Here is a 144,179-nt window from a genome sequence, read left to right as displayed (position 1 = left end):
CAGCGAAGATGCTTTTAATTTTGGGATCACTGGTGTCTGAAATTCAAATTAAATAATTAAATATTTTCCATTTATCTTCCATTTTCCATCTTTGTTGGTAAAGCCATTGATACCAGAGATGTAGTTACCCTGAGGCAGCTCAACAGGCAGCGGCACTGACGGGTGATTCTCCTCCTTCCGACCCAGCTGCCCTTGCTCTTGACAACCGAAGGAGTAGATCTTGTTGAAGTCTGTCAACACTAATGTGTGATGTCTGAGTAGGAAATAAATAACAAACATTATTTAATCAAAGCTATAAAAAAACAATGAGAGACAACTTTGCATTTAATATTTTTCATAATGAAATGATGCAGGAAAAATCCTGGTTACTAGAATAGACATGAACTACTCCACTACTGTAGCTCCACCAGCTAACTGACCACTAAACCACAGAACGGACTAAAATGAACTGGATGTACAAAGGGTGGCCTTCTAAGAAGCTTTTTTTTTAGCTTTTGCCTACATATATATGTTTAAAAATCCTGTTGTGTAATTAATGTTCTATGTAAACAAAAGACCCAAATGCTAAAAAACTTCAGCGGATACACCTCAACTCATCTATGTGGACATGGCCTTGATTTAAATCACACTGGCTCAGGGACCTTCTGTGCTATTTAATCCCAGGTTGGGAACCACTGCAATAAGAATAGGAAAAGTTGGTCTGATGGATTTCCATTTAGAAATAAAAATAATAAAACATAATAAATTAATTTAAAAAAGGTACACTTTATTAATCCCAACTGGGAAATTTGCATTTAACCCATTTCTAGATGTACTAGAGAGCAGTGGGTTGCCATATTTTAGTGGATGGGGAGCAGTTGGGGGGGTTAAGGGCCTTGCTCAAGGGCTCACAGTGGTTCACCTGTTAGCACAGCAGGACTCAGTCCTAGGTTCTCCAAACCCAAGCCCACCTCTCTAACCACTGGGCCACCACTTCCCCTTAAGCTGCAACATTCGGATGTTAGGATCAAACGATAGAGTCAGGTGGTGTAACAGTGTGGGGGATATTTTCTTGACCCACTTTGGGCCCCCTAGCACCAACACGGCACGTTTAACCACCACAGCCTACCTGAGTATTGTTGCTGACCATGTCCATCCCTTTATGACCACAGTGTAGCATCTTCTGATGCTACTTCCAGCAGGATAATGCACCATGTCACAAAGCTCAGATCATCTCATCTATCAAATCATCTACGGCTGGTGAGTGTAAACTCTGATCTTTACAGTTCAAATTAATTATGTTTATATAGTTTTATTTTGGCATTTGACACCAAAAGTGAGTAATTCTAAAAGACTCAGCAAATTGGTAAACCACTGAACTGTTCATGTATAAACAAAAATATTAATAAATATAAAAGCCTGAATAATTAAAGATCTGAACATGCTCAGAATCACTACATCATAGATACTAATGTGATGTACCTTCCACATGCAATCTTGGTAACTTTTGCTCCAAGCTCGGCAACGAGCCGAGGACGGAGTTCATTTTGCAACGAGTTGTGTCCAAGCTGTCCATACTGACCAGAGCCAAAAGTAAACACGGCACCATGCTGAAAAAAACAACCAAAAAAACCAGTTAAAGGTCACACAGTACATCTTATCTGTTAAATGACATGAACAAATATCTCATTTTAATCAGACACCACTCGATTTTAATGTTCCCTCAGAGAACTAGAATGAACTTTGTTGTTTGCTTATAGTTTGGGACTGTTTGGTAAACACAGAGGGACATTAGGAATGAATAAAATTCACTACTGCTCCTACAATGATTAGATTCCTAAAAATATTTTTTGAACAGCATAATTTTCTTGTGTCAGATGTTGTCTTTGCTTTTATTCTCACTTTTTTAATTAACATCTAAATATACAAAATACTAAAAAAAAATTTAAGTCAGCATCTATTAGATCTCTCTGTCATCTACATCTACAGAAAAATAATCGCTAGACTAACAACAATATTAAATACTATACTGATACAGTAACAGAAGAAGCAATCTTTAGATTATAATTCTTCAGAAACGATAATTAAATGTGCAATGATGTGATTTGTGGAGGAAGTTCTTTTATTGCAATGCGAAGGTTATGGATAAATTTTTCATTGACTAACCTTTGTCAAAATGGCAGTGTGGTCTTTTCCACAGGAAATGTCACAAGTTTGCTTCAGGTTCAAGCTATGAACGGAAACCGGTGTATGTCTGTCTATAGAAAAACAATAAGACTATTTTAATAAAACCATATTAGTTAATTATCACATTCTGAAAATGCTTAAGATAGCATAACTCTGTACATACTGTACATATAAAACACAACACTTACATGAATGCTACAGTAAAACACTAAGAAATGAAAAACAGAGCATCATTACCTTCAGTGTCTCCCAGTCCGAGCTGTCCACAGTCATTTCTGCCCCATCCAAACACTCCTCCAGACACAGACAAGGCAAAGCTCTGCTCTCCTCCTGCAGCAATCCGAACCAGAGGGATGGCTGACAGGGACTGGATCGGCTGGGGTGAACTGGATCCAGAATTTGTCGTCCCCAGACCCAGCTGGCCTCTACAGTTCTGACCCCATGTGTAGACCTGACCATCTGCAAGGAAATCACAACTGAGTTTCACTGCAAGTCTCACTTGGAACTTGGTCTCACAGTACCACATAAAACAGGTAAAAAAAATAAAATAAAATAAAAAGAAGAGAAAAATGAATGTGTTTGACTGACACATTCAGTTCATGACAACCAGCATGGCTGGAAAAGTAATGCATTATAGGAGGTGATTTATTTCCTGGGTGCATGCATGCATTCTGCAGATGGGGACTGACTGACTGAAACCAAAAAAATGTCATTTGTAAAATGCTGTAGATGCACTGTGATGAATTAATTCAAGGCTACCAAAGGCCTAATTACACTCGGTCACACGGACAACAAAGTGCCTTTACTTGTTCTTGTTGAGTGTGTGTAAGGATCTCTGAGAAGACCACATTTAGTTGTAACTGTGCAGACTTGTTTGTTTCCTAACTATACCTCTTTCTTTACATGCTGACTAATTGGAATAGAACAATTCTTTCCACAGGAGGCCAGATCAAGTTAACAGACAAGGTTGTTTAGCCAGAGGAAAGCCCTGCATTTAATGTGTTTTGGAAATCAAAACTCCAAGCTGGGATTGATGTTGGCTGTGTTCCAGTTGAAAGTTGGAAAATGAGCATGATTTATTCATTGCTCACTTTATTATTAGTAATACAAGCAGATAACACATCATTACAGTGTATTTTGCACATAAAATTCCATAACAATGTGTTCTAGATAGATTTTGAACATTAGCATGGATGTGACTGATTTAACAACAAACACCCAGTTATCTTAAACTATTTATTACTGCAGCTATTTATCATTTATTTTTCCCACTGAAAAGACATAATTTTAACTTCTAAGTTCACAAGGAACACACACAACTGATAACTACTTAATGCACTTTTTTCCTGTGCAAAAAAGAGAGAAAAAAAATCATGTACCAAGATAAAAATCAATAGATTATGATTCTGGTTTATTTTTACAAACATCAGTGTAGGTCCTTCAGGTTTTAATTGCTAAAATATTAATCAAAGGTTCTATTCTCTACAGCGCTTCAATGCAGCACTACATAACTTTATGACCTTAAAAATAATTCATGCTGACTCATTTTGATGGCAAATTGACATTTACTATGTACATTCCTGGAGCTGTTGTTGCCCTGCAGCATCCTGAGACTGAGAAACCTGAACTTTTTTCCCTGTTCTGCCACATCATTTTACAACAACATTTCACTTTACATCGCACACTAGCAACTGGATGCAACACACTGGCCATTCTGAACGCAGACCATGGCTGATTCAGGGTAGGGCAATAAGAGGAAGCGCGGAAAAGAAAGAAAAAAACGTGACACATCAGACTGACTTTTACTCGCTCAAGAAACTCAGAGAAGAGACAGGATGCAAGACGGATGCTGAATTATCCATCGTTAGGGGTGCCTCAGTGATAAAATCTACCAAAGTTCAGTAGTAAAGCTTTACCATGCAAGTACTGCTGGAAAATTTCCATTTTTACAAACTCTTATAAAATTGAAGAAAATAAAATGTTCCTTGGTCGCTTGTGATCATAAATGGTTGCAAATTTCAGTTTCCTATAAGTTAAAATGATCAACATAATCAAAGCAATGTGTTGCATATTGAAGCTTGCATGTTTCAGATCCCATTAATCTGGGCTGAATATTCAAAGGATAAGACGGTGATGCTTCTTTAGTGGGACAGACTAAAATGCTTTCTACTATTGTAACATGATGCACTAACTAATTAACTGGTCTTTGTTACGGCCGTCAGATTCCCAGCCTGGGAAACTGATTGACTGATCTTCTACAGCTGGACCTGATGGTGATTGGCAGCAGTTCCAACGAGGATCCACCCTCCATGTGCCAGGATTGGTTTACTTGTGCTCCAGTTCTGGAATGGCTGACCAATCCCAGGGGAAGAGTCCCTACAAACCTGCACCTGCAACCACAATCATGGCGACTGTGGACAGAGGGACACAGTTTGCCAGCCTGGGGGTGATTTCAGTCTTGTATGGTGGTTTAAGGCTTTCCCTGTGTGGGCATTTCAGTAAATTCAGATTTAAGAGTGAGAGTTTTTGAGTTTTGAGTTTGAATTACTGTCCCTGTTTGAGTTGAGGTGACATTTTTAGTTAAGAGTAACAGTTCTGGTTTTGTTTTGTATGCTGCCTGTGAGCATGAAGCCCGTTTTTGGGACATTTTCAGTTTGTTTGTAATTGTTAACCCATTACGGGACACCTTTGTTTAGTTTATTTTGATTAATAGTCATTATTGTATTTGCTAAGCCCCTTGTGGGACATTTTCAGTTTGGTTTAATTTTATTGTTTTGCTCAATAGAACAGGTTATAGTATCAGATTAATTTATTTGTTTTGCAAGCCTTTGTGTTTTCTATAGAACAAATAAAGTGTATTATTTCCTTTAATCCTCTGTCTGACTCGCTCTGTGTTCCGTCCCGGTACCCCTAGACAAATGAGGACGTAACAGTCTTATACAGCTTGTTTGGGGTTTACAAATTATTTAACTGTACCTTTGGTGAGGGCAACTGAATGCTGGCTCCCGCATGCAACCTGAGAGACTGGTATGTTAGAAAGAGTCTCCACCAACCTGAGAGAACAGTGAAAAGGGAGAAAGACTAGATTATACTGACTGCAGGACAAATGAAATATAACCAGAGACTAAATAACATGTTGTAACATATAGTCTCTAATTAATTTAAACAGCTTACCTGGGTATGTAAGGACTGTGAGTTATGTCCACACAGAGGACAGAGCCTCTCTCTGACAGAAGTGTTACCACATCATCACCACAATTCACAGCTGCAATCTTCTCCTTATATTTCACAAACTCTGCAAAGACACAAATCATACACACACAGCCAGTTGCACAGGTAAGAAAATATAAGACAAGACATACTTTATTCATCCCCAACTGGGGAAATTCATGTGTCCAGCAGCATACAATGTTTGTTGTAATTAAGCACCCTCACTAGGATACAAAACCACATCATGACAACATGACAGCAGGTGTTAACACTGCAGGAACTGTGGGTTACGCTGAAAACAACTGATACTCACTTTGTTTTCCTCTCACTCTTACTCCATCCTTGCCCTCGTTTGTGGGAACGATGAAGGCATTTCCATTACTCTTGAGGAAAGCCAGCACATTGTGACTTGCTGACAGATCTATGATGCGGTAACTAATGTTTACATGATGAACTCCTGCATCCGACGAAGTGTTTTTGGTTGCTGAACGGTTACCGTCGCCTTTCAACCAAAACCCCCGCAAACAGTCCTCTCCCCACGAAAACATGCTGTCTCTGAGCCTCCTGAAGGCAAACAGCTGATCTTTGTTGTGCGGCTCTGCGGTAAGACAGAAACGAAACTTAGCCGAAAAACAAAACTTACTCCGGATTGGACAGACGCACACTGACACACAGGGAAAAGTGTGATACGGAAATAGGAAAGTGAAACTATGAAAAATATGTGGCTCAGACAAAAGGAAATATATATAGATAGGCCTATTTATATTTAAGTCATCTACACACGTTAACCTAAATCAGTGTGGACACGTGTGCTTTGGACAAAGTATCACAAAAAAAGGTATTTATGTTCATGAGCAGAGGAGATGCTGATCTTGCAAATATTGTTTTCCTATTTTTTTCTCTAATGATGAAACTGAAACCAATTCACTAAAGAAAATAAGCCTCTTGCAATACGAATATCGACGTCTCTCCATCTCAGGTATTCAGCAATTTTACAATTATAACACAGGTAAGTGGACAAATATTATTATATTATGTAACATTTATTTATTTATTTGCGTAAGACAGGTGAGACATACCTCACCTGCCTCCCATGAACGCACGCTGATATTTTTAGTATGAAATAGGAACGGATGCACCCATACCACATTTTCAAACTGAGTACAAACACAAGTACTCACATTTTTGTTCTGAGTACTGATCATAAAAATATCACAGTCTTAATAAATAAGGAAGATAAAGTTATTATTGGTGGATTCGGTTCGCCTATATGCCCCAAATCAGCTTATCTTAACGAAATAATTCCAAATGTGGACTTTTAAAATGAATAATATATCAGTATATAAATAACTTTGTTGTTTAGTAAATTTAACAAATAATCTCTTCTGCATTAAATTTGGCACCCATAGTTTTTTCACATTAGTATCACGTTCTGTAGTATTTCTGTAGTAACACTTTCATGAATAATGAGTTGAAGTACACACACATCCGATCGTATAGAAGTATTAACACAGGTTGGCCACTAGGTGGAGACAAAGTCCATGGAATGGTGACCAGGGAGCGTTAAGGCTTTCTAAAACACACACTGAAAATGATGGTTGGCCCTGAACTTTAAGAAACTTGTGGAGAACATTTTTTTTTAGAAGGTGACCGCTTCATCCAAGTAAAGACTAAAGAGGAAGCTATTGAATATAGTGTGAATTATTTACAGATAATAGTGAAATAAATACTGCCAGCCTGATAGGAGAGAAACCTTCAAAGCAAAACAAATCTTACTGGAACTGCAATCTTTGCCCACACATTAAAGCACAACATAGAATATAATAAAAGGGAAATATATATTTATTTATTTTTTTAACTAAGAACATCAGCGTCACAAGAAGGTTTATGCAAAATCTGTTAAAAAAAGCATCCAAATGATGATGATGGTACTGTCTGGACATTCTAAGAGGTTAGTATTTTTTATATTTACTGTCATTCTTGCTGCAAACAAATAAATCCACATGAGAGGAATTTTCAGGAGTCTCAGAAAGCAGCTGGTGTGTTGGTGTGTATTTAAAGTGTTTTAAGTGTCTAAATATGTCATGGCCTTTCAGACCTTTCCAGCACATAGACCTAGCCACATGAGTGACCCTCAAAGCTGCGGACTAAACTTCATATTGCGCTCAGGAGTCTGGAGGATAATTTAATATCTGGATTCTTTTACTACAGAGTCATGCAGTTTTTCTTGATGAATAGACCTTTCTGGAAACAAAACAAATCAAAAACAACCAAACAAAAACCCCACCACAGGTACATGTTTGCTCCAAAACATGTATTGACTATATCCTTCTAAACATCACAGCAAAATATCTAATAGACATAAAACTAGGTACTTTCACTTTTCTTACAGACACAATTTTTAGTAGTCTGAGACAACTGCTGCATCATCTTAAAGATATTTCAAAGTCCACATTTGGGGGTTAGAACAGCTCCTACTGGTTGGCTGTGGCTCAGGAGGAAGAGCAGTTGTCTGTCAACCGGAGAGCCGGTGACTTGATTCCATGCTTCTCTTGACTACATCTCGAAGTGTCCTTGGGTAAGACACTGAACCCCAAGGTGTATGTGTCTTATCGTGGTATGAATGTGCGTGACAGGAAAAAAATGCACCTAGTGTGTAACAATACAAGTGCTGTGAATGTGACATGTGGTGTAACAGTGCTTTTCATTTAAGATCTTTATTGTCATAATGCAAACACAACAGTCTTTTGGCTTAAGCACACATAAATAAGAAAATAGAAATATAACTGGCACATATAAATAAGTAAAAATAACAATAAAAAATATTTATATTTTATGTCTATTTAACAAACTTCTGAAGCCATTTTAAGTTTAGCTGTAGTTTATTTTTGTTTCATCACAGTTTATAAAAACAGACTACTTAGTTAAAGTTAATTCATTTTCTGTACTGCGTAGTCAAATTCAAGGGTATCGGGGAAAGCTGAAGCCTATCCCAGCAATTAGCAGGCGAGATAGGGCACACCCTGGACAAGTCTCCAGTCCATCGCAGCTTGTTAGGCATTAAAAACTACATGGGAAGGGTTAAGAAAACATCATGGCCTGTATTAAAGCAGATACTGATCATTTATTGCATCAAAATGTTAGTTTCCTGGATTACTGGATATTGAGAGAAAACCCTTTGACTTATCATCCTTTTAAAACACATGACTGTCAGAGGCTTGCTGGTTGGCATGTAAAAATACAGATTTTGTCTTAATTAGCACATCTATATTTACAGATTTGCAAGATACCTTTATAAAGTGCTTCAGTACTTCCTCTTCTCCCTAATAAATGCTGATTTTTGAGCTGTGTCCTGATAACAAGGTGGATGATCTCTGTTTTCCTCAGTCTGGAGAACGCTGTGTCGACAATTTTCCAACAAAATTTCAAAGATTAAAAGCTTCTTCAATAAAGAAGTTTTCCTTTTGTAAATCATTATTCAGTTTGAAACAGATGATGCAGCATTGAATGATTTAGAGTGGCCAAGGTAAGATTGACAAATTGGTGAAGCTCATAGTGACCGTAAATGTTTGGCGCCAGCTCTTCCCATCAACTGTAACATCTGGCTTTTAAAAAAAGGAGATGCCAAAGGTTAAAATGCTAAATTTGAAGCTTCAATTAAACAGGGGAGGACGCCAAAGCGGTTACATCCATCTTTATACCACATATAAGGGTTACTGAGAACTTTAAAAGACCAAATCATGAAATTGAAACAGGGTTGCAGACAAATTTATTTAAATAAAATGCAAATATAAAGCTGCTGTGAATCATTGCAGCAGAAAGGCAGTTTTGAATTTGTAAGGTAAGACAAGGCAGTTTATTTGTATAGCATATTTAATGTACAGGACAATTCTAAGGGCTTTATATAAAACATTAAAAGCCTTACAGATGGTGCAAAGAAAACATTCAGAAGCAGTAAAAGGCAGCAACAGATATAAAAACATCACAATAAAATCATACATTACATTAAAATGATTAAACGCAAGATAAGTTAAAAGGTTAGCGCACGGATCTCATGCAGAGGCACATGTGATTTAAAAGTGTCCACATTTGGTGAAAGTTTCGTCTCCACTGGCAGTTTGTTCCACTTGTTTGCAGGATAACAGCTAAATGCTGCTTCTCCATGTTTAGTCTGTCAAGGTGCCAAGGTTGTAGATGTCATGTGATTAATATATTACCATTAAAATGCATCAGTCCAGAATCTCAGAGGGGGTAGTGAAGAAATCTGGATGTGAAAAAGCCATCACAGTCAGGTAGCAGATTTTTAGATCTAAAACTGGACCATAGTAAAATTTTCATTTTCAGTCTAACAACATTGAGTGTGCATTGAAGAAGGTTCTCCGCTCAGCCTTTCCCTCCTTTAATCTACAGCTGCCAGAAACTGTCAAAGCTTTAGCTCAGTTTGAGCTGCAGGAACATTCTCCTTCCTGTTTTTGTGCCGTGAAGCAATAAAACAGATTTCTCTTCAATCCTACTCAGAGACACAAAATGGAAAAGTCGAGTAGATTTGCTGGTAGAGAGCGAGGATCATCTCTTAATGATCTGATAAGGGAGGTCAAAATGAGCTTATTAAAACCACTGTGAAGGATAAAATAAGCCCAAGAACCAAGAAGTTTTTTTATTTTTATTCTTTTGTAAAAAGATGTTTATTCAACACTCAGTCTTTTATTGGATCTGAATGTGGACGTTTGCTGTACTCAGGTCAGATTCTCTCAAAGCAACATGAATCCCTGACAGTTTGAAGGAGTGCAGTCTCTTGAGAAACAAACTGCACGGATCTCTTCCAGCACTAAGTGTGTGTGTGTGTGTGTGTCAGATTGAGGGGAATGAGCAGTGCTGAGCCGTACCAGGACCAAAAACATCCACATTATCATCTCCTCTCCTGTTTCCACAAATCACAGAACAACTTGACTGCGGAGAATGTTTCTTTTCCTCCACCTCTTTTTTTCTTTTTCTCCTCTGATGCTGGTTTTCTTCTTCTTTTTTTTTCTACTCTGGAAAACACCGTCCACTATTCTGCTGAATTCTGCTCTTATCTTGTGATTGGAAAATTATTTAGTTTCATGTGTGCGGACTAGAAAAGATGACATTGCAGTCAGTGCCAACACCATGACTGGATAAACTCACACAGAGGGCAAAAGTTTATGTTATCAGCTCTTTATTATCACCACAGTCCTGTTTTATAAAACCAAGTTATAAACAAGACAACCAGTATCTTTTTTCATTTTGGAGAGATGAAAAACAAAACCCTAAAACATTTTCATGTTTTAGGGTTTAAACTAAGTCATACTGAGCATAACTGAGTGCATGAAACAGTGAAAATGTTTTTTTTTTTAAATTTTATTTTATTATTCAGTAAAAACCATATCCATGAAAACAATGTTACATGTGATTTACTTGAATTTTGCACTTGAAAACACATTTCATTTTTAATATTTTGACACCAGTAATGGCTGCATTCCATTTAGTTGAGGCCCTGTTGTGCATGCAGGGTCTTTTAGAAGCTTACAGGAAAAGTTAATGGAACTGAACCCTTGTGGTTGTTTGTGTGTTATTTCCATCTGTGCTTTTCCTGTTTTGACAAGTCAAGAAGTCTGATAAGAAAAAAGCTTCTTGTCTCTTGATAACAACTTTGCTGTTGGTCAGGCTGACTGAATATGCCAGTTGAAACAATTTAGCCGTAAACTCTCTATATGTTGTAAAAAGTTGAGGGAAACTCCCACTGAGATACATTATGAAAAGACATTACTATTAATAGATGGCCAGAATCCACAGTCTTTGTCTTTGGCAAAGGGCTGAAAATCCCCTCACAATATTGAACATTTTCATCCATGTTTTCGGCGTTTGGTGCAGTTTGTGGCGCCACAGCTCTTCGTCGTCTCTGCTGGATCTTAGCTTTGCCAGACATGTCAAGAAACTGAGCTGCAGAGAGCAGCTTGTTCAGTATATACATACATTCTTTATTTCAGTTGTATTATTAATCTAGTTTCTTCTGCTTCTAGTCTTAACCCTTTCGATAGTCTATCATTTTGCTCTGAGGTTTCTAACCGGCTCCTTCAGGAAGCACCTTTGTAGGTTTGTAGGGAGTAAGAAGAGAACTTTATGGCATTTTATGGATAACAAAGCTTGTGCTGGTAAGCTGCTGGGTTATTGCTCATCTCTGCCTGACTATAAATCAGCTTCACATTTCATTGGTGCCAAGAGCTGCTGTGAGATGGAAAATCAGCTTTAAACTGTTGTTAGCTGAAAACTTGTTACATCTACATGTGATGCCCAGTGTGTTTAAAGTAACTGGATAAATGAAAGACAAAAAAATGTCAGATCTAAAAAGCTATATACAGCAGATCAGAATCTGAAAGTGATATCTGAAAGAGAACAAATCCAGCGAAAGAGCTGACACAGAACCTGAAAGATGCATCTGGACCTTTATTTAATCCAGCTACTGTAGGACAAAGCCCTATTAGGAATGGTTTCCATGGAAGGGTGGCTGCATGAATAAAGGTTGAATAAAGGTTATGAATGAATGAAAAAAACACAACACCTTGTAATGACATTGGACAGAAACCCAAATATTATTAGTAATGCTTGTACAGTAGCCAAAGGTTTACAGCAGTTTGTGCTTATATATCCATCAAACACCAGCTTTCTTTCACAGCATTCTAACTTTTAGTTTTATTTCTAAAACACTTTCTAAAACAACATAGCAGCTGACTAAAGTGTTGTACAATTAATGTAGAGAGTGTTCAGTGGTCCCTTTGAAACTCTTCACTGATGTTAGGTTTATTTTAGAGAGTTCATCTGGATTTCCCTGGTTTTATTTTAGGCCAATCAGCACATTTATTATGATGAATAAAATCTAAAGCTTAAATAGTTTTATGCCATGTTTCTAAGCGTCTTTTGATGCTAAGAAATAAAACTGTTCAGTCCAGAAAAGCCTCAGGTTTTAAAAAGTGTTTTCTTTTTAAACAAAGCTTTGGGTTATTAGGGGTTAAATCATATATTCTGAATGGCTATAGCACTCTTGAGCTTGACTTGTGAGCTTTTTTTTCCCTACTTTTAAAGGGGCCTAATCCTTGTTTTCTGTATCTGCTCTAAGTAGTAGATTTAGATCCAGTGTCTAATGTGACTACTGAAAGTGGACAAAACTGCAGTTACACTGACCAGATATCAGGCTTCAAAGAGCTTCACCGGCATGAGGATGGGGCAGAGATGAAACACTGAAACACACACAAACACACACCCACAGAGAAAGAGAGATGAGAGATGTAGGCCTTGTCCGACAGCTGAGATATAGCACAAGAGCCCTGGGGAGTTTCAGGGGATTTCCACGGAGGGAATCGGACACGTTGCCTGATTTACGTTAATACTTTGGCTAAACTTATGATAAAAGTTCACAAAAGAAACTTTGCCTTATCTGACTTTATGCATCTCTGCAGTCATCCATCTCAGTTTTTCTGCTCTGCTGCTTTCTCTCTACATGAAGAAAAGAATGTTGTAAATAAACTGAATGTGTCATGGTCAACTTCCATTAAAATGAGTGCAAAAATATCAGCAAAGCAGCAACTTTTTATCTTAAAAATATGCCACTCTTGGTATTCAAGAAAAGAAGAAATTAGTGGGAAAAAAAGAGCAGCTTGATGAAAAATAACATCTATTTTTTTTTATCTTTTTACACTGAGAGGAGAGCCAAGGAATGCAATAAGGAATTTTGTAGGAGATAAGGAGAGGAAAGTGGATGGTACTACACTGTAATGTGTGTGTTTGTGACTGTTAAGCTGAGATGGCTATGTCTAAAACGCTCAATCTTGGCCTGTGATTGACTTTGATTTATTTAAAAAAAAAAAAGATATTTCAGTCATAAAAGGACAAGATGCAGTGGAAAAGAGAGACTTCTTTTACATATTTTGGGATGAAATCTGAATTAAGTTAAGCTAATGTACAGATTATTTTGTTTTCTATGTGTTTTTGCAAGATTTTTATATTTCAGCACTGCTGAATATTTTTCAATAATGACTATTTGTGGACGTATGCAAAAAGAATAATGATCTCAGTATATGAGAGCTGTTTGTGATAGCTGATAAATGAAGACCACAGAGACAAACTTACTGTATCAAAACAGTCACAATACATTTAAACAGTGAGAAACCAGCATTTTCAATAATCACACACTTTTGAGTACAAAATGTTTCACTGAAGTTTGCTTTTTTGTGATTCAAATATTAATGCACATGAGAAAAAGAACAAAAAAAAGACATATAAACAGTTCCTGGAACCAACCTAAGAAAAGTCTAATATATATCAGTTAAGTTACATGTGTTTCCCCCATGGAAAGAGTTCCCATGGTGGAGAAGTAATATTCACATCTCAACCACAATGTCCCGGCCACAGAGCCAGTGTGGACCAGCAGACATATTTTAAAGCTTGAATATGCTGCAAAAGTCCTGTAATATTTACACACCACAGAAACAAGAGACAAGTTAGCTCCAATATTAAAAAAGGAAAAAAAAAAACCTCACATTACTCAATAAACTTCAGCTTTGTAAATACCTTAAAGGCATTTCTGTTTTATACTCACAAAACAAACTACTGACTTAATTTGAACTTTTCAAATGTTATTTTTTTATACTCTTAACTGTGAAAACTAAAAGAAAAGACAGAGAAGTTTGTCACATATAAGAGTACATGAAGAATGAATGACACCTCTCCTTAAAACAAGTGGTTCCCAACCTGTGGTCCTCACCCCACTACGGAAGCTACCGAGGTTTGCAGGGGGTGTGTACTGTTTTTAACTGCAGTTTGTAACATTACAGCATACCTACTGGATTATTAAAAGTCTGTTTAAGGAGGAAACATGTCAAAACTGCTGGTACAGAAAGGGCTTGTGTATTTTATGGAACTGCTGGAAATAAATAAAGTCTTCAAAGAGGCCTTTATTAACTCTGTACAAACAGCTGACTGATGTGTTTCTGAGTGAAACAGCACACCCCTCTGACACATCACTGTCTTAGAGATGAGAAAGAAGCTGCAGGGTCTTGAATCAAGCATTGTGCTTGCAAACTAGAGTAGAAAGTTGGATTACTGTCAAACAAGGAAGTACAACAATTCTCATCACAGGTGAATTGCATGGATCTTTATGCACACATTTACTTGGCATATTAACGTGCAGAGGTGGTGGTGGTGTGTAGTTATTATTCAGCCAGTCTAGCTCTAATAAACACAGCTGCTATACATTTCTAATTAGTTTTTCCTTCTTTTAACCAGTTGTGTGCTGGATGTGAACAGACCTCTGGGCTTGCTGAATTGTCTGTTGTGCTCAGGAACCTTCCTAACTGAGTTAGCTGAGAGTATCTGAGTAGCAGTCATGATAAGAGCTGTTCAAATTCTCTAAATACTAAGCAAGGTTGTCCAAAACTGATGAACGTTTCCTTTCTCTTACACACTTGATTCAATTTAAATTTATCTCCTTAAAAACTTGTCCTCAAGTTCTCCAGAAGCCTACTAACGAACCAAAATTTTGAGCTAGGTGAGTGTAAGCAGAGAAACATCTAAAATCTGCAGTTTTGTAGGACACTTATTGAACATGTTTAGTTACAGTGCAGACCTTCATCACAGTTGGGTGTTAATGTAGTCAGATTCTCACTGAAGTCCTTCCTTCAAAATATATCCTTACTTAACGCAATGACATTTTAAACAAGACAATAGGAGGTCAAGTTTAGGACAATATGACCATACTTCATGTCAGAACTACAATCAAAAATGCTATGAGCAGGGGTTTTCTCCAAGCTACTACTGAATATGGTGGAGGTTTGCTGTTTTACTTTAAAGTCTTGATTTACTGCTGATGAATCAACCTGTCAAAAAAATCATGAGTGTAAGACGTCTTCATTTTTAGCCTTGAAGATGAGCGATAACTCGGATGTGATGATGAGCTCATTTAACTCAGCTGACTTTGTGTTAAAGAAATATTTACTGCAAAACTCATTCATAGACTTTTTGGATTGTGAATGGATACATGGTTGCACACAGGGTTGCTGGTTCTTCTCCTGTTCAGCCAAAGTGGTGCAAACCCAAGGTGGCTTGTAGTTTATTATTAATGGAAACTGTATGTTTTTTTTTGCTTTTTTTTGTTTAGTGTTGTTAATGAAGATCTGTACATTTCTATTCCATTATGCACACATGCATGACTGTGTGGGTTTGGTGGTAGGTGGCACGGCGCAGCTTTTTGGCAGACACAAGTCGGGGGGGAACTTCCAGGAAAAGAGGTTGGGAACCACTGCTTTAAATCATTCCAGTGAAAGCAGGTTTTGTCCACAAAAAGAAAATAAATAAGCCATCCCAAAGTAGTTCCACATAAGAGATATTTGCAACAGCCGACAAGGTGCTGAGCTGCAGGAGCATGTGTGCAGCGGACGATGATCTTCGACCTCACTGCGCATCACGCTGGTAGAAAACAACAGTGGACAAATGAAACGTCACATTCAGTTAAGATGGATACAGCTTGATATTCTTCTGAGTAGATTGGAAGTGCAAAGATTTGCACTGATTAACAGTTCAGAAGTCTTGCCATGAAGACTTTATAAACAACAACATGATCATTGGATTTGCATACATATTTTATATTTACATTACCCTTAAACTGCATTGGATGCCTGTGGAAACATTTAATTTTCCAGTGATATTCGGGCACTTAATGTTATTTAATTATTTAATGTCAATAAAGGTCCATAAAAGTCCAAAAACAACAGTGGCTGCAACCTGCAGTTCATCAACTATATCTTTTTATATGAATGTGCTGCTTTGCTATTAAAAATCTGGTGGTTGAGTTTGGTCATTAGAAACTAATTGATTCAGCCTGGATAGTAAAATCGCTTAGTTAGGTTTGGGAAAAAAGACTCACTATATTATCTATGCCAAAAAACAATATTTTCTAGCTTACACCAAAAAAAAAAAAAAAAACTCCATGAAATCTGTTACGTTTGATGAGTGTCATAAAAGAATGAACAATTTATTTCCATTAATGTCCAATTATGAGGTAAACAGCAGAGTTTACCTGAACTGAACATCTCAGGATCCCTAACCAGTTAATAATTTCACTGCTCTAAATACATCCCAGGTTTTTCCTCAGTTCTGTTAAAGTAATAGCTCCACTTAGTTGAATCAGGTTTGTGTTTTTCTTAGTGTTGTTTTTGGTCTTTTCTTTGGATTTTATAGACAGTAACAGAAATGCAAAATACTTTCAGACTAACATAAACAGATTTTATGTTTAAGTTTTAGAAGTAATCATTTTCCGGGGGTATAGAATGACTTGCATTTCGCTTCAAAGTGCAGTTCATTCAGCTGCCAGAATAACATGCTAACATTGTACGTTTCTGCAAAGCACAGATGTGTAAAATGCCTCGGCCTCACACCGTAACAATTCTTTATACACACACACATATTCATATTTAATATATATTTAACATGGGTGGTTATGAATGGGGCAGCAATTGTTTCTTAAGCAAAATCTTGCTGTTTTGGTGCCTTAACTAAAATTCAGAGTGAAATGAAAAGTATAAGGATGTGTCAAGCTGAACATGATACTTTGAGCCCATAAATCCATTCAAAATGCCAAGTACAGCTAAATAAAAAGTTTAGTTTGGATTACAGTTTGCTTCTCTCCCAGATGGAGGTCCGGCAGCTTTTAAATATTCTCAAAATGTGCCAGCCAGCATGACAATCAAGGTCAAATGCTGAGATCGCTGTTTCTCATAACAACACAACACTGTTGGGAATTATGTAGCTAGCTGGTGCATCACAGGACTGATGCCAAATAACCTATTTTGCACATCAGAGAGGTTTAGAAACAACACAATTTATATCTATACAGTTTGCAGAAACATACAACCTTTGACTTTTTAGTCTGGCAACTGAGAGCTGGTAAAACCAAACTGATCATCAGGACTCCACTGAAGTCCAGAGAGGCTGTTTTTTTTTTGTTTGTTTTTTTTAAAGGGTGAATTAACTAGAAACATCACAAGTATACACAGATGAATGCAGGACCAAAAGAGACTCAGATGGAAAGCTGTAGCTTGGTGAGGTTCCTCTGGTGCATGTTGTGGTGTCGCACCAACTCATCACTCCGGGCAAACTTCTTCTGACAGTTCAGCCACCGACAGTTAAACGGCTTCTCACCTGAGAGGATAGGGTGGAGGAGGATGGTAGACGACAGGGGGGGGGGAGTTAGCACAGTAAGGGTTTGGAAATGAAAGTTTAAATAAATATTTAAACCTAATTATATTGAAAATCTATATATTATATTGCAACAAAACTTATATTTAGCAGCTAAAACATTAATAAACATCAAATGGATTAAGAAGAAATGGAAAAATAAAAGTTTACGCACTTGTTTTACCTGTATGAGTCCGTGTGTGTGTCTTAAGGTGGTCAGACCGAGAGAACTTTCTCTGACACGTCTCGCATTCGAACGGTTTAACTCCTAAACACATGTACAGTGAGCATGCGCACACATTCATCACACAAACAGGGTAAATTCACACAAACACGTACAGAAAACACACATTCAACATCACACACACAAACACACACAGAGGGAGATAGAAAAAAAAAAAACAGTAGAGCAGAGGCTTGCAGGGAAGCCATTCCAAAGTTTGGCCAGCATTTAGCAAATTTATCTGAGAAAGTTCAGTTCACAGCACCAATGTAGACAAAATGCAACCTGAGAACTTCACTTTGCAAAAGGTAGCAGTCATGCAATCAGCAGAGAAGCAGGAAAGAAAGAAAGGCTTATGAATAAAGTAAACCAAAACCTAAAGACAGAGATGCAGAATATGTAAAATCCATCAAACCTGTGTGCCTCCTCTGGTGTCTTTTTAGTTGGTCAGAACGGGAAAATCTGCGGCCACAGTCTGTGAACTCACACTGGTAGGGTTTCTCCCCTGAGCACAGAAAAGAGAAGTTTATTTAGTATTTTTTTAAAAAAAAATCCCTTCACTGTTATGCACTTGATCAGGAATGTGATAAAATAGCTGGTATTCACAGTTTTGCAATACATGTTGTGCTCGTCAGCCTAGCTCATTGTTAAGACTGTCAAGATTTTGGTTGTTATGCGAAAAGCCCTCAATAACATGTAAGTTGAGCTAATTTTAACTTAAGCTAATATTTTGGCTTTATTCACCAGGATGTCCAAGCAATCTTTGTGATGTAGACAACTTAGATTGGGCTCCTACAAAGAATCTAGGCCATGATAGAGAAATACAGCTGGTCTCAGTTTGTTTATACCAAATGCAAAAACATCTTCTATACATTCATCTGATTGGTCATGTAGAAGTCTGTCTGAGGCTGCATTTAGTTCAAGATATTGTGGAGCTGAACTGATGGTTATTTCTCTTTAAAGTTAAATTCCTTCTTGTATGACATAAGAATCCATGCCATCACATAAGTCATTGTGTTTTTTTAAGGTATTTTACATCTAAATTGTGTAAATACTCGGAAAATATCTTGCATCTTTCTTGCACAACATTACCATTTTGTTGTGTTTTTTTGATGACCACCTTATTCACCAGGGATATTTGAGTTTACAAAAGTCAATAACTGAATACAAGCAATACATTTATTAATTTATTGACTTATTTCCCAAAATGGGAAGAATTAAATGGTAAAATCTATAAAATTGGCTGAAAACATTGGAAAAGAGATGAAAGAACACATTGATATTAAAGGTACGGTGTGTAAGAATTACTGACATCTAGTTGGAAAGATGGGCATAGAAATTTCTCCAAATGTTAAGCACAGTTGTGAATAGACGGTGGCCGTCAGTTGCCTAAATTCTTACAGACATAAACAGGTTTTTATCTGTGAGTGGATCCAGTGTCCTCCGGTGCAGTGATGACTGCACAACAGGTAACTATTTCAACCTTGTGAAGACATGTACTGCCTTCTTCTATGTGCCTTATAAGGCATTACTTATCCCAAACAGTGCTCTAGCAGCTATCAAAATAAGCCGAGGCTGCAGTTCTAAAGCTCAGAAGGTTCTCACTTCCAACACAGAGTTGTTTGTCCATTCAGACTCCATAGTAGAATGGTGCCACAAATATGACAGTTGCCATGTATGTTGAGTCATGGCAAGTAGATATAAATGTCTCATTCTAAGAGAATAAAAACACAACAGTCATTTTTGTAATGTGATTAGATACCAAGAGAAAAAGTTTTTAATGATGTATTAAATTTTTCTGTCATTGACCTTGACAAGTTTTAGTTGTTTCCCTGCTACAACAATCCCAATTTCGATGAAGTAGATTACCTCAACATCTTGTTCTTAGGTTCTGCACAAGTCTGTTGATGTGTCATTAATTTGGCTCAAGTGAGTGCAAGCAGGCAAACAGTTGTCATAACAGGGATGTCCAGGTTCAATCCTCAAGGTCCACTGTCCTGCATGTTTTAGATGCTTTCAACATGCCTGACTCAGATGAAAGAGTCATTACCAGGCTTGGGCAGAGCATGAAAAAAAAGCTGTTGAGGAGATCCATTTAACTGAAATCAGTTGTGTCTAAAACCTGTAGGATGGCGGTCCTCAAGGACTGAACCTGGACATCTTCTTCCTCGACTGCTCTCACCTGTGTGTTTGCGGCTGTGCATCTGCAGATGAGACAGCTTGAAGTAGCGCTTGTTGCAGCCTGGATAGGCGCACATGAACGGACGCTTTTCACTGCTCTCTGAACGCACTATGGCTGGAGCGATGCTGGGCACCCGCCGTACATCCTGTACACACACACACAGCAAACAGTTTTACTTAAAGCTAAACCATTCGAGGTGAAATGAACAAGAAATCTCCATGGGCATCAATAACTGAAGCAGTAAAATGTAATTTAAACAACGGGCAATTAAATCTGTCCTGTGGGTAAATAAGTTCATGTGATCCATCTGACTTGTGGGGATCACTACAATAAAATAGTCATATATTCATGAGATGGGAATTAGCAGTAAAATGACCCCAGACTGACTGCAGCCCAAAGGGAGTTGTTAGTCACGCCTTTTAGGCAGACCCCCTTCCAGAGCGCCCCACTGCTTTGCTTACTGCAGGCGTCACTGGAGGAGAATAAGAGGAAACAAATTTATTTTTGTGTTTCATTTAATCTGCAAAACATATGTAAACATTACCTGCTGGTATATACATTCTCTAGCTTGATTTGTGTCCTTCATTTCTTCCTTCTTAAATGTTTCCACTTCACTCATCCCACATTTTCCTTTATCACTTTCTCTCCCTCCATCTCCTCCTGCTTACAGCCATCTGCTCTTAATTTCCTCAGCGTTTAGTATAATGACCAAAGAGAATTGGAGGTCAGACTTGCTTTACTTAGAAATGTTAACACGTAACATCTACGCTGATAAACACTGGTAGAAAAACCAGCAGCTGTGATCGTGTCAAATTCATCGAGACAGAATTGCAAAGTTTAAAGTCTGAATCCGTTTCATGTCACATGACACACAAAAGATATGATGAAATGGGCTAAAATGAGACATATTTTCATGAAAAATTTGAACTCATTACACAGCTAATCATCAGACAATAATTGCTGGAGCAACACTTGTTGCACCATTACCATTAATTAAATAAAAAAAAATATATATTTTTTTAAAGAATCATAGACTTATAAAATCATAAATTTATATTTTGTAAATCTAATTTGTTAAAATATGATAGGATAACAGAATTAATCATTTTATTAATCATTAAAATAATAAATAGTACTATCAATAGATCCTTAGGTCTTATAGTAGATAAATTATCCTCAATCTTGATGCTCTACATGTCTTTCCATTATGTACAGGTGTCTGTTAAAACAAAAACCACAGGCTTTTCCTAAACTTAACCAAGTAGCTTTGTGAAAGTACACTAAAATTATCCGAAGAGTTCCAGCTGCAAACCACCTGCCATGTTAATTTAACCACCACAGTGTGGTCACAATATGAACATTATAGCATTATACTGACTCCTCCCTGAGCAGCCACCTTATTGTGGTGGAGGAGTTTGTGCGTCCTGACGATTCTAGCGGCTATGTTGTCGGGGGCTTCATGCCCCTAGTAGGGTCACCCATGGCAAACAGGTGTCTAGGGGTGGGACCAGACGAAGTGCTGCTCAAATCAAATCACCCCTATGATGATGACAAAGCAAGGACTAGGGTTTCCCTTGCCTGGACGTGGGTCACCGGGGCCCCCCTCTGGAGCCAGGCCTGGAGGTGGGGCACGGAGGTGAGCACTTGGTGGCCGGGCCTTTGCCCATGGGGGCTGGTCGGGCTCAGCCTGAAAGGGTGACATGGACCTCCCCTCCTGTTGGCTCACCACCTGCAGGAGGGGCCATAGGGGTCGGGTGCAGTGTGAGCTGGGTGGTGGCCAGAGGCGGGGACCCAGGCGGTCTGATCCTCGGCTGCAAAAGCTAGCTCTAGGGATGTGGAATGTTACGTCTCTGGCGGGGAAGGAGCCTGAGCTGGTGGGCGAGGTTGAGTGGTTCCGGCTAGATATAGTTGGACTCACCTCGACGCACGGCCTGTCCTTGAGAGGGGCTGGATCCTCTTCCATTCTGGAGTTGCTCCCAGTCAGAGGCGCTGAGCAGGTGTGGGCATGCTCATTGCCCCCTGACTTGGTGCCTGTACGTTGGGGTTTAACCCAGTGGACGAAATGGTACCCTCCCTCCGCCTTCAGGTGGGGGGAGGGGTCCTGACTGTTGTTTATGCACCAAAAGGCAATTCAGAGTACCCACCCGTTTTGGAGTCCTTGGAGGGGGTGTTGGAAAGCACTCCTTCCGGGGAGTCCCTCGTTCTGCTGGGGTCTTCAATGCTCACGTGGGCAATGACAGCGAGACCTGGAGGGGCGTGACTGGAAGGAATGGTCCCCCTGATCTTAATCCGAGTGGTGTTTTGTTGCTGGACTACTGTGCTTGTCATGGACTGTCCATAATGAACACCTTGTTCAGGCATAAGAGTGCCCACATGTGTACTTGGCACCAGGGCACTCTAGGCCACAGTTCAATGATCGACTTTGTAGTCGTATCGTCTGACTTGCGGCCGCATGTTCTGGACAGTCGGGTGAAGGGAGGGGTGGAGCAGTCAACTGATCACCACCTGGTGGTGAGTTGGCTCAGGTGGTGGTGGAGGATGCCGGTCAGGCCTGGCAGACCCAAGCGTGTTGTAAGGGTCTGATGGGAATGTCTGGCAGAGTCCCCTATCAGAAAGAGTTTCAACTCCCATCTCCGGTAGAGCTTCAAATATGTCCAGGGTGAGGCGGGGGACGTTGAGTCCGAGTGGGCTGTGTTCCGTGTCTCTATTGTGAAGGCGGCCAGATGCAGCTGTGGCCGTAAGGTCGTCGGTGCCTGTCGTGGCAGTAACCCCCGAACTCGTCGGTGGACACCAGCAGTAAGGGATGCCGTCAAGCTGAAGGAGTCCTATCGGGCCTTTTTGGCCTGTGGGACTCCAGAGGCAGCTGATGGGTATCAGCGGGCTAAGTGGAGCACAGTTTCGGCGGTCGCTAAGGCAAAACTCAGGCATGGGAGGAAAAAGTATTAAAATGCCGCTTTTTATAAATACTATGTTTTTATCTTTGTGTTATGGTACTTGTTGAGCCAGGTCCTCAGGTATGACCTGCATCTCATCAAAGTCTTTCTTTTTATGTCATCCAAAGGATATCCTATTCGAAAAACAAGAATAAAATAAAACAAAAACAATCCAGAGATAACCAGCAAACTGCAACTCATAAACCTGATAATAATCTTTAAAAAAAGAAAAGAAAAAGGCAGGTCTGCTGCTGATAGAAAAAAATATGTACTGAACAGCAGAAACCCATAAAACATGTACTATCAGCTGCATGATTTCTTTAGAGGAAGTTGAAAGCTAGAAAAAATTACACAAACAAAGCCTGTGGCTTAGGCTTCATGTGAGGAGAGAGGTCTTTAAGAATTATTATCATTCTTTGATCGTCTTACAGAGGCAAAGACAATAGGTCATTTGACCAGTATGAGAGTATTTTGTGTATTTTAAAAGGTATTTCCATCTACAAGAAAATGAATAAATAAAAGAATAATAAATAAATAAATATCAAGTTATTGTAAAAACTTCCGAAAAGCTAATTACATTTTGCCATCTTCATTAACTTATCTTGATAAATTGCTACTGCAGCTAACTAGTGTTAAGAAGCTAGAAATGAAACCTTTTTAGTTAATTTGACCCTATAATCTTATTAAATGTATACAGTTTCTGAGACCTTTTGCATCATTCTGTGGTAATAACTTGGCTTAAACCCCAATTTTACACAATTTGATACATGTCTTCTGCCCCCTGGTGGAAACAATAATAATACAATAAGGCACTACAATTATTTTGACATATCACACGTAATAAATGATAAAAATACAAAAAATATTTATTTGTTTATTTATTTATTTACATTTTGTTAAAAGACTTTTCTCTCCATTTTTTTCTTGGGTCAGGCTTTAAAGAGTTAAAGTATTACTATGCAACTTTCTGACCCATAAAATATATGTTTCAGACTTGTTTTGCAGCGTGCTGAGGCTGAGAAAGTGCATTTTACACCCGTATTTGGCTCTACAGCACCACGTCACATACCAGCAACTGGCTGTTTTGAATGTGTATCATATGTGATTTAGCAAGGAAACACAAGAGGCCATTATCAGAGGAAGACAGGAAAGAAAAGAAAGAGAGAAGGAAAGAGATAAAGTAAGAGATTAGACAAGCATCAACATTGGGCTGACTTTTACTAGCTGGAGAGCTCAGAGAAGAGACAGGGTTCACAATGGATGCTGAATTAGTCATGGTTAGGGGTCACTGCAGTTTGAAAATCTACCAGAGTTCAGAAGTGGGGCATTAACGGGTCTTAAAACAAACACAGCATTCGAAACACAATGCAAAGATCACATCCACCTATTAGCTAGGACGTAGCATCCATTCTGTGGACAGAATTCCAGAGTGAGGCAGTATCTGTTTACGGTATTTAACAGTGGAAAGTGGAAGACGGTGTGAAGAATAAACAAGACAAACAAAGCAGTGTTTTTTTAAGACACCATTGTTGTCATCTTATCATTTGTGTACCGTTTGATGATGAGCATTTTGTTGCAGGAGTGGTGTTAACAGCATGTAGCAAGAGAAACTACACAAAGTGGGTAAAATCAGGGATTCTCCTGATTTGACCTTTCTTTCTGACAAAAAGACTAAACTTAAAAAATCTTCCATATGGATTTTTCCATAAACCATCTTGGTGTAAACTGGATTTAAAGAAAAGTTTAATTGGTGGTGAAGGCTGCACTGGCAGTAAAAAAAAAATCCTACGTTCATTGAGATTTTCCTAGTTAAGTTAATTTCCTGTCAATTAAACTGTGATTTCACATGGGGCAAAATGATAAACTTCAGTGCAACGCTTGATCACAGGATTCAGTTTTCAATAACTTTCCTGAGAAAGAAGTATTAATGAAGAATGAAATTCCATGGCTGCTATCTGAATTATCTTTGGCAGTGGCTGTAAATTAGTGTAATCTGTGTAATAAATATAAAGAAAAGTCTTACTCAATCTGTTACTTCACATTTTAGCAGCTCTTAAATTATGCTTTAAGAGGCATAAGAGTGAGGTATTGTTTATTCTTTTGTCCTGAGCCAGAGCTCAAAGAAAGAAAAAGAGCAGGGTGACTACTGAAACAGGCTCCAGAAAGAAGGATCTCCACTGTGGAGTAAGAGCAGGTCTGGAGAATCTCCTGTTCCATGTCCTTTAGAGCTGCTGACAGACAATAATTAAAATCTAATGATTTATTAACATGTGGATCCTCGTATGGAAAGTGTATCATTATGTAGTGTGTGTGTGTTTCTCCACTGCTAATGGATTTATGGAAAAAAAAGAAAAAAAAAGAATTCCCCTGACCTCAAAAGCCGTGTATGTGCACGTTTGTGTGTGTGTGCATGTGAAGGTACTCTTGTGTATGAGTTTGTAAATCTGTGCTCTGCTACATATCAGCATTTCCTCCTTACATTGCCTGTTCATTGCATTAGGCTCTCATCTCCTTGAGTCCACCCATTAAAAAACAATATTCCTTTCTGTCTCTGTCGTGTCCTTTCCCTCCTGTTTGTTGCAAAGTTTTCAGAACCGTCAGCGAAATGCGTGATACTAAACATGGACGGCAAAGAAGGTGCAGAATAAATGTGTGCAGACAGAAGATCTGCATGACCGGACGATGACCTGTGGGCGATATATAAAGTGTGCAGCAGAAGTGTGAGTCCCACCTGAATACCCCTGAAGACTCCATGTGTGTGAATGCGATACTGCGTGCTGCAGCTGTACACCATCGGGGTGTTGGGGTCACTGTCATAGCCTGCTGCATGGCTGCCAAGACAGAAAGAGAGAACAGAAATAATTTCAGCTAAATCAACAGACATCTCAAACTATATTAGCTGTAAGAGTAGAAAACTATCCAATTTATTAATTTCAGCTTGAAAAATGGCATAAATGGAGGATGTTCTCAGCTGTAAAAGTCATAAAAGCTTCCCAAAAAACATCTATGAAGACAACTGTAGGATAAAGCAAACATAAAGCAGACAAAACCAAGAGCATCTATCTAGTCAATAATTCCAAGCAGTCCAACACTTTTGCAGACATACAGTATAAAACATTAAAACACTGTTTTACTGAGCATAATGTGTGCTTTGATCATGTCAGGAAGGCAAAATTATTCAAACATGTTCACCTTCTCACATTGAGACTATAATGCAAATTACAGACTGTTGAGATGTAACTCAGTGATGTATGGTTTTTGTTTTTCCAGAGTACTGTAAATCTGTTTTTTTTTTCTGTGGTGCTACTGCTTACGTGAATGTTTTGAGTAAAATATTTATGTGTAGAAGCTGCACTTTAACCTTCTGCACCAATATACCTCACTACAAAATCAGCAGACTGATATACAGGGAGGATAAAGTCATCCTTTTCGAATGGATATCAGAGACCAGCGTCATGTGTTTTGGAGACTGTGTGTGTGTTTTTTCTGTCTTTTTCTCCATTCACCACACCCTCTTAAATTTCAAACTTTACTAAATTGATAACACCGTTTGGGATAGAAATATTGATTTTAACTCTGCAGTAGCTGACACAGATTCACATAAATGTGGTTTTAATCAAAATATCTAGGATTTAACCTTGAACAGTTATTGTAACTTCTCACTATATAACAGTCTGCATTGTGAACTTGCCATGTTACAGTGCTTTCCTAATGTATTATCAAACTTTATTTAAACTATATATTGTTCTGACAATATCCCAAAACAGCACCAAAACCTTCTATAACAATTTAAACAACCATTACACTTTTAAGATATTTCAGACGTTCCGTAATAAGATCAATTAAAAATAAGTATTGCTTGAATAATTAAGAGCCTGAAGTATTGTGTAAAATCATAGATTTATCAATTTGTATTTTAACAAGTGCTACTGTGCCACAAAAATAATGTGCATAATTTTAAAAGATGCAACACAAATGAATTGAGCAAGGAAGCACTTATTTATTTGTTGAAAAAAAAAGTAGAAATATACTTAGGATATCATAAAAGTGCTTTGAATTGTGGGGAAATTGTCAGTCACATTTTTTGTCTTCCAGATAAAATGACCAAAGTAGTGTTTTTAAATAATGATGATGATGAGTGCCGTGTCTTGGACATAATTAACCCTAAGTAGTACTGTAGGTATGGATTAAATAGTGAAGTGTAATTTTGACACCATTCTTAATAGCAAAATCCCAAATTTCCCTGAGGGTTCTCTGAAGGGATTAATAAAGTATTTCTATTCTATTCTATTCTAAATGTTGGCATGCTTGCACACTATCAACACGAACATTAAAAATTATAAACATATCTGCAAATATTGACATGGTCATTAAGACAAACGTGGTCTTAGTGACCAGCTTATCCTGTCAGCATTAGTATTTAGTGTCAAGTACCGTTTCACAGAGGCAGCAGTTGTTCTCCAGCCTTAACAGGACTGAGACTGTTGTCTGTAAGTCAGAGTAACATCAGAACTGAAGACCCTATGCTCAGTGCAAGGAATTGTGGGATGACTGAATGTGAAAGAGGCCAGATTGATCTCTTTTTGCCATATAGTTTTATGGAAAATGCACATTGCGCATAATTTTGATAGAAAAGCAGAAAAAGCAGAGTGATGCTGCAAATCTCCACCAATGATGAATTTAAAAAATTCTGGATTAGAGATGTCGATCGACCTTAAAAATGAATCATTTTTTGATTTAAGCAATCATAAATCCTTTCCTGAGAGAGACACAACAGCCTGCCAAGTACATAGTTTTGTGAAAGACTAAAAGTTACATGTACAATGAATGTACTCTATATTTTACAGCTCTATGTTCTAATGCATTTAAATCCAGTTTTGGCTAAAAACACTAAATGAAATTTGCATTTAAAAATAGTCAGAAGTATAAGCAATATTATAAATCATTTGTTATAATTTATTTTTTGCTAGTTCCTAATATCCAAAATTAAACACTAAAAAAAAAGTTCAACATAGCTAATAATACTTTTAAGAAACACTACCATATCCAGAGATAAACTATATCTATAACTACACCATAGATGCTATAACTATAAAGTATCATATTTTTTAAATAACACTTTCTTTTGATAACAAAATTAATCAAATAGTCTTTTTTATTACTTACAGCAACAGAAACATTTTAAATTATACATTTCATCCTGACCTGAAGAACAAAACCTGCTCTGTGTGAGGCAGCTGCTGCTGTTTCCTTTCATATCTTCTTATGATAACACCGAGAAACAGAAAGCTTTTGTCTATGAAATGTGTTATATTTCAGTCTGTCTAACACAAGTAGGAGGATGGGAGGAGGATTTTTGCATCCTGTGCTTCAGCAGTGGATATTAGCAGGATATAGCGAGCGTTCATAAGGTGCTCTTTGTCTGCACTGATTTTCCCACAGACAGTGCTTCTTTAGGTATGTACATCCATTCATTCGTCTTATTATTTCAAATAAGTCACATTGGTTAATATACATAATGGGAGAGTTTAGTCACTGACTCCTTCAACTGCTTTCATCAGACAACTTCTGGAGAGATGTGGTGACTGTGGCCATTTGTGGCAAAAATACAAAATCTTAATGTGTAGTATACAGTATACAGTCAAAAACACAGCTAATGCAATTAATTCAGCAGGAAACAACAGTGCATTTAAAGGAACAATAGTTTTACAACAACAAAAAAAAACATTATTATGGTTGTCTGTTTAAGCATTCAAAAGGCAAATTTTAACATGTATACATTTTTGTTTGCACATTAAGAAAGGTCCTTAAGGATTTGCCTGATAAAAATGTTGTCAACTAACATAAAATATACTAAGTTTCATTAGTCCTCATCAGAGCCACAGACATAACAGAGATGAAGTTCAACACTGTGATGCAAAGATCCTTTAAAGGCTCCTATAAACAAAAACAACATTCAAAAACTAGCAATAGTAGACTCCCCTGCTATGTCACCAGTGTATGGTCTAAAGGAAAAAAAGCACACAAACACACCACAAAAATTACCTTCAGCTGCTTAATAAGGCCTAAATCTGCATCTGCATGATGACATAAGTGTAGAAATCACATGAGGTTAAAATAAATAAATGAATAACTAAACAGCACAATGTTTGGTTTTGCTTGTCAGGTCATTTTTGTCTAACATTTGGCATCCAACATAATTTTGGCCATGCTTTCATGTGCTGACTGGTAAATAAGTCAGAATAGGCAGTCTTCTCCAAAACAAAACAATATTGTAGGGAGCATAATGTAAGCTGGACATCAGTCTTTCATGGAGAAATTTGAGCACAGCCACCTTTACTTTTTTCATTTGCTGTTTCTTTATTTGGGTTTTGACATCCAAATTATTTGGTTGGGTTTAGGAAGAAGATTGTGGTTTGGCCTCACAAAGACCACATCACAATATTCACAGGTTCAGGATATTACCTTCAGATGTGGGTCTCGTCTGCAGTTAGCTTTTCCTCCATTTTCATGGTTACCATGGTGACAAGTCTGCTGATGTTGTAGAGATTGTATAAGGAACTTGCTTAAAGTGATCAAACTGTATTGTTGAATAATTTTAAGTTCAGCTTCACATGCACATGCTTAATATGCCTCTAAACATGGCAGACACTCATGGGCTGATTCATGGCAAGAGAAGAACTGGTCCTTAATGAAATGGGATTGGTCCCTGAAGAGCCCCAGTATTATCAAAAGTTGTTTTACTCTTTTTAATGAGAAACAGTTATTAACTACTTTTTACAGTTACAATGATGCTGTGTTTGTATCTCGTAAGAAGTAAGACAGTAAAGGGAAAAATCCTGAAGGGTACATGTGTATTTCCAAGTGATAAACTGGTATTTGTGATGAAAGATTAATGCAGCTGTATGGACTACAAAGCAGGATGATAATATGATAATATAATTGGACTTGGAAGTCAGAATTTCCAGGTTCACAGGTTCTACATAAAATGCTGGAACAAAGAAAAAAATTGGAGATAATGTTAAAAAATAGATCTTGGTTCAAAGCTGCAGCCAGCAGTAAACAATGACTGGCATCAACCTGAGAAAAGAATTGTGCATGGACGATGGACATATTTGCCCCCTCTTTTTAAATATGGTCCTTATATGGCCCTGCACTTGGAAAATTCCAGATTTCTCACTGCAGATACTTTTTTGATGCATAAGTGAGAAGTTTTCATTGAAATAATTTATTAAATCACATTTAAAATGTTTATGTAGTTTTATGTTTTAGGGAACATGATCCCTCATGCATTACCACATGAGCAGAAGCGTGATGTGTGCTTCACCATTTAAGTTTTTATTTTAAACCCTGGGAATGGACCTGTACCCTCCTGTCGAAGCTCAACTCCCTTTCACTTCCTCTTCCTCATGTCCTTCTCCTTGGGCTGTCCCGCCTTATCTCTACTGACTGCCTCCTCTTGTTGCTCTCCGTTCTCTTCCTCCCCATCCTTAATACTCCCTTACACCTCCCTTCCCCTCCCCTCTCCTGCTGCCCATCACTGACAACAGTAAGTGCAGAGATAACTAAAACTACATCACAAACAGAGGTGAAACCATCACAAATCAGCCATCTCTGACAAATACTTTTGTGCAAGAAAATACAATTTTCACTGTTAAAACACATGAAAAACTAAGTTTTTGAATGCAACGGTTTAAAAAAGCAGGCATTTTTCTTTTCTGTGCCCTTCATGCGTACGCATCTCTTTCAGACACACACAAAACACACACCTCATTTGTTAACTATGATGAATGCCTGTTGGCTTGGAGAAGAAAGGTATTTGTGAGCCGACACAGACGCTGACCAGCATGCAGCTACGCAGGTCACAGTGACACACAGTTCAGTACATGCTGAATACTAAACAGTGGATGTTGATACTTCAGTCATTATGTAGGTATTTCCTAATGAGTTTCTGCAAGACATGAGAACTGAGGAGTCGTGAAAGAAATTAATAAAATTTAACACTACTAGAGCTAAACAACGGGCAGCTATGGGATCTGAGAAGTTAAGAACATTTTAAAGCGCTTTATAAACACTGTAACATAGCAATAAGAATGGGTATAAGCTCATTAAAGTGGTAGCATGGAATCTTTCAAATACATTTCTGTTTATATTTCTCATGGTTTAATTCAGACAAGCATGTAAAAAGGGCAATAAGTTGCTCTTGATGACTGGACAGTATATAAAGAGAGGTATAACAGTCTGTAGTCACAGTTTTCTCGAAACATCATCAAGTTCCATCACCACAACAATTTATATAAGAGTGTAAGGTGAACAGTGGCTGTGTAAAACATGATGACAGCAGATGGAAAAAAAAAAAAATCACTTGTGTTTTTCTTGTCAGGGTTCAATTGTCCAATATGGCTGTTAACAACAGTGAAGATACTGTTGCTGCACAGTAAAAGAAGTGTGAGAAATAAAAAATATCTACAGCAAATGAATAAGATCTGAAAGTGGTGTCCTGAAGAAACAGGAACAAATCCAGCAAAGACCTGACACAGAACCTGAGAGATTATCTGGACCTTCAACTGATCCATCTACTGTTGGCTGAAACCTCATTAGAAATTGGCTCAAAGGAACGGGGAAACAGAGAGAAAAGGCTGAGGTATGCCAAATGACACAAAAACTGCACTAAAAAAATCACTCACAACAGGTCTGATGAAGGAATAAATCCTCCCCAGAGCCTGGACCTCAACATTAGCAAAGCCATGTGGGATCTTCTGGACAGAGAATGGATCAAAGAAGAGCTTTGGAAAGTCATTGAAGAACTCCGGAGAACTATTCCTGAAGACTATTTAACAAACTGACAAGAAAGCTTATCTCAGAGCGAGTTCAGACTGTGGTGAAGAACAAAGATATTCATATCAAATAACTATTTAGAATTGGACCAATATAATGTTCTTATTTACTGTATTTGAATTTATAATTGTACTTTTAAAAAAAAATGTTGCACATATGTTTTGTCTTCTTGACCATAAATGGCCCAAGACATTTGCACAGTAGTATAATCACAATGACCACTCTTCTACATCACAGCAGAGATGCAGCTTGCTGTTTTCTTTCAAAATGTTCACTCTCTTCTATCTAATCCACTCACCATTTTGCCTACTTTTGCATTAGGCACTAACTTGACTGCCTTCTGCTATAAAGAGAGCGATGGATGAATTCCTACCTCTTTATGGTGGATGCCAGTGTATTGACAGGGTTCCATGCCACACACTCCAACTGAGAGGTCATTTGATATAAATTTTCACCACTGTGGAGGAAAGACAAAATATAGAAGAAAAGCTCATGAGCTGTGCACTGGACTGGCATTTAGCAGGACAGGGATGAGTGTGTGTTTGTGTGAATCCATTTGTGTAGGTGCATTGGTTTTTGTTGTCTGTGGAAGGCACGGATAAAAACTCATTCACCTGAACCGTTGGTTGGGCTGAGATTGAACAATTTTCCACACACACCAAGAACATTAACATCTCATAAAACTCTTTCTTTAAACACAACATACTCCACAATTATCACACACTCACTCACTGGATTTATAGCCTTTGCCCTCCTTATATATCAGTTCCACTAACACATTATTTGCAGGCTCACAGCAGTGTGGACGGGGTAGATGTGGTGCCTGGTACCCTGCTCATTACACAGCCATTATTTTACAGTGCAGCAAAGGCATGCAGCCAGCACAGCCAAAAGGCACTTCTGTTGAAATACTGCTGGAATGGAGGCACAAGATTTACTGATTCATGGCATTTTTCAAACAACTGTCTACTTTTCTTCTCTGTTGTTGACTGATGGAGCCCATCTCTGATTCAACCAACATCTATTTTATGGAAGTGCTCTGTCTAAATTTTCTGTCCTGAAAACAGATTTTTTATGACATAGTTTCTTTCCAGAAGAACCTTTTTATTCACACGTGAGAAAAAAAAGTTTATTTTCTTTACATTAAACACTGTTGAATCATTGTTGTCCCAGTTAAAGAAAAAGAAGAAAATTCCTGTCCAAGAAAATCCATGAAAAGATCCATTTTTCAAACTACAGAAACAGTTTCTCTGAATATGTAGAGCTTCTAATCAACACAGATATGACATTCTCACTCCGATGGTGCCATGTTCTGCTGTTTTGTGCCACAAACCAGTCCTAAGCTCATTGCCCAGTTCAACAAGTTTTCTTTTGTGGTAAGATTGATAAAAACACAGAACTGTTACAGCTTGCTCAAAGTCACCAGATTTCAGGAGCACAGTGCCACTTGCACTTTTTGACAGCTTAATTAACCCTTTAAACACACACACACACACACACAAAAAAAAATGTTTTGGGTTTTTGAGTACTATGTCCACTCAAGGCTACCATACTGTAGGCAGGCTTTATGTGGGACTTGAAGTGTTTGAGAAACAACAGAACTGTGGAGCTACTATTGAATGGTGAACCTGGTGTTCTTCTAAGGACGGGGCACCTCATTAAGTTTGTTGTTTTGTAGTTAAACTATTCATACTAGGTAAACCCAGTTATCTCAGTTACAATTCTATAATTCATCTCAAAATTAAAATAGGATCAAATTAAATAATAATTGTTCATAAAAATGTTCTTAATAGACAACTGGCCACTGGTTTATTATCTTGTTCCCTTGTGTTAGTAATACTGTACGTCACAAGAGGATATTATATTGTGGCTACGAGTAAAAAAAAATTTTCTGCAAATATCACCAGACAGGCTCAAAAGATTTTTAAATAAACTATGGAAAAATCAGATAGAAAGAAACAAAGTCCAGCATGAAGTGAGGAGAATGATGCCTCTGAGCTTTAGCAACTGAAGCTAAATGTGAAGACAACAGAGAGGGAGCTGGCAGGCAGTCAGTGAGTGTTATGAGAGAGAAAAAAAGAAGGGGTTAAGCCAGGGCTACCCAATTCGGTCCTACAAGGGCCGCAATCCAGCAGGTTTTCCATGTATCCCTGCACCAACACACCCGAGTCAAATTAGGTGGCTCTAACAGCCAATCAGGTTCTACACAATGACTCATTAATTTGGGTTAAGCTATATAACATAAATGCAGGAAATTAAGGGAAATAAAAAAAAATGCTTAATGTTTTGGTTGGCTTTTTGTGTATTTTGTAAAAGTGGTCCTATACGTTGCTCATATAAAAAAAGAACAATGATGGCTGCTTTACTGAATGTTTTCTGCACACCAGATAAAGAAAGCAAAACTGTGTATTTCTGCATCTTTAACGGCTAGGTTAAGATGAGTATAATGTTTTCCTAAACCTAAACAAGTAGTTTTTATACCCAAATGTAACCAAAAAGTAAGGAAATTAAGAAAATAAAGCAAGTGGAAAAATATATATGCAGGATTTGGGGCCCAGGTTCACCAGAAATTATATCATATGCACATTTGTTTACTTATTCAAAATTTTGTAGTTTCACAATCCATGGTTATAAATTGTGAGATGGTAATGTCTCCCTAGACTGCTGTTTTCTGTAGGTCAGCTTTTCACCTGACATGAATCACAACTTCACATATGTAAATATTTGTAAATCGTAACTATGTAGATTTTTGTAAAAAGGGTGAAGTGCAGCAGAAAAGTGAGGTGTAACTTTTCTCTTTTAGTATCATAACTAGAATGAAAGAAGAACAACAGAAAAAAGTACAGTGATGAAAACATTGTGCAGAACAAGTTTAAACCAGTGAGCACTTGAACAAAAAGTTCTGAGTGCAACAAAGATTAATGTCTTCCTGCACCCACTTCTCATTACCTTAATAAGAACAACCACACAAGGTCTTCTCTCCAAAAGAAAGTTTTTATGAACATTAGTGCTTCAAACACTATTGTGAGCTAGTGAACAAGTCCTGTGAGTTTTATGGAATTTCTGGAAATGAAATATTTTTTGTAAGAGTTCGTCTACAAACAGGTGGCTCATCCACACCTTCATGCTACCATAAGACCAGCAAGCAGATGCATTATGTCCTGGATCAAACATAACATAGCACAAAGAAGCTATTTGTGGGCAAATGGGAGCACAGATATGGAAAAATGTCAAAAGAGGAAACACAAAATTCAGCACCAATTTACTTGGTATATAAACATGCTTTGAGAGGACATTAAGGACTAATCCCATTTCTCTTTTTCACCCTTTCACCCTACCCCTTGCCCCTTTAAATGAAATGGTAAGGGGGAAGGAGTGAAAACATTTCCCTAGGAAATGAGATACCCCTACTTTACTGTCATATGTCATCATAAGTCGTCGCAAGTTGGTATCCTTGACATCAGAATGGCAAACAAAGATGCTATGTTATGTTATGTTATATTGTTTAGATACACACTTGCAGGGCTATTCTGACGACCATTAGGGACGTCAGCTAATGTTAACGCTAATGAATGTTATTGATTAGTGGTTAGCACTAGCGATTTAGACAACAGCCCTATAATGAATGAGATCATAAATAAATGGCCACAAGATGGAACACAGTTTTAAAATAATTTTACATCCTTACTGAGGCTTAATATACATTTTGCCTTCTTTCTGTCGCTATGTTTGTAGATGTAGCTGTAGGGAAATTTTTTTATTCCCCTTCATTTGAAATGTGGTCCTGGGATGTTTTCATTTGGAGGGTTGAGTGGCCCTCACCCTTACCCCTTCCCCTTCATCCAAAAGAGTATAGAGACAGCCCATTCCCTAACGATAAGGTGCAAAATTAAGGGGAAGGGCCAAAGGGTAGAAAGGGGATTCAGTCTTGTTTTACCACTATGCAAGTGGTTATTGAAAGAATCAGGAGAGTTGGAACTCACATTAAAAAAGATCCAGGGGGAAAAAAGCATGACAGTTTCTGTTCAAACATGGCATTTTCTGTTGTTCTATCAGATCTATGTAGCTTTTCTGAGCAGATTTCAGCACCTTTTACTAAGAAGAAACTTAAAGTATTTGTGGGTCGACTGAAAAAAATTCTAATCTGTGATTGATTATTAAGTTATCAGGACTCGCTCATAGGACCTAGAGGCCCTTTTACAAATTCAGGTTTTGTTTTTTTTTCAGTGTAAAAGCCAGCAATATCGGAATTCATGACAATACCTGCTTGGATTAGTGGACCACATTTCATGGCAGTCCATCCAAACTGCTGTGGAGACATTTAACTCAAAACCACAGCTGGAAACTTTTTGATGGCTCAAGTGGAGCATGATTGATTGTCCGGGGAACCATGAATTTATGTCGGAGGTCTGTATTTCAGTGTGAACCAAGCTAAGTCAACTTTACAGTATCTTAAAAAACAAGGCGAGCAAAGCTGAAAAAAAAGAACAAGATGAAGGAAATGCTCCAGTGTTGTGAAGGAGTTTACATAAAACATGCAGACCAGCAACGCCCCCCAAACAAAGCCACCTAGGAAACGCTAATCTCTACAGTTTCTCAAATTTCCACTTGGGGTCTCTAAAGTCAACTAGCCCCTTCATGACAAATGGACAATGGGTGATATTTTTCTTTGTTGTTTGCAATTCTTTTCTGTAAATTTTGCTATGACTTAACTAGCTGGCATTAAACAAATTAACCTATGATCCTCTTCAGGTTAACTGGATGGTAATGCAGCAGCGGAACATACCCTAAAAGCTGCACTTTTTACACGCTGAGAGGTTTAAGAGACCAGCATTGTTACATTTCAAACATTTTCATTATTTAGGATTGTAGATTTAAATCATCATACCTGGGCCCCCCCACCACCACTACACACACACACACACACACACACCCCACCCCTTATAAGGCTTAGTCACAAGTTAGAGCAACTCTTAAATAAAAAATAAATAAATAAATAAATCTACTGAAAATAACAGTTCCCCTTCCATGTAAACACACAAATAATTGGACGTGTGTACTGGGATTATAATGGCTGTTGCTAAAGCACTAGAGTCATATGATGATTTTATTCAGTTTTATTCAGTTAATTTAGTCATAAAGCTTTGTCATAATGTTTTCTAGAGGTTAGATGCATTGTAGAGGTCAGCAGAATGTCTATACAATCAATAAAGAATCTAATCTCTCCAAGAACGTTTTGTTAGTCTAAACATGTCAGAAAACTTTTATACTTTGGTAAACCTAAGAACAAACAAAAGAAATGAGTTCCCACAATAAATAAAAATAAAATAAAATAAAATAAAATAAAATAAAATTAAATAAAATTAAATTAAATTACTCTAGTAAACAAATGTTAGCTAAAGTTTTGGGTTAAAATTCTGCATTATTATTATTAATATTATTTCTATGTTATCATCATGTTATTTTCTACTATTGAAATGCCAATTATTAGTGAATTAAGTACAATTTACTAACAAATAAAAGATGTTCAGAGCCAAAAAACAACCAGGATGTTTCTAAATGGTGCCTTGGTGCTGGCATCATCATGGTGGCTTCATTCATCTTTGATACTCAGTCCATCTCCTTTTTTTTATATCTAAGCTTGGATGGTTCATGTATTCAGTTTTTGTGTTATGAATTTGCACACAATAGGTCTAAACTACCAGAGCTTCCAGAGTATTTATTAAGTATTACTAAGTACTCCTACAAAAATGCCTAATACTTTTTCTTTTAAATTTCTGGTTATTTGTAACTAGAACTTAAGCAACATTTAGCTTTTTTTTTTAAATCAGTACATAGAGCTTGGAGCAGATTTTTAAGCATATTCGTTTTTTTCTTGTTTTGATAAAAACCAGAGTGCCTCTCTTTTTCTCTCTCGGTGCCGATTTATAAGACTTCTGCATGTTTTCATTTCACGTTGTTCCAGTTGGCCAAGCTAACGGTCTGAAGAGTAAATACAGGCCTGATGGTACCAGGCTGCAAGATTAGATGACTGACTCAACTCGTCCCAGCAGAGTGTGTGTGGAGATATCAGTTATGTTTATGGCAAAGACGACCCTCAGGCTGACAGTCAGCACAGTCCACACACACACACACACACACATGCACACACACACACACACACACAGACATGCACACAGACTAAGTATCCATCCCTGCTGTGGTATTTAAAGAGAATTCTTTCTGTTGTTACACAGATGGAAAACACTAGATCAGCGGCATCTGAGGAATGTTTCATCTAAAAAAGGAACAGCAAGCAAACAGTTGGGAGAGTATGTGTTGAGAAAGTCACCTCTTTAAAATATCACTCATTAACATATGAGGAACTTGTATTTAAGACATCTTTTTAGGAGCATCGACAAGAGGTTTATTGTCATGGCAGATAACAGGATTCTGTTGCAACTCTACATCTGGGTGTGGCTGTTTGAACTGTGGACACTGTTTGTACAGTTAAAATGATCACAGAGGAATATTTACCCAAAGATTATCTGTCGTCTTTGTTTCTATAGCAAAGTGGTAGCCGCGTTAAAGGAATGCAAAATGCAAATATTGCTGACACTTTTTAAAAACTGAGCAGCATTTTTTGCAAACATTTGGCTGCGGTCTGGGAAACTTTGGTAGGATATGAAAGGATTAAAGGTGAGGGTGGGGTGTGGCTAATCCTAACAATCACACAATGTGTGCGTAAATGTAAATGTGCAATAAAGGAATAGAAATCAACACTGTATCATTAGACTGTTCCTTTAGAAAAAGTTCAGGATTAAAGTTCAGAAGATCAGTATTAGTGAATCTATTACAATTTAAACTATTAATCATTATATATATATGTATATATATATATATATATATAATTTGGTCAGAATAGGAGAAGCGCATATAATCATGAAAGATCTACTAGCTGAACTCCATCTAGCTGCATTAGCTCTAGTATTGTGTTTACTTTCAAGTTTTCACACAGAAAATTAACAAAAAAAGCATGTCTGTTTTCATTTTTTTCCCTTTAGCAAGAAAGTAAAAAACAGGAACTAAAACAGTTTGAACGACTAGATTTGAAATCTGCATTCAGTGAATGGCAGATCTCCGAGTGTGTTAACGTCCTTCTGTGAAGCCAGCTTGACCCAACTGAGTCATTGTCATGAAAGTAATTTCCATTTTATTCTTCTGAAAACCAGAAATCTGACATCTTTGAAAATCTGAAATGTGACAAATACCTATAAAGGGATTTAATACCCTTTTAAATGTGTTTGCAAAACAATTAAAATATAAGAACAGACTGAAAAAAAACCCCACAAAAGCAGGAACATGACTTACTTATGGCTGAATAGTAAAACGAGAAGAGAACAGCCTCCAGCTGAAGTTGGATATGAATCTTGGACCCAGCCTACCTACTAATAAACCACGATAAGCCCAATAAGACATCACACATATCTGTGGTTTCCAGAAATGTAAAATACCATATTTTTCTGTTAATTAGATAACGTTATGAAAAAAAGTGCACCCAGAGAAAAGAAGTAAATGATATCAAACAGTTTTTGGAAATATCTTCCTAAATCCTCTAAAATATTAAAGTCCAACCTTTAAGCTGACATTAAATGGATCACTATGGATTCACTTTTTTCAGGTCTCAGTAGCTGTTTAGGAACAGAAGAACTTTACAGTTTTACATTTATTAAATTCTTTGACTGTTTTTTAATGAAGTGTTGGAAAATGACTTGAAAATCAGAGTTTATTTTTGTTTTGTTCACTCTTCGTCACTCACTCAGCAGTGGCTGATCTTTGCAATTAAATACAGAGGTGATTCATATTTTTTGCAGAATATTCACTGCTGCATGAACAGACGCCTGCAGGATGAATTCATGTCAAGTCTGTAGTAATGGACAGCAGAAGTTTGCTGTTTCAACTAACATGTGTAATTAACATTTCTCCCCACTTTCTGAAACAAATCTGCATGAACCTGTAATACTTCCCATCTTGTGTCCACAGGCACTACAACAGGCACTATTATCAATAAAATAAAAAATATAAATGCTATTAAAAATAGTCTTTAGAGCCATAATGTCATTGCTGTTGTATCTAATGCACAAATATTTAAACTATTTACACTTAAAACCTCAGTTTGGAATGTGCTTCAGGTGCACATTTTACTAATATCAGTAAAATCTGATCAAATCTTGCATATCAGGCAGAAAAAGAGTCAAGTAACTTAAAGGTTGGGATGTCTGAGGAGTAATTTTTGCTCACCAAGCATTCTCGGCAGGTTAAAAAATCGCAACAGCAGGTTGCAAATGTTGGCATTAGTTACCGGTAGCTAGCTGCAGGCCATAACGCGTGTTGGTCCACGTCAGCCGATGAAGCGTACAGCTTCTGTACATGACTTTTGACATATCACATAATGAGTTTACAAGTGAAAAGTTTCAGCTGAGATTTAAAAAAAAACCTAGAAAATGACTGCCACACTATATTGTACATGAGCAGACGGCCCAAACACAGCCAACGAGTCAGCCGTCAACCATCAGCGGTTAGTTTGACAAGAGTAAAGCTGCGGTTTCTCTCAGCAAAGTGCAGCATGGTGGGTGGAAAAATCCCTGAAATGTGGTGTTCCAGTCATTTATCTAATGCAGCAAATCACAGGCTGCTTTGGAAAACGTCAGCTTGAAGAGACGTCTGGCGCAGGGCAGGCTTTTTTGCTTTATTTCAGTTATCATGTTTTTTTTTGGTTTTTTTTACTATAGAACACATATTCAATTCATAGCTGAATAAACTAAAATTGTTTCACATCATAAATAATACTGAAGGTCATCTTGCAAGTAATCAAAACACATAATGAAAAACTGCTCCATTGTGTTTTAATTCTAAAAGTCTGAGATGAAGAAAATGTTGCCGACACAGCCAGAACATCTTGTACCAGACAAAAGCCTTAAATGAAAATAATTACTAGGCACAAAGCCGTCCTTTGACCTTGAAGAAAATACTATGTTTAGCAGTAAGGAAAACACCAGTGGTGAGACAGTATAGTGAAAAATTACAATAATCCTCTGAAGCTCTATCAGTGTCAGACTAACATTTTTAATATCTTTCAGCCCACCCTCCATCAGAACTTCCTGCCTCTGTTTCTTGACTTCCTTCAGTGGCATCATGACTTAGGTGTCTTTGCATTAAAAAAAAGTCAGAACAGATTTTCAAACAACCACAAGACTGGAAACAAGCATGTACACTTTGACTGGGAGATTGAGCAGAAAGCTATCAAAGGAAGTAGCATAAAAACAAAAAAGGAAGCCACAACGTCAGTCGGACCTGTCCTGAAGGTGAACATCCTGTTCAAAACTGCATCCTGCAACCTTTCGTTGAATAACTGCTGTTTGACCCGAAACAATCGACAGTGCTTTCTGAAACACTTCCAGCTTCGATTGTTTCTGTTTTTGATTGTTGGAAATAAAAATAGGTTTTAGAGGGAATCTGTTACAACATGATTGTGCAAGGATTGTAAAATGTTTGTGTGTTACCTGTTGTAGGGGTTCCTCAGCAGCAGGGCCTGGCTGCTTGTGCAGCTGTCTGAAGGTGTGTGACATCCATAAACAGGAGGAGGAACTGGATACTGCTGCTCACCTGTGATACATGCACACAGATTTGGTAAATAACGGAATACCTCTGCTTGCAACAAAAAGACTAAAGACAAATGTGATTTTTGCCAACTTATTCTTGTTTTATTTTTTTTTACAAGCAAACAAAAAGCATTCATGTTGGCCTTTCTTCTCTGATTCTCTTGAATCCTATTATTAAAAAAAGAAAAGAAAGAAAGGGAAAATTTGCTGAAATTTACAGCTTCAGCTCCACCAAACACCCACAGTTAAATATTTACTAACAACATGAGCGGACGAGGGATAAAAGAGAACAGTGGGTGGATGAAAAGAGGGACGAGAGGAGGAGACGAGGGAGTCTGAGAGTCAGGATGTGGCTTATTTATACCTCTGACAGGCAAGGTCACTGCAGAGATGTCAGAATAAGGGACAAGATACCCCCTGGACGAGAGCCATACACACAGCTGTGCACTGCGGCGGCTCTGAGTGCACTTAAATACCTACATTTGTTCTGATTGGGAGAAACTCTGGTGGTTACGACCTGAATCGACTTCTGTGTATTTTTCTGCAGAACTACAAGCAAAAGCTAAATACAACCACTAAAAAGTTTAATCTTATATAGTGATATGTTTTTTTTTTCTATTCTTTTTTTTCAATCAGCAGTAATCATGGGTGGATGTGTTAAAGTCTTTCAGTCCTGCATGTAATCCATTGTTCTACATGTAATCCGTTACTTTTTTATCTTAGGTTTAGCACTATTAGAGCAACGGTTTTTAATGTATTGCTAGGACTTGTTTTTTTTTATTTATTTGTTTTTATTTCTGTGGCTTTTTTTTAAAATAAAATCTGTGTAATGGAAGTAATGGATGCTTTTTATCATTTTATGATCAGCCAACAAACCTTAAATTTTAAGAACACATTATTTTATTTTGTTCTATTTAGTTTTTAGTTTTTGTTTTTTAAAAAGAACAAATGCAGTAAATTTACAAATAAATAAATAAATAAAAATCCCTCCGTGACTCATTTGGGCAATAATAGTCGAAATTCTACGTCCACTGCTGAAGACAATGATTGATGATCATATTTGTATGGGCACTGGAAGAGACCTTATTAACCATTGTACATAAATGGAAACATATTAATAGACATAGTTAACTTAAATTAAACCTAGTTATAAATGTTATTTGTTAAAAAATAGCACTGCTCTTAAAATATACTGCAGTGCAGATGTATTACTTAAAAGCTTAAAACTCTGTTGAGTCTGAAGCTAAAACATTAAATATAGAAGCAATAAAAAATAAAGGAATTAAAAAATAAATTAATTTACAACAATTATTTCAGTTTATAGCCTAAAACAGACAACTAACAAAGCAAAGTACGTCCAGGTCCAAGCAATAAATAATGGTCATTTTTCAGCACAAACTTATTTAAACGGAAAAAAAAGCTGAAAAAATGTCCACCAACGCTCCGTCATGTGCTGCATATTTTTTTGAAAAAATAATTGGAATTGCTAAAAGTTGCAAAATAAAGCTGTTTTAATAGATGTTAGAAAATGGTCTTTCTGGCCACTTTTGTAGCTTCATTTCTACAGAACCTACAGAGATTTTGGTTGTTGCTTTTTTTGTTATTGAATTTGGACTTTCAATTTCCACAACCCACACGCCCACCCCACCCCACCAGCCTTATTTAACTTTGCTTTTTTTTAATTATTATTTTTTAACATAAACTTAATAAACTTAAACAGACTTGGTGTTAAACAACAAAATCATGTTAGATTAGTCTGGATAGACAAAAGTCAGCAGAATTGTGAGAAAGTGACTGTACATGAGACTGAAACAATGCAAAGCTGCTACGCTCACGTACCCATTGTGTTCTGCTGGGTTAAAGCGTCTTCATGTTTGAAGGAGTGGTTGGAGAACTGCGAGCTGTGGTGTGTAGGAGTGTGACCGTAATTACCGGCTCCATCGAATGCAACCGTACTGTAACCTGCAACACAGAAACAAGATACAGTGAATACACTCCAGTCTGTGGGAAGATTACTTTCAAATGAACTCTGCACATTATTCCCATAACACTGTATTCAGTTAAATATGTTTGCAAGAAACTGGTGCAGAAGTTTTTGGTTTAGTTTCTTACATGAAATAATTTAAGTAAAAGCAACAAAAGTTTGGTGATTTTGCGAAGAGATTAATGGGAAATTGATTTCTAGTTTAAAATAAAGTTCATGCAACTTACCAAAAATTAAATATTAAATCTATACTTTCTAATCCAAGACGGCATTATGTAACTTATGTCTAACATTATACATTTATAAAGAATTCAGATTTAAGGTGCAGCTAGGGAATATGCACACACATACACACTTTGTGGCATAAAGGAGATATGTGCCTGACACCAAGACCAGCTCTGACTCATGACTTCAGCTGACCTAAAGGGCACAACAAGCTTTCATAAATCACTCACATGCACTGACAAACACACACACACACACACACCATCACATGCATGCTTCATTAATTAAAACACAGCACTTTCACTGACTTTACTCTCAAAGTCAGTGGGTGAGCGGAGAGGGTTGGGAGAGGAGAAAAAACTCATTAAACATCTCCATCTATCTTCCACTCACCCCTGACTTTTCTCTGTGTGTGTATTCTGTGTGTATTCTGATACTTTTGTTGCCTCCTTGAAGTTCAGCACTGAGGTGACGGGCAATGAGGTCAATTTGTATTCAACTGGAAAACCTAAAGTCTGGAAATACCCTGTGGAATACCCCTTTATATTTGTGGTACAATACATTTTTAAACCTCAAATTCAAAGTAAAACTATAATTTCACCTACAAAAACTTGAGCCAGGTGACATAAATGCTCCAGTTGAGACTAAATGTGGATGCGATGGTCCCAGCGCGACCCTGCCGAGCTATCAGCTCTACTGTGCGACCCAAGTCCTGCTATTGGTTTGTTTTCCTGTGCTCGTCCAGTCACAGCAGGGAGCAGATAAAACAGGTTAGAGGTCGACTTAGCTCTTTGATAATAATGTTATTCCTAAATTATCTGCTTGATAAGCATGTTATTACTAATTAATCTGCTGGGTAATCACTAACAGATTAATTACACTGAAAAGAGCGGGGATGGAGTGACAACAGCTGAAGAAATATGCGGGAGGTTTGGGATGTTTGATACTTCAGCACAAAAAACACATCAATCCAATTTGTTTAATGATTTTAATCTTTTCTTAGTAGGTACTTCTTATCTGAATCAAACAAGTTTGTCCTTTTTCAAGCTAAACCCATAGCTATTGTAAACACATGTGGAGCCATTGTGAAATGTGATTAATTAGAAATAACTGAAAAGTTTCTTTTATTAGGACATTATAACCTGGAACAGCACATGCATCAGATTTACCTTGAGTAGTGAGCAACGCTCACATCGTATTAAGAGTTTTAAGACACACAAACTATAGTAATTTAAGAAAATTATAACAATAAGCATGAAGGCAAAGTCAGTGATTTACAACTCAATACCCTAAATGTATTTTATTTAATATTTATAGTTTATTCAGAGGCTGAGAAAAAAAAACTTTTCCAGAAAACCATCAACGCCTGAAATATAATATATAGCCTAATCTTAATAGACAAAAACATTTTTTTGAAATTGTATATTTCTATAAGTATTGAAATATTGTTGACATTGTTGATTTATTGCAGCTACCAAAAATACTGCTGTTCAAACAGAAGCAAGTTTTCCAAAAACATCTCATACAAAGTTTTAAAGGTGTAATTTTAAGGATTTTTATCTAGCAGCTCACATACATTTACTATGCAAATTTATCCTTGTAGATTAGTTTGGAGATTGACAAGTTAAATGGCCACAAAAAAGAATAATTCTGTTTACACTATAAAATGCAAAAAGAGTTTGAGACACCAAAACAGCTGCAACTCTTTTATTCAGGGTTGAAACAAGCCTTTAACGCACCATTTGCACCAACATTGTTTCACTATAAACACACGTTCATTAGGATTAAACATTAGGCTCAGCGGTGCTTTGATCAACACCGCCGTCTCTAAAAGAGAAAAAAGACATTTTTTTAGTCTTTCTGCTCTGCAAACATTTAATAGGGTGAATAAAGACACTGAGGCAGCATGCAACACATTATCCAATTTAAATTAAGTTGAATCATTTCTAATGGTGAGAATTTGTTGGGATAAAATTAACTAGATGAAGGAAAAATGTGTCTGGGAACAGCAGTGAACACTGGACACACACTCTCACACACACACCTGTCATCCTCCACCATACCTGTCTGGTTGCGAACAGCCGGCTGTGTGTCCATGCAGTTGGGCAGGTATGATGGGTTGCTGAACATCCTGCTGGGGGGCTGGTGGTGGTGTGGGGCGGCCACGGCTGGCGGCTGGCTGGGGGCCGCTGTCGGAGGAGGGGGTGCCCCGAATGCCCCATACCTACAGGCCCCGGTCCCTGTGAACTGCCCTGAGAAGTGCACTGTAAAGGCACTGAGGCCGCAGTGGGGGTCTGTTTCATGGTGGTGGGGGTCACCAGTGGCCCCCCAGCTGGGTTCTTGTTTGATGAAGGAGTGAGCCCCCAGGGAGGTGTGGGGGGCAGCCAGGGAGGAGTAAGGGGAGGCAGCAGTGTGGAAGTCCAGGACAGGAGCCCACTGAGGGGCCGTGCTGACGGGCAGGGCTGGGCAGCCGGGGCTGGGGCCCGCTGGGACCGGGGGCAGCAGGGAGTTCAGGTCACGCACATCTGAACCCATTGTGGTCCAGGGGAGATAACTAGAATAAATGGAGGCAATTTTTAAATTTGATCTGTGTCCTTGTTCCTGCCTGAAGACCCAAAAACACCTCCACCTTCTAAATCCCTGAGAACAGTCTTTCTCTCAGTGCCAGGGGTGCTTCTCCTCCTTCAGAAGTCTTTAAATCAGCCACACTGGACGTTCCTCAAGTCCGGCAAAAGTTCATGGCAAAGCATTAAAGTCTGCAGTTTTTATCAGCAGCAGGCACAAGATGAGATCAGTGGCGGTCATCAGTTTCCATCTGCAGCAATAAAGCTGTGTTCTGGCTCAGATGGAGTCCATTCAAAAGAGGAGACGGGTCTCTGCTCAGAGGGCTGTCTGTGAATGGAGAAATAGAAGTGGAGGAGTGAGAAGGAGTAGCCCTCTTTTCCCTCTCAGCCTGTGCATGCCTGTGTGAGGAGGGTGGAGGAGGTGGAGTCAGGAGGTGATGAGGGACAGAAGCCTCTGACTTCATTCATTTACTGTATACTGAACAGTACACATACGCTCTCTCTCTCTCTCTCACACACACACACACACACACACACACACACACACACACACACACACACACACACACACAAATAGACAAATACAAACAGAAAAAAACAGCTCTAAGGCCATGATAATAATGAAGCTAATAAAATAAATTAAAATATAAACTACATTATGATGTTTTCAATAGGCTAATATTTAATCAAGGAAAACATCGAGCTTAGATTTATCTGTCTAAAAAAACTTTAAAAACATGATATTTATATAGATAAAGTCACGATCATAAAATAACTCAAACAATACAAAGTCTGCTATTAGTTTTAATTAGAAAACATCACATAGGCTTAATATTGAAGACGTCTGAACGTTTAAAAACAGACCGCAACGATTTCTCACCTGACCGGAAACAGAACAGGCCCGACCGCGTGCAATAATAAATTAAATATAGGCTATATATAAAATAATAATAATAATAATAATAAATGGATAAAATAAGTACAGAACTTTGAGCATAAAAGGCTGACATTTCTAATTCATCTCAGTTATTTGAAATTGTTAAATAAAAGATAAGCGTCTGATTAAACGTTTGTAGATTAATAGTCGCGTTGCGCATGAGCGGCCCGCGTGACGATAAATCTCCTGCTTGTGCCGTAAGGCCTGTAAGATTCTACTTGTTTATATTATTTTATTTATTACCATTTTTATTTGTTTTGTTCAGTGAAATGCAGGAGTCCGATTAGATGTTAGAATTGTTGTAAAATTAGAATAATAAGGCTGCTGACACGTCATGACGAAACAGCCGAGAAGCCAGAAAAATAAGCAGAAATGTATTTTAAGAAAAAACCTCTTTATATTGATTGTCAAACGGCCTTTGTTTAAAATGTAATATTTTTATTATAAGCTGAACACTATCATAAAGGATTTCTTTAAAAAGAAGATTAATAACAATATAACTACACTCAGGGATTCCTTGTTCTTTTCGGTAATTATTGCGACAATAAATGTTTTTAAAAAGTGATGTAAAACGTCGTTTGTGTTTTTTTGTTTTTTTTTGTTTGTTTTTTGTTGTTTTTCAGAACTGCTGTCTACAGGGAGAATAACAGCTCATTTAATGCGAATATCATCTTGGGATCTGGGATAAACTGTAAAAAAAAGAAAAGAAGAAAAAGAAAAAGAAAAAGAAAAGAAAGAAAAATTACAATTAAATGTGTGATGGTTGGAAAATAAATCATTCATATAAAAACTTTAAAACAACAAACTAAAAGTGGAAATATTCTGTTTCTTAAAATAAATAAATAAATAAATAATAATAATAACAATAATAATAATAATAAAATGTGCATTTGTGCCTAACTGAAGATATAACTTTGCCATAATATGAGTTTTCTTCTCTTCCGGTTTCCTTTCTTGAAGCTGCAACGTCTTCATCATGTTTCAGAGAGGAAACAAGAAACACCGTCAACATTTTATGACCCTGCAGCGATAATTTAGGATGACCTAAATAAGGAGGAGACAACCGTGATGAAGCGTCTTTACTCTGCACCGCCCGCGTTCATTCACTCTCAAAATAGATTTCATAATTGATTTCAGTTGTTTTTTCCTATGTCTAAAAATATCCCTGTTGCAGTTTTATTTATTTTTTTCACGGATATAACCTAACCTATACGTTCAAGTCAGTCACAGCTGACTGAGAATTGAAGTCAAGTTTTTTTTAAAAAAAACGTTAGTAGTTAATTTTCTTTAAACTATTGGTAATTTAACTGGCTGTGTCTCTGTGGTGTTTGTGGATCTGCAAAAGTAATTAACTAACAAGTATAGGCTATTTATATTTTTTCTCTTAATTAAGGTTTTGGTGATACTAGCTCTTAAATGATCAGTTTCCTCAGACACACACACACACACACACACACACACACACACACACACACACACACACACACACAAAGCTCATTTAAATGCATCAATTAATAATCCATATTTGAACAAAACAGGTTTGGAGAAACATTTCCATGCGGGTTAAATGTCTTTAACACTTATTATTACTGGGTTAATGAGCTATTTTTTAATGACAAATATTTTTACTTGATTAAACATAGCTTTTAATACTCAAAATTAATTTAATTGATTTAATGAACATTTTCATCCAGTTGTTACATTTTCTATCAAAAAAGGGAATTATGTAAATTCCAGAAAAAAAGTTACATTACTGACTAGATTAAAAATGAGTGAAAGAGCAATAAATGCCAAAAGAAAAACTTCAGAAACCACGAAGAACTGTTGCTTACTTAAAAAGATTACAGGAAAGTCTGGCTTCTTGGAAGCAAAAGATGAAGAAATGAGAGACTTTTGCACTGAAATGTACAATAAATACACCAAAGTACTAATGAGTCTGATGGAAAATGTAAAACTGGAATTCAGGTAGACAAAAACATTAGATCTGTGTGGCTGAAAGGGGGGACTGTTCCTCACATAAATACACGAAACAGAAAAATTAATGTTTTCCACACTTAGTGGAATGTTTGACTCTCTGCATAAGTTCACAAAAAAGTGGATGCCATCAATTATTTGAGCTCATCTTGAAATATTTGCAGAACAGTAACTGATCCAAAAGGTTTTTTTTTTTGCATTTCCTTTGGGTATTTATGGAAATTCAGGATTAACACATTTGGATGAGTCTTAGTGGAGGCATTACCTAGTGGCAGTTTGACAAACTGCAGCTCCACCACGCCCATCAGAACAAACTGTTCACCTCTGACCTCCACTCCCTTACTTTCCATGCCGATACCCTAAATAATGGTCACACGTCTGTCCCACACGCTGAGCGTTAATCATGCACTTAGAAACTTCTCCAATTCTCAATGTTATTTCTGGGAGAGTTGGCTGAACTGCTCACCTAGCAACACTTTTATCTGAGCAGGAGAATGACGCTTCAAATCAAGCTTTCTAACATTTAATTTGACTTTGTCACACTGCACGAGGCAAGAAAATCTACAACCTGTTGTTTTCCAGGCTCATATCTTCCTGTTATATGTGTGTGTGTGTGTGTGTGTGTGTGTTGGCAATGTCTGCTTGGGATCTAAGACCTGTTTAAGGTTATCTGACTCTGACTGATGCTCTTAGTGTTGCCAGCTTTCCTGTGGTCATGGCAGCAAACAAACAAAAAGCAGACAGTACCAGACACCACTTTTGTTAACTTTTTTGTTAAATTTTAAACTTTCTTGTTATTCATAACAATCATCTGCAGAGCTAAAAACAACCAATCACACACATGCAATTAAAACACTAAAAACCGGATTCAGACGGTTCAGTGGTTGAATTTTCTCTTCATTATTAAAACAACTTGCTTCTCAGATAAGTTGTCAAACATGAATGCCTTGACTTTGGGACACATTGTTATTTACTTTGCTCTGTTATTCCCTCCCATTGACAACAAATGGATGTTCAACAGGCCAAAGATGCTGGCAAACTGCCACACAACACACACACTCACACAATGTCTGAGGTTTTGAAGTATCAGAATTAAAGTGGGTTTTCCCCCTCTTAACGGAAGTGTCCACTCAGCGCTTTTCTTCCCATCATGCTCTTCCTCTGGAACCAATTACTGCCCTGACATGTCTCAATTTGTTAAACACTCAAGTTGAAGGCTGCAAAGTTATACAGCAGTTTTTGGATGTATTTGTACTGGTGACACGAGTGTGTATCTGCAAGTGGATTCTGCATGTCTAAGTGTGTGTATGTGTGTGTGTGAGTGAGGATTTATCTGTGTTAAATCGATGAGCAGAGAAAGATGGTGACTTCACCATCTGGAAATCTAGTCTGGCTCTCTGCGAGAAGAACTGCTGACCTATGATTCAACTCTTCAACTCCGCAAGGAACACAAAAAGAGGGAGAGGGAGGTTAGCAGGAGGAGGATGGGGGGGAGGCAGGAGGAGCGTGGTGTTAAAAGTGCTTGTCATGAGGAGAAGCGGTGCGTCAGACCACTTTGTTCAGCCGTCAACAAGACCAGGCGAATTAAGAGTGCACGCACACATGAGCATAAACATTCATTCAGACAAGCAGACTGGCACAAGCTGGACAGAGATGACATTACACTGACTTACACTCATTTATGGAGTCTTTCCATGACCTTCAGCCTGGCCTGAAACATGGTTTCGACTTCTTTCAGAGCCAGATAGTGGCTGACATGTGGAACAAAATGGAAATTCAACTTACTCTCATTCTCAATCTGTAGTTGCCCAATCACAATCTTTTGTTACCAGAGTTTGAATAGAGTTCAGCCCTTTAGTGTCATTTTTTAGGGTATCAGCTGAAGTCTCTTAGCATCTGTATAGACTTAATAACTTGGTACCCAAATTCTCTTTAAGTAACATCACTGCAAGAATCTTCAGCAGGGCCGGCCCAAAGCTTTTATGGGGCCCTAAGCAGAATTTGATTTGACAAGTCCCCACTAGACAATTTCAGGACCACCGGTACTCAGCTTTCAGGGCTGCTCCTGACCTGGACATATTTAAAGTTTGCTAAAGACACACTTTTACTCTTTAGACTTTACTGATGTGCAATGGTTGACTTTGTTTTAGCGTTGTGTTTTTATTTCTATTTGTGTTTCTCTTTACATTGTGCATGACTTTGTATAATGTTTTTTGTGTGCCATTAAGACAAAACATGCAATCTTGCACGACAAACTAGAGTAAAACCACAGCTGATTTTTCCTTTACTTCTCATATCAGTGAACCTCAGAAATTCTAGTGCCCTCTGTGATGCAGAAATTTGTGCATGCATCGTACAGAGGCAGTAACCTGTAGAGCAGGGGTGCCCAAAGTCGATCCTCGAGGGCCACTGTTCTGCAGATTTTCCAGTGTTTCCTGCTTAAACACACCTGACTCAAATGAAATAGATCCAACAGCCTATTAGGTTTTGCTTAATGGCTCAGCAATTTGAGTCAGGTGGTTTTGGAGCAGGGACACATCAAAACCTGCAGGATTGTGGCCCTTGAGGACCTGAGCTGGGCACCCCTGTCGTAGAGGATTTGATTAAATCAGTAGTATTTGGCATTCAACCATGATGGAAATAGTATAACATAAATTATTGTGTGTATTTCTATTTTTATTTCAACCATGCAACGAAGTTGTGTAATTTTGTAATTATTTTTTAAAATCAAGATATCTTGACATTTGAAGTGCACCTGGAGGCCCCCTGGTGGCCCCAAGCGACCGTTTAGCTTGCTTATGGCTTAGACCAGCTCTGTTCATCGTCAAAGCAATGCAGAAAATTGAGAAAAAACGCTTGTTGCAAAAGCAGAAGCTCACTTTTTATGAAGTATATGTGAAAAAGGATTATTTACCAGTTGAACTGTCATGCAGAGCTAAACTTTAGTTACCTGGGATAGTTTTAGTAATCCATCATCAAATCAGCTGTCAGATCCAGACTATATTAATTCGATATCCACACAAAGATTCCCTTAAACAGGACTCAAAACAGGATGTTCTTCAAAGTACTATAACAATTTTAAAACCACAGCACACTTCTACTGGGTCATAGCACATGATGGAGAGCCAGTGTTTTTGTATCTTTGTCATGTTGTTTACAACTTGAAAAATGAAAGACCTTTACAGTCTGAAGACTGGTCTCCTCATTCACACTATGTACTAGTTTTTACCTTTGGTGTTGCAAACATGATCCTCACAATCAGCTTCGATGAGGTCAGCTGTTGAACACAAAGACACATTTGTCTCTTTTGTTCTGTGTTTTGCTGATAAATGTACTCTGATCCATCATGATAAGCCTTCTGATCTCTGATAAGACTCAGGCTGAGAAATAATCCAGCAGCAGGAGGGACGACATGGTGGTGTTGCTGAAGTCTGGGCTGTCCCTCTTTACTAGCTCCTCTTTTTGTTCTTATTTCTTTTGTTCATGAAAAGAGAAAAAGTCTCTCACTCTCCATATTAGTGTGCTTCTTATCCCAAAGGAGCACTCAGGCATCTGACCAGTTGACCAATCTACTACAAGATTGATGGCCTCCACGGCCAGTGGAACACATTCCTGCTCCACGAACAACAAATTATCTTCAAATGAAAACTTGACAAGCTTACCAGTGCTTTCTCTGGAAACATAGAGATTCCAGTGACCCGGGAAATATTCTGTTGTCCATATGCAGTGTGCTGATGCAAAGGAGGCATTTTAAATTAAATACTTCTTCACCAAACACATACTCTGCTTATTTTGCTTTCTTCTGCACAATTTCTGTTTACAAAGTTATTAACCCTAATAGGTCATTAGGGCTTTTTATTTATTTATTGTCCTTTAAGGTAATTTTTCCCTTTTGGCCACTATTCAATATGTGTCACCCCATATGGGATGAATCTTTTGAAAGAAAGTGTTTCTATTGAAGGACCAGTTCAAACTATTCTTCAAGGTCAATATGACAAGACAAATGTACTATTATATGTTATACGTTATATGTTCTAACCCTTCAGGTCATTAGATGACAAAAAAGTCCTCTTTATCAACTCTTTTTGGTCAAGTCTCTTAATAAATTTCCACCTGAATAAAAATCTATAATTTTTCCAAGTTATTTTAATCCTATCAATGCTAATTTGATCACATGATGTCATTGTTTTTTATTTTCTCAGCCTGGGTTTTTTGTTTGTTTTGTTTTTCTATACTAATTTATGTGAATTTAAGACTGATTAAAATAATAATAATAATAATTTGAATAATTACATGTTTTGATTGGGACTGAAGTTGATTGAGTTATTTGAGAAAAAAGCTAAAATAAAATGGCATTAGTTTTATAATTAGAAACTCTAAAGGCAAAATTATCCATATCTCCCCAAAGACATGCACAAACCTATGTCACAACCTGGTAGTCACGTGATCTTGAACAGCTTGCCAGTGACAACAAACTCTGCATCATACCAACGTGCAACTTGTTCTCATAGTTTTAAGTTTGTTACTGTATAGTAATCAGCCATTTCATGGTATTTTTGGCATCTAGTCAAAAATAGCCATACATTTTAAACAGTAATATAATAAATGTTTTACTCACCAGTCCCAAAATGGGCTGAACAAATTGTTCAACATTTCAAAGGACTCCAAGATGGTCAGCATTAACACGCTTGATAGTCAAGCTTTTGTGGGCCTTTGTGTCTTTTTGGTAGTTCGGAGAATGGTCTCCTGTTGTCTGTGGACAACTGTGTTTATGGTAGCCAAACATAACACAACTTTTTGGCACATTTAAAGGAAACTGTATACTAAGAAAACTCTATGAGAACTGATGCTGAAAATCCAATGGCGTTCCACTTTAGCAACCTTTTGTTTTTAGCAGCAAAAAACCCAGATGTGTCAAATTTCACCAATGTTCCCAAATGTTTGCGCCTGTAAATAATCTTTTAAAATTGTCTGGGTCCAGGCAGTGATCCAGATCACCCCCAAAATCCAATCACTTGTTCCCTATTCCATTTTGGAAATTTCCTAAAATTTTATCAAAATTCCTCCATAGCTTTTTGAGTTATGTTGCTAAAACACAGACAGGCAGAGGCCACCGAAAACATAACTTCCACCTTGGCAGAAGTAAAAACCTGAGAAGGTAGCAAATTGAATTGGCAAATTGGGTTAGGTATGACCCATATTGTGATCCTCCTATGTGCCAAAAGTCATTTATACAAAACATAATAAATCATGTGATGATTTGGGTGTTTATGGGGGCATTAAACACCTTCTGTGTGTGTTTTCATGTTAACCTGGTGTATGCTGCAACTTTATGTAAAATGCAAGTATACAAAGGCTTCTTATGTTTCACCAGGTTGTGTTTGGATTATAAACAAGGGCCAAAGTGGTTCTTCCTACAGACAAGACATTGAACTAAACTGAAGATGCATTTGTCTGTGTGTGTGTGTGTGTGTGTGTGTGTGTGTGTGTGTGTGTGTGTCCCCTGAGGATCCTCCCACGACATGACAGAGGAAGGATGAGCTCTGTGGTGCACATCTGGCCAACAACATGCCAACTGATACTGATATTCTGAATTGTTTGTTTTTTTTTCTACCAAGGTTTCATCATCATACCAAAAAAGCTTCATAATCTAAACAGACAAAAGCAGAAATTATAACAAACTGACTATAGTTCATGCTCTCCTATTTTCATTAACTGTTGCTCTTAGGCATACTGCACTGCAAACAAAGATTTACTAAATGATTCACAAAGATGTTCACAAAGGAAGGAAAAGTGCTTGTTTTTGGTTTTCATTTACAAAAGAGAAACAGAAAAATTCAGAAACGCAATGGCATAAAAAAGGAGGCAGTGTTACGAAGTGAGATGAGCTACCAGCGTTACAAACTTGAATGAGATAGTTGGAGGTTTTGCATGTCAAAGTTGGCTCTGAGCATGCACATTGGAGCTGAAACACTCCCTGGTTTGATATCTCACAGATTAGAGGTTGAGAAAAGGTTACACACTGGTCACACTCAGGTTAACATAATAATGCATCACTGTCCTCTCAAGAGATATGAGGGAAAGTTTTTTTAAAAAAAGGAAAAAACGTATATCAAACAGACTGTTCAGCTGTCAAACCTTTTATATTTTTTAATTATGATAGAATTGATTAGATGTGAATGAACAAAGTGCAGCTTTTATGACCTTCACCCTCTGAATAATGTTGTCTGTGGTTAACAGTGATCTTAAATTTACAGGGTGGTGGACTGAACTGGAGCTGACTCTACAATCCGTCTCTCTGAAGCTCTTTGAATAAACATCAGCCTATTTAATAAGATTAAAAAACAAACTCAAGGTTTGGTTTTAGGCAGTTGATAGGAAGAAAAAAATAAATAAATAAAACAAAAGCCATCATCAAGGAGTGAAAGATCAACCTCTGCCCAAAGCTTTTCAGTTAAAAAAAGAGCCACAGATTTTGTAAATAAATAAAATAATACATCTTTATTTGAGTAAAAAATGAAAGAAAACTCATTATATGATTCAATTTAAATATTATATTGTAAAATCGAGGGATGGCAAAGTTTCTGTTTACTAAAGACAGACTCCTTCCTAAGAAATGAGATACATCTCTTCTTACTTTTCTGCTCAAATAAGAACCATTTTATGTGACTGCCATTTATAAATTAATCTTCAAGGTCTTTTTCCATTTGTTAATGAAACTTATCTCAGCCACTGTAATGAAATAATGGGTCCCTCCTTCACAGAGACAGCAATAACTCAGTATTAATAATATATATGAGAGAAATTTCCTCTATTTTTGTGGATGTGTTGATTTCCAAGAACAAACGTGCATGCATTCTCTGTGTTTTTGTAGAAGCAGATGTGATGGAGAGGACAGATGAAGAAGTAGGGATGTAGAGAGACAATCACACACATTCATACACACACAGCTGTTGGCTTTCTATCAGCCTTAGCAGGGTGTGTGTGAAGTAAATTATGTTCTGGCTGTTGCAGACAATTCTTCAAAGATACTATCTCTGTCTCCAAGCAGACGGTTCAGGAAAGAACTTCCAAATCAGTATGTATATATATTTTCAACATTGAACAGCGGAGCAACAAATCACTGCTTTCTTCTTAATATCCAGCCAAGTCCACCCCACACAATCTGAAGCTGCAGACATGAGTTAATATACATCTGAAAATAGACCCAAACATCTGACCCCCCTGAGATGCCTTTGATTTAACTCGCCAGACACTTAAAATTGTCTGATACTGAAACAGCCAGGAAAGAACTTGTAATTCATCATAGTCTTGTAAAATATTTAGTTAACTTGTGTTTTTGTGCAGTGTGTACACTGAACATCCATACAGTTAAAGTGAAGGAATTATACTGTGTGGAGGTTGCACAGGTCAGTGGAAGTGCACAAACTTGTATAGAAAAAAATGGAAAAAAATGACAAAAACAGACCTTTTTTTTTTAATAAACACACATAACCAGAGCAAACTCTGGCCTGATAAGCATAGTCTACTGGTAAAACACAGGCTATAAATAGGATAAATAAACAGACTGATATCAACTTCTGTCTGTTTCATCCTGAAACTTGACTTGACCCTTTTCCTCAGGTGATCTAAGAACTAACGACAATTCATATTTGTACCCTAAACCACATGAAAAGCAACACCGAGACATAAAAAGGCTGAGACACAAGGGGAATGCAACAAAGTGTAAACAATAAAAGCAAGTGAATGAAGATCACAGTGGGATGTGATAAGTGGTTGGTGAAAGATGTCCTGCTGAAAAAAAAAAAGAACTGGAAACAAGTTTAAAAAAAATACCACAATTATATTTTCTAAAGCAACATCAGCTGCAACACCCTGCAACATCCAGGAAGACATAATTAGATAGTGCAGTTTTTCAGCCTCGGGATGCTGCTGGGCAGCAACGGCTCCAGAAACGTGCATTATAAATGTCACTGTGCCTTCAAACAAGTCTGGAGCGCAGATTTATAAGGATGAAAACTTACATAGTGCATCTTTAAAGAAAACTGTGTACAAACAAATGTGGGGAATCTTAATGAACTGAAGAAGAACTGTAAAGAATTCTTCCACAAAGATGTAAGATGGACAATGTCGTGCAGAAAACCATTACTTCAGTTTAAAGTGGTTTTACAACTTATGGAATCAAAGGGTGCACTTGGTTTTTCTACATTTTGTTTTTAACCAGATAATTATACAATACAAAATTACTGAATTTTGAAGCTTGCATATTTAAAATAAAGGAAATACACCCCCACAGGCATTTTGTTTTTGTTGGACATGACTGAACAAAATAGAAGTAATTAAAATAAACACAATACAGACACTTATTATGAAAAGAAAGCAACACTACTTCCATTGCTTCTTCCATATTAGACCAAGAACTTGACACTCCAACTGTGAGAATCCAGCTTTGTCCTCCATCTTCATCTTGTCCTTGTCACCTTCTCATAATGAGTCACACTCAGTCAAGCAGGCAGCACAGTAAAGTAGCAAACAGAGAGTCTGAGCGGTGCAGATGACCCCCACCAGCAGGGAAATTTCTGCCAAGAAAACTGAGAACACTTAAACAGATATCAGACAGTGGTTTGCATGTTTGTGTGTATGTGTGTGTGCTGGGTTCATTGGTTGGTCAGATGAGTGTTTAAAAGAAAAAAAGAAAAGACTCAATAAACAAATCCTCTACAAAAAAGATGAAGAGAAACCTTCATTTACTGACTAATGAAGGCTAACTCAGCATTGGTCGTGCATCCAGTCTCTTCTCTGAGATTTCTCCAGCCAGTAAAAGTCGGTCTAATGTTGACTCTCATCTCTTGCTCTGTCACTCTCTTTTTTTCTTTTCCTCGCATTTTCTGATTATCTCCTTTGTTTTGTTTTTTTTTTTTTTTTGCTGAATTGGCCAAAGTGCATGTTCAAAACAGTCAAGAGAATGTGAAGTGTGACGCAGTGCCGTGAAGGAAGTAGTGAAGTGCAGTTTATCAGCCTTGGGCTATGATGGAATAATGAATGTCAGTGTGCCATCAAAATGAGTCAGAAGCATGCTTTTAAGTTGTAAAGTTATGTAGTGTTGTTTTAAAAGGCAAAAGAGAGTTGCAAAATTAGAGATATCTTGTTAACAGGGACATTTTCCCTCTCCACTGTCGCCCCTTGCATGCTCAGGATGAGGGATTGGATCGAAGTCAAGATTTGATGCAATGTGTTGGTTTTCTTTACCTAGAATATTATTTATTATGAATTGGCTCGAATTGATTTGTCTGTGAAGTGCCCTGAGATGACATTGTTGTGAAGTGGCGTTATCCAAATAAAGCTGAATTGAAGATATGATATAAAGGTTTGTTATGATGGCCACGTTAAATCAGAATTCTTTTTTTTTTTTTTTTTTTTTTTTTTACTGTTTTTCTTTTGGATATGCTTTCAGATCTAAAGATTACAATAAACATTAAGTGAACTGATTTAATTATTAGGCTGTTTTGGTAGTTTTCTATATTGAAGTGAGATTCATAGCATCTTACTGTTAAAATTCAAGCTGAGAGTCTCTAACCCAGGATTACCTTTCACTGGCAGCTGTCTTATTTGGCTCTTTTAGTGAATGTGCAGTAAGACTGTCAGTCTGGTTTGTTGGCACATGATGTTAACAACCCTGAAGACTACAGGCCTGTGAAGGACTAATCTTGAGTGGAACTGTTCTGAGGTGGAAGGTTTCTGTGTAAACCCCTCTTCCATCCCACTGGGCTTGCCACACTACCTAGTTTTATTTCCTCGTTCTCCTAGAGACTCATCATTATACAGCTTCACTTCACTCTGAACTTTCCAACTGCAACGTGACAGCTTAAAGCAACAAGATAACCTGCAACACATGTGCTCATCATGACTGGAAGCACATCCACAAACACCTTCATAATTTTAAGGATCTGAATACCACTACTAGGCCACTACTGCGCCTACATAAACAGATATCAGCCTTGCCTCTCTGCCATCTTCAAATCTGTGTTTGTATGTGTCAGGTTACAATGTAGTAGGTGTATATGAAGTCATTTTAAAGTGTGTCTTGTCCTGTGTTTTTGTTGAGGGGGGCTTCAGGACGTAGCTCGTTCATGAGGCCTCCTGCTGCAGAGTGACCGCTCAGCACCGCTCACCATGATGAAGTACCAGACACATTCCAGCACTTTAATAACAAATGGGCTGACAGGGAATGATGAAGGCATGGTATGGGTTCAGTCATCGAGTTTAATTATAGATTATTTTCAAGAGTAGCCTGAAAGTATCTCATGCTGCGACAAAGATTTGATAGCGAGAAGCTTCAATACCTTTTTCATTTGCAAATATGTGGAGTCCCTCATGAAGGAGATGTTCTGCTTCCCTGCCGTTTTCCTCACATCAATGTCTTCTCTTTTCTTTCCATCAAAACTCCCCAGCAGATCTCAACTTTCTATTTCTGGTTCCACATGTTGCTTTTGGAGAATGGCCCGACTTCTCTTCCGACGTGAAGAACCACACAAGAAAACAAATCCAGTTTGTCTTTATCAGCGAGAGATGACCACAGTGGCAGTGGGCAGGAGTTCTGCTGATCAGAATCTAATGATCTTTGACCTCATTTTTCCCACCGTCTGACAGGTCATTACAGGCTGGACTGAACGCAATCAATCAGCAAATAACAGATTAACATCTATTCACATTATTAACTCCCTCCGAATAGTTATTTGAAGGTTAAAACAATTTATCCATCATTTGATCAATTGCTTATCAAAACCTATTGTCTACAAAAAGCCTAAATAAAAGCAAACTAAGTTAAAACTTCATAACTTATCCGTTATCTAAGCAGTTATCTACAATGAAAAATGTTCATCAGTTATGAAAAACCATTAACAGAAGGAAAAAACAAGCACAAATAACAGACAGGCACCACAGGAAGTGAGTAAATCAAGCGCTGACCCTTTTGTATCAGTGAATCAGCCCTCGGAGCCGTTTCTAAAATTACAACTCAACAGAATATGATTGTTAATCTCCAGAAATAAAATAGATAAACAAACCTTGGCTTTAAAATGCAAAAACACAACCTATAGGGACATTTATGAGCTTTGCAACATCTCTTTCTACAACACAAAGTCGCTTGTGGGCTTAAAAACAGCAACAAAACAAATTAGAATAACATTTTCAAGATATCAAGGAGTCTGTGGGGATTTGTGAGCATGAGCAGTTGTGGATTTTTTTTTAATATTGGACTTTTGAGGCTCCGCTCTGCTAAATGTGCAGTTTTTTGCAAAGTTGTGGTGAGTTATATGCAACCAAAACAACCCACAATGTGAGTCTGAGGTCACACTATTCAGTTATAATCACATTCTCATTTGCACAAAGTTCGCTACAAAAGGAAAAATTCACTGCCTTACTCTGACTTTTTCTTTTCACTTTGGATGGCTTGACATAATCCCCATTCTCCTATTAAAAGAGGGGAAAAAAGCATGTAGTGAATCAACTACAACAAAACTTGGTCTTGACTTGTGGTTTGACCTGAGAATTTTTAGCGATGACTTTGGGACTTCACATTCCAGTCGACTGAAGCAGCCAAGAAAAATTTAGCTAATTTATTAGAGACCACAGAGCTGTGTCAGCGTTTCTCAGCTTTGAAAATGTGTAAACTAAAGTTCTCTCAATCCAAAAACACAGGATGGCCTTCCAACTTACTGAGTGCTCTGTGCATATGCCTCAGACTGAGCAAAAAGGAAATTGAGAAAAAGAAAGAAAAACAAATCTCTATGAAGACACAATGGTCTCACAAGAGAGTTGATCTTGGGTCTCCACGACAGTTAACTTTAACTGGTGCCACTGACCTGCCTTTAAATCTATGCTTCTTTGCTGAGTGTGCAGGATAAGTCATGTGCTTGTGCATGATCGCACAGGTGATTTTAAAAAGAAAAAATCTGTAATATTAGAAATGGCTGTGGGTCCACCAAAGGGATTATTGATGACAGTTGACATGCCCAAGACCAATAAGCCCATGACCTGCTCTTCAGCATTTTTAATAAAGAAATTAGCCTAAATTAGCACAAAGTTATTTTTTAACCTAAATTTTGTTCCTGACTTGTTTTGATGGTACAGTGACATTTATTTTGTACATTCCTGAAGCCGTTGTTGAGCTGCAGCGTCCTGAAGTTAAGAATCTACACTTTGCAACTTCATGTTCCAGCCTAGAGCATCAACAGCAACAGCAGCATCACATTACAGCTAAGTTTAACTTTACAGCACCGCGTCGCATGCCAGTAACTGGATGTCAACACAACGGCTGCTTTGAACATGCACCATGACTGATTCAGCAAAGAAATGCAGGAGGAGTTCATCGGAGGAAAAGGAAGAGAGAAAGCAACAAAATAAGAGATAAAAAAGGAATTAACATCAGACCGAATTTTACTGAATGGAGAGAGCCTGTAACAAGAAGCCAGATTAGCTGTTATTAGGGGGTGCTTCAAGAAGAAAATACGTTCTTTAATGAAAAAAATGATTAAAGCTGTTTGATTGTGTGTAATTGAATGTGTGTGTACACTACCAGTTAAACGTTTGGACACACGTTCCCTTTCGATTTAACAGGAAATTGTGCCCAACATTTTGACTGTAATTCGACTGATATTTGAAAGTACTTTCAAAGATCAACTAAGCTTAAAAATTGCTAACTTGGTTCAAAATTCAAAACTTGAATGATTTTATGAGGCAACTGGGCTGCATTAAAGACTTCAGCTGGAACTTTGTAATTCTGACTTGGGGTTTGATTTGGAATTTGCTGGTCTTTAGTAGTGACTGGACTTGGGACATGGTCATGACAATATTGCGAAATGTGTAAGACTTGGTTAAATAATCAATCTTATTTCCAGCCAAAAAGTCTTTTTGATCTTGTTTAGAGTTATATACTCAGCAAGATAATGTGTGAGAATATTAATCACGTTTTGAGTACATGTCCTTTAAATCTTAAATAGTTACTCAATCCTAAAATTGGTTATTTTATACTAGACACAGTTTAATGTCACATTTTATCTTTCACATCTAATTGTAACTATGAAAATGTGTTTCAAGACCTCCCAATAGAGATTTTTTTCCTCAAAGTGAGAAAGAAACACTAAAAGAAACATTAACAGGCTAGTCTTCCATTGTTCTTTTGTTTGTTTTTAAGTTTTGTTAATTTTTTATGTTTTTTACTTGATAATGGACTTGGAATTAATGTATCTCCACTTGTTTTAAAATATTTCTCACTTGTCTAAAGATATTTGTTCTTATTTCTCTTGTCTGTAATCTGAATCTTCTCAAGCCCACAGATTTTCCTTTTATTAAGCTAGCTCCTTTTTACAGTGAAGAGATGTTATGTTGTAGTCTGAAATTGAGGCTCAACATCTGAATTGTAGGTTTTAACTAACATCTTGATTTGGGATCTTTTAGTCATGACATGGGGCTTGATTTGAAACTTGCTAGTCTATATTAGGGACTTGACATGGGAGTCATTGATGCTGACTTGGGACTTAACTTGTAATTCATACCCTTCCCAAGAGTCTTAACTTGGAACTTGGCAGTCTTGACTTGGGATTAGCTTTGGACATACAAGCGCTGCTTGTGGTTTGACTGGGAACGTTGGGTCAAACATTGAACTTTTGGTATTGATTTGGTACATCTGATTGTTGATCTCAATCTTGACGATGAGCTTGAGTCTGGACTTACAAGTCTTACCTATTGCCCTGACTTGGGCCCTGAAATGGTAACTGTAACCCAACACTGTTGGATCATGTTCCCTTTTAGTGCTTGTGATGCTTGAGATTGTGTCATAAGTCACTTTCTACATGTGTTTTGTTTGAACGCACACACTGTTGCACAACCTTTACTCTCTTTAATGTTAATTCTGGATGCTAACTATGAACTAGTGCCAAGATGACAACACAAAAAGAAGCAAGTAGTTTCCACTCTACACAAAGCTCAAGGTCCCAGTCATTAGATCAGTACTGTCAAGTGCACAGGGAATTTAAAACACTGTCTTCTGGGTAATACTTCCCTGTTAATTTTTATATTTATATCTTTGACCTTGCTCAAACTTGAACTGTGGTAAATGAGGACGGAGGAAATATTACCCTCTAGCAAGATCGTAAAATTCCCATTTTGGTTGTGTTTGTTTTGTCTTTTTATTCACTCTTTATCTCCTGGGTCCTGCCCCTCCAGCATACCAGGGGGTCATCCAGACGCGTCCAGTTGGGACAGCCCTCTCTGGTTAGCAGGCAGTCAATCTCTGGGCAGACCAGTTCATGCAAAACCACAAAGGACATGGACCGCAAAGAGTGGGAAAATAACACTGCCTCTACTAATGCAATCATAATAGAGAAAGACATTAATCTGTGTCGCTGCTTTCCTATCAAAACAAACAGAGCTGAGATGTATCAGAGTGCTTAATGGGCCTGTCAGTGGGATTACTTGTCCGTGTTTAATAATGATCACATCACTTTCTACTCTCCTGAGTTCTTTTCTCACCACTGACATGGCACCTGAGTAATATTTTCTGTGAGTTAACAGTTTCAGAGATCCCTTCAAGACACCTAAACCAACCTGTGGTATAAAGATGCACTGACAACATCCAGAACAAAACACCATCAGCCCAGTCCAACATGTTCAACTGCTGAGTGGAAAAAAAAAAAACAAGAAAAAACATCAGTAAAACAACAAAAGCTATAAAACTCTAACCTAAACCTACTTTTTGTAAGGTGTATTCTTGTGGTGTAATTCTTAAACCGCGCTCCGGCAAAGAAGAACAGTCGAAACTTAGACTTTCTGACACATCATAGTTTTGAGAAGATGTATGTTAACCCGAAGGATTAACTTTTCCTCACACTAAATCTAACAAAACAAAGACCAAAATCAAGCAAACAAACAAATTAATTAATAAATGTAGCTCAGTCTCCCGGAAATAATACTTCCACTTTAAGTTTCTAAAAAAGCATTTGGACCATATCGACCCATCACATCTTTATGACTTTGGAATACCAGTTTATAGTTTATGCTACTTAAAAAATATAAAACAAAAGTGATCTAACAAGTACAACATCAAGAAGTGCTTTGTTTTTAGAGTGTGGAAAAAGGCCACACTCTAAGAAAAGTGTCAGTTAAAAAACAGACAATGTCCTGGCAGAAAATTACCAGGACATTTTTGTACAGATACTTCTGTTAATCTAAAAACTAAAAATTCTGTACTTCTACAGTACATCAAATCAAATCAAACTTTATTTATAAAACACTTTTTAAGCACAAAGCAACACAAAGTGATTTACATGATAAAACTCATTTATCCGTATTAAAATTCAGTAAAGATAAAACAAGCCTTTACAAGGTTCCACCACAAGAATTATCCAGATCAGGGCAGGCCATGCCACAGCCATAGGGTTGCAGCGCAGGACCCCCAGCCACCCAGACAAGGACAATTACTATGGCAACAGCCCCATGACCAAGTGATACCTCACTGAACAAAAGAGTGAACAGCTCAACAAAATTAAAATATTAGCTTGAATTGGTAGCAAGTGATCGAATTAAGGTTATCAAGATCAGTTATTGAGTTCTTATCCAGAAACATTTTTACTTCCAGTGAAGCACACAGATTAGAGCTAGAGGTGGTGGTCGGTGTCACTTCCTACACTGTCCACTGCACCCATGGCGCCATCTTTAACATTCAAACAGAACTGAACATCCCAACATCCTTGTCTAAATATAAACATAACTAGGGCTGCCACAAATTATTATTTTGATAATCAATTAGTCACCATTTATTTTGGCAATTAGTTGACTAATTGGATCATATGTAAATTGTAGCCAATCACATCAGCGTGCAAATGCTCTGATATAGTTGGCTTGGTAAAAAAAAATCATCCATTGAAAAGGAACGCTTTTTTTAACACAGTAAGGTGGCATTATATACGAAAACATTAGCATCATCACATTTCTTATTTAAACATGCCATTGCTGTTATAATGTTGCAGCAAACACACGACGTGTGTGCTAAGGGTAATTAAATTGCCATCACTGCTGTTATCACTACAACCATCAATACAAGTAACTCACTGTTGACGTTAATGTTAGCAGCTAACTAGGCAATTAGCTTACAAAGACAACTGTCCCTCTTCATCAGAAATTGAATCAGCCAAAACATGCTTCTTTTTTATTGTTGATGATGATGATGGTGATGATGATGTTTGACGATAGCAATGATAACGATGATGACTATGATGATGATATTTTTCCTGCTGACGTCTTTTTGTATCATATGGAGCTCACAGCTCCAAAAAGTATTTTTTGTCTACTTCTTCTGATCATGTACAGCATATTGAGTTGCTTTATATATGATAGTACAATATAAATAAATTAGCTTTGCCTTAAGTTGAGCTACCATAGCTCTAATTCAACGATATGCCCAATGCTCGTCATTAAGAGCCCATCCTGCAGGTTTCCCTGCTCCAACACACTGGATTCAGAACAAATGGATGTCATCAACACCTTGTAGTTAAGCTCTGCAAGCCATGAAAACATCTAAAACTTGGAGTCCCCACACATGCCCATTCGAATTTAAAGTAAATATTCAGTCAAGCGCTGAAGCTTGAGCACTGGTTAGGACATTTTAAGAGACATTTTCTGTGTCTGAAATAAAAACTCTTACTGCTTCAAATTAAACTAATACTATTTTTTTCCATCATTTGAATTATTACTCCCAGCTAATGCCAGTTATTCCACATTTATTTAATAAAATTCTGTTGATCCACAAGGATTAACATGTAAAAGAGCATCAGATATATGGCAGCATGTTTTATCAGTTCTGCCATGCAACACCTTTTTGAGTGCTTGTATTAATCCAAGTTTTATCTGTACTTACAAAGTGTAAACAAAGTATGGTAAATGGAGCTGATGTTAAAGGGGCTAGTTGGCTAATGTTAGCATCCTCCCACAAACTTGGTGAAAATCTCTTCACTTCTGACTGAACTACACCATATATACTGACCACATTCCCATTTACAGTTTAGCTAATTTAATTAGTAGCTTAATTACATGCCTTCTAGCTATCACTTTCTAGCTTTTATATCACAGGTTATGCTACATTAGCCAGTTTTAGCTCTGATACAAACACTTGAAAGAGTTGTGAAAGCAAAAAGTAAGGGTGTTTTTACTATGATGTGTTGTACATATCCCTGATTGTTTGGGGCTTAAGAACACTTTACTTTTACTGTTAATGTGACTTTGCTACACATATGTTGAACAAATATGAGTTACTCCCAGTCATAGTTTCTGAAATTAAAACTCAGGCGATGGCATATTGAATACCATTATGCACAGTTCTGGAGCATTTATTGCCCTGTGGTGTCCTGAGGCTGAGAAACCACACTTCTTTTTTTTTTTCAGCCCAGAGTATCATGTGCAGCTGTACGTTGCTTTGCGTCCTTGTGTCACATGGCAACAACGGACTATATCAATGCATTGGCAGTTTTAAATGTGCATCAGGACTGATTCTGCAAAAAATTGCAAGAGGAATTTATCAGATGAAGTAAGGAAAGAAAAAGAGAAGTGACAGAACAAGAGATATGACAAGAGTCAACATCAGACTGACTTTTACCAGCAGGAGAGAGCTCAGAGAAGAGACAGGATGAAGGTGAATGCTAAATTAGCCTTCATTAGAGGACACAAACATGTGGAAATCTGCAGAAATTCAGTGTTGCTTTTAAAGAGGCAGAGCTTCTGACTCTTTTCATTCAGTAGTTTTCACATTTGGTGTTGCTTAAAAGAAAAGATAAAATAATCATATATATCATCAGTTTGGTTTGGAGAGCCAAAGTATTCTTTAAAAAATGGTATTTATTCAGCATTTACCCCCATATTTTTGTCTTAATGTTTTAAAATGATTAGAAGGACTTTTCTCTTAAAACATTTTTATGGTCAATGCATGCTAGTGAAATTCAGAAACATTTCTCAAAGTCAGAACTTCACACAAATCAGGTGTTACAACACCCTCAGTTTGTTGTTTCAGCCTCACAAGTCCTAACTATTTGAAACAAAATCTAAAAAAACAAGGTCAAACATTGCAGCTGTTATCTATGAGCAGACACTTTGGCTCTGTGACCAAACCAGAGGAATACCACAGGGATGTGACACACCAAACAGCCTCCAGTTTCTGCTATTCTGAATCTGGTAACTAAATACATTTGTAGCTGAATGCATCTTGGCAGGTTGCTCTGGGCTTTGATTTAGAGTAAAGTGGATGTGTGTGTATGAAACGCAAAAGGTCATCTGATATATGTAGGGCTTTGTATCGCTAAATCATCTGAAAAGTAACATTCACTCATAAATACACTAAAACTGGGATTTAGAGACATGACGAAGAAAAGCAGAAAACGGGACAGACCAACAGTTACAGAGACAAAGCGACGGAGATCGTGGCTGTGGCAGGTTTATGGGATCTCCTGGAGTGAAAAAGAGTTGTACGCCATTCGACCACAAGCAACCCACTGAGGGAGCGACTCACAGGCCAACACCTAACACTGTGTGTGTGTGCATTTATACATGTGTGTATGTGTGACCCAGACCCAAGATTTAGTCTTCTACTCCATTAATAACAAAGTGTCTTCATCTTCTGGAGGAAAGTACACGTGAAGAGACACTTACACACACGCTCAAACACACACACACACACACACACACACACACACACACATGCACAGACTCTTTCCTGTAGATATATAGGCATCAGTGACTGTGTTGGTCTGTGGGAGGACCTTGTACCCATAAGAAGTTAAAGCCTTCCCAGGAAATCAGAAACGTATGTTTGCCACCATGGTGGTCCTCCATGGAGGATAATTCAGTTACAGCAACAGTCCGGTGAGATTCACAGACCCGATTGGCCTCTCTTGTCTTTTACCATCCTCTCTCTACCTAAGTTTAGCTTATCTTATTTTCCTCACTTTTACTGGATCATATATTATTGCTTTGTCAGGAACCCCTGGCAAACTGTGTACCCTTCAGAGAGCTGCGCAAATCCTGGAGAGGTCAACTTTTAAGCCAAATCATGACTATTTCTGGTATCAAATCAGACAGCAAGAGAGAAACTGAAAAAAGACTATGATTTTATGTTGATTTTAAAGAACTTAAACTGTGATCTACAAAGTAAAATTAGATTTAAAACCAAAAAAAAAAAACATGCATGCAGAAGAACAGCCAGCTGGCAGGACACTACAATCTGATGTCTTGAATGTGAGACCAGCTTATGTCACATTCATATGATATCTAAAGATTTGAATGAAACAGCTCTAACTAAACTAGTTAAACTGCTTTAACTAAACAAGGCTAAAAAGTGTTATATTTGTAAAACAGGAAGCGCCTACTTAATCAATAATAACCAGGTTTTTGCTCTTAGCTAGAGTTAGTAACTACTACTTACTATCATTTAAAAAAAAACTCCCCATGTAACCATTTGGATTACATATACATGGTGTTACAGCTGCAGAGTAAAAGGTTAGAATGAGAACATGGAGCGGTGATAAACACACCGGATTTGGCTGCTGGTGCTTCAAAAAGTTATCCCTCAGACTCACCTCATGCATGAGGGCCACTATCCTGCAGGTTTTTGTTATTTCCCTGCTCCACATCTAAATGAAATCAAGTGGATCCTACAGCTTTCTGTCAAGTTCTTCACAATGACCCATTAATTTCAGTCAGGTCTGTTGGAGCAGGGAAACAACAGAAACCTCCAGGATAGCAGCCCTTGAGGACCAGAGTTTCACACCCCCGTTCTAGACATTGCTGAACACAGTTCAAATGATCACTAACACGACAATCATTAAAGCTAAAATTGAAATCAATAAATTTATGATGCTTTAGGGGGACTTAAGATCATGTCCAGGCGGCATCAGACCTCTTAACATTTTTCTAACAATGCCCATGTATGGCAGCACAGCATAGGTTTGTACGGTTGCATCTAAACAAACTGCAAGACTTCTGGAACAATGTCTTTAGAGAGACCCGACCAAAGAGGAGATGTTTGGCCAGAATGCATAGCAGCGTGTTTGAAGAAAACCAAACATAGCATACCAGGACGAACACCTCAAACCAACTTATCTGCACAGTGTTGGAGGGCTGATGATCTGGGCTTGTTTTTCAGCCGAAGGACCCGGACATCTCGTAGTGATTGAGTGGACCACGAACTCCTCTGTATACCAAAGTAGTCCAGAGTCAAATGTGACTTTTGTGCATCAGCACACATACAACAAAATAACTAAAAAAGAAAAGAATCAAGGTGTTGACATGGTCCAGTCAAAGTCCAGACCTCCACCTTATTTAAAAGCCTTTAGAAAGCTCAACAGAAATGATTCAAGCTTCAATGAACAGAAACAACGTTATAAGTTGGCCCATATATATATTAATTTTTGTAAAGCAGATAAAGACACCATGTAATATGACATGTTGTTAAGCTGAGGATGTATTCATTCCGTTTCAGACCTGTTAAGGCCCAGATAATGTTTTTATGTCTGGATAGATAAAACCTTAAAATTGAAAGTGAGTTTACGTTCCTTTAACCATTAACAATAACTGATTGTATTATTTTAAACTCAAAGCTTGGATGCCTAAAACCTATTTTACAGCAGTCATTATTACTGATGAACATGCACATTTCATTACTCATATAAAATTATCATTGGAGGTTTTTTCTCTAACGAAAAATAGCAGCATAGCTTGTTTCACAAATTATGTCAACATTTTATACACATATCCACATATCTTGGTTGTCACAGTGTAAAGGAGATATTCAGGTTAAGTGATAATATTATAATGTGACCATCATTTAAATCCCAAAAAACAAACTTGCAAGTTTTTAAAACATAAACATGATATTTAACCAAACCTAACTAGTTCTTTTGTGCCTTAAAACGACCACAAATGAATTAGTTTTAAGAAATTGAAGAAAATAAAAAGATGTTTTTAAAACTGTCATTCAAAGTATAATTAATTAATTATATTTTATAAAAACTAAAATGGTACTAATAGACATGGCGAACAGTATACTATAAAAACATGAGCTTCTGCAATAGATTACTGACATGCACACAGACTTTGAATAAAAAAAAATCATGTTTAACTTGTCTCATTTGTTTACTTAGGATCCAAATCCATGGTAGGTTTAGTCGGACCCATTTAAGACAGAGGAGTAGTGGAGCAGTAGTTTTCCATCATTTAGGAAATATGAAACATCTTATTTGTGTTATGTCAAAGCTGTATCCAAAGGTCAAATATAGTTTGATTTTCCAGCATGTTGTGAAATCAAGGGATGCTAGGAGTATCTGTCAGTAAGCAGAGTCCCAGCATCAAAATGCTCCAGGTGGCATTAAAAACACAAAGAGAAGAGAGCACAGAAAGTTTAAACTTTTGGATGCAGATAAATGTTTTTTATTTGGTCTAAAGTCATATTTTTGTTGTGTACTGTTAAACTAACATTAAACTAGTAAACTAATGCCCACATCGTTGCATCGTTCATCATCGTTTCACTACAACCTCTTCTTGTTTGCAAAGGAGCATCTTTGTTTGTGTTTGCAGTAATGTCTCAATTATTAATGGAAAATGGTAAAAAAAAATAAATAAATAAAACGAGAGCAAAGCACAAACTAGAGTCCAATCAAGACATTTTCAGGGTCAAAATGAACAACTGGAACCACTGGCAGGTGGCTGCCATTTGCAATGCTTTTTTGAGGTATTTGCCTATTTTATTCCTTCTGCTTCCCACAATGCAACCTTTCTTCTTCACAATTGGTTTAATTTCTCACTTCATGGACTCATGCATGTGAAAGATAACTCATGATAACTTGAAATGTCTGATAACTGTTTGAAAAGGTGAGTTGGCTGCAACATAAGGCCCAGGCTTATTTAAGAGTCTATAAATGATGCTCAGGGCAACCTTTCAACTCTGCTAACCTTTGACAGCAGGGCAGCGTTTCAGAGATTATCTCCTCTGCTCTTCTCACTCTACACCGGTGAAAGCTGAGATGAGCGTATGTGTGTGTTTGTGTGTGTGTGTGAGAGAGAGCGGGAGAGAGAGAGCGAGAGAGAGAGTGCTTTGTGTGTTTAACACAAGTGATTCACAGCTGAGGACACACTCTCAGAGAGAGTAGGAGAGCAGTCAGTCATGTTAAGTCCTGCAAAGAAAAGGTGAAGCCTGTTATTTATCAGCATTGTGAGGTTTCAGCGCAGTAAAATGTGCAGAGATAGAAACCATAGAAGACAATCTATATATCAAACCTAAGAATAAGAAATACTACGTGAAAGAGTGAAACAGATTTAAACAGTTTTAAGAGCAAATGTGGTTTTTTGTTTGTTTGTTTTTTTTGTTTGTTTTGTTTTTTTTCTACAGGTCTGTTAAATGACTGGAGGGGTAGTTACTGATTTATTGTATAAAAATGCAGATGCAGTGGCTAACAAAAGACCTTTGTAGATTTAGGTGGGTAATTTAAACTAAAAAGGCGAGAGGAATCAATATTTCCATCAAAGAACACCATTTTTATTCACTTAAAATTCTTAAATGTATTAGGTTTGGCCACAAATTAGTAAGAAAGTGATTGATTATAGTATATATATATATATATAGTGCTATAGTAGGTGGTACTACTAGTATTTCCAACTTTGGAAAAGTAGTTGGGATCCTGTGTGAAATGTAAAGACATACAAAAAGTGTAAAGACTTGAAAGTCACATAAACACTGTAAATGTAATTGAGAATGGTAATAAAACAGCACAAAAATGTTATTATGATCACAATTTCTCCATCACAAGTTTGGCATCACATCTTCTTTTATCAGTAATGTGTAAGAATGTGGGAGCGGAGACCGAATGATGCATTCTTTAAACCTGATGATTTATTGTACAGTTTCAGCAGCTGAACAGTTTAAGGCCTCTGTTGACATATTTTGTGTCTTGTGATACTTCAAAGGTTTTCATGAAAGTGACAAGTCTGGACTCTTTTACTACATAGCCATGATATTACTTGATAAAGATAATTTGTCTTGCTGATTTATGCAAATCTTTTCCCCTTTTCTATGGAAGGATTTGCTAATTTCAGTATGAAAAATTACATACAGCTGGCTTTATGTGCAAAAGGTCGTGGTTTTAATTTCAGCTCCCATCAGTCTGTCTGAATAGTACTTTTTGATTAGGAAGCCTCCTAACAGTGAAATGTAGTAAGAACCCTAATGGCAGCTTTGATGAAAGCTGACTGAATTCTCTAGATATGAAGGAAAGAAGCTTCAGTGCTTCTTTTATTATCTGCTTTAGGATAGGAAACATGTAATCAAACCTTAAAGGTGCAACATGTAACAAAATCAAAGGTCAATGACAGGAAAATGTAATATTAAAAGCAATGTGCTATTGGTATCTAATCAATGCACAAAAATGACTGTTATGTTTATTTAATGAGCCATTTACAGCATATATATATTTTCTATGGGTCTGCATACATGGCAGCTGCCATGTTTGTGCCACCATTTTTCTTACAGTGTCCCTGAATGGACAAACAAATCTGTATGTCAAGTGAGAACCCTCTGAGCTTTAAACTCTTTATTGAATACAGTGTTTCTCAGTCCCGGTCTTCAGGACCCACTGCCCTGCATGTCTTACAGGTAACCCTACTTTAACACACCTGAATGAAATAAATGGCTCATTAACAGGCTTGCAAATAACTTGATGAGCAAGTTCATTAATCTGAATCAGGTGTATTGGACACGTCTGAAACATGCAGGGCAGTGGGTCCTGTCTTTGGCATTTGAGGTAATTTCTATTTTTATCTATTTTAATTTTCTATCTGGACTCTTTACCAGTAAATGGCAGTAATTTTGACACAATGCACCTTTAAAGGAAAGAAATAATTCTTTTTCAAAGCTCAACTGTTTACATGCAATAATACTGTGATTCATGGACAATGACAAGTGATAAACAAAAACACTTCTGCACATGTTTTTGTTTGGTGTTGTGTTGTTGCTCTCTGTGCCCTTTCCATTGCCCCTTAAAATAAAGTTTTTTTTAATTGAACTTAAAATTATTTTAATTGAAATATGAGGACATTAGGGTAAGTATATCCAGCTTATGACAACAACTTATTTTTCACTTTTGCGCATTTTATTGTACTTTTGTAAATTAACCATAATGAAGTCATGTCTTATACTGCATCTTGTTATATAATATCAGAGGTCCCCAGCCCTGGTCCTGAAGGCCCACTATCCTGCAGGTCTTAAATGGCTCCCTGCTGCAACACATCTGATTCAAATTAGCAGACTTGTGCAGAGCTTGTCAGAGAGCTGTTTAATTTGAATCAGGTGTGTTGCAGCAGGGAGACATCTAAGATGTTATCTAGGGTATATTAATCTGGAATGAGATAGAGGGTGCTGGCGAGAAACGACAAGGGGTTTAGAAGTATGGATCCAGAACTGCGGGTCAGAATGTCCCAGTCTCCGGGTCTGCAGACACACATGCCTCTCCCATGTTTAAATTTACTGTGTATTTTTTGTTGTTTAAAGCCACATATCAAGAAGAAAGAACACAGAGTACTGAATGTCTACCATTTTCCTCCTTTATTTTTGTGTCGTGTTCTTCTTCATTATAATTCATAATTCAAATATTTCTATCCTGCCGATACGCCGCCTTAGAAGTGCAAATAAGATCATGATTTACCAAACCAAACCACATCAAACTGTCCTGTACCGTTCTAGACCCGCTGGAGGAAACATGGCTTTACAATGAAATCTAAGTGTTATACCATTTTGCTGTCACTGGGGGGCAGCCTCATAAATAAGTGAAACAATCTGAGCGTGAGCTACTTTTAGTACTGGTGCTATTGTTGGTTTGTAAGCTTTGTTCTGTTAAGTAAAAGGCCAAACTATCAGAGTGGACAGAAACCTAAGAGAAATAATTTCCTAAACGAAAGTCAATTAGGATTTTGGATGACTGGATTTGTTTGATAGAATACAAAAAAATCTTTGCTCTGTTGGCACAGTCAGAAACCTTGGTGCTTCCATTAATGGACACTTGGTGTAATTGCAGTTTGATTATGGCTGAACCAGTTAGGCTGCAAAAATGTGAAGTAATCTATGACAATGTAGCTGTAGAGAGAGGTTAAAAGTTGTATCGCTGTGTGATTTCGCTTCATTAAAATAAACAGTTTGTTTATACTAAACAGGAAATTAAAAAAAGTAAAGACATACAGTGCAATACTAGTTAAGAAGAGCTAAATCCATTCTCACCATAATCATCTGCTCATTTAAGTATTTTTACAGGGCCAAAGAAGCAGCTGCACTTCTTCACTTTAAGACGGCCGAGTACACTCAGAGTGCCAGGATTGCACTCAGCCTCCATTTCAGCAGACATCTACTGCACCGTTTAATACGACTTCCCAGCTTGATTTAGTGTGATGGCTTTTGAGGCAAAGAGGTATAATATGACAAAACATGGCCCCATAACCTCAGGATATTCAACAATGTTTAGAGGTGGTGAGACCCATTTAGCTGGAGGATTGGCAAATATATTGCTTTCCTCCCTTCTCATGTACAGAATTTCAATAAAATGGGGCAGTAAATCAGGGCTGAATTCAAACTTGTGACTTCTCTTTTTTTCTATTTACTGTATGGGCCTCTGCATTTGGAGTTGGAGCTTAACGTGAGTGGGAGGATGTGTTTAAGTGCTGTCCATATCTGCATGGCCTCTTAGCGAGTTTTATCAGTGCAAAGGTTCAGATTTTACAATGTATTGAGGACTGTGGTTCTATAGTCATAGAGTATAAGACAAAGCAAGTAATGTAAATATATAGTTAAATATAATACAAGGAAACTTTCCTACATAGAAATGAATTAATTCATAAATTGTTTATAGCAGCTGGTACTCATAATTATTTTTCATAGACAGGGCCCACTAAAGGACATTGCATTGACCACTGCTAAATATTGTGCAAACTTAGTGCCTCCTTTAATTGTGACTATATTATTCACCCAAGTGTCTCGTCAGCACATCCTTACTCTGGTAGAGGGACCATATACTACCAATTGGTCAAAATAGTGGGTATCAATAGATGACAATGAAAGAAGTGATTATAATAGGTTTACACAAACTGCATTTCTCTGTCATTACCAGTTATACTATAACTACAATAGGTGATTTTGGATCCTCTTTTAATAGGTTTTGGTGGAAGTCCCCCCTTTAGAAAAAGTTTACCAAGCATGAGTAACAGTAATTGATCAAAACAGCACTTAGTGGCACTAAGTGGCACTCGATAAGAAAAGCATGACTTTGGTTTTGTCTGTATTTAGCTAAGTATTTCAATAATATCAGTAAAAAAAAATGTTATCTGTAATTGATGTTGGCATCTGATATTATGGCCAATGTGTCAGAATCTCAAATCAAAGAACACATTTAAAAGGGGCATTATTTGACTTCTTGGGAAAGATAAATTTTGGTCTTACTTTAGCTGCTTTCACACATCATGCACTGGAGTCCTGCAATATTATAGTGAAGGTTGAGAGCAGGGATGTCCAGTTTGGTCCTCAAGGCTGCTGTCCAGCAGGTTTTAGATGTTTCCTGCTTTAACACACCTGACTCAGATAAATAGGTCATTTTTGATACACCTTGACAACAAGTTGTTGAAATCCATGTAATATGAATCAGATGTGTTGGAGCAGTACGTCGGCCCCAAGCAGCAGCCTGCGCCGGTAAAATGTGAAGCCTATGCAAAGTGCAAAAAATTGCAGTTCACCCCTCATCCGCTAGGGGCTGGCTCCAAAACAGAGCAAATCCCCATAGACTCCTATGTTTAAAAGAACAACTTCACAGCAGAAATAAACATGTTCAAAGCCTGGTACAAAAATCTATTTTAGGATTAATAGGTCAAGTTTACCTTCATGACAACTGTGAGGGGGGTGAATTTTTCTCTAGCTCATCTGTTTGTATGTTATTTAATCTTGAAATTCGGAATAATTAGGGTCATGTCCTTTTGATTGACAGGTATCCAATATCCACGACAAGAAGGGAGACAGCAGCACAACCGAAGTTTTTAGCCGGCTAACAGCACACCTTAGCTTTAGCCCACCTACCTCCATTAGCTGGTTAGCTACCGCTAGATCCGGGTTAGCTCATTTAGCTCTTAGCTACAGCCAGCTTGGAGTTTGATGGATGTCAATCATCTATCCCCACCTTCACAGTCCCCCTCTCAGCTCCACCTCTTTGCCCATTTTTGGATTTTTCGGGAATGACGACATGCGTGACGCTGCCAAGATGACGACGGTGAGAACTGCCCAATGAACATTCTCCTTCACCTTGTTCCCTTACTTTACTTACTTTACAGGATAGTGAATCTCCAGCAGAAACACCTCCATGACATGTGCAATGGTGGCACAAAACGGCAATGCCTTTATGAAATTACATTGAAGGGGAATGTGTTTTGGTAGGATGGGTGGGTAAACAAGCAAGAACATCCCCAGCAAGGACTGCAGCTTGGAATGAGCTATCAATTGGCAAACTTGTCCCGGAAATCTGCATCTGCTCAGTAAAATACCCAAAACATCTGAATTAGTCTGAAAGTCTGAATTAACTTTCTCTACACCTAACAACTTATTTTTGTACCTCGTGTGTTGGATTCAGTGAAACATGAACTCGGTCATCCAGCTTGGACAAGTTTTTAAAATATTCTTTTTTCTTATCCATGAGCGGTTATTTTTACATCACATATAACACACACATACACACTAGTGTATGTGCTGGGGGACGCATTGATGGAATGTGAATGTCAGCGGTCTCTTTATTTACTCTCCATATAAAACCACGAGCAGTAATTAACAGCAGGTATCCTCCCTTTGCCAGAGGGTAATTGGCTGTTTCAAAGCGCCAACATTTCATAAGAGAGGAGTGTGTATGTGCACACAATAAAAAGCGAGGAGAAACCGAAACTGAGAGAAATACAGGACGCCAGTGTGTTTGTGTGTGTGAGTATTAAAATTAAGTCCTTTATATTCCACACCTCCCCCACTTCTCCCGTCCCGCTCCCTTCCTCCCAGAAAGGATAAGGGTCAGCAGAGGTGGGCTCAGCCGTCAAACAGCCCAGATTTCTTTATGAGGGCATTAACATTCAGGCGTATTCATTATCAGTAAGTGTAGTAAGATGGATCAAGCGCAGACCTTGTGCTACCATTAAAATGTGAGCTCCTAAAATTAAAAGTGTGAGTGGAATATTTTTGGAAGCTTGAAGGAGCAAAGGTGTCTTTTCTTCATCAAGTCAACAGAACAACTGAGGAGCTGTTTTGCAGAGATGTTTAGCAATCTGGAAGAAAAAAAAAAAAGCTTGTTGTTCCTCAAAAGGGATCCAGTCAAGTTAGAACCAAAAACAATATATTATTTATATGTTTATAATGTATAAACATTATTAATAATGAACATAATAATGAATTATTATTTCTTCTGCTATTTTTAGTTTTTTTACACTTATATATCTTAATTTCCACTATCATATAATTTAGGTGGACAGAAAATCTAAATAAGCAAAAATTTAGTTTGATTGTTTTTGCCTTCTAGAAACAGGTGTTACAACCCAGCTCAGCTGGGAAAGGGAAGTAAACACAAACGTTGCCAAGATGAAACTGAGTAACAGGAAATTTATTGTCCGTGATTGTTGTCAGAATTGAACATATAAACAGGATTAATGGGTGGGTGGTGCTACTCCAATCAAGGAAAGAAAAAAATGGGTTTAAATTGGTAGGAAATTAACTATTCAACTAAGTAAGTTCCAATACAAAGAAACAAAACCTGACTGCCCACATTAACTGTTACAGAGCATAATCATCCTTATAGTTGTAATCATTTTTATATAAAAGGTAAATGATACTATTTTAACTTTTCGTAACTTTACAGAATTTGCCAAATTAGATGGACCGTTAATATTAATATTATTCTTAAATATTTATTTTTTATACCACTTATAACTTTATAATTTATTCATTATTATTATTATTGCATTACAGATAAAGTCCAGAAAGGGTAGATTTCTCACCTGTTTGTACAATGGAAAATGGTTGGGACGGACTTGCTGGACATTGGTAGGGACATGTCCCTGCCTTCCCTACCCAATTCTACTCCTATAGTTTAAAGTACATGGGACTAAACAATGAGAGAAAAACTCTAATAATGGGATATTTTGTTACAAGCAGTGGAAAAAATTAAGTTGAATTAATCAAATATAATGTTTTTATTTATTTATTTATTTTTGGTGTAGTAGCACAAAGTTGTACCATTTGATGCTATTTTATTCTTCCACTGCACTACAATTTAGAGGGTATCTTTACACAAATGTTATATTAACACATTTTTAACATACACAACTTTTACAGATGATTCCCATCGTTTTGGCCTCTGGGATCTTACCCAAACAATATCATGTGAATATAACGTCAATGTTATATTTCAGAATATACAACTACAGCCATTATTTTCAGCTTCCAAATTAAAGGTTTGATTATATAATGTCTTGTGAAAAAGTCCATTTTTTTTCCTTTACTGTCTAATTCCAGGGTCTGCAATCCACAGCTCGAGGCACATCTGGCTCTTCAACCCGTCTGTGTTGTCTCCAGAAGAGAATCGGAATTCTGCATGGACCGATTTATTGCCAACAATGTTGGTTCACCTATTGGCTTGATTTGAGGTTAGAAATGAGCAAACAACAGAAAATTAACACTGAAAGACATTTCCAGAGCAAACACACACAAAAAAGCAATTTCTGAACTTTTGTGGAAATCTGAGAGGTGCAAACACACTTAAAGGAGTGGATCAAGTCCCCAAACTGAGCTACTGCTGCAGGTTTTGTGACAATTCAGGCGAAAGTATGGCACAGAAAGCCTTTCACAAATGGAGAATTCACAAAAGAAAAATTATTTAAAATAGCGAAGGATCTATTGTTGCAGTTAAAAAATAATCAGTAAATAATAAAATTAGAGATATGTCTTTCTCTGCAAAGACTGTCAAGGACAGGATCCTTAATATGACAAAGATCAACAGCATTGCTGTGTAGATATAAACTCTGACTTATGTGGCTGCACAGTGGTGTGATGGTTAGCATCACGGCTCCACAGCACTGGTTTGAGCTCTGGTGTGATGGTTAGCACCACGGCTCCACAGCACTGGTTTGAGCTCTGGTGTGATGGTTAGCACCACGGCTCCACAGCACTGGTTTGAGCTCTGGTGTGATGGTTAGCATCACGGCTCCACAGCACTGGTTTGAGCTCTGGTGTGATGGTTAGCACCAGGGCTCCACAGCACTGGTTTGAGCTCTGGTGTGATGGTTAGCACCACGGCTCCACAGCACTGGTTTGAGCTCTGGTGTGATGGTTAGCACCAGGGCTCCACAGCACTGGTTTGAGCTCTGGTGTGATGGTTAGCACCACGGCTCCACAGCACTGGTTTGAGCTCTGGTGTGATGGGTAGCACCACGGCTCCACAGCACTGGTTTGAGCTCTGGTGTGATGGTTAGCACCAGGGCTCCACAGCACTGGTTTGAGCTCTGGTGTGATGGTTAGCACCACGGCTCCACAGCACTGGTTTGAGCTCTGGTGTGATGGTTAGCACCAGGGCTCCACAGCACTGGTTTGAGCTCTGGTGTGATGGTTAGCACCACGGCTCCACAGCACTGGTTTGAGCTCTGGTGTGATGGTTAGCACCACGGCTCCACAGCACTGATTTGAGCTCTGGTGTGATGGTTAGGATAAGCTGGGATAAGCTCCAGTTTCCCCGCTACCCTTAATTTGACTAAGCGCTACAGAAAATGAATGAATGAAATAAGTTTTGAGCAGGGATCTAAAACTCAAGGGCCCTTCCTCAAGGACCATTCATATGAAATGAATCCAGCAGCTTGTCAAGTTATATACATTATATCAGGTGTGTTGAAGCAGGGAAGCATATAAAACTTGCAGGACAGTGACCCTTGAGGACCAGAGTTTCAGATCCCTGGTTTTGCAGCTCTTAACTATGTTTATTTAGTGCACGGGTGTCCAAAGTCAGACCTTGAGGGCTGCTGTCCTGCAGGTCATGGATGTTTCCTGCTGCTGCACACCTGAATCTAATGAATTGGTCAACATGCCTGGGTAGCACTTCACAAAAAGCTGTTGAGGAGAGTCATTTAATTTGAATCAGGTGTATTGGAGCAGGAAAACATCTGAAAACCTGCACTACTTTGGCCCTTGGAAACCAGAGCTGGACACCTCTGATTTAGTGGTACACGTGGTAAAAATTGTTATTTTATTAGTAAACATTGCAGACCCCTGGTTTAATTAAACATGACCCCATAGACCTCTAGGGTCATGAACTGGTGGGGCTATGATGCGATTAACGATTAATCAATGGATAGGTCTTTTGCAGTAAGATGCTGTTACACACTGAAGCTTCAATGTTAAAAAGCTAAAAATATATTTACTAAGACATCACTTTGAATATCAAGATGACATGTCCTGCAGACTCCCTGCTGCAACACACCTGAATCAAATTAATGGCTCAATAGCAGACTAGTGCAGAGCTCGTCAGAGATCCATTTAATTTGAATTAGGTGTGTTGCAGCTGGGAAACATTTTACCACTGAACTATACTTAACAATTTTGATTTTGCTAATTAGTCTGATGTACCATTACTTAAAGAGGACTTATTTAGGCCAAATGTATTATGCCTGCATTTCTACATTTTTAAATACACACACACACACACACACACACACACACACACACACACACACACACACACACACACACACACACACACACACACATTTTGTTTCCATTATTAATTATTTAACCAGGAAAATCCCATTGAGATCAATAATCTCTTTCACAGCAGTCCTGGTCAAGACAGACAGCAGCCATTACAACAGTTAAACACGGGTAAAACACAAACAAATTTAAAAGTTAAGATCAGACAGTAACCAAAAACTGTGCCTTGCAGCAGGGCCAACTCCAGACCTTTTAGCCTACTGTCCTGCAGGTTTTAGATGTTTCCCTGCTGGAACTCACCTGATTCATCTTAATGGGTCATTAGGATGTTTGAGCAGAACTTAACAAGCTGTTGAAGATCCATTAAATTTGAATGAAATTGATCCATTTCCAATAAAATGGAAATGGCTTTACATATGAACAGAAGCAAAGTGATTAAACTGAGATTGGAAATTCCTTCTTATGGTTAAGAAGAAAAAAACATAAATCTCTAACATTAGGCTACAACAAACCTTTTGTGTCCCAAAACAAAAAGAAAATTGTGAAATAAGCTTTGCAATCGAAATTTTGCAGTTTTTTTTATCTTTAGTGTTTACAGACATGTAATATGATGTATTTTCTTGAAAAGTAAGTTGGTTAATTGGCAGAAACGTCTCTGGCAACTGGTGTGTAAAGGCTTATGTTTAATTTTTATATGCAGAAATTGTTTTTTCATTATGGCAAACACTTTTTGCTGTTTTTTGCATGAAAAGTGCTTTATAATTTGAATTGAATATATATTATATATATATATATATATATATATATATATATATATATATAAATATATATAAATATATAATATATATACACACACACACACAAACATACATTTACTGTTTGTATTCATCCATAATATTTACAAACCCTAAATTAAATTGACGGTGAACCTGCTGAAAACCACACACTGTAAACAGCAGCAGGACTAATGAGAATCCAAACATATGTGGTCAACTGCTTCATGCTCTTTATGATCCACAGAGGGAGCATAAAGTCAAAGACAAGCTTGTTAGAATGTGTTAATTAGTCTGCATGATCACTAACTGATTACTGTTAATTAGGACATTTGGTTCTAACTGTTCTCTTAATTGTTATCTCTGTCAGTTGGAGTTAATAGGTGTTAACACAGCCAAACCAGTTGTGCTGTAACTAGTAATTACCTCCAACAGCAACAGCAGTTGCAGTAAAAAACAACATGGCACAGAACAAAGGTGCCTCCACAATTAACGCTCCTCTGAGACATGCAACCCTAACCGGGAAATTAATGTTAATTACGATGTTAATTAGCCTGTTAATTGTTCCCATCCCTGTAATCTAACCACAGTAGTCTGGCTCCTTATTTATCTGGCTGCTTGCTGTGATTTTAATGACATACTGTAAATATGTAAAACTGTAAATACTAATGCAAACTAATGCAAAAATACTGAATAATTATTTTAATATATGATAAATATGAACATGAAGTTTAGCCAACTGTCTGTAGAAATGGAGTTTTACCAATTTTTGTCATGTAAAGCACAATGAACATTTAATGTATGTACAACATTTAGAAAACAACCAAATGCAAACAAATCCATGTGCAAACCAATGGTTTACACACTTACAGCTATATGCTAACATTACATTTAGAAATTCTGACATTGGCATATTAACATCCAAATGAACAATTAACCCTTCCTTCTTTTCCTGCAAAAACAGAAATGTTTAACAATAAACTGAACAAACGGTTCAAAAACTAGACCTTCCTGCACAAGTCTCAACACAGACCAATGCTGTAATCTGAGGGAATTCATATAATTTAGCAAAATCAAGAATGCATCTTTATGATAAAAGTGAAAGCTTTAAGAATAAAAAGAAGTAACATTCACCGAATATGAGTCACAAAATGGAAAGGATATCAGTATCCGGTGTTTCAGTTTTCAGTTCGTCGTCTTTTGGGCAGACGAAGCCTCTCAGTGTTGAGAAACTGTTCGATTATGGAGATCTGGGCTCTAAATGATGACTGCTGATTTTCCCTTTCCTGGGAGCAAGAGGGTTCCCAGATGGACTCTGGACCAGGACCTGCAGCTGATGAGGGAGCTCTGCTACATCTGGTTTAAGGGGAAAATACAACTGGAAACTAATCCCAACTAAATACTTGACATGAAGATTTAGAAATTTAATGATATTTTCAGTCTTTAATTCAATTTTGTGATTAGTTGTAGTGATTAAAGAGACATTTACACAAGTTTAATGAAACATCTGGAATTGCCAGTTTAAAATGATTTAAATGAAAATCAAGAATCAAGAATCTTCATTGTGCAAGGCACAATGAAATTTTGTTCAGCAGCGCTTGTCTTAAGGCACACAGTAAGACACATATAAATAAAAAATATAAGAGTATAAAATAGAATAAACAGAATAAAAGTAACAGTGCAGATCAAATCTTTAAAGTGACCGGGATGAATATATTATGCATCAGTCAGTCGTTTCATGACAGGAAATTGGTCTAGAGCAGTGATTCTCAACCTGGGGTCCAGGATCCCGCAAGGGGGTCCCCCAAAGAACACATTGGGTCCTTGAGGTTTTGAACATTAGAGCCATTGTGATTAATGTCCACAAATTGTCCCTATTTTAAGGGAAAAAAGTAAGGTTGTATGTTGTTCATTTAACTTTGGCTTCATCAAAGCACAGGACTCAACCAGAATACATTAAATATGGTGAGAATCTCACTTTTGAAAGCCTAAAACCAGCATGGTTTCAGCACAGGGTGGAGCAGGGGGTCCATGGCATTTTAATATATGCATGAAGGGGGTCCCAGAGTAAAAAAAGGGTGGGAACCACTATTCTAGAGCAATGAACTTTGGTGATTACTTGCGTGTAAGTAAGTGAATGACTCCTGGCTGACTTTGTGTCGCAGTCCAGCCCTGGTAGAGAACCAGGATAGAGAAACACTGATTTAAATTGTACGTCAGAGGTCAGCAACCTGCGCCGCACGTGGCTCTCTGAACCTTTTGCAGTGACCCTTAATACATGGCAAAAAATGCTAAAGAATTAAAGTTTTTAAATATAAATATAACAACAAATGCAGGTTTTAAGCAATTTTTCTGTTTCAGTTTTTTTTCCATGAAATAATTGCATTGAATTTTCACAACATAATGACACTAAAAGTACCTGTCATTTTTTTCTGTCTATTTTTCTTGTCATTTGGTTGGAAAGTATGGGCTTTTTTTATTATTATTTTCTACAAATATCTGCATCCCAAAAGTCTGTCTATCCTCTTTTTGCAAAGGTTTGATGCTTTTCTTTTTTTTTTAAATGTAAAAATAAAAATAAAAATGTGTTTTTAAAAAAAAAAAAATCACACAAAAAAAATTCTGTGGTAGAGATTTATCAAAAATTATAAGTTGTCTTTTCAAAAGGTCTTGTAACGTTCGCGGCTCTAAACGATGTTCATTTAACTGGGCTGAGGGAAAAATGTCTCTTTGGACTGTAAAGGTTGCGGACCTCTGGTATATGTGAATCAGTTCTTTGTCACACCTTGAGTCTGACATGAATGAAGTATAATGAAGACCATAGTACCTTCTGAAAAGACATTTAGATCATATAGTAAAACAGAGAATTCAGGGTGAAAAAAAGAGAAAATGTGGAATTTAAGAAAAACAAAACAGAAGCTGGGAAAAAATAAAACGGATTTCATAGGGCCCTATAGAGGTTTCAGCTTTAGGAAGACTTTCTTTTAAAACTGAAAATAAAAAATGTTTTGCACCTGCAGGGATCAGTGGCTTAATTGAAAAGTGTCCTCAGACAAGTCACTGAATTGTTGTCTCAGATGCATCAATTGGTTGAGTAGTTGTATGTTTGACAGGCCTATGACAGGTATAGGCTGTAGAAGTGTTTATAGAGTCATTAAAGATGTACAGTATGCATGTGAGTGGGTGAATGTGGCCTGCAGTTTGAGTCAACAGACTAAAAAACCTTACACCATTTAGTTTTGATCAAATTAATCACAAAACATCACAACTGGGCTTGGAAATGAGCTGAAATCAGTTTTCACCTTTTTGGAGAATAAATAGAAAATTAAGCAATTCATATTTTCTATTAAAGTGTTCCAAAGAAAATTACTTACTCTGCAGACATTTTCCATGACACTTTACTTTCCACACTGGAAGAGGTGGAAACTGGGAGGGAACTGATGCACAGAGAAGCTCTTCTATCCTATGTTAATGATAAAAACAAAAAAAACACAACACTGAGCCATCACTTTGAAGCAGTATTGTTTGGGTTATATTTTCCCTGTGAATTAAAATCATTTCAAGGTTTGATTTTTTCTGAGGCCTTCTGAGGGAATGCAACATTTACTGATAAACAAATGCAAGGCAGGCGAAAAGCAGTAGCAAATGAAATGTAACAGTATCCCGCCCAGAGAGCGTAACCAGACCCAAACTGAACTCTGTGTGACGTTCCCAGCGTCCCAGCCAGACAAAAATGAAGGTTTTGGCCATCACCACCATTTGTTAAACTATCAGACCAGTGTTTTTCTCCTTGTACTCAAGGCATATAGAGCTTTGTCTCCCTCAATTGCCGGCACCTGGATCATATAAAACAGAATGACAGAGCAGAGAATGAGAGTGAAAAAGAGGAAAATACCAGGAGGGTGAAGAGAGTGAGTGAGAGACAAATGATGAAGTGAGAGCGGAAGAGAGAGAGTGAGACAGATAAAGACTGAGTAAGTGAGAGAGAAGAGGTACCCAAGCATCATTAGGTAGATTCTCTTCCACAGGTCATTCGTTCTCTGTCCGTCTGGCTGCTACGAAGCGTTTATGAGCTCGATATACATCAGCTACGTCCTTTCACTCAACACCTGAGTTAACATGACTCAAAGAGAGAAATTGTTTTAAATCTGTGTCGTATATTTAGTGGGTTGTGTTTAACATGTTGGCCTGGTCTCATATAGTGAGACTTTGGGCCACATACTTCTTAAAAAGACTATTTTTACGTCTAGTTCTCATGGCGACATGTCAGCTTGATGTAACAGACAAATTCCTCCAGCTGCAACTTAGACACTTTGTATAAAATGATGAAACTCGGGATTTTAGCTCCAGTGGTTCCCTTGAACCAACTTATGTAATAAAAACGTCTTTTCTCTGGAGCAGCCTACATGTTTTTACCAGAAAACACTACTGTAGATGTTCCCAGATGTTCAGCAATGAATTGACATACAGAACAATGTTTAGGCTTTAACAGCAGACATGACATTTTCCACTATGCTTCGATAATTACGGTCATGTTGCTGTTTTGTTCTTTTTTAGTGAGAAGAACCTTTTCCTGCAACCCTTCCACAAAAGCCATACTTGTTCAATGTGAATGTCTGTGTAATGTTTTTATTCTGTACTGTTTTATTGTCCTCATTGTTTTTATTGTTTAATTGTTTAGGTCTTTGGGCAACTGGGTTGTAGTAAATGTTCGTCTAGTATTTAAATTGAATTAATTTAATATGATAAATTCAATTTAACAGTTTAAATCAGTTTACTGTAGATGATTATGGACAGAACAAGGTGAGGAATTTATCATTTCAGATGTGAGCATCTGACACATTCCAGCTACATGTGGAGCAGTTTCTCTGTAACAACTAACCATTTCTGCTTCTGTTGCCTCTCTGCGGGTCTCTTCCTTTGCCTCCCACTCTCCTTGCTGTTGTCCTCTGGAGGAAGCTGCAATCGAAGAGACACTGGGAGGTCTGCACAGATCTGAAGTCCTGGTCATCACCAAGGGGACTGATAGAAATGAGGAGAGATTACAGCAAGAAACAGCTATAAGGTAAGAATTAATGACTAGCTAAAATAATAATTATAGACGTACAATAAGATATCTATGTAAGACATTCCCTGTCAGACAGTTTTATTCTTTGCTCTACTGAATAATAACATGTAAATATTTCTGCCATCACCTTTGTTGGACTTATTTTTGATGAACGTGGGTATTGTGCTGAGTGGATGTCCATGTATTTCACCAGGTCCTGTGGTATGTGGTGCAGATATACCGGCTCCCTGGGGGAAAAAAACAAAACAAAAACAAAAACAGTGCTTTGTAAAAACCAACTGTCTGGAGTGTATTTTGTTCTTTAAATTTCAAACTGTAGGCTCATTTTTCAATCCACAACAAACTCTAACATCTTCATAGAAAAAGTGGTGTCTCAGTTGCAAAGAGCATCCGTTTTTTTTGTTTGTTTTCTACAACACTTTGTCAATGCAAACAAAATCGTTTTGTCTGGTTTCTAATAAAAAACTGAGTTTGAGATATTATCAGACTATGGTCAACTGTCTGATTTTCTTTTTATCTGTATGGAAAACTGATTACTTGGTCTAATCCATAAATGAGACATGTAACTCAAAGTGAATTTTAGGAAACTCAACATAGTATTTTTTGACTTACATGATGTGGCATTTTTTTCTCGCTTTTGCAATGATCTAAATTCTGCAATGCTTAGCTAACTTTAATTTATTATTTTTTTTTTACATTACTTGAAAATACTGAATCATTGTAAAACTACATGTGTGGAAAAACGAGTTTGGAAATCAGAGACAAAACAAAGATCTAGAGGATAAAGGGCATGTTTTGAATTGAGGCTCTGAGAAGCAACTTCACAAGTCAAAATTTCGAACACAGTTTTTTCTACCTCAATGAACTGATGCAGGGCGGAGACATCTGACTTGCTTTTGGAGCTTTGAATTTTCCTCTGCGCAGTTCCCCATTCAAATAATGGTCTGTGAGTCTTTTTCCTGGACAGGAATGACTCATCAGAATCAGTTTTTGATAATGAGTCATTCTCAGGACTTGGAAAGGCAGACGGCTTCAAATCAGTTTCCCTTTTAGTTATCTCTGCATTTCCTGCTTCTTTCAGTTTCTCAAGTTGTATGTGCTTCTCACGATTTTCATGTTGTACTGCAGGTTCAGGTTGTGGAGCCGCCTTTGTTTCTTCTAAACATGAAGTGGTCCCAGGTGCCATTCCAGTGTCACAGGTATTGCTTCCACCTGACTGGCTTTCCCTCCACTGATCTGCACCATCTTTACCATCAGACATCAGCTGTCCACTCTCCTGTGCTGCAGGCTCCCGGCTCTGAGACAACGGTTGTAGTTCAGTCAATTTTTTCACTAATACACACTCTTCGCTCACACATGTATCAGATGTTTCATCTGCCTGCTTCACATTAGTAATAATGTCTGAAGGATTACACGTTTCAGTTTCTGTTTGACTTGATTTTTGCTCTTGGAAATCAGTATTACCGGGAGACTGACCATCTTGTGGAGCAACATTTATCTGTGAGGTACATGTAGGCAACTGAATGAGAACTTCATCTGCGGTTTCCTTGGATGGATCAATAGCCTGACAAATTGACTGATTAAGTGGCTCAGCATCTTGACACAGAGGGAGCACATTTTGAGTGACTCTCTGGTGCTCATCTGCACAGACTTCTTTATTCAAGCTGCTACTGTCAGCATCCTTATGAGTGACTTTCTGAGAGATGTGTGAGGGTTCACAGGCAGTCAGAGGCTCAGCGTCCATGAAGTCATTGACCTGCCATGTGAGGCTCTTTTGACTCGTATCAGTAGTCGTCTGAGTTGGTATCTGTGTTTCTGCTGCGTGCTCTGCTGTCTGTCCTCTCTCTTTCACTCCATCTGTTACTTCTCCATCTGCTTTATCTTCTGTTTCAGGGTTACGGGTCTTCCCTGTTCCCTCTGCTGACCCCACATTATCCTCATGCATGTCTGCTCTATCTGTTGTTTGTGCTACGACTGTTCTTTTTTCTCCAGCATCGTTCACGTCTTCTTTAAATTCTTCTCTGTTCTGCTGCTCTGCAATATTTTCCACTTGCTCTGTGTTGCTATGTTGCTTCCCATCAATTTCCCTTCCCAGTTTTCCCTCATTGATTCCTCCGTCACCCTCTTCATATTTTTCTTTGGTCAGTAAATCTTCTTTACCAGATTCATCCATGGACTCACACTCAGGGCTGGATGCAGTTGTGTTGCCACTGACATGGCTAAGTTTGCTCTGAAGAACATCTTTAGACACAGTTAGATCTGAAACAATATCAATTTCAGAGTTGTTCATATTTTTGGTCAAGACCTCTGAGTTTGTTTCAGAGTTATTGCAGTGGCTGGACAGGTCGCTGGTTGTCAGTGGGCAGGCTAACACAGCTGGATGATTTAAGATGCGTAAATGGTGATTGTCCTGGTCTTTTCCTAAAAGAGAACAAAATGTTAGAAATTGTTAGAAATATCTATAAAAAAAAAAACTGCATAGCTTTATAAACAATAAAATGATGCAGAATGTTTTCATGTATTACAGCCTTTCACAGTTTCTTCACATTATCTGTAAAATAATGACTAAATTCTCAAAATAAAGCCAATAAATATCTACTGTATGTTTATAGTTAGCTGGCTGACCTCCACTTGCACTTAAGGCAGCTAACTCAGAGACAGCTCCTGTGTCCTCCAGACGTTCAGGATTTTTGGCTGGAGAGGAGACCAGGTGCTGCAGACTGCTGAAGCCAGGCAGCTCAGAAACTGAGTTGGGCTCATTGAGAGTTTTTGCGTCTCTGACATCCTGCACCACTGAGGAAAACTGTTGGGTAGAAACACTGTTGTCTTTCATCTGCATAGAAAAATAAAAGAAAATCACCCATTAAGGATGCAGCATTTCTTTCTTTTATTACGATGAAAGATAGATGCATTAAAATGCCTCTGAAAAGCCTGTTACTGGTGTTTTTCTTTTAATAGATAAGCTTGCTCTTACTGACCATTTGCTGTATGTTTGTTTAGCTAGACCTGATTTTATTTAGTGAGCCCATGTAGCGTTATTAATCATAGTGAAATGATAGTTTCTCATCCAGAGCTACCTGAGGGCTCTAAAGTCATGACTGTCCAACAGCATTTCTCTCTATGGCCTTTACTCACTAAGATCTTCCTGGACTACCTGAATCTTTTCACGATATTAGGAACAGATCTCCACCCTATCCTTTGGTTGGATTCTTCTTATATATCCAATTCTGACACCCTCACCTGTCACCAGTTTATATGATGGTTGTATAATCTTTCAGAACATGAGTACTTAAATATTCTATAAAATTGTCTTTTTTCCATTCAAAACCATTGTGTGTTGCTGCATCAAAATCTAATTTAGTTTCTATTTTCTAGAAACAATACAGGTGGTCAGTATAAATCCTGACGTTTCATTTTTTTACCTGTGTCTGTTAAATTACAGTTAAAACTTATAGGAAATTCAAGTTTTTGTTGTATTTTGCAACCCTTCTGATCGTCTTGTAAAAGGAGATTTGCATTTTTAGAAGAGACTGGTATTTTTGCAAACGTGCTGCTCTTAGTGTGGAAACTGTTTAGACACAATGTTTTTTTTTTTTAAGAAGATTTTCTTCAATGTTTTACAGCTTGAAAGTTTTATTGTACTCCATTTAAAAACTTTCTGGAAAGGATGTTTGTTGTTAACTGAAAGTGTAAGAGCATCTCTGGTTGTTGTGTGAATCACTTTACCTCCTGTTCGTTAATGTGCGTAGGCTGTGATTTGACCTGTAAAGTCAGCTCAGTGTGTTTCTGTTGAAGCTCTTCATAAGCTTCTTTTATTGTTTGTAGAGCTTCCTTCTCTCTCTTGATGCGATCCAGAAACACCACCTTCTGTTTGCAAACACAAATCAAAGATATAACTTTCTTATTTTTACCATAAAAAACACTTTCCTTTTCCATGTCAGTTCAGCTCAGTGCCATTCTAAAAAAACATATTTGTCTCGTACCTCTTTGTCCCAAGTGGTCTTGGAAGCAGTGTAGGTCTCAGTCAGTTGGGCCACCTTGTCTTCCAGTGCTTTGCTCTTCTCTCGCATCACTTCATGTTCTTGCTGAAAGGCCTGCAGTTAAATTAATTGCCCATAGGATTTTAATGCAATACTAAATTTTTATGTGTTTATTTAACGTGAACAGAAGGTCTTAAACAGGGCAGGGGACTTCTTGCTTATACAAATCAGGTGGCTTGTGTCATTTTAATAATAATTTTAATAAATTAATGAATGAAAGAATTAAAATGAAAGAGGAGCAAGGAGTGAGGAGAAGAGGACAATAAACTCTAAAGCCATAAATGGAGAAAAACACACTATCATTCAGTTGTGAAGGGATTATATTAACAAATGTACACTTGTGATATACTACACCATATTCAATAAATTTATGAGCAGGAACACTGTTGTCATTTATTTTTGTTTCCATATAAATTTACTTCATAATCATTTTAACAGATCTGAAAGAAGTTCATATGTGTGTAGCCAATAGAGGGTGTTGGCTTTTCTCTGTTATTCAGAATTAATAAGCACAAAATTGTCCAAGTGTCTGTACAAGAGACAAACAAGAGACTTGTCAATCATTTTCTCAGTTAAATATTCTCCACTTGGCTTTCTATCTTACTTGGAAATTGATACCAGTCTTTGAATTATAAGGTACCTAATGCTAAAACAATACAGCCAAAAGATAAAATCCAGTAGGACAGAAAATATTTCTTGCTGTTTAATTGTTAAATATGGTAATAAAAGACGTTATTCTTTAAAGACCTGTTTGCATCTGCAACCATGACATTTTAAATAGAGCAGTTTCACCATTAAGGCCTAAATACTGCACAACTACAATGATGTTATTACTTTATTTCCTAAACTAGAGTTTCAATCGGCACATTCTGTCTTCATACATGTTCCTACAGAGTGGCGTCCACTTTCCACGTCTTGTTAGTGTTCATTTTCATCAGTTATGATAAGTAAGAAAAAGATTAAAGAAATCCATAAAGCTTGAGATCACTCTTTTGCAACCTATTGTGCACAATGTTTTCCACAATCACGGCCCTTTTCCTACTTCCCTCCCATTCATAATCACAGATTTTGTTTCTGTTTTCAGAAAAACAAACAAAAGAAAAACAAGAATACTTAGCTATCTCACATGTACTACGTTGGATTGCTACATATTTAAAATGTAGACAATCAAATCCTTATATATATACTGTCAGGCAAGGCTGGGCTGGCCTGACAGAGCGCAGACCTCTGCCAAGTCATTGTAATTTTACTTTTTTTTTTTTTTGCCAATGATGTGGGCATTGTTTTTGAGATAGAAGCTCTATTGGCAAAATTATCCCCATCTCCCCATAGTGAGATTTTAAAAAAAATTCCTGGATCCAAGCAACAATCCAGATAACCCCTATGATCTAATCACTTGTTCATTCTTTCATTTCTGAGATTTCCTGAAAATTGTTGTTGGAAGCAGGCAGACAAACAAACCAAGGCCTGTAATAACACTTTCTCTGTCCTGATCATATTTTTAATTAGTTAAGCAATAGTTTCAGTCAGTTGTGGCTGCTAGTCGGCTTCATTCAGTTTACAAATAGCTGTATACTGTATTTATAATCATGTTTAGATTCTTTTAAGGATAATTTGTCACAAGCATTTGAATATCGGCTTCTTATATTCTGCCCAGTTCATAAACCCAGGTATTTTCAGAGGAATGTATTTTTCTTGTTAATTTAGGCACTCAATGCTCAAACACAAAAAAAGATGAATCAATAGACACACCATTTCTTCACAATTCTTTAGTTGCCTCTATAAAAATAAATGAATTAATTAATTAATTAAAAAAAAAGCTAAATAACACAATCTGACAGACAAAATTATTCCAAAACAGCTTGGAACTTGGCATATCTCAGCATGATGTGCATGTCCTGAAAAAAATGTGTAAACTGGACACGTGGAGAACAAAAGAAGAGTCAGACCTAGAGAAAAAAATAATAAAAAAAAAAAAACTATCTACAGCTGATGAACTAGATCTGAAAGTCATGTCCTTGTGAAACAGGAAAAAACTGCTCAAACTAAACATCGAAGCTCGTTAGAATTGTACAAGCTTTGCTTTGCCCCGTATTCCATATCTCCATGTTTTCCAACAAATTGCTTCACATATTCTTGTTTTTCCTGGAAATGTGTGAAGAATCAGCAGTGTACCAGGACTTCTGCACAGTACTGTAGTTGGGTGGTGTCGATCTAATATAATCAGGCTTTCCACCTTAGAAAAACCTTCATAATCAGATAAAAAATAAATGTTTGCTCCAGGTTGCAGAGCACATCCAAGATTACACATCAGTAAATAATATAGTGGGAGACAAAACAATTTGGTATAAATCTTAGTTTTATATGGCAATACAACTGTTTACAATAAGGATATTAAAAGCCCAGGGAGGCAGTAAGTGTGGGTGTATTAGTTTATATACCAGTACAGGATTAAAAAGAGTCTCACCTGGTACATTTCTGTTTGGGTCTTTAGCTCCGTTTCTATTCTCCCCACAGTCTGAGTCTGACACAACAGCAGCTGCTGGGTATGCTGCAAAGACTTCATCAACTCCTAAACAACATGCACACACAAGCACAAGATAGGAATTTGATTTTAGCTCAAATTAAATCTTATTCTGTCTCTTAGTAAAAAGCATTACCAGAGACTGCAGCAGGTCAACAAAAACATTTCACAAAGGTTTTAGTTACATGGTCCAGTTTCTTACCCGCTTTTCTGCTCGTTCAGTTAAATTCTCCTCTCTTAGTTTCTTATTCATTTCAGTTTCCTAAAAAAAATAGATTTTTTTAAGAGTAAGAGAATGCATTGCTATTCTTTTATGCTATTTCAGAGCAACTCAATTTAGTCCAATGAGGGCTGCAGTCCTGCAGGTTTATCCTCATAGGTTGTGGGATCATTTACTTTGAGTCAGCTGTGTTGGAACAGGGACACATTGAGAACCTACAGGACCGCGACCCCAATAGGACTGAAGTGAGTAGCCCTGTGCTAGAAGCTTATGAGATCAGCATCAATTAATTGTGGCTTTAATAAAAAAAATTTAAATAAAATATTGTTTTTATTGATGAAAATTTACCATGTTGAGTTTCTGGTGCAGCTCCTGTACATGGTGCTCCCTCCCTGAAGGACTGTGGATCTTGTCATGTCGAACTGATGTCATCTTGACCTTAATTAGCTTCTTACTGACTTCACCCAACTCCTTAAAGAGCATCAAACAGAGCACAAGCTCTGATAAGCTTAAGCAGTTAATATAAACCTGTTTTTTTATAACCATCAAGGCAAATATGAAAGTTCACTGTTGTTAACTGAATGTACTGGCATGTTAAAGGTTTAGGAGCTAATTAATTTTGTAATCAAAATAAATCCTAAATATAATTCACATACCTTTGTAAGTAACACAATTGTTGCCTCTTGTTTTTGATTAGCAGAGGTCAGTTTTTCATTGATTCTCATGGCCTCATCAACTGTAGGAATAACACAAAGTAAGTTATCATTAAAGTTTATCCATATCAGAACTACAGCTAATGAATACAGCTGTTAATAAGTGACACACAAAGGTATGTCAGAAGAGATCCTACAAAACCTACAAGCTAAAAATGAATAATCACAAACAACAAAACGTGGATTTTCTCATCATAGTGCCAACTGGTTGCGATTCACAGCAATAGACCCTACAAGCCTCAAATATTTAAACCTCTTTTATTACACATCCGGGCTTCATTGCCATAAAGAGCAAAGTATGTCAGATATGTGAAGAGCAGGAGTTTATAGTTAAAGAGCAGGAACATAATGTGATGGATCAATCCTGTCTGGTGTTAGCAGGATATGCTGCTGGTGTCCGTAGTGTGGGAATTCGTTCATGGTTCACATAAAGCAACCAAGCACTATCTTCAGCCTTGTTGCTGTCCTTGGAGACTTCCTTGCTCCCTTTAGAGTTTACTCTTTTTTATAAATAATTTTCCTAGAGGAGCATTTAAAGAAACAGTGACCTTTGCTCATAACTCAGATCTGGACCATGAAGTAACAATGTGGATGAAGGGAAAAGGAGGAAGTGACAGAGCAAATTTACAGAAATTAATGTGCTTTTATTTGACATAAGCTGAGTCATACTACAGGATCAAGTCAGCATTTACCAAAATCCCTGTGAACTGTTTCTAGCAGCATGTTAGATTTTAAGACATCAAGCAGTGCGGTGGGCACAACAAAGACCCCCCTGCTAAAATATCATTTAAGCTCCCAACTCATGAATATACATGGAAACAAACTCTTATTTTTTATGTGTATGTTTTCAGTCCATCCCTTCTTACCATTTTGCTCTAGTTTCTCGTGAGCATGTTTGACCATGGCACACTGCCTGGAAAGGGCACTGAATCGTTTCTCCACTTCCCCAAGTTGGTTCAGGTGTGTGTCCTTTGTCCGGGTCTGCAGAGCTAGTTTCTGCTCCTATGGAGGAGCAATAGTTAAAATGAACATCCATATAAAAAATAAAACTACTGTTTCACATCTACTTGAAAGTACTTTGGAGAAAAACATGTGAATCAAAGTGATTTTGTCAAATACTTGACAAAATTTGTCAGAAGATCGATATCAACCCTATTTGTGACTCTGTTCCACCTGACTGTGGGTCATGATTTCTGGCATTTTACAACACAAAAAACAGTCAATTTCTCACTCAGTATACCACCAAAATCATGTACAGTTGTAGGCTACCACGCATTGAACTCTGCTGGCTAATCCTGGCAGCCCTCAGAGTGACTGCAGGGTCAGCATCAGCTGTCTAATCTCAGTCATACTGGAATATAGTCCTCTCTGCAATCTCCTCTGGTTCTACCATCTTTAATTGTTCTCATTAGTACTTGCTCAAAGGTGTAAGAAGCTGCTAAATGCCATCAGAATAAATGGAAAGGAGTAGGATTTATTGCCATGATACAGTTCAAGAAGGGAGGTGGGAGTGGACTTCTGCCTGTTTGTGGTTTGAATGACCCAGGGGATGAAACTGTTTGTCACTACGGAGTAGGGCTGTGTGATAGGAACCAAATTTTATATCTTCATATTTTCTACCTGAATCACAATAAACGATATATATCTCAATATATTTTTTTTTGTCAAGTAACCAAAGAGGAAGTTCTAATTTACAGCCATCAGTGCTAAATACACTTTTATTAAGGATCAGCGGCACATGTGCATTAAAATAAAAGTTAACTGAAATTATAGTAGCTTTATATTAAATTAAATGCTCCTAAAACAAAATTAATGAAAAATACTTTTCAACGACCATAACAAAAATACAGCTGTGCAAAATGCAAAAGAAAAGATGCTTTTAACTCTAAACAAGCCATCTCGATATAAACGATATTCCCTCCTTCTATATCGCTTCTGATAAAGTCTCGGTATATTTGAAAATCTCGATAAATTGCCCAGCCCTACTCTGGAGGTGAGACTTAAATGAGCAGAAACGGCAGCCGGAGAGCAGCAGGTCAAACAGGTGGTGGGCGGGATGTAAGGGGTCTCCTGTGATGGCCGAGACAGGCGGATCTGGAAATGTCCTCTAAGAAGGGGAGCCAATGATTTTTTTGGGGCAGTGTTATTAACCCTCTCTACAGCCTTCCTGTTCCCTGAAGTGGAGCCGGAATACCACACACACACACACACACAGGATGTGGGAACGCTCTCCACTGAGCATTGGTAGAAGGTCAGCAGCAGCTTCTGGTCCAGGTTGTTCTTCCTCAGGACACGGAGGAAGTGCAGCCGCTGCTGGGACTTCTTCACCAGGGTTGTGATGGTGTTTGTCCAGGAGAGGTTGGAGGAGATGTGGGTGCACAGAAACCTGAAGGTGGTGACAGTTTCCATGCAGTCTCTATAAGGAGGGGTGGTGGTATTGTAGTTTCCTGAAGTCTACAATCAGTTCTTTAGCATTTTGGACGTTCAGTACCAGGTTGTTTTTCAAACATCATCTTACCAGATTCTCTACATCAGCCCTGTACACCGTCTCATTGTTATCCACGATGAGACCAACCACAGTGGTATCATCCACATACTTGACAATGATGCTGGTTGGGGTAGGTGTACATGGCGTACAGTAGAGGGCTTGGAGGACTGAGTCACATGACAGACAAAAGCCACTATAACCTCTTTACAGATGGAGATGCTGCCCTGGAGTTTGCAGACTTTTATTATTTGAGAAAGGTGCAGAGGGGGATCTGGAGGAGGTGCAGTTGGGTGATGAGGATGTCCTTGTCACATTTAGTCAGACTCTGAACACTACAGATGAATCAGCTGTCAAGCGATGAAGATGATTTGGTTTGACACAGCCAATGTGTCTCTTTTAGAGGGATGAAGGAATTAACTCAACTCATGCCTCAGAGCACTTTATTGCTCTTCAAACTGCCATTATATTTTGATTGTCTGTATCAAGCCAAGCTGACTTTTTTCCTCGTTTTTTTTTCCCAACTCCCTTTACTTTTATTCTCACTCCCCTGAGTAACTCTCTCCAACTCTCCTATCAACCAGCTATGTTTAACTCCCTCTCACTGTGCTGAGCCACAGCAAAGAAGGTTAAACCGAGCGAGGAACGGTTATAAAATATTTTAATAGAGATATTTTCTCTGCTGTGCTGGCAGTTCAAAGTGTCACACACTCCCTATCTGTTACTCCTGATGAGCTCTTCCCTCTAAACCCATTCCTCCTTAGCACCAGTCCCTCATCCTCCTCATTTAATTTTTCTCCCTCCCACCAGGTCTCTGTCAACAGTTTGTATAAATGAAAAATCCCTCCTTACCAGCTCACTTGATGTCTTCTCCAAGTTGTACTTCAGCAACTGCATAAAAGCAGTAAAAGAAAACGAGCTAAATTAGTGTTTTAAAAATAAATAGGGATTAAAATAAATTTAAGTTGAAGCTACTACAACTAAAAATGACATAAAACGGGCACCTTATTGGTAAAAATCAATCACGTGATTCTTCATTTGGCAATGACAGAATCCGCAAGAAACTTTTAAGTAATTAAATTAGTTCAGTTTAGTCCTTTTACGCCCACTAAATAAACAATAACTTTCTCAGATAATTCAATTTTATCTTATCCAGACTTCTTAGGTAAGACAAACTGAAAAATATGGTTTATATAAATTTTAATTGATAAAACACATATTTTAAAACTGTTTCATAATGTTAATGTCCCCAAAATGTAAAAAAATAAACTAAATTTTATTATTATTTTAAAAAAGAAAAAGAAAAAGAAAACCCTTTAATTATAAGGTTAAGATTCACCATATTCATGACTTTTATTAAATTAAAAACATAAAAAAGCTAAATTGGCATGATCCTAATTCACTTTTATTGCAATTGCAATAAATGTGATGGTGGATCATTTAGATTTACTTAAGGATTAATTGAACCATTCACACATAGTCAAGGTACAAAGCAATTAAAGCGCTTCATTCTTGAGCGTCACTCATGTGAAAATGTGTTAAATTAAAGAAATGTGCCAGACCGTGTCACAAGATTGAACACGAATGGGCTTCATTTGAGCCCAACACCGCAGTCAGAGTCTCCCAGATAGAATATCAAAAACCGTCTCTATTGTCTCTGTAACATGGCTGGGTTGTTAAAGTGCAGTGGACCGTGGGGGTGGTTGTATATCACCTCGGTGGTGCCAAGCTTGGAGACAAACACTCTGCGGCCTTGACTCTGATATTTTTATCTACGTCCCTTTTATGAAGTTCAGCTTTACTGATTATAAAATAATAATAAGGAAACAAAGCTTGAATTTAACAAAAAACAGGGCGGGGAGTGTCGTACATCTCAGTACCTGCAGTGACTTCAGCTCTTCCTTCAAGTTGTTCATCTCCTTGTCTTTTAATTCAGCGGTGACCTGGTATTTCCCCTGAAATGTTATATCATTATTGTGAGTCTCCAACGAAAGCAGGAAAATTCACTCTGAAAGCCAAGCCTGTGTGACCGAGTAAATTTACAACTCTACTTTAACATCAACTGAATAAAATGAACCTCTCTGTTGACATTTTGGGGGATAAGCTCTTTGTACCTTCTCCTCCTCAATGCTTCGTATTTTGGCCTGAAACTGAAGTAAAGAGAATTAATTATTTTGAAAGTTTAAATACACTGTTAAAGTCTTATTTTCAGATATAAAAATCTAACCATGAAGACAGACCTGCTTCTTAACATTGGTGAGTAACTCAGTGTGCTGATCTGCTGCTGTTTTAATTTGATGTTGTAGAGATTCCTGTTCATTAAAAAAAAAGAAAAAAGTTGTGAATTATTTTATTTCTCATGTAAAATTATGAAAACAGGAGCTAAAATGTACCTTTTCCCACTCCAGCTCTTGTTTCTCCAACACTAGTTTACTTATCTGATCCTCATAACGTGTCTCTGCATCCTAAAACATGGAGAAGCATAAATTACATTAAAACTTATACTCAGTGGAGAATATTTAATTATATTTCAAAATCAGACATAAGCTTAGAAACACCTGCTTTAGCAGATATGTCAGGAAATCTAACAGGGATGGATTTTTGTTGTCTCGCCCTCAGTTTAGACAAATAACTCTGAAGTTAAGCCACAACTGCAAACTGCTGTAAGTTTCCCTGGTTCAGTCCTCCGTATCTTTTGTGAAAACACCCAGGGGAAGAGGAACATTGGAGGGGAGGTGATATTTGTGGAAAGCCATCCCTATCCTCCCTCTTCCCTTGAAGAAGGCAGGTAAAAGTCAATTGCTCTCTATATCCATGGGACTTTTTTTATGTGCATGTGGGAGCTGGTTAACTCAGTGAGTTTATTTATAAGTTCCTATTAAAGTATGCTACCAGCACGGCGCTGCACTAAAAAAGAAAAGGCTGTTATTTTTTCGACTGGGTGATAATTACTAAGTGTGTATTTAAAAATGAGACTTAAGGTTGGTGATCCATGTAAATCAAAATAGGAAACTGTGTTTAAACTGGTGGCTTAAGCCCCCATAAGCCCTATAACTGCCCTCCATCGATTCCTCTAACTATATGATTTTACTAAATCATGTTAAAATTCATAATTATTTACATCATAACTTGTTCAAGCGTTTAATTGCTGTTCTGAATGGTCGCTTTTTAGAGGGCACTTAAAAAGGGAAAACTAAAGTATCTGCCAGTATCTGACATAAAAATATGATGAATTTTATCCTTTAGTGGAAAGAAGTTTGACAGTTAATCCACAAGTTTTCTGTCATATGAACAAGCCACAACATGGTGCTTTTGTATACGTATTGACACTAAATATCTTTCTGCTTTCCCATACAGAGTAAAGCTGACTGCATCTACAGCAGTGAGTTGTACTATATCAAAAAAGAAAGGCAGACTCGCTGGAATTTGACCTGCTCAGGAATGTCCGGCACCATCCTGACATCCTCTTGCTTTTTAACCCTCCACTTCATGAACGCCTTAAACCTCTACTTTGCCTGAGGAGGATCAGTCTAATGTTTGTATCGCAGTTAACATGACAATAACAATAAAATCCAAACGGCAACAAACGACCAACATCCCATTTTTGCTCCTTTAACCTTTAAGCACACTCAGATGTCCTTTCAGGATAAAAGTATTTGCTAGAGGGGGGAAAGGCTTTATTTATTTTTCTTACTTCTTCATGAACAAATTTGCTCTACTTATGGTTAAGGGTTAAATGGTTTATGCGACCCTCATCTGATGTAATGTACATTAAACCAAGCTGATCTTTTTCAGGTGGTCAGAAGGGCTTGCCCTAAGGATGTTAAAACTCCAAATCCGTCAGTATCTCTATGAAATTACATTGTTCTTCAGCCAAGCCAGGAGTGTTTAGTGTTGCAGTTCCAATCAATAAGTAAGAAATTCTTCAAAGCTATACACTTACCTGGGGTTTTCAAGGTTCAACCATTTCTTCTTTGACAATAAAATGTAAGGAAAAAGTGTAATGAGTTTTGTTTCCTGTTAAAGGAAAGGAGGGCAGACAGAGAAAATCTTGCTTTGTGATCCCTGTTTTCTGGAGCCGGACCATCTACATGAAAACTGCGTAACACTTAAAGGAATCACCAACTTACCCTTCTAATATGCAGCTCCTCGATAACTTCAAGTAGACAGGCTTTAAATTCCAGCAGCTGTAGAGAGATAGTTCCTCCACTTTCTGCCTGACAGTGAGACTTCTCCAACACAGGCTCACCAAACTACAGAAGAAATAATGTTTCCATTTAGAAGACACAAATACAGACTGAAAAGAGTCCTAAAATTTTAGGTACAAATCAGAAAAATCAGAGAGGAAAATAGAAAATACATAATAATAGATAAACCAAATAAGTAAGCAGTTATTCTTATGTTTATTTTACCTTTTGTTGCAGTGCAGGCATTATCAACCAAAAATATTTCATGTTTTGTCTCCTCAGCTTCATTTAACCTTTTAAAGCCTCACATCCCCCAAGAACAGATTACTAAGCTCTACCAAAATGTCCGTTTTGGAGACCTCACCTAAAATGTCTGTACTGAAAGCTCTCTAATTTGGTTCTGCTTCAGTTTATTGGCCTTAGCTAATATTTTGACTTGTATTTTAAAGCACAGGTGAACATAATTTACAATTTTCATTTTCAGACAGTACGTAACACTCCTGTGAAAAATCACAAGCAGACGAGGCATCTGATGTGCACCCTGTGTCTGCAGCTTCTCTGCAGCACTGTTACTGGTTTGTTATGACTGAGTGCACTGTGCATTGTGGGTAACGTAGTGTGAAGTATGGTACGTATAGCGCTGGAAAATGTAAGCAGATACTGTTGCAGGACCTCTCATAATCTGAACGAGTTTGTGTTCAAGTTCTTTATTTGCAAATACGTTTTGGTCAGTTCACCATTCACAGACTACAACACTAATATTCAAGTATTGTTGTATGAGCTGATTGACGTTTGGAACTTTGTCTCATGTGCCATCTTCATTTATTCCTTACCGGTAACACATATACTAATATTTACATATCTTAACAAATCTCCTTTGGCATTACAAGAAACACATTCAAATAAACCTTGTGGTTGCAGAGATATACTTATTTCATTATGGGAATGAGATTTTTTTAAGCAGAGGCCTAAAATAATAGGCACAGGGCTCAAAGGTTTAAAGGTTTAATTTGCTAGTGTGCATCCATATTTTGATTCTGTTTGAAGTGCAACAATAATCAGAAAATCTCCAGTTTGTTGACAAACTTGCAAGGGGTCATATAAGGAGTAATAATGTTCCCTGAAGACAGATTAAAAGAGATTTTCTTATTTCTGCCTCTAAAGTGCAAAATTCCAATAAACTATGAAATATTCAGAGTTTTAATGCATAAAGGGCGAGAGTGGCATCATTACAAAGAGGCAAAAGCTTTACTATCCAAACATTTTTTTTAACGTGTTGCAGGCCTTAAATGCAAACACAGATGTGTAATCAGAAATCCAAATTAGAATTCTTTTTTAACCCCTAAAGGTAATTGTCCAACTAAAATGTATGGAAATAAAATCTAAAATAAAAAGCAATATACATTAGTATTGTGGAGATAAAAACCTATATTTTGCAACTCTGCTTGTGTTCAAGTCCTTTTATGGTGGAGCACCAAGGTACAGCTCTGACCTGCTAGAAAATTATGAACCATCTCGCTCTGAGAACCTTGGGAGTGGTCTCCTGGTGGTCCCCAGAGCCAGGACTAAACATGGCATGGCTGTGTTTCAGTTCTATGCAGCTGCCTGAAGATGTGAGACAAGCACTTAGTGTGGCAATGTTTAAGACTAGGCTGAAAACGATTTTACTTGGCCATGCTTATGGCAGCTGAATATATTTTATTTCTGTACCTTCTGATTTTAATCTTTAAATTTTAATTTATTCTTGTTTTTGATCTATTACTGTTAAGTTTTTTATCTTTTAAACTTAAATGTTTATATTTGTGTTTGCTGCAAGGCACATTGAGTTGCTTTTTCTGTAGGAAAGGGGCCTCATAAATCAAACTGCCTTGCCTTGCAGGTAAGGCAGATGGTGGTCGTGGTGCATGTACTGTATACATATACACTGTTAAAAAGAATAAAGGAAACACTAAAATAAAACATCCTAGATCTGAATGAATTAAACCCTTTGTTCTTTACATAGTTAAATGTGCTGACAACAAAATCACACATAAATTATCAATAGAAAATCAAATTTATTAACCCATGGAGGTCTGGATTTGGAGTCACGCTCAAAATTAAAAAACACACTACAGGCTGATCCAACTTTGATGTAATGTCTTTAAAACAAGTCAAAATGAGGCTCAGTAGTGGGTGTGGCCTCCACGTGCCTGTAGGACCTCCCTACAACGCCTGGGCATGCTCCTGATGAGGTGGCGGATGGTCTCCTGAGAGATCTCCTCCCAGACCTGGACTAAAGCATCCGCCAACTCCTCGACAGTCTGTGGTGCATCATGGCGCTGGTGGATGGAGCGAGACATGATGTCCCAGATGTGCTCAACTGGATTCAAGTCTGAGGAACGGGTGGGCCAGTCCATAGCATCAATGCCTTCATCTTACAGGAACTGCTGACACACTCCAGCCACATGAGGTCTAGCATTGTCTTGCATTAGGAGGAACCCAGGGCAGACCGCACCAGCATGTGGTCTGACAAGGGGTCTGAGGATCTCATCTCGGTACCTAATGGTAGTCAGGCTATCTCTGGAAAGCACATGGAGGGCTGTGTGGCCCCCCAAAGAAATACCACCCCACACCATTACTGACCACTGCCAAACCGGTCATGCTGGAGGATGTTGCAGGCAGCAGAACGTGTCTGTCTCATGTGCTCAGCATGAACCTGCTTTCATCTGTGAAGAGCACAAGGCGCCAGTGGCGAAGTTGCCAATCTTGGTGTTCTCTGCAAAATGCCAAACGTCCTGCACGATGTTGGGCTGTAAGCACAACCCCACCTGTGGACATCGGGCCCTCATACCACCCTCATGGAGTCTGTTTCTGACCATTTGAGCAGACACATGCACATTTGTGGTCTGCTGGAGGTAGTTTTTGCAGGGCTCGGGCAGTGCTCCTCCTGTTCCCCCTTGCACAAAGGCGGAGGTAGCGGTCCTGCTGCGGTTCTTGCCCTCCTACGGTCTCCTTCACGTCTCCTAATGTACTGCCGTGTTTCCTGGTAGCACCTCCATGCTCTGGACACTACACTGACAGACACAGCAAACCTTCTTGCCACAGCTCGCATTGATGTGCCATCCTGTATGAGCTGCACTACCTGAGCCACTTGTATGGGGTGTAGACTCCGTCTCATGCTACCACTAGAGTGAAAGCACAACCAGCATTCAAAAGTGACCAAAACAGCCAAAAAGCAGGAACTGAGAAGTGTTCTGTGGTCACCACCTGCAGAACCACTCCTTTATTGGGGGTGTCTTGCTAATTGCCTATAATTCCCACCTGTTGTCTATTCCATTTGCACAACAGCATGTGAAATTGATTGTCAATCAGTGTTGCTTCCTAAGCGGACAGTTTGATTTCACAGAAGTGTGATTAACTTGGAGTTACATTGTGTTGTTTAAGTGTTCCCTTTATTTTTTTTTTTTTTTTGAGCAATGTACATATATACATATTGTGCAGTGTATATACACATTTAAACAGATATATAATTTGAATGAAAATGATTACTTAAATAAAGTTGACAAGAAAAAATATAAAACACTGGATATATACACTGCAAGTAATAAAATGTAGAAATTACTCATTTTATTTAATGTGCATTGTCCCTACTGTACAAACTCAGTCTAATTAGGCACTGTAAAGTAGCAAAAGGAGTTGCAAAACAGCAAATCTATGACTCATTACTGCATCTTGAGCTGTCAAAAGTTGTAACTTACAGCAGTGTGGGTGGGGAGTGTGCCAGTGTTTGCACTGAGATCCATGGTGCTGCTCCAGGGCAGGCAAAATCCCCACTGGGGCCCTTCTGCCTGTTAATTCAGATTAAAAACATTTTGTTGAAGAAGGTTAATAGAATAGGCTGTTTAATAAGACGTAATGCTCTGCTTTCCCACTTACAGGCTTATAATTATTTCCTCATCTGCAATTTTTACTGCAAAATGATTTTTACTAGAAATAATGGCTTGGAACATGAAAGTCTCATAATACTTCTCAATCACTATGAGCTAACCTAATGCCTTTGAAATGACCATTATGGGTTTTTTTCTTTCTTTGTTTTACACCACTTCCATTGATGTGAGATAATAACACAATGATAAGCCATCTAGGTTCAAATGAACCTGCCCATTGACACTAATAGGGGTCAGAGCAATAACACTGAATGGACAAATTGCACTGTCAATGCTTTTTAAATTATCTACGTTATTTAATTTGACCTGTAGATGGTCCTCTCCAACAGCCTGTCCTCTCAACATAAGCAAGAGTGAGTGACATACACACACAAACGCACACCAAGGAGAAAATATAACTATTTAAGTGGGAGGTCTCCACTAGCCACTGATCTCTTGATAGAACAGACCTTTTTTTCTCCCATTTAAACTGTGCTAGTATCAATCATGTTGGAGAATTAAATGATCCCTGATAGAATTGGCTACTATCATAAAATGACACTGACCCCAGACTGAGGAGGGATAAGTGCAAATGTGTGTTAGTGTCATGGCGTGTAATGTCTCTGAAGAAGGCAATGTGGACGTGAAACTGTGACTGTAAGTGTGACTGAGGGAGTGAAATGCAGCATCTTTATTTGCTTTTGCTGTGATTCATATGAGCAAGTATTAACCACCATCTCTGTGCCACAAAGAACTGCTAGCTATTAAACTGCAACATTTCTATCAGGCAGCATAACCTCTGTCATACCTCCGGGTGAGTGTTGTTACTAACTGCTCTGTAAAGTAAGAACAAAAAATTAAACATGAGCTCTGATCGTAAAAGAAGTAAATCAAGCACAACGGACAGCATGTAACACTGAGCTGCTGGAGGTAAATTGCAAGAGACCGTTGTCACAGAGAAAACTTTTATATGTAGGGACTGGTGCCAGTTTTTTTTCTTTTGGCTCACTTGAGTACATTAACTTCTTTACATGCTCCCTGGTCACTTTATTAGGTACATCTGCTCAGTTGCTTGTTAAAACAAATAGCTAATCAGTCAATCACATGGCAGCAACTCAATGCATTTAGACATGTAGACATGGTCAAGACGACCTGATGGACCTCAAACTGAGCATCAGAAAAGGGAAGAAAGGGGATATAAGTGACTTTGAACATGATATGGTTGTTGGTGCCATACAGGCTGGTCAAATAATTTTCAGAAACTGCTGATGTACTGTGACTGCCACACACTGCCAACTCAAGGATTTACAGAGAACTGTCAAAAAAAGAAAAAAAATCCAATGAGAAGCAAATGTCCGGACCAAAATGCTTTGTTGATGTAAGAAGTCAAAGAGGAATAGGCAGACTGGTTAGCGATGATAGAAAGGCATCAACTTTTAACCACTGGTAAAAACCAAGATATGCAGAATACCATCTCTGAAGACACAACACGTCCAACCTTGAAGCAGGTGGGCTACAGCAGCAGAGGACCACACCTTGTGCCTCCTGTCAGCTAAGAACAGGACACTGAGGCAACAGTTCACACAGACTCAACAAAACTAGACAACAAAATGTGTTGCCTGGTCTGATGAGTCTCCATTTCAGCTCCACATTCAAATGGTAGGGTCAGAAATGGGTGTAAACAACATGAAAGCATGGATCCATCCTGATGTGTATCAACAGTTCAGGCAGAAGGTAGTGGTGTATTGGTGTGTGGGGGATTACTTTTGGGCCACTTAGTATCAATTAAGCATCACTGGTGAGTGATTAAATCTCACTCCTCAGTGCTGCTATGCTAACTGACAAGCTGATATAGTACAGATATCTAATCTCCCATAAAATCCAGTCATAGTCAGATCATTATACAATTCGTTATGAGTATTAGAAAAAGATTGAGAAATGATTTTAGAGTCTGATTTTGAAACATTAACGTTAAGTTAGGATTCAGAAAAGCAGAAATACCATGGTATCCAAAATTACATTACTATCTTTTCTGTAAAATTCTTTTAATATTTACAGTTTAATATCTACACTTTCAAGTAATTTCCCTTTTAAATTCGGAGTCGAACACTTCTACCTCACCCTAAGCATTAGCTCAGCCAGTTTGTTATTGTCATGTACAAGGATGCATTTGCCTTACAAGGCTTTTTTTTAAAGTGAATTAACATGAACTGTTATTTTAAACTTTCAATTAATTCAAAACACTTACTGATGTTGAGTGGGTTTTACCAAGTTTTTCCAAAGTAACGTGCTAAAATATAATGGGAACTGGGGTTAAACCAGCAAATAGAAATGCTAATGCTAGCTAAAATAGTCATTAGCTAACTAATTAGCTAGACTCATTAGCTAGCTAATACATAAACACTTAGCTCGGTTCTACATTAAAAAATAAATAAATAAATCATGATATGCCCATTTATATTATACGGAGCCCGTCTAGTGTCAGTGGTGAAAAAAATAAAGACCGGTAGGATTCCGTGCACGCGGATTATGAAACCGTGCTCACAGTTTAACAACCCGTTAGCACAGATTATGAAACCGTGCTCACAGTTTAACAATCCGTTAGCACAGATTATGAAACCGTGCTCACAGTTTAACAATCCGTTAGCACAGATTATGAAACCGTTTTTAAAAAAATCATAAACAACTTTAATTTACATAACCACGTGAACATTTTATTGAATTAGCAAATCGAGTCAAAATGTTATCAATACAAATGACATTGTTAATTTCTTAAGGCCACATATTTAAGTAGAAATACTGTTGTTTTCAAAGATATATGCGTTGTAATTGCACACTGACAAGTCTGGACATTTGCATGTTGTAAAATATTTACTTTTGGAGCTGTTTTTCTTTCCAAAGTTAATGTTGGAGGGGCAGTTCACAGGCTAAGGGATTTTTTTCTAATCATTTGCAGTCATGTTATTTTAAGAGCTGCAGAGGTCTGATGAGCACTTGCCATTGTTGATGCTCCAAAACAAATAAACCTTGCATACGAAACCAAACAATACTCATTTATTTTCAAAGTTTTAAACTCAAGAAACTTCCCTTATGTATCTATCAGTATACAATGGGTGTATAGGTTAATACATTGATGTGGATACAACTTAAACTCTTTATATTCAGGATATGACCACTTTCACACATCGAGACAGTAGCGCTCACTGTTACATGCCCTCTCGTGGTGAAGTGTAGGAATTACAGTTACATCCTTGCCATTCTAAATCTGACTGTGAACTCTTAAGGTAAAGGAAAACTAAATGCACCAAACCCCAGAAACAGCAGACAAATTTTACTTGTTCTACCTGAGATCCGATACATATGTCAAAAATTACAACAAAAACAAATGCAAAACATTAACTGATGGCATAAACAGAAAAAACTGAAAACAAAAGGATGAATGAAGAGAATGGCAAAATATAAACTGTGAGCACGGTTTCATAATCTGTGCTAACGGATTGTTAAACTGTGAGCACGGTTTCATAATCTGTGCTAACGGATTGTTAAACTGTGAGCACGGTTTCATAATCTGTGCTAACGGATTGTTAAACTGTGAGCACGGTTTCATAATCCGCGTGCACGGAATCCTACCGGTCTTTATTTTTTTCACCACTGACACTAGACGGGCTCCGTAATATTAAATAAATTTAACGGTGGATTAAAATATGTCAAACTTTGAGTAAGTATGTCTAGGAAAAGTGTATACAGTATTATCCTACCTTTAGTAATTATCCCAGCTAGCAACCATAGCTGGCAGCACTGTGCGCTAACAGCTCTGTCTTTTCACAAGTTATTTTCTTGAGTAAGACAACGAGTCATAACCATTAGATAATATTTATTAGCAGTTCCTTTTCTGTATAGTTCAATTTTTCAAAGGTATCACTTAGCTTAAAAACAACAGGCATCAATTAATATTTATTTTTATAGATAAAAATATAGATTTTTTTTTTTTTAAGAAAAATACAAATTTACTATATGATGATCCACAGCAGTGAAGTATCAAGAGTATTCTCTGAGGTTACCCTGACACTACATCAAGGGTGAAGCCAGGTGTCTTTATGGGTTTCAGTAGATGTTAATTATAAGAGGGTACAGCATTTTTTTTTTTTTAAATATACTTTATTAATTTTTCTTATCAACATGGAAGCTTGGCAATCCAAATTTTCATATTAGAACTCTTCCACAACACTGAGGACTTTGAAAAGGTAAAAAAAAACTTAAGGGTGAGGTGACCCTTTTGCTCTTATCTGTCTCCAGCATTAATTTGTCTCATTGCAGCTTTAGTGTCCTCATTGCCAAGATTACCTAGTGCCAAAAATGCACAATCATTGGGCAGTTTCTAACTTTTCTAACTGTATGGTCCATCCATGGTGACTGCTGTGTCTTTGCTCCAATGCATTGGTATAGCTGTATTTTGTGAACTTGTTTTTAGTTTTCACAAATTCATGGTTAATCTTGTTAAAAAAAAAAGAAAGAAAGAAAGAAAGAAAAACAGGTGCCCTCTGTAAACAGTTTAAACATCATATACTGCCTTTACAGAATTCAGAATGTTTTGTTTTCTTTTGTTTGTTTGTTATTTTTTTTTTTATCTGTGTTCCCAGCCCCTGTAGGAGGAGGCTTTTGCAGAGTGAGATTCTTTGTTAACCCATTATACACAGTACCATGCTTCTCTTTTTCAGTCTGCATGGCCACTAGTGGTCATGTTTTGAACACCCTCCTGTATATCTTTAAGGCCTAAACATGTTCTGTTTTCAGATTCTCTGCTGCAGATGGGTAAGCTGCACAATCTTAATGGTACGTTGTTTAGATAAAGGGCCCATCTTACAGCCAGCACTAGCAGCCTCAATACTCCACACTATGGCCTGACAGACAATATTTGATTTTCACCAACCACCTGACCAAGTATCTTCAAATAACGTGATTTATGCTGTGTACAGAAATGTATGTTGCTTACTTTCTGTTTTGAAGTTAATCAACTATCTAAATATAAAGTGACATCTAGGGAATTTACAATAGCAATAAACCTAAATTAAATGGCAAATATGGCTCAAGTTTCACTTGAATTAAATACTTTTTTTTTTCACCATTGATGATGTCTATAAAACTGCTCTGCAAAATTAATAGAAGTTTAAAGAGCCCGTGAAGAACTAATCATTGCATTCAATGCAACTTAACTTAATGTGTAATACATTAAGTGGCTCCTCAAGCTTTTTAAAATTCCTCTCTGGGGGAAAAATATGACTATTTTTTAATATATTCATTATTATTCCATTAAAATCAAAATTAGACAATACTTTTGTCCTATAATTTTTTCAATGGGAGCATCCAATTACATCATGATTGCTATAAAGCTTTATTTTTTCCTCCGGAAAAAAAAATTAAATTAAAATAAAAAAAAAAAACATCCTAGACAGAAATTATTAGTCAAGCTGTTTCAACCAGTGTTTGTTTACTGTTTTGTTTAATATAAAATAAAGTCAACAGAAGCCTCCATCAGATTCACTGATCGGGGCTGAGCGTGACTTTGTGACTGCTGCCATCTAGCGGTGAAAAGTTAAAGCTGCACATGACTCACACGCTCATGTACCTGCGACCTATCTGCATGGTTTGCTTCCTTCTGCTTTCGTTTGTTCATAATTAAAGAAGTTGGTCCCAAAAACGTTTTCGTTCATCACAAACATGGCTACAATAAAAGAAAGAGCTGCGGCGCTGAACCTTGCAGAGAAATTGTGCGTGCGTCCTCACGGTGAGTCAATTTAACTCGCGTTTCAACCAAGTTGTTGCTGGTGTCAACAGCTCCAGAAGGCCTTATTACACCTACTGATCTTTTTCTTTTTTCTTACGCTCAACTAACAAAGTTAAAGGCGTTAAATTGCTCAGAAAGTTGGGGCAAAGGGTCATCCGGCGTCTAGTTGTGCTCATAATATCAAATATCAGAAATTTCCTGATTTTTCTTTAGGTTTTCAGAGGTTTGTCTGAATTTTTCATTTAAAAAAATTGTTAATCTTCTTCTAAAGGGTTGTTCAAAAGTCTTGAGTAATCCTTCCATTTTTATTTTTATTTTATTTTTTTAAATACTTTTTCTTCCAAGCAACCAGACTTTATTGTAATAATTTGAAGTAGTCTTGGGCCAGTTCTCGAAGCGTTTTGGAGGTCTTTCATATGTTTTCTTTGGACAATACCTCCTTTTTCCAGACCACTGACCACTTTTACTAACAATGTTTTTTTTCTTAAGCCACTTAAAACTGATCCATGATTAATCTAAATATAAAAAAGCACCTTACTCAGGATGAATCAGTGTTTTGGCGACACATAACAGTCAACTAGCAAAGTAACAGTAGGTACAATTTGTGTCTTAGGCACCTTGTTGCCAGCGCCCTGTCACATTCTGCCTCCATTTCTTACATTGCATTTATGAAAAATATCAAATAACACAGACAAAACATACCATTTTTGCAGTAACATGGTGATTCCCAAAGAACTGTAAGCTGAAAACATGTCTCAGCATGGAATGTGTCCTTTCAAACATTTTAGAAAAATGGATAAGTGGCGGTCAAATGAAGAAGTGATCTGTAGCAGATGAAGACAATCTGAAAGTGATGTCAGAGACATGGCACTGGACCTAAGAGATGCATCAGAAATAGTCTCCTTGGAAGGGTGGCTGTCATGCTGTCATGAAGCCAATCTGAAATTGAAAGGACAGGCTAAGCTATACCAAATGAACCGGACTAAAAATCAGTTGCAGCAGGTCTGATGGAGTGATGATTGCTAGCCAGAGTCTGGACCTTAACATTACTTAGACTTAGACTTAAACTTAGACTTAACTTTATTGTCATTATACAAGTGCGGTACACAATTACAATGAAATGTCTTCCAGTACAACCCGTCCAAGAGTAGACCGCAACATGTAAACACAAACAGGATCAGGCAGACTGAGGCAGCAGCCTCAGGAACAGCGCACATATATATTAGAGATACAATGTGGGATTATCTTGACAGAGAACAGAACACAAGAGAGCCAACATTCAAATAAGAGCTTTGGATAGTCATTTGGACTAGAGAACTATTCCTGAAGACTACTTAATGAATTTAAAAGAAAGCTTGTCTAAGAAGGTTCAGACTAAAGAATAAAGCTGTTCAGACCAAATATTGACTTTCAAGCTCCTTATAATTGTGCAAACTCAGATTGCCTTTTGTATTCTGCATTTCCACATTTCAGTAAACTGCTGCATCTATTCTGTTTACTTGGCTAAATATGAAGTAATAAGGTGGGACTGAAGACTTTTGCATGGTACTGTATTCTGTTTCTTTACTATAATCTGCTCTAAAATACTATATATTTTTCATAGCACCTGGAGTGGCCACCAAGTCGGCGCAGTCTTCCTCCATCTGGAGCAGCCTCATCTTCCATCTTAGGTCCACAGTGACAGTGAAACGCAGGCTAGTCCACCTAAAGTCCCACGACAACTGTTTCCTTGGCTCTGAGGCTGCGGATGTGGTGGCAGACCACATTACTCATGCCAAGGAATGTGAAGGTGTGTGTGTTAATCTATAGGTTGTACACACAGTAGAATTTATTGAAATGCACTGTGGGTGTTTTTTTACTTTCACATCTGACGTTTCTATTTAACCCAAATCACCTTCTGTTTGCTCAGTTTAACATATTTAATCTTTGTTTGGTTTAAACTAAAGGTGCTGTTGTATCACGTGACAAAGTGGTGCACGTGTGCCAGGCCTTGCTTGAGTGCAACGTGTTCGAGGCGGTGGGAACCAAAATGTTTGGCAAAAACAAGAAGCAGGGTGTGTTTCAGGACAGCAAGAGCGCTCTTTACAGGTTAGATCCTCCTTTAGATACCCCTTTTTATGAAAGAATCTGATCATAATGACAGGTGAATGTGTTGCCATTATACCCTGATATTGGTCTTTGTTTGCTTTATAAATAAAGTTGGTTTGGCTTTGCTTATACACAGGTTTGTAGCTGTGTGTACGCCATCAATTGATGAGTTGGAAAGAGGCGTGCTCGCAAGTGGGATTCAAACATACTTTTGTTGCTCTTCTCCAAACAGGTATCAAATCAAATCATCCGCCGCCTGTTTAGAAGTCGCATGCATCTTTTTTACACATGCAACAGAGACGCCACTAACTACAGCTGACTGTGTCATGGAATAGTCAAATCGTGATTGTCTCACATCGTGCTTTAATTTTTTGGCTTTATCCACAAAAACTGCCCAGCACATCATTAGTTTAAGCTCTCTGCCATCTGTTTTCTGTCTCAGGCTGGAAAAGCAGACATGTCCCCCCGAGATGGCCCCCCCTGTCAAAGTCTGTGAGACGTCCGTGTTGGCCGGCCAACTGGAGGCTCGTCTCAGTACTAACCTTTCACTGGAGCCACTCTCAGGCAGCCTGAGTCCCAGCAGAGCGCAGACAGACTCTGTTTTACCACAGTCACGTAAGCCAGTCATGTGATCATATGCCTTCATCACTTTTTGCCCTTTTTCATTATATTGAAGGAGTCACACCATCTATGTGTGTCAAGAATGACTTCTCGATGTATTCAGGGACAGGGGCATCATCTTGAGATTAGCATTCTGCTACCATGGTTACCTCGTAACGTTTTGTTTGGCTGAAAAGTTGGTCAGAATAAGCAAATCTGAGCCGGATGAACACCATGAATTCATAAAAATTCATTACAAAAAGCGTAAACCATATTATAGAATCCGGAAGCACTTTATGTTTTCTAAGAGTTAGAATTTCTTAATAGTTGTTTAACATCTTAGTGGAAGATCCCAGCTGGGTCAAATTCGGATCCCATGAAGACCTCTCTGGCTCAATAACTAAACCAAAAATATCATGAAACGTCCAAAAACATTCAGCTGTGTGTCGGTTTTAATCTGCCAAGTATTTAGTATTGTCAGTTCATTACTGATTATAAAGATTTACATTAATCTCTAGAGCAGGGCACTCAATTCGGTCCTTCGAGGGCCGCAATCCAGCAGGTTTTCCATGTATCCCTGCACCAACACACCTGAGTCAAATTAATGAGTCATTGTGTAGAACCTGATTGGCTGTTAGAGCCACCTAATTTGACTCAGGTGTGTTGGTGCAGGGATACATGGAAAACCTGCTGGATTGTGGCCCTCGTAGGACCGAACTGAGTGCCCTGCTCTAGAGGTTAGTCCCACTGTGTGTGCATAACAAGATTCTATAATGTTTGCAGGCCTTTTATTCAGAGAGAGAACAAAACAATGCCTCAGATTAACCCCAAATCTAACATGGCTTTACATGAACTTCCTATTATCTATGACAGCCGGGTACAATACAAATTATTTAAAATTTTGCTCCATAGTGGTACACCAGGTGTGGCAGGAGCAGACCCTGCACAGGCTGTTAAACCTAGTGGAGCTCCCTCTGCTGGAAGAAGTGCTGCAGTGCATCCAGAACCCAACCTCTCCACCTCCAGCTAACACGGTGGTTCATGGTAACCCTGACCTGATCTACAGCAGCAACCACCTGGACAGACAGATCCTCAAGGCCTTCAGGAGCTCCCAGTATGTTTGTCTTTGTAAATATATGAATGCAAGTTTCATTACAAATCATTCAGAAAGATGTATTTTTAGATTTACTGCTCTTTGAGCATAGTAAAAAACAGAAAACCATCAAAATACTCACAAGTGATGCATGAAGAGTAGCAAAGAGAAAAATAATCATTTAAAACACATGATAACAGTAAAAGAAACATCAAAGATGACCAGTTATGACAAGGGTAGGTGTATGTTTTGGTTGTTGGATTATCCGATCAGAGGTTAGAGAGGTTAAAATAAAAGACTTTTATTTGTTTTTTTTTTTTGTTTTTAATTGAAATAAATAAATAAAAATGAGATATGAGGCATTTACCTTTCAATAGTTAAACTGGAATGAACTAAAGATTTAAAAATGGCTTGATTTTGCTTTTGTAGTTTGCAAAACAAGAAATAAAATCACTAAAATACAAACACAAAAACAGCCTATTTTACCACAGGAAGTGGTGTTTTTTGTGGGCAAATCACAGAGAGGCTATGTAGTGGAGGAACTTACGAGATCAGCAGGTTCTGGTCATAAGGGGGGTGGTTTCAATCAACATTTCCAGGAATTTTTAATACCTGGAATTCATTTACCAGGGTAAAATAAGTCCTGCTAATCTGCATGGTTTGCATTTCCACTGTAAACATGTTTAAATGGCTGATACCACTTGCCGGTACGAGGGTCGGACCTACTTCAGCCTCTACATTCTTGTTTCTGTTTCTTGAACTTTTCTCCTAAATTTGTTCTGTGTGTCTTGTGTTCAGCTCTGCCAGTCGTTTCCAGTTTCCGACTCATAGTTGCTCTGAATGTCGTCCTTTACTACAGCCTACTTCTGAATTTTATGATTTCCTGTGCAACACCAGCGTATGAGAGCAAACATCATCCACCCATTCATCTTCTATACTACTTATTCCAATGCAGGGTTGCAGAAGAGCTGAGGCCTGTCTTAGTTGCCAGTTCATTGCAGGCAAACATCTTATAAATGATATTTTACACTGTAAAATCAGTGCATAATTCCCCTTTTTATATGTTACGGTAGCTGCAGAAGCTTCCACACAGGAAGCCACGTAATTTCTTGCTCATCTATTTTGGGTGTATTTTAGAAATTGAAAGATTTTTCCAGATATTTGGCTTTGACTGACTTCTGGTTCTAAAGCAGGAGTGAAACAAAGAGGAGACAAGGAGGCAAAACTTAAAAAAAAAAAAAGTGGAGAAGTTCAAGTCTCAAGGTTTTGTTCAGTAATAATGAATTCGCAGATACAAGTGGCTGAAATGAGTTTCCTCTGCTGGACTGTCCTTAGAGACAGGGTGAGAAGCTCGGTCATCTGGAAGGGGCTCAGAGTAGAACTGTAGCTGCTCCACACTGAGAGGAGCCAGATGAGGTGGCTCAGGCATCTGGTTAGGATGCCTCCTGGACACCTCCCTGGTGAGGGGAATAGAAAGAGATGAATGAATGGATGGATGGAAAAATACTGCTTTTCTTCTGCGATCAGAGCAAAGTTAGCCATCCATCCGTTCCACTTTGGACTGCATGGCACAGTCTCATACACTGGCACGTCTGCAGAGTTGAATTAGCCGCCACAGTGTGGATACTGTGAAATATTGCACAGATACAGTTACTCTGTTTAAAACAGAGAGTGATGGCTTGCTTACAAATAAGCTGTTTGTTGCTGTATTTAGGTTCAAAATATTGTTCATAGAATTTTTTAATGAAATAAAAATAGTGTTTTGCTGTGCTTCTAAGGGAAGAGGAGTGGCTCTGTGCTGCTCTGGACTGTTTGGACTTCCTTCCTGATCAGCCGGTGGTGGAGCTGAGCAGGGAGCTGCCTCACTGTTTCCCACAGGAGAAGACCAGTGACCAAGAGCTAGCAGGGGGCAGCATGCAGGAGGAAGGCAAGTGCTTCAACATGACAACCAGGGACAGTTAGGGTCCTCTTTTTTTTTTACAGTACAATAAACATGTTTTTATACTCGCTGTTCTCATCCACTCTGAAGAAGCTTTCAGCTTGTGACATGAACTGCATGTGTCAGATAAAACCCACCAGTGTTAAATTATTTATTGCATCCAATCCAGCTCACAACGGGGAGCAGCAGACTCATCTCTCCCAAAGGGGCTTGGCTCAGTGTAAGCTGCTGCTGTATGGGACTCTGGTAAAACACTACAGCCACACAAACAGGTCTCCTCTGCTGCCACAGCACATGACTGACATCTACATGGCTATCACTGACCTGCTGGGTAAGAAGCACAACCATAGTTTGGGTGCTATGGTTGTAGAAAAGCTTCTAACCTCAATGTTATGTACCTTTCTGCTTTCTCTGTTTCTTTCTGGCTTGTTTTTAGTAAATGCCAAGTTGGATAGAGCTTTGGAGGCGACCCAGCTGTGTCTGAAGCTGCTGCCACTGAGCAGCAGAGAAGAGCTGCGCAGGTTGCTTACGTTTATGTCGTTGGCAGCTGATCCACAAGGGATAAAAGTAGACAAAGAGGTGAGCGTTGGTAACTCTCCTACCTGAAAAATTCATTTAAAGAATGGATATTCTAGATATGTAAATGAGGTTCAGCCCTTTGGAAATCAGTGAGCTTCTGCTGCAGATCTACTCAATTTTCTGTATTGTGACGTTAAGGATGTGCTGTGGTTTCTGCAGATGGAGAACAAACTGGCAGTGAAGAAGTCCTTCTCCCGGGTGATCCTGCACAGCAGGGCCTTCACAAAGGAGAAAGAAGACCTCATGTTGGTCTTCATGCTCAGCAACATAAAGGAAATTTTTAAGGTAACTACATCCTTTCAGACTGAATAGTGCCTTGCCCATAAAAGAGTACTTAAAAGAAGTGGTGCAGCTTTCAGTGGAGGATTAAAGGAGACATCACAAAACTGAAGAAGTGTTGACATTTCCAATCTCCACGCTCTCAGCATGTATCAATATTCAGCAACATATTTATAGCCTGGAGCCCACGCTGAGATATTACTGACATAATCATGGGCTTCAGAGCTCCTTCTATAACCCTGTTCACAACATGCATGCTAGGTGGTCTGAACCTAGTGGACAGCTCAAAGTGCAAGTATAAATGCAAAAAGGATGCATCAAGATCCAAATGCTTGGACATTAGGAGGTGGTCTTCACGTTTATTCCTTGCAAGGGAGACCAGGCCCTTCTACAGAGAGTTATATGCTATCCAAACAAGGAAAATCCCTGTTTTGTTCTGCAGAGCATCATTTATACACACGGATGTGGAAAATCATGTCATTTGACGCAGTCTAAAAGACAGAGTATGAGAACAAAGGAATTATATCCTCATCAGTATCGCTACAGTACAGATGGACCTGCTGAAATTGCAAAAGCACAACATGCAGAATCAAGAACAGACAGAAAAATGACACGTTCTCCCTAAAGTAGTTAAAACTGAAGTGACAACTTCATCACAAATCAAATTTTCCAGTCAGGTACCAGATGGTTTTATACCTCTAATTACTCTTAAGCTGTCAGTCAGCAGATCTTTAAAAGATCTACTTGGAAAATAATCTAAAACCCACCTTAAATACTAAATCTGGTTGTGTCATAACGAACCAGAAGATCCTGCATGTATTTTGGCCCTAAACCATTTAGAGTTTTGTAAACTAATAGCAGGATTTGAAGTTAATTCTTTGACAAACAGGAAGCCAGTGGCTACATTTAAATGAGTTTTAATTCCTTTTTAATTCAGAATAAAAATTAAATCCTCTAAACATCTTGTAAACACTCCTAAACATCTAAATCCAAATGAAAACAGCCATTCTGAAGTAAACTTGAATCTGAAACAAAGTAAGTGGCTGGCCCAGCATGCCCTAAACACTCGCATATAGTCTTTCTTCAAGAGCTTGCGCAATTTCTGTGGTTGTTGTTCTTGGCTGTGTCCCAATGTCCACCCTACTCTCTAACCCCTTGTTCACTACATAGGGCTGCACTACATAGCACACTACATAGACTCATTCTCTTGGCGTTTCGGACACGAAGCTGCCTATTTTTTCCTCGCCGCAAACCACCTGACTACCGTAATCACCACGGCAACCACAACCCATGTCAAGATGTCATTCCAAATCTAATCCAAAGTTGTGTGTAAATACTTTTTTATTTTTATTCCTTATGTTGTATTTTATTCTTTGTTTGCTTATAGGCAATTTTGCGCAGCTCAATTTTTTCGACTCCTTGCGCCATTCTGCCCGCAATGCATTGTGGTCTATATTGACCCGTCTAGTGACCATCGATGCTCACTGCTTTTCAAGATGCATTGTGGGTAATTTTGAGTGTCCTACTTCTTTCTCTCTGGACTTTCAGACAAAATGGCGCGTCCCCTATATAGGGCACTATGTAGGGAGTAGGATGCACATTTGGACACAGCCCTCGTCTTTTGTTCTTCTTCTGCGTTTTTGTTTCTTTCCTGATTCTCTCTTTCTTTCTTTTTTTAATCTTTCCTCCTTAGGTCCAAAAACTATCAATCAAAATCAAAACTTGCAGGTGTCATTTCTAGCTGTTTAAATACATTTTAGTTATAACGGAGCTTTTTCTTAAAAACTATAAATCAGTTTTCTTCTGACACTTTAAGGCTGTGACACTTGTATCATCAAATGGGTTCAGATAAGTTTAATATTCAGTTGTGAAAAGAGGAAATGACCACTGTTTTAAATGTAACTTAATCACCAAACCATTTTCTGCTATGAAAACATTTTCTTGAAGACATTTCTTTCTCTGCTCCAGATTCCCGGGGCTCTGCACAAAGGAGTGAGCGACAAGCTGGCCAGCCTCGCTCAGGGCAAACAGCCTGATGTGACGGGTAGGTGACCAAGTCCTGATCGAACAGATGACTGATATTTGAAACTCCAGAAAGTAGACTGAAACTTTTCAGTATGATATAGTTTAGTATTTGGAACAAGTAATGATAAATAAATGATAAAACCTAAAACAGCATTTTATTTCATGTTTCAGGTTCTGACTTTAAATTAATATCGTTTGTGGTTAAAAAGCGAAGAACATTTTAATAGAATTCCAGATGCGTTACATAAAACTGGAAAACTGTCTCACTTCTATCACAAATTATTATTAAGAACAAAATCCAAAATATGTAAAGGCTTTATTTTCCTTGCCATATTATCTGGAATGTTTTTAAGCAGCTGGTGTGTTGAATGTTTGCCCTCTGGGATTAAAATATTAACTTTGGCAAAACAAATTTCTCTGTTTTTACTTGTTGCCACATAAGCAGATTGTTTTTCTTTCCTTTTTTTTTCAGAACAATTTTTATGTTAAAGGAGATACATTTTCCTCCTCTTTCCATCAACTAAACCTGATGACTTCATATTTCTGTGACATGCTGTGGTCAAAACACCACAGAGAGACTGAATTACATAATACGATTGCTCCAGAAATGTGCATAACGAATGTCACCATAAAACAAGTCAGGAACATGTATTTTTAAGATCAGAAAGTTGCATAATATTACTTTAAGAACTGATGTTAAACAGATTGTTTTTAACTTAACTTGAACTGACAAATTTAAATCAGACTTTTCCACCTGGGGGAAAGAAAAAGAGCCAAATAGAAATCAGCTTTCTATGTGGAGAAAAAACATTGAAACAATGTAGTGGAAGAGCTTTATCAGCGTATTTCTTATTCATGTTAACTTTATAACTGCTGAAGATAATTCGTTTTTTTATAGCTACAAACAATTCCTGCTTCTGGGTTACAGTGAGTGCAACAACATTTTTTAAAGTTGAAGTTGGGTGGTGATAAGGATGAGGAGACTGGGTTCATTTTCCAATGACTTTTTCTGGATTGCTGACCTATGATTTTAATAGTTTGGTTTATCCTTGTTATTTTTGTTTTTAAAGTAAGAAGACGTTAATGTTCCTTTTGCATGTTTAGAGATAAAAGCTGAGTAAATATCCATCCATACATTTGTTTTATGATCTAAATTCAACTCCTGTGCAAATTTCTACCATTTCTTTTAGATACTTAAACAGCCTTTTAAAAACCAATGTTTTTGCAGCTTGTTCCACTGCCTCCGAGTGGCCCCACCAAATCGGTTAATGTAGCTGGTGATGAGGGAAAATGGTCTGTTGCCTCCTTGCTAACTGTGTTTTTTCTGATTTTGTACCTCAGGTGCTACGCTCAGCCAGCAGGTTTGCAGCAGGACTTGTGCCGAGTCTGTAAAGAAAACAACAAACCAGGAACTGTGGATACTCTTAAACAGCATCCACCTGGACACCAAGATGTCAACCAAGGAACGAAAGCGCCGCCTCAGACAGTTTAACCAAGCCCACCCACAGGTTTTCAACCAGTACTTTGGTGACTCTGCCATCAATGAGCTGTAGATGTGCTGTGGTTTAGTCGTACTTTCGTCATGACCTAAAAATGTTCTTTTGTGTTTTACTGATTTTTTTTTCTTTTTTTTATGTTTTTGAAAAGCTTCCTTACTTTAAAGAAAGACTGTAAACAAACAGAGTTGATGGGGGGAAAAAAGAAGCGATCAGCTGCAAAGCTTTGTGATTTTACTGAAGCTGAGTGATGATGTGTAAATTTAGCTTCAGAAGTTTTAAAGTGTCTTAAATTTGTCAGTGTTAGGACATTTCAAGCGGCACATAAATACTTTGGTCCCTAGACTAAAAGTAATACATTTAATTTTGCAGCATGATTATTATTAACATAAATAAACAGAGCAAATCTAAATCATTATTATAATTTTTCTAACTTAAGATGGCACTGTGTTTGAATTAATCCTAAGCTGCCAAAATATATATCACCTTTCAGCTGAGTGAATTCACAAAGCCTTTATAGCTGGTTTGTTCTTTTTTTTCCAACTTTTCTTGTTTTACGGTGGTTTATTTTTGACTGACGGTACTCCTGGATGAAGATTGTAGGCAAATGAATATAAAAGATGCCTTCAGCTATTTTGTACATGAATGTGTTTGCTTTATTATTCCATAAAAAATAAAATAAACAGTTGCTATTTATCAGATGATTTAAGAAAATTATTGGCTGTTTGCATGCTATTTAGCATAATGACAGTTTCAAATATAGGAAACTGTTTTTTCTGACAGTGAACTCAACATATTTGGTTTCGACAGGAAAGCAAAGGGTGATAACTTCCACCATTTACCAACATTCATGACTGTCATTAAAAAGAATTACTCGTTTTAAAAAGTCATTTTTACAAAAATAAAATGATTATTTGTTAATGTATTTTTACAACAAATGACCACAATGTAAACTAAAACTGCAGGTCTTAAAACCAGGTTAAATGCCTAAACGATAAGTATGAGCAAATGGGTTTATGAAAGTAAAGATGGAACTGAAAAGACAGTGGTGCTGCGAACGAGGTAAGCTGGGATTGATGGGAGGGGGCGATGACAGCACCCGGTGAATAGTTGAATTAAAAAAAGTGTGAGGGCTTGGAGAGCAAACAGTTGCAATGGCAGAAATGGGACTCAAAAGAAAAAGCATTTTCAATTACAAATCAATTAAAACTAAATGATCACTAATAAGTTTACTTGAAGTGCAAAAGTAAACATAAGGGGGAACTGGCTGCAGTACCACGTAAGTAAAACCATGAGGATGTCATGGATCAGTGATGAAAAAGCAGGGACAGAAAAGCATTCATGCCCATTGTATCATGCAATGGCTGCTAGTGTTTGTACTTTTTAAATCTGTTTCACTGTGGATGTCTACAGTTGATGTTTTATGGGGGCTACAGATATATGTTCAAAGACCATTTCTTTAATAATCAGTGGAGAAAATCCATAATTTAATTTCCTTTGGCATCTGGAAGGTAATAATATTCATCCCCTGTGAGATTCAAACTTAAGTCTCCCGCATGGGAGTTGGGTGTCCTGCCATCTCAGCTATCCAGCCACTTATAAGATTATCAAATTAGGGAAAATTCCTACATTTACTTTCAAATACCTAGGGGTGAATATTTCTAAAAATCTGAAAATACAGCAAACCTTAATACTATGGAAAGAATAAAGAAGGTTAAATCTCTGCTTAACTCTTGGTTGTAGCAGGATTTATCCATTTTATAAACTTATAAACTTAATCACACAAATAGAAGCTCTATCAATAATATTATACCCTGCTTTCTCTGTTGCTATTTATAACTCAAATGAATCAACCAAACAATATTTTAATTTATCTGGGAAAATTTGGAATAACAGATGTGTTTTTTGTATAAAAAGAAATCTATGTAATTGTTATTGGGAAGAGAAAGGTAATCTTGCATTTGATGGATGAGTAGGGGGATTTGCTGGAATTTGAGGCATTCAACAAAATTAATGTAGAATCTACCAGAAAATTATTTTCTATAATGCTGAACCTCAAGCTTTAACAAATTTTGTGAAAGGGACGTTTTATTATGAGATGCTAGTCCCTGTCTTGCCTTTGATTGTTATTAATGGTTTTAATTTTAAAGATAAAAAATGTTCCATCTGGTTTTTAAAGGGTGCTCTCACTTCAGAACTCTTTCCCTTGCCCCTATAAAGGAATTATTTAAGTATTTACCTGATAATATAGGAATTTAGGAACCCGGTACCTTTCTCACCCAGCTTTACCAAAAGTTAAAGAAACACATTTCAAATGTATGAATGATATTTATCCATGTAATGAATTCTTGAGACAAAGCTTCAACATAAAGAGGAATAAATCTTCATTCTGTGAGACAGAGATGGAAACACTGATACACCTGTTCTTTGAATGTGTTTATATTAAACAGTTTGGTATTCTTTTCATATTTTGAATTCAGAGAATAATAGTCATTTTACCAGTTTAGAGTTTAACTAAATGTGGGCTTTCTATGGGAGACATAAAAAGGAACTCTTGTATAACTGTCTGGTTTTATTAGTTAAGTATTTTATCCACAAATGTAGATTTTCTTTCTAACACAAAGCCATTGATTGTCATTTTTATGAATGAGTTATTACATTTCAAGAAAGCTGAGAAGTTTGGTGAAACAAGTTAAGCCTTGAACATTCACAATTACATATGCACTAGCTCTACCTTCTTTTTGTATTCAGCTCAGTTCAGCTTTATTTGTATAGCAATAATTCACAACAAAGATATCTCAGGGCACTTTACGTATAAAACAAAGTCAAGCCAATACAATTCAATCAATTTTTTTCGTCTTGTTGTTTCGTCTTTTAAGAGTTTTTAATGACCTGTTTTTAGTTACTGACTCTGGAAGTCCTGCGGTTTTGATTCTCTTAGACCTGACTGCAGCCTTTGACACAGTGGACCACCAAATCCTCCTGACCCGCTTAGAGCAGTGTGTCGGTATTAGAGGAACTGCCCTGCGCTGGTTCTGGTCTTACTTGTCGGACCGGTCGTTTTGTGTTCACCTAGAGGGGTTTGACTCAGCTGCTGCCCCTCTCAGTTATGGGGTCCCACAGGGGTCCATTTTGGGTCCACTGCTTTTTTCCGTGTATATGCTGCAATTGGGGTCTATTTTTCAGAAGCACAATATTGCCTACCATTGCTTTGCTGATGATGTTCAGATCTACATCCCCTTAAAACCACAGGGGGATTCTCTGACTAACCTTCTCAGCTGCTTGTATGATCTAAAAGCATGGATGGATTTAAATTTCCTCCACTTAAATAAGGAAAAAACTGATATTGTTGTTTTTGGAAATTCAGAGCTTCTAAATGGTGCAGTTAGTGTTCTCGGTCCGCTGACCTCCTTTTGTCGAACCCATGCCAAAAATCTGGGTGTGATTATTGATAACTCCTTTAACTTTCACCAGCAGGTTAACTCTGTAGTCAAAAGCGTGTTTTTCCATCTGAGGATGCTCAGCAAGTTAAAGCCCTACCTGCCCAAGTATGACTTAGAAAAAGTTATTCACCTGCTCATTATGTCCCGTATAGATTACTGCAACTCTCTATATTACGGCATTGACCAGTCATCTCTACATCGACTGCAGGTTGCCCAAAACGCTGCTGCTCGGTTGCTTACAGGGACAAGACAGCGTGATCACATCACTACTGTTCTCGCCTCCTTGCATTGGTTTCCTGTTATGTTTAGGACCCAGTACAAGATTTTATTAATTGTTTTGTACTTGTCAGAGTTGCTACACCAGCATGCTCCAGCAAGGACGTTGAGGTCCTCTTCACAGCTCCTACTGAAAGTCCCAACTGCCAGATTTAAATCCAGGGGCGACAGAGCCTTCTCTGTTGCCGCTCCTAAGCTGTGGAACAGCTTCCCCTTCACATTAGAGCTGCTCAGTCTGTCGCTGGTTTTAAGTCTTTACTCAAAACCTACTTCTTTGCACTGGCATTTGAACAAAACTGAGCTTGACATTCGCGTGTTTTATTATTTAACTTTATTCTAGTTTTTAATTCTAGTTTTGTTGTTTTTATTATTTTATAGATTTGATCTTTTTATCAATTTTTATTTCTGTTTTTATTTTCATTGGTTTTTATTGTTTTATTGTGTAGTATTTATTTTAACTGTGGAGTGTTTTTTGTTCTGTTGTTCAGCACTTTGGGTAACTGCTGTTGCAGAAAATGTGCTATATAAATCAACTTGAACTTGAATTTGAACTTGTTGTATTATGTTCTCTTTCTTAATTTTTTATCATTGATTCTCTGCCCCATTGTTTACACTTTGAATGTTTCCTGAGCTCTCTTTTTCTACTTTAATTTTTTTTTATTTTTATGCTCAGTCTGTAAACTGTAGCAGCAACACCTTTTATATGTCTTTTTTTTCTGTAGCCAGTCTTTGTTAATATAAATAAAGGTGGTTTGAAAAAGAGAAAATATTCCAGGGCCCATTTTTTAATAATCACTGGAGAACATTCCTAATTTTGTAGTCAACAAATCCAACATTAGAACATTAGTTAACAATTTTCTTACCATAAATGAACAATTAATTGTTTATGAACTACGTTCGTGCGGGAATAGGCTCGACTGTGACGTCAAGTAGATCCCGCCCAATACCGGAAGAGCTTGTTGGTTAGCGGTAACCCATCAGGCGAACAGGGCTGTGACCTGAAAGCTCGAGTTTCCGAGGATGAAACAAAGCCCTCCTTCTATCAAAGACGGTGTCCGGCAGCAAAGAAGTTGAAAATAAACCTGCTGGGGTGGAAACTGCACACGTGTGTGTTATGAAGGAGTAGCGGTGTCACACGGCTTTGTTGTTGACAAAGAGTCGCGGTCACGCTGTAACGCTAACGTTAGATAAGTTTGCTCCACAGTTAACCAATCTCTTTGCTCGGAGCTGCCGACAACAAGGTTAGTACCGCAGATAAGACTAAAAACAGACACAGTAACCATTCTGTTTACTCCTGTCGTGTTCGCCACTTTAGCATCCCGTTGACTTCCCCCCCATTCTCCATCATGATGATGTCATCATTTGAGCATCACAACAAACCTTCATATCTTCCTCTGTTTTTACTACATAACACTATACAACCACATCTTCATGGTGCAGCATCTCTACATGTCTATCTTGAAAACCAGATTAAGGCATTGCAGCAGATTGCATTCTGAACCATCTTTGTTACCTGCCCATGCTCCAGACTCCAGGATGCCAAAGGAGACAGACAGATTCGAGGGTGGAGCAGACAAGGAGTCGAAGGATGCAAGTACACAGGATGCTTCCGAGGAGACTGTCAGAAAGAGGGTTCGGGCAAATACTCCGAGCCCTCATAGAGGGAGCACTCCACAAGGTGAGAAGCAGAGCTGTTTTAACTCTTTATGATGGGAAATAATGAAGAAATAAAACAATAATAATAAGTTATTTGGGAATTATTCCAGTAATCTGTGAAATGTTAGGTATGAGACCCTGTGCAAATTAGCAAATACAGGCAAGGAGGCAGTATTAATGTGAGGCTGTTTTGTACACTGTGATTTTCAAACATAAAGAGATATTTCTTTGCTGTTTGAGGAGTTCAAAATCAAGTTTGACTTTTGGCTGTCTTTGATTTGAACTGAGCTTCTGCTTCTGTTACTGTTTCTATTGGTGAATTTCAAAGAGGACATGATATGCCCTGAGGGGGTTTCCCTTTTCTCTTTGTGCTATATATATGTGCTTTTGTGAACAAATGGTCTGCAAAGTTACACACTAAATGGACACCCTGTGGCGGACTACTCCATGAAACATAACATGCTCTTGATATTTATTCAATAGAGACTTTTTATTTTCACAGGGACATAAATTAGAAGACAAGTCGTCAGATGGTAATCAGATCTGTGTTTAGAAAAACCTCTGAAACAGAAGCTGCCCCTCAAACAAAGCAAACAGATGTCAAATGTAGATTTTGTGGCTGTGCCATCTGGTAAAGTTGTACCTCTTGTCCCCAGTCCGTAAGGAAGTGCCACATCGCTTGTGCTATGTTTTTGTAATGATTTAGGTGACTAAAACTACATTTTTATCCAACTTTATTTCAGATTTCTGATATAAAAATGAGTTGTTAGTAATTGAAAACATGCTCTCAGTTTGTCCAGACATGATTGAATTATTGTTGTTGTTGCGTCACAGCAGGAGAGGCGAGACAGGGGGGAGCAGGATGCAGAGCGGAGATCACTTTACCATCCCAAAGTGACCTTATATAAACAGAAGCTAAAACAGGGTTTTTCAGACAAAAGCTGGTACAGCAATGTTCAGTACAAGAAGAATAAAGAATTTTTTTAAATTTATTTATTATTAATTATTATTATTCTTGTTTAATCTTATTCTAGTGTGGTCCCAAAATAGATTTATAAAAATTTTTATTCTTATTTATTTATTTATTTTTATATTTTATTTATTTATCCAGGTATTTGTTAAAGTTAATTTATTTTATTCTGGCCATAGTGACCACTGGCCATTATTTAAAACTGACTATAAAGGAAAGTGGACTTAGAACGAGGGACTAGGAGAACCACCAGCCAGCTTGTATGATAAATCTTTAAATGAGTATAATATGAGCTTTCTGACTGTGCTAATTACATCAAAACCCATAAAACTAGATTAATTATTCCACCTTTGCCTTGTTCTGTCTTCAAAAAGAATGCTTGCCGTGCGACATGCTCATATTTTGTTATATTCAGCACAGTCCCTTTCAAAAAGTCAAGACTGGCGGTCTGGAATATCTTTGCATCAATTTCACCCTTTTTAGTTTTAGATTGGAGTAAATTATAATCTGAAAGTTTTTATATTGTTTTCTATCTGCCGTCATAGGTGACAAAGATGAACATAATCTGTTCTGATTGACTAAAATGTTCCAGTCATATGATAACTCCATATAACCTGTTTGCAGCGTTACATGTGACAGATGATAATGTTATGAATTTGGATGGAACATTGTACTCCACGTTTATGCTCATAACTATAAATTGGTTTGTACTTGAGGTAGAAGAACAGAGACATTGTTTCAAGGCAGATTTGCTGAGCAAAGAGCTTTGTGGACATGCTGGTTGCAGGATGACTTCAAGCAATGAACAGTTTGTGTTTCTGCATGAAGACTCTTTTGATTTTCAGCTTTTTGGAAGTAATTTTTTTTTACATATAACTATGAATTTAAAAACCTTTTTTCCCCCCCACAGCCAGTCCACCTCAGTTTGTCTCTATGGAGGAGTTAATGGAGACTGCTAAAGGAGTCACTAACATGGCTTTGGCTCATGAAATAATGGTCAACCAGGCCTTTCAGGTTAAACCCACGGAGCTTCCTGAAGGAAGGTGAGAATGTCAGACCTGATCTGATTTATGAGCCCATGTGAACCATAGGATCTGTACGTTAAAACTCAGTAAAACTGGAAAAATGCAGTACGTCAGTATGTGGGCACACTGATGCAGTGTAATATGTAACACAAGTATGTATTCTGCACGTTAACATCTCGGTTTAGATCGTGATTGATGGGTTATTCCTTCTGGTCTGAGATCAACAGTATTTTTCTTCTTATTATTGTCATTGCGCACTTAATTTTTCTTCTGTTATAATTTTTGTTTTATTGTCTTGGCATGCTGAGGGACTAAAGATGGAAATCAGCTTCAGTGATAATCTTGCATATTTACATTTCATATGTATATTAATATGTGTCGTCCATTTTTTTAAATAAAAAACGCAAGTGATTTGATTCTGAAATTGTCTTTTGAGTTCTTTGAATATTTTTTTGTTTTACTGCAGATTTAAGATTCTGTCTTTTTTCTCTATGCAGTTTGGAGCGCAAGGTGAAAGAGATAATGCACAAGGCATTCTGGGATTGCTTGGAAGCTCAGCTGAAGGAGGATCCGCCATCATACGGACACGCTATAAAACTTCTGGCAGAGATTAAAGAGGTAAGATTATCTGATGCTCCATTAATGTTCTTAGTTTCACTAAAGATCACCAGGAAATTCAGCTTTCATTGCTGATTAGTCAAGTGAAGGCAACACTCTCCCACAAGTCTATGCTGTGGACTTTCAACGGTAGAAGAAAACCTCTTAGATATTATTGTAATTTCTTTACGGAGTCCTCAGGAATAGTTCTCCAGGCTTCTTTAAAGACTTCCTAAAAGCTCATCTTTGGATGTTGGCTGTCCAAATGATCCCACACTGCTTCAGTAATGTTGAGGTCTGGGTTCTTGGGAGGATTCATTCCTCCATCAGCTCTTCTCTTCTATTAACTTGTAAAAAACTGTGTGCCATGTATGTGCATTTCATTTATCGGACATGGGACAACATTTTGATGTTTACTGTCCTTTTTTCATTACAGTAAACATGCAGACAGTCAGTCATTTCCAGTAAAAGTCAAACGTTAATCCTCTCACGTGAGCTTAATTCCACATTTATTATTTCTTCAGAAGCTGAGATGTAAAGGTTTTAGTGGACAGAAGCAACCATTTGAAGTTTTGGGCTGGGTCTTTTCAGGCATTATTTGGATTTTAGAATGTGTGTTTAAACAAAGCAGATGGTTAAATCCAGTGAAGTTCATTAATAAAATCTTCTTATTAAAACTTACATTTCTTGAAAATAAGCAACAAGCCTTGTTTTTGCTTCTGTAAGTAGATCCATTGTAATTAGATGCTTTGATGCCTGTTAACACAAACTTAATGAGATAACTTTCTTAACTGTATAAGGCAAAAATATAAAATAAAGGGGAAATAAAACAAAAGAAAACAACACAACTAAATGTCTCTCTTCAAAAGGAATGGGAGGAAGCTTTTCTAATCCAACGGCAGTAAATTACAATAATTTTCTTAATCATTATACCATAGTCACATTCACTATTAGCATTACAGATACAGATACATTCGTATGTGTAAGCAAACTCTACAGATTTAAGGTTCATATTATAGACAGTACACTGGAGGGTCTTCTATCTAATGTGTGTGTTTACATTTCCTCGTCTCTTCTCTCATACAGTCGCTGCTGTCTTTCCTGCTGCCGGGTCACGGTCGCCTTCGCTCCCGTATTGAGGAGGTTCTAGATCTGCCTCTAATCCAGCAGCAGGCTGAAAACGGAGCTCTCGACATCGGCCGGCTGTCCCTGTTTATTGTTGGGATGATGGGCTCTCTGTGCGCCCCCTGCAGAGATGAAGACATCAATAAGCTGAAGGATATCACTGAAATTGTGCCTCTGCTGAAGTAAGACATGCTATCGGACTGTTAATAGCTCTGCATGTCCCAGGCTGTAGTTTATTTTTAGATCATGTAATTTCATTCCCCTACATTAGTGTAGAAGTTAGCTTGTTGTAGAGTGAAGTCCTCATGGTCAGATGATGAGATTTGATTACCAAAAAGATGATATTAAAGCAGACCCAGTAAGAGCAAATGGAAAATTGAACTGTGACAGTGCAAATTCATAAAAAACATTTATATTTTCTACTTCATCTTCGTCATCTTCTTCTTCTTGTGCTCACTTTGCATTTAGGGCCATATTTTCTGTGCTGGACCTGATGAAGGTGGACATGGCCAACTTTGCCCTGAGCAGCATCAGGCCTCATCTCATGCAGCAGTCGGTTGAGTATGAGAGGAACAAGTTCCAGGAGTTTTTGGAGAAACAACCAAGTAAGGAATCTTTCCTCGGTGTAATACTGCAGTCATTTCCATGCTGACCTGGGGTCTGCAGGGACCAGTTAGCCTCCATCCAGATAACAAGATAAAAAACAGGCTTGTTTGATTAACTTAGCATTTTTAACATGCAGGGCTGAAAAATAGAACTATGACCCCTCTTTGTTTGCTTTGTGTTATCGCGTCTTCTTGGCCAGGTGACTCTTGAAAAAGAGATTTCTAATCTTAGTTTTTTTTTTTGTTTGTTTTTTTTTTGTTTTTTAATCAGGTTAAATGAAGGAGAAAAAAATCGCAGTGGGTAAAGCAAATTTTGTGCTTTCCTGTTTCTACTTTTCTTTTCCTCTTCTGAAGTAAAACATAATAAGAACATCTACATTAATGAATCTGATTAGTGTGAATATGTAAAACCAAAAGAACAAACAAAATGTTGTGTAGAAAATATGGATCAGTTAAAGTGGTAATAGATGAAAAATAATTGAAGTAATTTGAAGCAATACTTTACTAAATTACATATGAAATGCTACTGCCTGTGCACAAGATGTTAAATTACATATTCTGGTTCATTTGTGTACAGTCAGCATGTGCACACACAGACAGGACAAAAGACTAACCTTTGACTTCTGAAATTTGGTCTGGAGGACTAAAAGGAGCTCGGCCCAAGTCATCTCAGGAGTTTTAGGGGGTTCTCTAAATATTCTTATATTTCATAGATTATGTGTTAAATCAGCAAACAATTGTCTTTCTAACAACAGACAGCCTCACTATCTCTCTTCTTGCTGGGCTCCACCTCTGATGTGACGCAAACCAGCAGCGTTATCTTTGTTATGGTTTCTTATCTTTACGTCTCTTATTTTGTTCACTGCCTAATTAGGAGGTCCTGGACCACAGAAATGGTGCTAGACTGGTGGGTTGTGCAGCAACACTCCTTTCCTCCTTTCCTTCATATTTTTGAAGCCAAAGATTAAATTCAATTTAAAAAAATAAATAAATAAATAAATAAAATAAAAAAAAAGAAAAAGTCTTTAACCCTTAGCACAGAGGCTTTGTCTATTGTGTTCCATGTGCTGACTGAACAGCCAGTGAACATGAATAGTGAAGCAAGCCGTTGCTGTGCGTCATGGAAGATTCAGTAAATCAGTATTTAGTCATGTTATCAGTTAAACTGGAGTCAAGTTTCCTTTAGTCTGCACTGTGGCGTCATTGAGATTTTTTCAAGATGAAAGCTGTGTACATCAACAAATTATAGCATAAAACATATATTTAAAAATGTAATAATCAGCATACACTACTGTGAAAAAGTTCTGAGTTAACCCATTTATATTTATATCCCCCCCGATACCCCCCCCCCCCCCCAAAAAAAAAGAGAGAAAATAGCTACAACAAACACGATATATATACTAAATATAGTCAATATTTAGTTTGAGCCAATTATTTTTCATCATAGTCTGAGCCCTCTTAAACTATTTGTCTTGTGGTTTCTTCAAGTAGTCTTCAGGAGTAGTTCTCCAGACTTCTTGAAGGACTTTCCAGAGCTCTTCTTTGGATGTTTCTGCTCTTTGTTACAATCACTGTCAAGATGATGCTAATATTGACGTCCGATCTCTGGGGAGGATTTATCCCTCCGTCAGACCTGTTACCACTGATTTTCAGTCCAGTGTGTGTGCCATTTAGCCTGCCTCAGCCTTTTCTTCCTGATTCTCCCTTTCCTTGGAGACCATGTCTGATGAGGCTTCAGCCAACAGATGGACCAATTGAAGGCCCAGATGTGTCTTTTACATCCAGTGTCAGGTCTTTGACATCCTCTTCATCTTCTGTAGATAGATTTAATGTCCTGACACTTCTTTTGTCCTCCATTAGTCCTCAGATGTTTTAAGAATACACGGCACACTATGCTAAGGTATGCCAAATTTTCAGCTACCAGCTCTTTGGGAATCACTTTGTTGCTATAAAAATCCTATTTTCAGTCCGTCAAACTATCTTTGATTTTTTTTTTTTTTTTTTGTACATGGAGCTAAAGAGATGGGAACAACCGTGCTGCTAATAACACAGTAACTGTTTCTTTTTTGATAAATTTTTTTTTTAATGTATAGACACAACACTGGTTCATCCCTTGAGTTAGGAGCCTTTTTTATGCTTGATTGAGTCATAAATCAGTGTTAAGTTGCTTAAAAAATAAAAATAATCCACTGGAAATGGTCAGATAAATGCATAGGACTGAAAATAAAAAAGCAGCCAAAAACTTCATAACGCTTGGAAAACTATTGTTCAAGGCTACTTTTTTAAAAATGACTAATTTTACTAATTAAAAGATGTCTGGCTGCTTGGAAGCTAAATATAAAAGAAAAGAGGAATAGCTTAAGACTTTTGCACAATACTATGCATATGATATTAAGAATTAGTGGTGGACAACAATTAAAATTTTTAATCGTGATTAATCGCATGACATGCTGTGATTAATCACATTGTTATGTGCAAAATGTCTCTGTCCTTTAAAAGAAGGCCTACAGCTGTATAAAGAAAACGCAGTAAATTTTAGTTTACAAACACGACATCAGGGGTCTCAAACCTGCAACTCTGGGGCCGCAAGTATCTCTCTGGACCTTCCACAATGCCTCTAAATACGTGGCTGAAATATTTTTTTTAAATCTATCTTTCTTGTCATCAGGTTGGAAACCAGGGATTTTTTTTTTCTTTTACATAATTTTCCACAAATATCTACATCCCTTAGAATAAAGTTTGTTTATCCTCTTTTTCTTTAATAAAGGTTTTATGTTTTTCTTTATTTTAAAACCTAAAACTGGAAATAAAAATGTGGTTCTTAAAAAATAAAAAATATCCAATGGTGGCTCTTCATTAAAAATATATATTAAGTTTCATTTTTGAAAAGTCTGGTAACATTTGCGTCTCTAAAGTAGTTTTATTTAGCTGGCTGAGGGAAAAATGGCTCTTTGGATTGGAAAGGTTGCAGACCCCTGCACTAAACACATAAACAGGTTTAACAGCAGTTTTCTCTTTAAACAGCAACAGTTAACATATTTCTTCATATATAAAATCAAATATTTATGAGAAAGAAGGATGAAATGTTCAGGATTTACTAACTAAAAGGTAAAAAGTCAGCAGGATGAATTTAAAGCTGTGAAGCTGCTTCCTTCTAAACACAGAAGGAACAATATGTGATGAATATCAGCATCAGGTGAACAGACAGAAAGCAGGATTAGAATCTCACAGCTTCTAGATGGTGAGGAGAGAGAAATATTCACAATATACACAATAACTTCCATCCATGCACCTTCAGTGCTTCATTATCCAGATTTCTGCCTATACATTCTCTAAACTTTCATTTTTAGCTTGACTGTTTAGCTTCACCTCTGCACCTGCAGCATACGCTACTGGGAGTGAAAGGGTCAACAACTCTTTTCCAGATGTAGCGTCAGGTCTGTAGATGTAACTGTAGATGTAACTATAAACATGTGTGGTATCCACAGAAAGTCCAGAGTCTCAGCTACCAGCTACCATTTCTATCACCACCAAACACAGTTAAGAAAACAAACGATTCAAAAACCAGGTACACAAAGTCCGAACACACATGTAAACACAGGTGATGTCTCCCCATGAACACGAACAAACGACTCCTCTACTGAAAGCTCACATCTCACAGATTCCACAGCTGGATGTTTCATCTCACTATGACCAAGATTCACCAAACCAGAGGCAGAAGAAGACCTGATTTATGCCTCATGCTTGTAAAAGTCAGAAAGGATGTCTTACCTTTGCTGTCTTGCCAAAATTAAAACCGCATTTATTAAAAAAAAATAATATTAAGTTTCTCATTGTCTTTTGGGAGCAGTTTCCCGTCCAAAAATCCCGATGTTCTGTCCATCTGCATGGGTTTTGACAGACAAAGATAATTGTTGGTTCTAATTCTTTTTAAGTTCCAGACAGAAAACGTCTCTTCATTTTAATAAACCCGCTCTCTCCTGATTACATTAGACGCACCGCTGCAGCAGAGAAGGGAGACAGATTTAAAAAATTAACGGCATTAATTAAGCGTTGCATTACCACGCGACTAAAGCATTAACATGCCCAGCACTAGTAAGAATCTACATCAGGCTAACTAAATCATGTAATGTGTGTGTGTGTGTGTGTGTGTGTATAATATATGTGTATATATATATATATAAGTGTTCAAATAATTTAATAATAACATAGCAGCTTTATAAATATAGCTTGAAATATACTCTATTATGTAACACAGAGAATAAAATGCCCCTTTTCTTTCTTTAGATGCCTTAGATTACACTGAAAAATGGCTTGAAGAAACAGTGAAATTCCTGAGAGAAGCTGAGTCAGGTGGTTGTAGCGCGGCCTCACAAGACTCCCCCACGCTCGTCCCCCTGAATGTCCATAATCATGCATATCTTCGCCTGCTCAGGTGGGATCACGCTTCGGACCCCTTCCCAGAGGTAAACTCTCAATCCTCTCGGTTTCTGCTGCTTTAGATTTAATTCTTTGTCTCATACTGCTCAATAAAACCCTCTGTTTTTCCTCTCTCTCTCTCTTTCTCCAGACAGTGTTAATGGATCAGATTCGTTTCCAGGAGATGCAGCAGGAGGCCGAGCGATTAATCCTGCTTTCCTCTGTGCTCCTCATCGTCTACACCACTGCTGGAGAGGCCATCTCAGGCCTGCCAGGACTGATGGAGACCCTTAAAAACACTGTCAATGCCATGCTAGCAGATATGCACACACTGTAAGTAAAGATATTTTTTTTGCAGATAAACTGGTTTTCATTTGATCAAACTCCTGCAGCCAACTTTGCTATTAACTCATTTGTTTCAGTCCAATCTCTCAGCTTCTGATTATCCTCAGTGTGAATAATCAAAGCAGGATTAGAGCGAGAGTGTGACCTGAACCAAAGCTGAAATGTTTTCTAGGAAGTTACAGTAATGTGCTCATTCATTCAGCTGAGTACGTGTGCTTTGATTTGTGTTGTGCTAAACTGACTTCTAAGGGATTAGCTTGAATTTCATGGTGGTTTATTCTGGAAAGGCAGTTTTTCCTTGTTTGAATCAAACCAGGAATCTTTTTTTGGGTACGTGTTCCTTCTTTTTTTTTTTTTTTTTTTTTACTGTATTCTGAATCCTGAGTCAAACTTAAACGGTTATTTCAAATAAAAGGTCGTTTTTTGGGGGTTTCAACACATACTGTCTCTTTTCATCTAAGTTTCTAACATTTCGGTGATGAGATCTCTACATTTAATACAAAAATCAGACATCCACAAATCCAAATTTAATGGCATACTTTGTAGTTTTCCTCAATTCAGTGTTTGAGCCTAAATTAGCTTGTTGTTTCGCCTGTTGGGTTAGCAAAATGTGCTGTTGTCAACCTTGAGTTCATAAAGATAAAACGTTAAATAAAAAAATGAACACATTCATCTTCACTGTTAAGTCAAAAGTATGACAGAGTTTTCTGTTTGGTTTATTATCCTACCTGTAAGTATTTAAAACCAACTAATCAACATCAAGAGAATCAACACCAAACTGATTTTACTGACTAGAGAGATCTCAGAGAAGATACAGGATGCAATATAGATGCTGAATTATCCTTGTTATGGTGCGTCAAAGTACAAATATTCAGAGTTCAGAAATTCAAGTGCAATAGTGCTGCTTTAAAATAATATTTTGAAATTAAAATAAAGTTGAAGAATAAAATCTGTTTCGGTTTTAAAGAAAAAAGTAGAAATGTTAAAAGAAAGAATTTGACATTTCAAGATGAAAGTTAAATCTATACATAAATCTATGAAACATCAACAAAATGCCTAATGTAAACGAAGCAGCAATATTCAGAAAATGTAGTTAAAAAAAAACCCTTTTCACACATAATCACGTTTCAGTAATATGTTTTAGTAATATACAGAGATTGTCAAAAATGCATCTTGTCAGAGAAACCAATGTAACTTGGAAAATGCAGCCTTCCTGCAAACTGAAACAGCTGTAGTGGACAGTTCTAAAGGTAACCATGTTTACTCCTATATGCAACAGAGAGAGGATGTGTAGTATTACCAGATACAGTAAGACAGTTAAGCCAGTTGTTTGATCCTGAAGGTCTGGAGCTGATGGCGTATGGTGTTACCATCAACATTTGTATCGGTAGTTGCAGCACTTCACAAACTCGCTTTTACATTACATTGTTGGCAGTTTATTCTTAGTATTTCAGCTTCCTTCTTGAACTATTATTCCAACTTTACTCACAACCTTTTGAATTTGTTTTTGAAATGGGAAATGATAAAGAAAACTTCATACTATTTTTTTTTAATTTTGCTTCAATAATCCTTCATCATCTTCTCCTTCCAGACGATTTTACTGCAAGTTAACTCTTAATCAGCAGGACATCACTGTTAAAGATAAAATCCAATGATACAGCTCTTTCCCATGCTGCAGCGTGGCTGTGTTTATTAGGTGTTAAGACAGTAACAAAACTGTCTATAAATTATTTTTTAATTTTTCTGCTTTAATGATCATTATGTGTGTCTCTCATGTCTTTAAATATTGCTACTATTATTTCCTCCATCTATAACTTTTATTTTTATGCTAGGACAATTTTTTTTTAACATAACATGTCTTTTGTAAGATCTTTCAGTGCACAGGAGGCCTTAGCAACCATTGGTGAGAAACTGTGTGTGGAGCTGAGTCACTGTTTAAGCCAGCATGGCTACTCCCCATTCACTGCTGACCGAAGGAGCACTTTGAAGGGGCAAATTTCAGCTCTCACCCAGCCTGACAACACAGTCCGTAAGCTAATGGGTAAGAGCAGTGATTCCTGCTTGTCTTGATATCCTCCTTCAGTGTTCCTTATTTGTTTGGCTGTAACAAAAGACTCCCTTCTCTTTGCAGACTCTCGGGTTCAGAGCTACCTTCTAGCTGCCCTGGAGTCCAGTCAACACAAGACCCCTCCACCTCTCCCAGGAGGTCTTACTCCAGTCAGCAGGGAGCTAAAAGAGCTCACTGTTCGCTTCAGCCGCCTCGTCAACTTCAACAAGCTGGTCTTCTCCCCATTCTACCAAAAGATCCTCCAGAAAATACTGACATCAGGGGAGAGTCCCAGCACAGAGACATAAACACCATGATGTGGTGTAAGAGTAGCGAAGAGAGTGGCCTGTAGTTCTGCTATTTCCCTTCCACTTGTAACGGTTTGGATGTAGAGAAAAGTCGAGGAAGCTGATCTGAAATTGTTTTGGAAATCAGTTCTGCAGAATCTGCACCTTAAACTAGCTTATTTAAAATGCTACCATTGCAGTTATATTTAATCACAGTGTTGTTTATCTGGTGACATATCAGACCTCATAAATGTTACCTCTACTGTAGCCATCATTGCATAAATGTGTTTTTAGTTTTGGTAGAATTGATTAATGACTGAAGAGTATGTAAGGTTACCATAGCCTGCAGAGTATTTACAGACATCATAGAACCGAGTACAGTATCAAAATCTGATTATCTAATCAAAAATTAAGTGAAACAGATCAATTTAAAGTATATTCAGTATCTCTGAGATAGAAGTCATTCACCCACAGTGATGTTGGTTCGGCTTTTAGAGCCAAAGCAGGAAGTGGACTCTATAACTCTGACAGGTTCCAGTGGTCTCTCAACTATTTGAGAGCTGGCAGATTCACGTAAAGAAATTAGTCTCAAAATGGATCACATATGGGTTTCACATCATTCACAAATGATTTCTGTGTCATTTTGGTTCCTCACAATCCCATGTTAGTCAACACAAATACCCAGCAATTTAAAGGCCCACAGAAAAGCTTTACTAATTCAAACATCCAAAATAGAATAAAGAGTAATATTTAACATTTAGATCTTAAAATGTGTAAGCAGGGCCTGATATGCACCTATCAGGTTCAACGTGCAACTGCATTTGCATTTGACTCCAAACACTGGTAGTTTAGAGTCTGGTAGAAGAGTGGGTCATCTGAGTATAGCAAATGTATTAATTATTTCATAGGAAAGAGGTTTCTCTGATGGCAGAATAGCTCTTTTCTATTATGCATTAAACACATATACATTCATGTGTATTTTTAAACCATAAAAATGCAAATATAGATACTGTAGGTGTAAATTTATTATGTTGCAGAACATTGGTGTGAATTGCTGTTATTGTTAGGACAGAGCACCAAAATATCAGACACAATCTGATGCAAAAATACAATTATTTTTAACACTATGAATATACTACTACTGCTACAGTCATTTAGCAGATGCTTGTCTTCAAAGTGACTTACATCTGAGAGTAAGAACAACAGAAGCAAGAAATCAAACAGGAGGGGACATCATAATTAAGTGGTAGTCAGACTGCAGTGAGTCCAGTTGGACACAGTTGCTGTTGTGTAGTGTTTTTTTTTTTGTTTGTTTTTTTTCTTCCCCCTCCCAACAATAGTTAAATTACGGGATCACGATTTCATCACACATCTTGGGCGTAAGTGCATGCAGCTTATTCAGTGCCAAATCTCTGGACAAATCTTTTTAACTTTTTCCGACGGGTAGAAGAGTTAAGCTAAGTGTGGAAATGCTCCTGGTACACACATAAAGATTATCGGGCTGTTTTTGTCCCGAAATAGTCGCAAGACCACCATCATTCCCTCGTCCTATATATCCTCTTCCATGCTGGCTGTTATGTTTTCCGGTTGTTGCCATGCTTTATTTTTTTTGCTGGTTTTTCCTATGGTTCTTCTTCTACGTTTTTGTTAGATCATCTTTGGTCACGCGAGATGTCCGGCTCGGCGGACTAGATTGTAGGTCAGGTGCAGGACAGCATCGTTATGTGTATTGTTCTGTGGTTAGATTATCGGAGTACACCACACAGTATGATCAAAACTGTTAAATGCCTGATTTTTCTCCTTGCGTGCGAGGCCTCGACCAGATAAAAAAAAATTTCATCAGATTAAAAACAAACTTTGTGTGTACCAGGCTTTAGGCTGTAGCTTGCTCTTGAAAGTAGATAAGGACTCTGTGGTTTGGACAGAGTTCAGAAGAACGTTCCACCACCAGGGAACAACAGAGGAAAAGAGTCTACAGATTTCGCGCCACACTGTGGCCTATTTCACTGGCAGAGCGTAAATGTCGAGAGGGAGTGTAGCTCTGGATTAAGGAGTGAAGGTAGACAGGGGCCATTTGTGTTATTGTTGTTGTGTATGCCAGAACCAATGCGGGCTGCAACTGGAAGCCAGTGAAGACCAGTTAGCTGCGGAGTGACATGAGCTCTTTTGAGCTGGTTGAGGACCAGACGTGCTTCTGCATTCTGAATCATCTGCAGAGGTTTAACCGAGCAAGCAGGCAGGTCTTCCAGTAAATGATTGCAATAGTCAATGCATGAAATGACCAGAGGCTGAACCAAGACTTGTGCTGTCAGGTAGGGTCTGATCCTCTTGATGTTGTAGAAAGCAAAATCAGCGAGACCGGGCAACCGAGGCAACATGGACCTTAAAGGTCAGCTGGCTGTCTACCATTCTGTCAGAAGACACAGGTACATGTATGACAGAGTCGAACTGCACGCTTATCTGTGGAGGTAAGGAGGGACTGGCTGGACAGACAGAAAGCTCAGCCTTGGATGGATTTAGCAAGGCATCCTGATATTTGCATTGAGACTGTTGTGTTGTCAGGTGGGAAGGAAAGGAAAAGCTGAGTGTCATCTGCATAGCAGTGGTAGGAGAAGCCATGAGAGCTGATTATTGCACCGAGTGAGGAGGTGTATAGTGAAAAGAGAAGAGGCCCAAGCACCGAGCCCTGAGGCACCCCGGTTGTCAGCCCATGTAATCTGGACACTCCCCCTCGCCAAGATACTCTGAAGGATCTTCCTTTGAGATAGGACATGAACCACGAGAAGACAGATCCTGAGATGCCAAGCTCCAAGAATGTGGAGAGAAGGATTTGGTGGTTGACAGTGTCAAAGGCAGCAGACAGGTCCAGCAGTATAATGATTGAGGATTGACCAGCGGATCTGACAAGCCGTAGGGAATCAGTAACTGACAGGAGAGCAGTTTCAGTAGAGTGGCCTTGCCTAAAGCTAGACTGATAAGGATCGAACAGGTTGTTGTCGTGGAGGAACTGTGAGACCTGACTGAAGACTGTACGGTCTAGTAGTTTTGACGTGAATGGAAGCAGCGAGACTGGCTAGTAGTTTTCAACTCAGGCTGGGTTGAGTGTGGGTTTTTACACATGTAGAGAAAAATTTGATTTTCTATTGTTTATTTTATAGTTCTTATTTACAGCCTAAATAAGTGACTTTGAATTCATTGCAGCATATAGAGATGAAGTTATTCTGCCTTTAAATGAAAAATCATCTTTCCCATCCTAAAATGGTGCATGTACACAAAAATTTCAGACGATCCAGTTTTCCACCAGCATCTAAATGCTATTTGCATAGGAAGCTCTATGCATAAACAAGTTATCAGTTCTTCATATTTGAGTTCTTTATGTTTCTCATTGTTTGGTATGTGCGCGTGGATTAGGAGTTTTAGGAGTTTAATTTTCGAGGACACAAAGTTGCACACAAGTAGTTTTACACCTTTATAAATCACATTTTGACTTTTTTTCTCGGTTCTCAGGCTATATGTTTTTGAATGCTGGATTAATTCCCCATAATGACACATTTAAAACTCAAGTCGGGAGTAATTGCTTAGTAATATCAGCTCTCTGTGCTAGCGATGCTGTTTTAACAAGAGAATGAACATAACATCAAATGACTGCACCCTCATATTTTCGTTTTTTTAAATCTCTGCGTGTGTTATTAGGTGAGCATCAGATGTACAAATAGGTGATTTTCTTTTTATCCTCTCAAACAACCCATGAACAGTAATGGTTTCCAGTATTTTGAAAGCTAGGCAAAGTTAATTGAATCATTGCTGAAGTTTCATACAGACAGCAGCCTCATTCCAAACATAACTCTCAAGCAGGCCTTTAAGTTTATTTCTTAAAATGTCAAACTATTTTTAAGAAGTTCCAGCTTTGTAGCATGACCTCAAAACAGCAGTGATCTTTGTTCTGGATGTTGAAAGCCTCTGCTTAAACTATCTTAGAATAAAGATAAGGTTTTTCATATTTAACTGTTAAAAAGAAGGCGGTGTAGAGGCTTTTTGCAACCACAGTATATGCTAACAAACAATATAAGGCTCACGTACAATGTTCTATGGTATATCAGATAAAAGAAAAGATCTAAGTATTACTGAAGGGAATTTAGATTGATATTATGGACCAACGTGAACTGTTTCAATCAAAGTGTCACTTAGTTTTTATATTCATGTGTTCATGTGTAACTTTTAGAAGATGGAATATTTCTTTGTTTTTTATTTATTATTATTATTGTTGTTGTTGCTTTTGAGTTTGACATTGCTTCTTTATCAAAGTTGACCACAGAGCTAGTTGTAACATTCACACCTCTCATTACCCAAATGAATAACACAGTGACTGATCAACTACACTGATATGTCTTTGGATGTTCATGGAACAAGCTAATAAAGCATTTGTTTGTCCCACACAGCCAAGCCATTTGTTTTTAATTTTTAAAGAGTTATTCTACATCAGTGGTTACCAACCTGGGGTCCGGAACTCCCCAAGGGGGTCCTCCAAAGAGCACAGGGTCCCTGAGGCTTTGAACATTCAGAGCCATTGTGATTAATGTCCACACATTGTTTCTGTTTTAAGAAACAATTAAGGCTATATATTGTTCATTTAACTTTGGCTTTATCAAAGGACAGGACTTAGACAGAATACAGTATTTAAGGTGAGAATCTCACTTTTGAAAGCATAAAACCAAGCATGGTTTCAGTGCGATGTGGGGCAGAGGGTCCATGGCTTTTCAGTATTTGCATGAAGGGGTTCCCAATGAAAATAGGTTGGGAATCTCTATTCTACAATATTTAACTACACTTCATTTAAAGAGATGGGTAAAGTTAATTGTTTATAAAAACATCTTTAGTATTAAATAATCTGCTAAAACATATGGTGACTTATTAAGGATTGCATTATCTTTGTTGGATTGGATTATTAATATGAAAAAAGCACGAAGAAAATCATTTGAACGGTGGTGTGCATGCAATACACATACAAGACAGTAGGTGAAGCTATAACTCCAGCTTGAAGATGTCACACAAAGTTTCACAGAAAAAACAATTACATATCAAGCTTTAATAAAAGGATTATGCAACACTGCACTCACTTATGGCAAATACTTTAATTATGATTAATAGCTGTCAACTAAAATCTACAAAGAGCATTTGAAAAACAATAAGTGCAACAACATGAGGTAATAAGGGAACATTAATTGTCTGCAGAGGATGCTTTAAATGGTTTGTGGATAAGAAACAAAACCAGTAAACTGTTGCACTTCAATTGGCAGCCATGTGAAAAGCAAGTACACTCTCTTTCAGTTTTAGGGTTTTAGGTTTCAGGTCACAATGAAAAATTCATCTGGTCCTTTCCAGGCCAGCAACAACATTTGACAAATTAAACTAAAACATTATTTATGTAGCTAATTGTCAAAATGAAAAAAAAGTAAAACTAAATTTGATTTAGCAGCAATAAGTGAAGTAGTGCTTTTCTAAGTGATATTTTCAGTTTCTCACATGGTTGCATTAGTTCACTGAGGTTTGCAACATTTGTTTATACACAGCTCTCTTAAGTTCCACAACAGCATTTCAACTAGGTTGAAGTCTGGACTTTGGGTCATTGCAACACCTTGATTCTTTTCTTTTTCAGCCATTCTGTTGTAGATTTGCTGCTGTGTTTGGGATTGTTGTTCTGTTGCATGACCCGGTTTCAGCCAAGCTTTAGCTGTCAGACACCTTTGCTTTGACTCTAGAAAACTATTATACATACATACATACACACACACACACACACACACACACACATATATATATATATATATATATATATATATATATATATATATATATATATATATATATATATATATATATATATATATAACATAATACACATTGAATACACACTCCCAATTGTTTAATCAATTTTACAGTTATGACTATAGCTAAATAGTTCCAATAAATAACAAAGGAAACATTTATTATTTAATATTTTTAATATATAGCACATTAAATGAAAGAGGTTCGGAAGTACGAACATCATAAAGACTTTTATTTAAATATATCTAAATTTATCTAATGGCGTTAGCTGTCATGGAAGTCAGTGAAATGTTTTTACTTAGTTGTCAGTGTGACAAATATAGACAGCATTTTATTGCCTCTCTCTCTCTCTCTCTCTCTCTCTCTCTCTCTCTCTCTCTCTCTCTCTCTCTCTCTCTCTCTCTCCAACATTCCACACATGCGGAGAAGCAACAAGCTACCAAACCAGCAGCAACAGCTAGCCGCCAGGAGCTATCTCAGTCGGGGGACGAGGCGTTTGAACATGCAAAAGTTTAGAAACGCGGATCCTTCTATCGAGTAGATACAACACCAACGTTTGGAGAACCCTTAAACGGCTGTCGAAACCATGGGTCATAGCTGGCTTTCGTTATAGCCAGTTTTAAAAACGTAATTAAGAGCTTCAAATGTGCGAAAAGTCGCTCGGTCTGTCCTCGTCGTTGAACAAGATGGCAGCAGCAACAGCAGCACCGTTGCAGGGGTTGACTGTGGTGCGAGTCCTCGTTGCTAGCCTCTTCTGTGACGCTCTCAGTGATATGATTTACTGGTCTTATTGAAGGTATGTGATCTTGTCTGAAAAAGCTGACTGTCAAATACACTTTCTGTG

The 144,179-nt window shown here is 37.7% G+C and overlaps 6 protein-coding genes across 15 annotated transcripts in view; 3 read left to right on the top strand and 3 right to left on the bottom strand.

Annotated features, from left to right (window-relative positions):
* The window catches only part of LOC121648036 (probable E3 ubiquitin-protein ligase HERC4), a 13,073-nt gene extending 7,111 nt beyond the window's left edge, over positions 1 to 5,962 (bottom strand). The window contains exons 1-8 of the mRNA XM_041997942.1: positions 5,690 to 5,962; positions 5,341 to 5,461; positions 5,143 to 5,219; positions 2,404 to 2,625; positions 2,146 to 2,237; positions 1,462 to 1,589; positions 129 to 253; positions 1 to 36 (exon numbers count right to left, since the gene is read on the bottom strand). The exon at positions 1 to 36 is cut by the window's left edge and continues 38 nt beyond it. Coding sequence (XP_041853876.1) covers positions 1 to 36; positions 129 to 253; positions 1,462 to 1,589; positions 2,146 to 2,237; positions 2,404 to 2,625; positions 5,143 to 5,219; positions 5,341 to 5,461; positions 5,690 to 5,924 — 1,036 coding nt within the window. The 5' untranslated portion in view covers positions 5,925 to 5,962. The remainder of the gene's footprint in view (positions 37 to 128; positions 254 to 1,461; positions 1,590 to 2,145; positions 2,238 to 2,403; positions 2,626 to 5,142; positions 5,220 to 5,340; positions 5,462 to 5,689) is intronic.
* Positions 5,963 to 16,521: 10,559 nt separating this feature from the next.
* On the bottom strand, positions 16,522 to 46,567 carry wt1a (WT1 transcription factor a). Of its 4 annotated transcripts, none has more exons than XM_041997779.1 (9): positions 45,712 to 46,567; positions 43,279 to 43,401; positions 41,341 to 41,443; positions 32,172 to 32,255; positions 25,692 to 25,791; positions 20,028 to 20,172; positions 18,261 to 18,350; positions 17,798 to 17,890; positions 16,522 to 17,586 (listed from the first exon to the last, which is right to left on the bottom strand). In XM_041997779.1, the coding sequence occupies exons 1-9, from the start codon at positions 46,181 to 46,183 to the stop codon at positions 17,465 to 17,467; spliced, it is 1,332 nt and encodes a 443-aa protein (XP_041853713.1). In that variant the 5' UTR covers positions 46,184 to 46,567; the 3' UTR covers positions 16,522 to 17,464. The 4 variants fall into 4 exon arrangements, with proteins under 4 accessions (XP_041853713.1, XP_041853714.1, XP_041853715.1 ...); XM_041997780.1 differs by having other exon boundaries at positions 17,807 to 17,890; XM_041997781.1 differs by lacking the exon at positions 32,172 to 32,255.
* Positions 46,568 to 82,440: 35,873 nt separating this feature from the next.
* On the bottom strand, positions 82,441 to 108,920 carry LOC121648242 (paramyosin-like). 6 transcript variants are annotated; one of them, XM_041998261.1, is made up of 22 exons: positions 108,589 to 108,743; positions 105,639 to 105,666; positions 104,663 to 104,752; positions 100,869 to 100,991; positions 99,132 to 99,203; positions 98,979 to 99,050; positions 98,853 to 98,888; positions 98,619 to 98,693; positions 97,591 to 97,629; positions 95,120 to 95,255; positions 94,197 to 94,276; positions 93,889 to 94,011; positions 93,523 to 93,582; positions 93,264 to 93,368; positions 90,740 to 90,850; positions 90,483 to 90,623; positions 89,382 to 89,589; positions 87,613 to 89,177; positions 86,884 to 86,983; positions 86,571 to 86,710; positions 85,063 to 85,151; positions 82,441 to 83,044 (listed from the first exon to the last, which is right to left on the bottom strand). In XM_041998261.1, exons 3-22 carry the CDS (start codon positions 104,705 to 104,707, stop codon positions 82,867 to 82,869), a joined length of 3,498 nt encoding a protein of 1,165 aa, XP_041854195.1. In that variant the 5' UTR covers positions 104,708 to 104,752; positions 105,639 to 105,666; positions 108,589 to 108,743; the 3' UTR covers positions 82,441 to 82,866. The 6 variants fall into 6 exon arrangements, with proteins under 6 accessions (XP_041854195.1, XP_041854197.1, XP_041854198.1 ...); XM_041998263.1 differs by lacking the exons at positions 105,639 to 105,666; positions 108,589 to 108,743 and adding an exon at positions 108,842 to 108,920; XM_041998264.1 differs by lacking the exon at positions 105,639 to 105,666 and having other exon boundaries at positions 90,519 to 90,623; positions 108,589 to 108,744.
* A 1,519-nt stretch (positions 108,921 to 110,439) lies between these two features.
* On the top strand, positions 110,440 to 121,404 carry LOC121646893 (DEP domain-containing protein 7-like). The gene is made up of 12 exons (XM_041995978.1): positions 110,440 to 110,615; positions 112,219 to 112,404; positions 112,562 to 112,703; positions 112,840 to 112,935; positions 113,146 to 113,318; positions 114,216 to 114,417; positions 116,175 to 116,323; positions 116,505 to 116,666; positions 116,772 to 116,914; positions 117,074 to 117,199; positions 119,162 to 119,237; positions 120,560 to 121,404. Exons 1-12 carry the CDS (start codon positions 110,549 to 110,551, stop codon positions 120,769 to 120,771), a joined length of 1,734 nt encoding a protein of 577 aa, XP_041851912.1. The 5' UTR covers positions 110,440 to 110,548; the 3' UTR covers positions 120,772 to 121,404.
* Positions 121,405 to 125,387: 3,983 nt separating this feature from the next.
* Positions 125,388 to 138,757, top strand: tcp11l1 (t-complex 11, testis-specific-like 1). Its single transcript, XM_041998162.1, has 10 exons — positions 125,388 to 125,674; positions 125,962 to 126,111; positions 127,970 to 128,102; positions 128,582 to 128,702; positions 129,768 to 129,988; positions 130,275 to 130,411; positions 134,699 to 134,877; positions 134,982 to 135,163; positions 137,044 to 137,216; positions 137,307 to 138,757. The coding sequence occupies exons 2-10, from the start codon at positions 125,970 to 125,972 to the stop codon at positions 137,528 to 137,530; spliced, it is 1,512 nt and encodes a 503-aa protein (XP_041854096.1). The 5' UTR covers positions 125,388 to 125,674; positions 125,962 to 125,969; the 3' UTR covers positions 137,531 to 138,757.
* Positions 138,758 to 143,766: 5,009 nt separating this feature from the next.
* The window catches only part of hipk3a (homeodomain interacting protein kinase 3a), a 28,702-nt gene continuing 28,289 nt past the window's right edge, over positions 143,767 to 144,179 (top strand). For both annotated transcript variants that reach the window (XM_041996402.1, XM_041996401.1), the window contains exon 1: positions 143,767 to 144,131. The gene's annotated coding sequence lies outside the window, so the exon portion shown is untranslated. The remainder of the gene's footprint in view (positions 144,132 to 144,179) is intronic.

Source organism: Melanotaenia boesemani, chromosome 10, assembly GCF_017639745.1.
Source record: "Melanotaenia boesemani isolate fMelBoe1 chromosome 10, fMelBoe1.pri, whole genome shotgun sequence".
Classification (NCBI taxonomy): Eukaryota; Metazoa; Chordata; class Actinopteri; order Atheriniformes; family Melanotaeniidae; genus Melanotaenia; species Melanotaenia boesemani.
This window is presented reverse-complemented; position numbering and strand designations above follow the sequence as displayed.

Excerpts from the sequence above, each read along its gene's own strand:
- wt1a (XM_041997779.1), bottom strand. The coding sequence starts at position 46,183 with ATGGGTTCAGATGTGCGTGACCTGAACTCCCTGCTGCCCCCGGTCCCA. Across the intron at positions 32,256-41,340 it reads CTGAGGAACCCCTACAACAG|TGGTGAAAATTTATATCAAA; the intron begins GTAACACACAAA and ends TTTCCTCCACAG. Across the intron at positions 17,587-17,797 it reads GACTCATACAGGTAAAACAA|GTGAGAAGCCGTTTAACTGT; the intron begins GTGCGTAAACTT and ends CTATCCTCTCAG.
- LOC121648242 (XM_041998263.1), bottom strand. The coding sequence starts at position 104,707 with ATGGATCTCAGTGCAAACACTGGCACACTCCCCACCCACACTGCT. Across the intron at positions 90,624-90,739 it reads AGACCACTTGGGACAAAGAG|AAGGTGGTGTTTCTGGATCG; the intron begins GTACGAGACAAA and ends GTTTGCAAACAG. Across the intron at positions 89,590-90,482 it reads CGCACATTAACGAACAGGAG|ATGAAAGACAACAGTGTTTC; the intron begins GTAAAGTGATTC and ends TTTTCTATGCAG.
- LOC121646893 (XM_041995978.1), top strand. The coding sequence starts at position 110,549 with ATGGCTACAATAAAAGAAAGAGCTGCGGCGCTGAACCTTGCAGAGAAA. Across the intron at positions 114,418-116,174 it reads AAGGCCTTCAGGAGCTCCCA|GGAAGAGGAGTGGCTCTGTG; the intron begins GTATGTTTGTCT and ends TGTGCTTCTAAG. Across the intron at positions 116,915-117,073 it reads GGATAAAAGTAGACAAAGAG|ATGGAGAACAAACTGGCAGT; the intron begins GTGAGCGTTGGT and ends TGGTTTCTGCAG.
- tcp11l1 (XM_041998162.1), top strand. The coding sequence starts at position 125,970 with ATGCCAAAGGAGACAGACAGATTCGAGGGTGGAGCAGACAAGGAGTCG. Across the intron at positions 128,703-129,767 it reads TTCTGGCAGAGATTAAAGAG|TCGCTGCTGTCTTTCCTGCT; the intron begins GTAAGATTATCT and ends TCTCTCATACAG. Across the intron at positions 130,412-134,698 it reads GTTTTTGGAGAAACAACCAA|ATGCCTTAGATTACACTGAA; the intron begins GTAAGGAATCTT and ends TTCTTTCTTTAG.